Genomic DNA, 144,179 nt, shown 5'->3' on the forward strand with positions numbered 1-144,179 from the left:
TCCTGCTGTGCAGGGGAGTTTATAGCACTAATGAAAATGTAAGTGTAATAATAGTCTAGAGCTATGATTACTACATGTAGGATTTTGTGACTAAGCAACACCTACTAGCTAGTCAGTCTGGGTTTTTAATGCCTTTGAAGGACACAGACAGCTACCTGAATCACAAACATTTTTACATGTCTCCCAAAATACTTTTAGATCCAGAAATTTTCTGTTATATAGTTTGTGCTTTTCAACTTCTTAATAGTTATGAGAAGGGTTTTTTCTAACTCCTTGCTTGTGTCAAAAGAAGTCCAGTGAACAAAAAAACAGCTAAGAAAGCAGATCATTACTTCAATACATAGTGCCTGGTTGGGATTGGAAACAAAGGCAGACTGGCTGTTTTGAGAAATAAAGCTTGACAATTTTTTTAACCTATTAAAAACCTTTAAGAGACATTGAAAGGGCTTATTAAGTGGAAAATTACCAAACAAAAACTTGCTACTTTTTTTGCAAGGTTGCAGATTTTGGAAGACTTACTAAGCATTATCTTCATTACAGCAACATTCATAAGCACAGTCTTAGTCTTTTCCAGCTCTGTACATGACTCAATATCTTATTCTATGATTCTTCTGCTTTCCACACAGCTGTCTAGACAAGTAAATTATGTAGATACATGTCTCAAATCATCATACTGCTAGTAAAAGATGTAAAAAAATCCAGGACAATGTAAGTAGAACAGTTAAGGGAAGTTAGACCGAATATTTTCCCCCAGTGATGGAATGAGGAAGACTGATTTTAAACTACAGCAAGATCTACTATTTGTACAAGACTTTGAAAAGGAAGAGGCTAAAAAAATGCAATGAGGGGATGCATAGAGAGATTCATCTCTTTTCCTTAACAAAAAGAAAGTGTCTTATTATGTGTTTAAAGACTTTGAGATAAAAATAAAATACTAAATGAATAATCACTGACAAATAAAATAAAGTTATTAACTGAAACTTGAAGATACATACTGAAAGTAGTAATAAGGTATACGGTTTTCTTTGATTTTTTTTTTGTTTGGAGTTGGTGCTGCAGTGAACTACCTTTATTTTCTTTAGATATGTTGTAATTAAATACAAGTTAATATGATCACTGTTGATTATAGTTTCATGACTAACAGGCAGCTATTAACTTTAAGTATCTATTAATTTATTGTAATCCTTCACCATAGGACTGAGATTCCTATAACAATTGAAGAAAAATATCACCAAGAGCAGCAGATAAAAAATCAGTCCTTCAGAGGGACTGAAAGAAAAGATGCTTTTATATTTAGAAGATTTTCAGGAAGGATGATCTGAAAAGGATGACAGTGTTATGGTGTAATGAATGTAGTCTCCACTGAAGGGAGTTATTGAGATAACAACAGCTTTACAATTCAGGACCTAAATTATCTATTTTTGTCTTACATGGAGAATAGTGTAGCCCTTTGCTAGTACTTGGTTCAGAGCCATATAATAGGCCAGAAAAAATAGAGTCAGTGAAAATCTATTTTTGCAATCAGTGGGAAAGGCACGATCAGACCTCGACACACTGAAATTGCCTTGTTTCTGATATAGGGAAGATTTTCTGATTGCTGGTGAAACTTGAGTCAGGCATTCCCAATTCCTCCTACTATGCACACAGGGCATTTACAAAACAAACACTGGTTGCATGATTTGCACTTTTGTTGCATCAACAGTAGCAAGCAATTGTTTCCCATCCACATGTGTCTGGGCAACAACACGGTGCTCGCTGAGAGCGGAGGTGGGGAGACCCATGTATGTGTGCCAGCTGAGACTGGCTCACTCGGCAAGTCCATAAAGACTGGGGGGGAATTTCCTGAGCAATGAAACAGAGGTGTAGTAAAACTACTCTTCCAGGAGGCGTTGAAAGGTGAAGTCCAAATTTGTACAACTAAATACAACCACGTATTTGAAGAAGAAGTCCCAGCTCACTTGCTCTCCTGTAAGGAATAGGATTCCTCTACAGTAGAATTTGTCAATGGACATCAAGAGTGTCATCCAATGACAAAAACCTACCAATGGGTAGGAATTAACCAGCTGGAACAATTCCCTTGCCAAACAAGCTCAGCTGCAGCATCAGAGTCATATGAGGCCATCAGAGCTGCTCTGGATAAGCATCTGTGCAAGACTATTTTTAAATAAGATAGAGCTAACAACAGTTAGAGAAAATAATCTAAATAGGATTTCTCACATGATTAGGAGATAGCCATTTCTGCAATATTATGAAGATAGATCTGTCTTCCTCTAAGCTTCAAATTTCTCTTCAGTTCTCAGTCTTATAAGAGGGTCTTTCAGGCATTGTACAAACCTTAAGAGAAATCTCTTCTTAGTTTCAACTTCAAGAAGGAGAATATATTGAAACTGAGCTGAGACAAGATGTTAAGGCTGGTGCTGCAACTTTTTGTAACTGCTTCTGGTCTCTCCCACTTTATGTTTTTTTTCCTGTATCACAAATAGTATTTGCTTCACAAAGTTATTCCTGAGAAAATTTAAAGCAGCAAAAACATAACAAAACCTCTACAACAGATGTCAGCATGAGTACAATATATAATTAAACTGTTGAATTCACGGTCCCAAAAAATTACTAGGGTACATTCTTGAAATGGACTATGTATTTGTTAGTACAAAAATCAACTTTTACAGATATTTACAGGAATGAAACTACAGTGCTTGTCAGTAAATAATTCAGTATTACAGGATCTTTCATAGACTTGCCAATTTAGTGCTAATTTTATACAAAAAGAAATTAAATACTTCATAAAAAGGTACGTAAGTTTCATAATCAAAGCTATAGTCATCATAAAAAGAATGATATAAATCTAAGACATACTGTTGCTAACAAATGGTATATCCTAGACTGACAACTTCCCCATTTGTGATTTTCTCACATGCATCTCCCAAGTCTATAGCCTGCATGTCATCCTGCTGCTCTTACTTAGGAATTCCAAATAGGAAGCACCTCGCTGTCAATATTAATTGTATATTTCTTAAGAATCTGAAGTGGGGTTTCTTTTATCAAAAACAATGCTTATTTTTGGTGTATTTATTTGCCCTGTGAAATGAACTGAATGTATTTCAACTGGAAATAACACTGTCACATTTCCTACTTTAATTCCATACATTCCCTTATCTCTTTAAGAACCTCCCAAATAACATTGATAGCCCTGTCTGTCCATGTGTAAGACTGCCACTGACCAGTCATTCATCTGCTGAGGGTTGTAGTTTTTTATATTAAATAAAGTTTACAAACACAGGCTTTCTAATCCATTATTCTATTGAATGAAGTTTACCAGATAAATGAAATCGAAAGACACTTGTAAAATCCTTCCCAGGAAGCCAGGCTTCAATGACTGTTTTGTGATAAAAAGTGATCCAGCAATATCTTGCAGCATGGGATTTGATTATTCTCAAACACAGAAGTAAACTAATATAACACATCTAATACAATTTATGCAATACACTACATTATCTATGCTTTGATTTAAACATAACCCTGATGCAAAAAGAGGACAAAGGAGCAAAAAACTTACTTTAGGATCAGTCTGACTACAGGCAATTTGCAAATATGAAGATTCAGAACTTGACTTTGGGGGACATTTGGAACATTAACTGCAAAGTGAATCAGGCCTTTCTTCGAACAGAAGTCAAATATGTTTTTCCTATATTTATTTATTATGTGCAATTTATATTATTTTCCTCATTTAAAAGAAAAATCTTTTTCTCCAAGTATCTTAGTGACAAAAACTCATACCAACTGCCTCAAACACGTGAGCAAGGGCCTCCAGATGTGGAGCAAGGGCCTCCAGATACCATTTTCAAACCTCCCCTTGACAACAAAATACTGAGTATACTCCGAGGTTCTGTGCTACACCTATTTAATAATGGTATGTCAGTAAAAACCACCAATGAAACACAGGCCCAGAAATGTTTTGCTTTAGGAAATTTCTTCAAGTTCTAATTCAGCACTAAAATAATTACTGGATGTCTTAATAATCAAGATATAATCCTTATTGAGCAGAGTAATTATAAATAAAGAATATATTTTACATGTTATTATTTATTTTATAAATTAAAAAGGATTGTATCAAAGTACTAAGATACCAAAGTATTGTAGATTTCTCTTCTTACGTGAAGGAGGGAATTCTTCCTGCGAACATAACATAGAAAACCAACAGTAACTTCATCACTTCTCGAAGTCTCTGAGCTGGATCTTAGAAGCCTTCATCCTCCTCCTGCAAGATCATCACTGAACAGTCCTGAATTTCTGCTTCTCTGAATCTGTTTGAGTCCTCTGATTTCTCCCACAAATACATTAACCTCTCTTCTCAAAATATTGTCTTTCAAAGTTCCCAGACCACACAGTTTCAATACCCCAGGAGGTTTTTGTGTTGCTGTTTTAGTGGTTCTGTGCTATGTTTGGATGGGTTGTTTGTTGTTGGGATTTTGATGTGCTTTTTTGTTGTTTTGGGTTTGTTTGTGTTGTTTGTTTGTTTGAAGTTAATTAGCCCCCTTGTTTTCTCACATTTATCTAAAAGAAGATTTCATTTGCATTTGCTTTTGATATAGCTTAGAGTATTTTTAGTACGATATCATCATGGACAAAAGGGGCTAACAGAGACTTGAGGAGGAATATCTTTGTGCAGTTCAAATGCATTACTTCTTGCTTCACCTACCATGTAAACAAATAACAGAATACACCCTCCTTATTATTCCAGTTTTGTCGGTTATGTCCTGAACTGTTTCCTTGGCTCTCTTCAGCTGGGCTAGCAATCACTCGAGCACTGAGCTCATAGGCACTAATGGCTGAAAGCCTAATCCTTGCAGTTTACCCTTGCACCTTCCACACTACAGCTTTGCTCATATGTCAGATTGGATGCTTGCTTTTTAGTAACAGCATGTGTGCTTTTTACTCAGTTTGTGTTCTATATTATTTACTTTTTCTGCTGACCTTGCATATGCCCAAAGGTTTTCAGTCTTCTATTTAGCAGCTGATTGTTTTCACCTAGATTTTTCCATGTAAAACAGTTTAAAAAAAAAGTTTTAGACATTGTCAGAGGAAGCTTACTCTCTAAACCCAAGTATTTTCCAGAAGAAGACTGGAAATTGCTGTTTTTCTTACAATTCCTAAAATTAAATCCATCACATAATAAGTAAGTATAAATTACTTGATCTATTGACCAAAAAAAAAAAAAGAAAAGAAAAAGAAGTTACTAAGGAACCCTTGATATATGTGGCTTGTCCGACCAGATTGAACAGACAAAATGCTAATCTGAGTGCCAGTTTCTTAACAGGGACCTGGTCTTGGTCACTACGGGTACTACGGGTATCCACTCCTTGGTCAGAGCAAGTATCAAATGACAGTGACATCCACCTTGCCTTTACATTAAGCCACTTTCAGTAGTAATAACAGTGTCAGTTGTTGCAGAACCTTTTATTGTCCAGACAGTTATTCTCTACCTCCCCTGTCATAAAAGCACAGCTCGGATGAAACATCCCTTGGGTCTGTTCTGGCTTAGAGTCTGCCTTTAGGATTAAATTGTGTTGATGAACTAGATTTTAATCTTAATTGCAGCCCTCAAACTCAAAACTACCCCATGAGATTTCAGGAATGTCAGCATTCACAGCAGCAGCAACATAGAAACCAAATCACTCCTCCCCTCCCCCAGGTGCAATCTGGCTATGGCACTCTCAATTCTATCATCACTTCTATTCTTGCCAAAAAAATGCCAAAAAATCTTTTAAAAAAATCACAGACATTAATTCTCAGATAATTCCAGATGGAGTTTTGGCTCAACATCTGAAATATTTATTAACTGACCAAAAATATTCTCCTTTAAGACAAACATTTTTATTTTTCAATTATAAAATCAGGTATTGAAGAAGTTTGGTTTTAATGCTATGTGCTGTCACAGGTTATGGAGCAGACAATATTTGAAATCAATCAACCTTTCTGTGAAAATATATTCATTAGCACAGCTAAAGAAAGCACATCATCTTTAATTCAGAAGTCAATTTAAGATTAAATTGGCATAATAGTTAGATAAAATATTTTAGGCCTTAGAGGACACTGTTTAGTGGTAGGGGTAGTAAAGAATTAATTTTTATAGCAATGGAACATTCCCTTTAGTTTCTGGGCTTGCGGCATGGAAAAAGTAAAAATGATCCAATCAGTTTTGACAGGGTGCTTGCTACACATGCTCAAACTCCACTTTACTAATCCTGATCTTTAGGTTGAACCAATATCAGCCACCCTGGGAACTGGAGAAGGCAATTCTCTTGAATTTTTCTCAGAAAACAGACTGCCTGCTGAAAACTCCAGAAATACCCTATTCTATTACCAAACAAGTTTAACCATACTTGCAATGAATGAAATTAAAGTAAGCAAAGGCACAGAAAGTATCAAGGCCAAACTGGAGAAACAGGCAGTTACTCCAGGATCCCAAAGAACCCACAGTCACATTAGCTGGGGTTATGTTTTTAGTGCAGAAAGGTCATAATCAGCATTGCAGTTCTCATATGGAAAGATGGTGTGTAAGGAAAGGAACTGTTCAGCAAAACCTGCTAGAAAGAATGCTCACATGGCCCTGCCAGGTCACTTTGATTCACAATCACATCACTTTCATTTCTCAGGAAGGAGGAATTGTTGCTCAGAAAATGCAACAAGAAAGGAGGTTTCTTACTGGTTACAAACTATTAAACCATAAAAAATTATAAACGATAAGACTCTAACAAACCCTTTTGCAAAAGCAGCATCCTATCTACTTCACAGGTGACAACTCATCTGAAGAGGAAATCCAGGTGAAATCTATCAGCTCATAGATTAATGTCCATGACCTTGTAGCACATTCCTAATAATTCTTCCAAAAACTGATCCTGCTTATCCCTGATTAACCACATTTCTCATAAATGGAGATATATAAGGGGAATGCTTGCCTTTCTGTTGACTTTGAGGAAATCCCAGGAAGTCAGAATAGATTTCTTTTAGGATGTGAAAACACTGATAAAATACATACTTTATTCAAGAAACACTTTTAAAGAATATTAAACCAGGAAGCCACACTTTAATCTTTTAAAAGACAATAAATAGTTCAACTGAGTAAAAGGGGAAAATAAGCCAGTTTTAATTACTCAGACAAGACATGACAAACATGACTAGAAATGAAAACATCCTTAATTGAAACCTTTTTTCCGAAGTAACTCCAGTGGTGGATTTTTTAAAGAACGAGCACTACTTAAACATCTCTTAAATAGATGCCAGGAAAATCATTTTGTGAAATAATTTAAAATTCTGCAAGTGATCCCGTAATGACATTAGATTATCCTTCCATTTATGCTTAATAATCTGTAAAACAGTGGATAATTTACACCAGTGAAACCTCAACTTGCCATAATTTCATTTGTAGTCCTTAGTGAGCCAATTACACAAATTCTTTCTCTTTTTTTTTCAACTGACTGTCTTTAATGCATATTGATCTGATGGTATACAGACTATAAATCTGTCTCTCTTCCGCGGAGAGAGAATGAAATAAAATTTATAATTGACAAGACAAACTTGAGTAGTTTAACCCAATCAATCTATCTAATCATATGTCACTTACACTTACTGTCACTGTTGAAGTATCTCCTGCATTTAACTCATGAGCAGTATTAACAGTCACCCCAAAATCTCTGAAGATAAAATGCAGGACTCAGGTTAAAACTAAAAATCTGAAGGACATGCATACATTTATGTTGTTACATAAATGTAAGTGTATAATCAAAGAAAAATTATTACCCTGTTTCTTATGCACCTATGAGGGAAAACCTTTTAGATAATACAAATTAAATTTAAATGAACAAGTACTATACAAGTTTGTGCATAACATAGAACAATGGGATTAATACAATTAATACTTCTTTCTGGATCCAAGTGGATTGAGACTAAAGTTAATTATTCTCTCATGAATAGTTTACAACTTACAGGAATACACTGTATTTTCCTTAGATTTCATCCTATTCCTCTACCTACAATAGGCTGCAATTTATTGTCAATATCAGACTTGCAATCAAGGAATGAATGAGGGGGAAAGTCAATTGCATTTTATTAAAATATTAAGTTTGGGATAAAAATCTGTGAAGATACATGTCCTATTTAATATGTTTGTCCTGTTATTTTTAAAATATTTCTTAGAAACTGACATTTTTCATATGCATTTAGAAAAAGCTATTTGAAAGGTTCTCTATATTTTCTTTATGTCTCTGCTAGGATGGATCACAAGTAGAAAGAATGTATTCAGCAAGTATTTGAGTCAGTTGTGAACTAAATTACTCACAAATAATTCTTGACATTATTCAAGTAGTGTTAAGTCTGTGTAATGACAGAGACCAGAAAGGACCTTGTTTTTAGCTGTCATGATCCATTAATACAGCATGTATCTTTCCAAGATGTTTAAGATTATGACTATCTCCTCTACAGCAGCTGCACTGGGCTTGGTTTGAGCCATTTCCTGGATGTTTGTTAACACAGCCAAAAGCCATTTTAGTCTCTCTCTCCAAAAAGTTCTAAGAAGTAATCTGAAAATATTTGAGCTGTTTGAATAAAAGAGGGGCTTAGATTAGTTTTCAGGGAAAGTCAACAGTCTCCAAGCAAAAGTTAGCTAAAATACCTTAAAAAGCAGGTCCACATATAGCAAAACAATCAATAATTTAGGATTCTTTAATTTCATTTGAGACTACATTTTCTCCAACATGTTCAGAGTTTCAGGAGAAATTCCTAACCCTCAAGTGTTTTTGTTAGTAGCTTTTTGTTTCAAGGCATCTCTGAACTTGTGGTCTCATCTTATTGTTCATCCATTCCTCTTAGTGCCTTAATCTTCCCAACCTCTTTCACTATAGATAAAAAATAGCTTTTTAAAAAGCATTGTACCTCCATAAACATGGGCCATGATCTCCAGCAGCCTCAACAGGTACTACTTTATTTTTAGGGGTCATGTCACCCCATCAGAGAAGACAGGCCAAATCAAAGGTCCAAGCTCTGTCTTCAAATTTGTAATCTGTCACTGAAATCAGCTTCAAGCATTTTGTTAAGAGGAATTCAAAGCATTGCACACCTTGTAATAATTACAGAATGACTCCACCAAATCAAGAAATAGCAAAATCTCAAAATAAACAACTAAACCACCATAAGGAATAATATCAGCTCAGCTGCAGATGTTTTTCTGCCCCATCCGGTGCTAGAGGAAGCAGGTTTCCTTTTCATGCTGAGTATATAGAGTTTTGACTCATATTACCAGGAAGGCTGAAAGGAGAGGCCTCCCCCAAGCTTCTGAACTCATCTGGTATCTACTCACACAAAGACATCAATGTTCTGAGAGAAATTAGCCACTGGAATGTTTTTGTTTTCAAAACTGTCTTCTGAACAGGCAGCATTTGCCGCACATCTGGAAAAAGTGCTCATAGGTTAAGGATGAAAATGGGAAAGTCTTGAGAAAATAAAACATGAAAAGGGGCAGACTGGGTGGGAAAGCTGCTGCAGACTAAGTGAGAGGATGAAAGGGAGCTATCCTATCAGGAGGATGTCTTGCAGAGAAGCTTACAAAGATAGCTTTCTCTTCTGGGGCTTAGAGATGCTTCACTTGACATACTTCACTCCCCAGCAGAGTGGGAGGACAGCTAACTTGAGATTTTATAGGAAAGTGAAATCTTTGAGATATAAATACATAGAAAGGATCACAGAAATTTTGCACAGGGTTGGCTGGGTGTTTTGAGGGTTTTTTTAAGACATCCTATTTTGCTAGAGAAATGCCTTACTACATTCTGATTGTAGGGCATAATGGGTGGGAGAAAAGAAAGATACAGAGACCTTAAATGCCATTTTAATCTGGCCTGCTTTTTTGTCTGTGGTCTTCCTAGCTGTACTTAGTAGTAAAGTATAAACAAATAGGTATAAACAAATAATATGTGAGGTGTTCTGTAGTATATAATATTCCCATAATCAGCAATGCACTGCCTGCTGCAGCCTTTTCTCCTGCCTATCACCAGACCTCAAGCCTGTACTTGAAGTTCAGCTCATAGTTACGAATACCTGTACAGTTCTTGCAGTCCTTCCAAACAATCAAATGCGCTTTAGTAAGGGTGAAGTTGAAGCTCTTTTCTAGTAAGCAAAATATTGCTATTGCAAGAAGAATCATCTGACTTAGATTTCCAATATGGTCTTCACAATTGATTTCATATGATCTGACCATTCCCATCTGTAAAGACCTACACAGATCTTTCTGTTATTTCTGTACATACAGAAAAAAAAAAAGACTTGGCAGCCATCTAGCATTTGTATAAATATGATCTGTAATGAAGTGGAAGGGAAGAAACATGCTAATACGATATAAATACAAAACCAATAAGAAGTCTGTTAAAGCATTAACCATAACCAGTAAGCTCAAGGATATTTACCAGCTTGCAGACATTACTGTGATGCAAGAAAAAAAAAAATCATCCATGAACAGGACTGAAATCAAAGAAAAGGTCAGAAAACAATCTCCTTCCATCACAGTTATGCAGACAAGTTTTAACTACTTATCATTTGCAGAGAGCCTATGTCAATTATGTAGTTTCAGTAAAACATGCACCTGATTTGAAAGCAGCAAGATACAATCTACCTCTTTTCTAAACAATTCGTATGTTGGAAAATGCTGATTGGGATAACCATAGACTGACAAGATCTGGGATTTCAGTCTACCATTTCAGAGTGTTGGTCAGACTATTATCTCTCCATAATGATCAATAAATATAAAGAAGTTCATCTCTATCCCACACCCAAAGCACCATTTCAAAGGAAAAGATTGAATAAAACATGGAAAAGTGTCGAGGCTTCAGCCTAGAAATTAAAAGGCAGAGGGGCAGAATCAAGCAAAGCCTTCTCTCTGTTTTTCTTATTGACTAATAGATTATTATTAAGGTCAATAAGACCTTAAAAATAATCTATTTTTTCTTCCAAATAATCTATTTTTTCTCCTCTGTGCCTACCGAAATTAGAGTCTTGACTGTTGAGAAGCCTGGTCCTGCTGTTTATTTCTCCAGGATATTGCACAAGAAATTTGTTTGGTTAATGTTTCAAAACTCAAATCACTTGCCATACAAAGAAAAGGCACAGCAATGATGATTTTTATCACTTTTAGAGTTTTCACTTTCAGCATTTCAGTTCAATTTTTACCTTTGCAGGGCACATAAAAGTGTCAGTTGGTATGGATGCCATATTGCCTGGTGTCCCTTTTAATCTTGTCATTTATAAATACATTCATGGTATGTATGTATTTATATACCTGATAAGCCTCTGTTTGTGACTGTGACCTTGGTAACAGTCCAAGACAGATATCCCCAGATAATTTCATTATATGCACATTTTTAGTTTATCAAATTAAGTATATGTTATTCTATATACTTCTTAAAACTTAGAAAAGAACATACCAGAAGTTTAAATTTTCTGGAAACTGGTCAACACTTACATGTTCTCTTTACTTTTCACATGTAAAGAGTTTTCTACCAGTTATGTGCTTACCTAATAGTTTTTAATAAAAATTTCACATATAATGCAGAGTCATTGTTCAAAATAAATGGTAATTTATTTAATTTTGTTTTGGAAAAAAAAAGAACACTTTTAAAAGAGTGGAGAAAAAAAAAATCTAAGCACAAATGAATGAAGGAGAGGGTGATGCACAATGTACATGGGGAAGTGAGGGATGAATGAATATCAAAGTAGATATTAACTAATCTTGTATTCAGACATATGTGCACACTAAAAATCAAAGAGCTGTGAAAAATGCTTGAACTGCATTGCATATATGTCACATGTATGTGTTCATGTTAAGGCTCCTTCAAACATAAAGGCTCCTTCTTACTTTACCTGAGAAGGGGAATTTAACTGAGCCGTATTACAGAGAGGAATTCTGTTTTGAGTTGCTTCCTCCTGATAATTGTATTTGTTTCACAGGCTTAGTTAAAACCCAGATGGCAGATGAGGACAGTGTACAAAAATTTTTTCCTTGTAAACATTGTTAGCAGAGATTGAACATAAACTGACAATCTAGAGAAAAAGACCATTTCCTTCGGTCTAATTCCAGTCTGATCAAGTGGTTCACTGTGAACTATGAAAACTTAAGATATTCCTTCTTTCACGTGCAGAATTGCTTTTGCAAAATGAAAACTAGCATCTGTTAGTGGTTTTTAACCTGCGCTAATAAGTAAACCTCAAATATTTTCCACATCTGTGTTAGACTAGTAAGGCATATTTCACTTCAACCAAGTACATCAAGTGGATAAATTAATCACTTTTTCAAGCTACCACAGAAAAATGCAAAGGACTTAAATCCATCCCTAGCTTTATCTGCACTAAGATGCAATGTATTCTGATGATTGACACAAATGCTCATTCAGTATTAATAGAGATTTAGACACAACATGACTGACACAAACAAGGTTAGCTTGTTCTGAGACATACATATTCTCTCCACCCCCTTTTCACTGCTGTGAAGGCAGAAATTGGATTAAAGTCAATCCAACCTGCACCTCCAGCAAAAAAATTTGTCTCCTGGCTGTCATAAATGGAACATAACTCTTAATCATCTGTTTCTTGCCTCTGTTATAGGAATTGGTTAAGAGCACAGCCCAATTACTCCATGCTTTAATTACCTCCAAAAGGTACAAACCATTCTAGAGAGCGACAGCAAAACTGGAATTATTGAAACTTTTCCATGTAGTGGGCCAGGGCCTTTACATATATGGGATTGAGTTGCAGAAGAGCTGAACCCCACTTGCCCTTGAAACTGGTAAAAACAGCTTTTGCTGAGTGTCTTGAGAATTAGGTCACTGCACTGTAAATTATTGTGTAATCCTAGATTATTTAAGTGAAATCATTCTTCCTTTCCTGCTCAAGAAAAAAGTGATGCACTAAACAATGGTCTGAAGAAAAACATTTCCCAGAATATAGCAGCAAAAGCATCAAGATTGTCCCTGTCTTCCAGAGCACTGCGTGGGGATCAAATGACATTATATGCACTGCACCTCAGAAACAGCAAGGACCGCTGTCCCCTCAGCAGCTGGGTGCAGAGGGGAGCAGGAGCTCAACACAACAGGCAGGACCAGTGCTGGCAGCAGGAACCAGCAGTATGACAAGGAGAAAGCCCAGTCAGTGACAAAAAGCACCTGGGACAGAGAGAGGGCTAGAGACAGCACAACACACCTACACAAGGGATGGAACAAGACTAACATGTTCACATCAGGAAAAGACTACATTCACAAACCTGAGCTTAAATGAGAGCATTTCAGGGGCGAGTGCCTCAGAGGAGACAGGTCAGGGCCAGTAAAGCCTATTAACATGTTCTGCACTCTGCCACTCTTAAGATATTCTTGCTACCTCTTATTGCAGTAGTAAGGGAAGGATTTTGGAAAAAAACCTAACAACAAATAAACCCAAAAACCTCATTTCTGTGTCTGTTTCCTCTTGAGCTTAATGTTTTGTATTGTTCATCTTCTCTCTGCTGAGGACACAAGCTCTACAGCTCTTAGAGAAATTAAAAGAAAAACACAGGCTTAGCCCTTTGAAAAAGAAAAGCTCAAATGAAAATAGTCCTGCAGGTCATCTTCCTAATGCCTAAATTATTTGAACAGCTGTATATTAAAGCTAACAGAATTGTGTCCTTTAGTTAGCTGTGAAATATTTTAAGTAAAAGTCCGAAAAGGTCAAAACATTTTATATTTAGTCTATACAAGTGCAGATTCAATGGCATGTATGGGGAAAATATTTCTTAATTTCTCTCTATAACAATTGCATGGACAGAAGCTTTTCATCTAGTTGAATTTTTTGACAATTAATTTCCAGTGAGAATAGTTTGACTGGTGATAACATCAATGGGATTGGCATTGCTATCAAGGGTTCAGGAACTTACAGTCTCATTTTATGTCTGACTGGGTATGAGCAGTCTCAGGTTACAGTTTAACTGTAGTTATGGACTCTATAGCTTCAGTTTTTTAAGCATGAGTTCAGGCCATCACTAATTTTTCCAGCACCATCATTGTTACAGGGGATTCTTGGAAGAACATGTAGAACATGAGACAGTTCCCTGCACTGTAAAGATGAAAAATACCATCATAGGTGCTAAGATTTAAAAGACATTTCAGGTGTGTTTTGGTTTTGATGTGTCTTCCTCTTCTAACATTCCATTTATAGCCAAGATCAAACTAGAAATACTGGCCATAACCCATATTTGAAATCAAAGAAACAAATACAATGATTATGCCTTTTAAAGGAGGGATCTTGGCATAGTACTGTGTTCTCCTCTTCATGAAAAACAGCTGAATGACGCCAGATCCCCAGTAATGGATCTGTAAGAGAGAATGATTGCCAGGGAGAGATTGTAAAGGTGCCTGCCACCTTTCATGTGAGGTCCCATGAGAGGTGCCTGCCACCTATTTATAACTAGTTTCTTGTTTGGACAAAAGCTGAATCAGAACAAAAGCAAAAATTATATTTGTCATCTTTGAGGATTTTGACATACCCAAAGAAAAAACCCACTTCTGTTGCAGCCATTCTTTGAATAACAAGAAAATTTCTGCCACTTTCTCGCTTCCGTGGTCAAAACCAATTACACTCTGGCATTAAAGAATCACAGAATCACTGAATATTCTCAGCTGGAAAGGGACTCACAAGGATTGGTGAAGCCCAACTTCTGCATGGGACAGTCCAAAGAATCATACCATGTGAACATTGTCCAAATGCTTTTTAAGTTTCGTCAGTCTTGGTGCTGTGACCACTTCCCTGGGGAACCCGTTCCAGTGCCCATCCACCATCTGGGTGAAGACATCTTTTGGGTATCTTCTGGGTGAAGATACCTTTTCCTGATATCCAAACTAAACCTGCCCCGACACAAGTTCATCCCATTACCTCACATCCTGTCACTGGTCACCAAAGAGAGATCGCTGTCTGTCTCTCCTCTTCCCCTCACCAGGAAGTTGCAGCTGCAGTGAGGTCTCCTCTTCTCCAGGCTGAACAGACCGAGTGACCTCAGCTGCTCCTCATGAGGCTTCTCCAAAGCCTCAATCTCCTCTGAATGCTCTCTAACAGTTCAATGTCTTTCTTACATTGTGATGCCCAAAACTGCCCACAGGACTTGAGGTGAGGCTGCCCCATGCAGAGCAGAGGGGGACAATCCCCTCCCTTGCCTGGCTGGCAGTGCTGTGTCTGGTGCCCCCCAGGACACTCTTGGCCCTCCTGGCTGCCAGGGCACTGCAGACTCATGTTCAACTTTCCACTGACCTGGTCCCCAGGTCCCTTTCTGCAGTGCTGCTCTCCAACCTCTCCCTCCCAGCCTGTCATACATCCAGGGTGCCCCATTTCAGATACAGAATCTGTCACTTTTCTTTGTTAAACTTCATACAGTTGGCAATTGCCCAGACCTCTGATTTGTTGAAATCTCTTTGCAGGGCCTCTCTTTAAGAAAGTCAGCAGCCCCTCCTAATTTTATGTCATCTACAAACTTGCCTCGTATCCCTTTGAGTCCTGCATTCAATTTTTTAATGAAGATATTGAAGAGAGCTAAGATGGAGGCCTGCAGAACCCCACTAGTGCCTGGGTGGCAGCAGCACCCATTCAGTGCAACCCTTTGCACCTGATCCATGAGCCACTTGCTCACCCATCACATGGTGTTTTTGTGCAGCTGAAGGCTGGACATTTTGTCCAAGAGGGCATAATGAGAAACAATATTAAAAGCTTTGCTGAAATTCAAGAGTGCATCAACTGGCTTCCCTTGGTCACCTGGGTGGGTTACCTTGTCATAAAAGGAAATCAGGTTTGATAAGCAGGACTTTCCACTCATGAAGCTGTGCTGACTGGTGACTGCGTTGTCCTACAGGCATTTTTCAATACCGCCCAGAATAATCTTCTCCATAACTTTACCAGGCACTGAGGTGAGACTAACAGGCCTGTAAAAATTAAACCCATCTGAGTTTTTCCTCTGCTGTGCACTATGACTCAGAAGTCAACCCCCAAAATATTTCAGAGAATTAGAGAGAAAGATTTAGGCTGCAGTTTGAAGAAAATGCAAATATAATTCTTCATTACCTTTATTCACACAAAATTATCTGTTTATAATGACATAACAGAAATAGGGACACAGCAATGAAGAAAAAAGTAACCAGATAGAAATATCCTTTCAGTTCTATGGAAATTCCCTTCCCTTCCCTTCCCTTCCCTTCCCTTCCCTTCCCTTCCCTTCCCTTCCCTTCCCTTCCCTTCCCTTCCCTTCCCTTCCCTTCCCTTCCCTTCCCTTCCCTTCCCTTCCCTTCCCTTCCCTTCCCTTCCCTTCCCTTCCCTTCCCTTCCCTGTTTTAGGACATGACAGAATTCTCAGACTTCTCCTGTATCTGCTTTTCCCCTCTTAAGAAAGCTACAATTCATAAAATTTAGTATGACTCTAGAAACTGTTAGGAAAAATAGCAGATATCATAAAATCTTGAAAGTATGGGTCAGTGGATTCATGAGAATCCAAGTAGCTATAGGGAAAGATTTTCCTGCCTAAGGAGAAGATGATATAGGGAGTTGTGTGATATGAGGTCCAGCATGTTGGTGGGCAGCTACACTTCAAAGGAATGAGGCTTGAATCAAATAAGGCAAAGACTCACTTGATTCTTAAATGAATTGACAAAAATTTGTCTTGCCTTGAAGATCATCTTAACAGTTTTCCTAATTTTTTTTCTTTATATATTGCATTCATACCACTTTCATGTTACTTTTATGAAACACAAGTCATAAACTTGTTTCATTGCTCCTCAGAGATACTTTTGTGTCCAATTAATTTGGTACCACACTTTGTTCTAATTAGCCTGGAAATACGCATCATAGTTAATTACACTGTACACCATTCGAGAGCATGGAAATAATTAAATATGTTTTCATTACTCAACTGGCCTGGAAAAAGTATATACATTTCAAGCACTAGTCCTGAAATGCACTTTCAGATGCTGGCAGTCAATTACAACAAATCTTCCAAAAAAGCCTGAATGTGTTGTCTGAAATACACAGCAATGGTCAGAACAATGAGCCATATGAAGTAATGTAAAATTTACTCTTTCTTTAAAGGGACCATATATCCCTGTAGAACATCAAACAAAATAAAAAACCTGAGACTGTGAAAAATATAAATTAATAGCTACGAAGTATACTTAATATAAACAACAGTATATAAGCTATGAAGCTAATTGAAACTATAAATACAGAAACTTTGAAAATCAAACCAGCAATTTTTTTTTCAGATTCATCAAATAATTAAAATTTGACAGTTTCACTACAACATAGTGGACTATGATATATGATCAGAAGATTATCTTTGTTAAACAACTTCATTTTTGATAGTCCTGCCCTAAATGTCCTCTAACTCCGTTGGAGTTTTATTTTCACCAAAGGCTGGGTCTACAAAGGATTTAGGTGACTAAACAATGGGCACACAGGTTCCCTTGCAGGGAGCATTCAGACAGCCAGAGCCCCCACAGCAGTGCACTAAAAGGCAATCATGGGGGCTGGAACCACTCAGTGTTCCCTGGCTCAGCAATCACTGGATAATAATTAGCCAAGAGGGAGACTCTGTGGTCAAGAACATGCCAGAAATGTCACTCACACATATGTCCCAGTGGCATGTACCTGCCATATCTCACTCCAGCCCTGAGCATCCTCCTGGAGGGAAAATCAGTTTGCTGCTTTCTCTGAATCACAGAAAGGGTAAGGCGGGGGGGGACCATAGTGGGGTCATCTGGTCCAACCACACTCTCTTTACACTGAGGTGGGCAAATTACATGTTTTACTTTAAAAATAACCCACAGAACCAGGTCATCACTATGGAAGTGTAAGCCTTTCAGTTTGGACAGCCAGGTCTGTACTGAATTGCCTGAGATCTATACCTACGACCTCCTCAGTTGGTCTGCTCACCTCTACTGCAGGTGCACCAAGCACTGGACACTTTGAGAGAGACCCTTGCAGAATTATCACTCTTTTATATGAAATCTGAATCAAAAAATGAAGAACGTTTAGCAAATCAACCCTTAGAGCTCTGGAGGTGCTGATAGTTGCATTTTGGGAAAAAATTCAATGTATAACAGACCTTCCAGACTCCAAACCCTCCAGGAAGGTAAGTTTTAGCAAGAGAGACATAAGGGAAGGAAAATTCCTGTGGTTAGTTAGACTTTTAAAGTGTTGTAATTTACAGAGTGTGGGAAAAAAATCTACAATAGCAATCGAAAATGTAAGCAGTAAAATCAACAGCAAAACTTAATTGTTATGAAAATGGTAAAATGAGATTTTTTTTAGCATTGTGGTGATGTTTTCCCCCCTCAAAATAAAATTTTGCAAACTGCATCCCGTATATAAGAAATGTAGTTTTGGAAAAATCATTAATTTCAGCCAAATATGATCCCCTCAAGATTTTTTTTGATCTGGACTATTTATTAGTTCTTGCAAGAGAATCATTGTGAATAGACACAAAATTTACATTTAACCTTGCATTTTGTCAGAGCATTTAGAAAGGTTATCAGGCAAAACAGAACTAGAAGAAAATCTGTTTCTTCATCATGGACTTCAAACTAGCTTTTAGAAATTATCCTCTCCAATGGTTTGGGAAACCAGGAGATATGCTTACTGTGAGCATCAACAGGGAATAGTTTGCTTCAGCTTGCCTTTACAAATGAAGCAAATCAGATACAAAATTTGTTGCTCATGGATTTGCAAATTTGAAATAACCCATTCCTTTTTGAAGCTAAGCCAAATGAAATTTGAGCACCTTATAAAATATTTTTCTATTTAAAAATGTTATTTGTATGATCTGACTTTTTCTCATTACTTGACAGCTATATTAAACAAAGAGAAATTTAAACCTGAAACAACTATGCCTTCATTGTTGTAATTTAAACTTCAACCAGTAACAAATTCAAATGTCAACAATGAAATGTATTCAACCTAAAACAATATCAAGATTAGAAGAGGCATTTTTTTCTGTTCATTATGCTAATTTAAATTTCTAAACATGATTGTTTCAAATTATTGACTTACACAAATTAAACATATTTTTACTTAATTGAAGCCATTCGTGAGCCACCAAACTCTTTTTTGAAACTATGCAAGGAGGCAAAATTTTTCAGTAATTTTTTCTTTCGATTTTACAGCAATGAGAGTAAACTGTGTCAAAGCGTCCTGAACCAAACCAAGCAAGTTTTGGTTAGGAAGTGAAAGCAAAGTAATCATGCCTTAGGGATGATACCTGTAGCTGTAAATACTTTTGCTTACTTCTGCAGCTGATGTACACATCTGTGGTGAATAGGTACATAACACCCAGAATCTAACTGAAAAGCCCACTGAACTCATTAACATTCTTTTCATTGACCTCAAAGGGTCAATGCAGTCTGATGGCCTAACCTGTTGATATGCAACTGTGTTTGCTTTCACAGGCCCATTTACAGCTATGGGAATGTGCAACAGATTGTACAGAAGCTGCTTTACTTTTAAATGGAATAAGTAGCAGCTCATTTATATGCACTGGATATATATCGGCTGTTTTTCCTCTCCCCATTGATACATAGCAGAATTTATAGAAAAAATAGAGATGATAGTATCATTATTGTAGATTTTCTATCCCAATGATGATAGTGTGATTTACGATAGCAAAACCATAAATATGCTATTTGGCAATTTCCTCTTAAAATTATAACTTAGCTTGACAGCATTGCTAGATGAGCTAGGTGTAATAAAAATCACCCCACTCTTTCTATCATATTATATTTAAAAAAGCCTCCCTTTGACAAGAAAAATAAAAGGCTATCAGGTTCTAATTGCTCCTGCACTGAAGGCACTTTAAAAACTTGTGACTTCCTGACCTAGTCCAGTATTTAGCACATCTGATTGGCAACTTTACTGAACATCCACATTTCCTTTAATGAAAGGAAAATGAGGGCAAACTGAACATCATATGAATACATTTTAATCCAGCAGCTCTATACAAAGTTGAAAACTTCAGGAAGAAGAGGTTCATACTTTGACCTCAGGCTGCAGGTCAGAATTTTTTACCCACCTTGTAGTCCACAGAGAGTCCATGAAACAAAGGAAATTTCTGACACAAAGTCCTAGGTAAACAACAAAGCTTTAACATTTCAGCCTTAAAAGAGTATTTTTCAATCCTTATTTTACTCTTAAATGTAAATAACAAGCACATAAACTTCCATCTCTTTTTTCTCTGTGAGGATTAGGGTAACAGACTTTTCACTGTTTGCTGGGAGACTGAATAGAGTGTTATTGATTTCAAGCAGTTTGGAGGATGAGAGGCTGCTGAACTGAGGCCTCTGCAACAGCAGAAGCTGGTGTTGGTGTTGTGACAAGTAATACAGTAGCAGCAATTTAATGGAGCATTTCCTTCTGTACATTAGTTAAAAATTAATTTAGAACCTGGGAGCCTGATTCTAATTTCAAGAACAATCAATGTTTAAACACCCACTGAATTGTAGAAGTGAGAGATAAACTTCCAAATTATTGACTGCTGCTGCTTATGTCATCTGTTTGCAGTTCAGGTGTCTGGTTTCTTAAGGGATTTTAGCAAGATTCAAAGTCTTTCCTTATCTCAAACACTGAGCAAACTCAGACAGCCTCAGACATAATCTGTACCACAGAAGGACCAGTCTGACAAGCCAAGGCGATGCATCACTCCCATGACATTCTGGATTTTAGAACACATGGAATTACACTAAATAGCTGACGCTTCATCTTTGCTCTCCCAGCTGTTCAGAGCAAGCAGATCCAGTTCCAACTGTGCTAGATCATCACTGCTTCTCCATACTATTAACAGAAGGATATCATTCCTAGACAAATAGCCATGGCTCCAACTTCTCAGTTGTCTTTCAGTCTGCTGGTCTTTCAGAATCTCCTTATTTCAGCAGCATGATCACAGACATGATTGCTTAAGGCTAGGAAAAACCAAGATTTTACAGGAAGAGGAAATATTGTCATTGAAATGAATGATAGTCCAGATTTCTGAGACAGAAAGGAAAAGGCTTTTTTTTTAAGAAAAAAAAAAGCCCCAGTTTCTGCGTAACACTTGTCTGCTTTGTCCAACTGCAGTTGGAATAGCTTCAGACAGTTTAACAAAATTTCTTCTCCTCAAGGGTGGATGATCACACCTATATAGCATCCAGATTTTTCAAAACAAAAGTGTTAATATTACCATAAATATGAATTATGGCAGATAGGACTTTCTAGATGTAATGCGGAATTAAATTTGCAGAATTAGAACACCATCTTTAGAGGCAATAAAGTCAGTTTTGTTCCTCACATGCTGAAGATTTGTGCTTTAATTTTTTTTTTCTTATTCAATTCCTTTTGGTATGATATTAGGATTAGGTGTGCCCTAGTTTAATAGATATGGGTAGTTCTGTATCAATCACCAGAAAAGGCAGGCTTATGCTTACTAAGAATTTGAAGGAGATTAGATAATTAGCTGCAAAGAGTGAACAGAAGAGACAATTTCTTTTCAGAGACGACCATAAGAAAAATTCACTCACTTTGTTTTATTAAAATATACAGCTTGTAAATTGTTCTTTTAGATGACTGGATCATGAAAGTTAGGTAAACTGACTGAGGCAAGGAGAACAACAAAATAATCCTGCAGTAAAATGTCACAAAAACAATAGGAAGGGATTCTCTAATTTTTTCACTGGAGTTGGTCCAAAACTCATTATAAAATTTTAAACACGATCCAATATAAATGAAGCCTAACTTTTGTATTATCTTATTCTGCCTGTTTTACTACTTTACCTGCTGTATTTTTTGTGTAATTATATGTTTAAGTATTCTCACCAGCAGTATGTTCTTACCTGTAATGACTGCAAATAGATATGGATAGATGTGGGAGGAAAATGAGATTTTCTGTTTTGTAAATAGGTAGTTTATTTTTTTACTGTTTCTTTTTAATTTAATTCACTGAAACCTGGCCAATATTTTTCTGACAACCAAAATATTTAGTTTTGCTAGATTTTGGATGTTTGCTCAGTTTTTTTGAGTTCCAGAAAAAAGGTAATTTTTTGGGGTAGAATAAAACTTACATGTAAGTTTTTGCTTTCAGGATTGATCAAGGGAAATGCAAGAAGAGTAGTTCCTCTACTGAACAGAATAGAAACACAGCAAAATATATTAAAGACCTACTTTCCTAGTGCAGTCTAACAGCTTCCTCTGATCTGAAGTTCAAGGTCTTCCTGAGTAGCAGGTTTTAACTTATATTTATTAGCCTTTCAAAGATTATTCTTCCTTGAGTCTGCTTAATGAGTTTTTAAATTTATGTAAATTTTTGGCATTGGCAAATACTTTAGCAACAAGTTGCACAGATTAATATTTTTTTATGTCAGAGAAAACCAAAACATGCTGTTTGGTTTGAGCCTACTATATGAAAATACAATTTGATTTCCATTGCTTCCTGTATTTAGAGAAGTAGTGAATAGTCATTGCATATAAACATGTCTTCCCCAGGCAAATAATGCTGCTTCAGATCTCTGTAATACCCCCCTTGTTTGTGTTTTTCTGTCTTGTATAATCTTCATCTATTTGTATGTACTTAATATAGAAACAATTTGTTTCCCTAATCAGCCTTCTCTCCTTTCAACACACTTTGTCTTTTTTACTATATCCCATTTTTAGTTAAAACTATCAGAAATTAATTAAATATTGAATCTATGGGCAGTTAAACAACATGGTAATATGGTAATACAATTATGTTTTCCTTTTCATACTCAGTCCCTATCCTAATACTTCCTAACACTCAAATGATTTACATACATTTTTTGGGTTTTTTAATATCAGAACTTAACAAGATTAAATATGTCAAGACTTATAAAAGATCTCCCTTTCTAGGGAGGAGATGAGGGAAAAAAGTTTAACATAAAATATTTAAAATTTAAATCTACAAGATCTTGAAGTAAAACCCCCCAGTTTTGTCAAATTAGAATCTTGCTATAAACTGAGTGATCTAAATAAATGCAAAAAATAATTAAGCACTATATTTAGTTAATTTATTGAAAATAGTTGAAAAACAACAGCCCTGTGCAGAATCCCTTCCTCACACTGGCATTTTCAGGATGACTTTTCCTATCAATATTGTATTTGTATATATTTTTCAGCAACTGTGAGGTGTTTAATTTTTTGCCTTAACATAAGAAAGCCTTCAGTTCTCATACGAAATTACTGTAAACAATAAAAAAGAACAAAAGCCTTTTGTGGACTCCAATCTCCCATTTTGGAGAATGGAGCTAGATTAGCTAATTAGCTGGTGCCAGCATTCCCATGTTTTGTTGGGAGCAAACTGTCCATCTCACTACCTGGCTCTCTGGAGTGCTTACTTGGCTCCTGCTCTGCCCTTCCCCAGCGTGGAATTTGCACTACCAGCCTGTGCACAGGGGAGCATCACCCGGGATATCAAAGCTGCTCACATCACCCCCACACACAGCCCAACCCTGCCTTCCTGGCCATTTGCCTCTCCACACCCAAAAGCAAGAAGGAAGCATTGCCCCTCTTGATTAATCATAAATGTCACTCCTCCTTTTGAAATAACTGATGCTTTTAAAAGGATTTTTTTCCTTCAAAGACTCACTCTGAGCACTCTGACTTTGTGAATCCTATTTGCATGAGTGATATTTGAAAAGAACTGCAAATCACCTTTCCATTCTTATTTGAACCACACATTTAGATGAAAAGAATAAGAAGATTTTTCAATTAAAAATAGAGAGAAATTAGGCAGGTGACACTCAAGAGTTTTATCAGGTCTTCAGTGATCTATAGAAAGTTAAATATTTGTTTTCCAAAGTAAATTCCACAGCACATTCATCACCAGTGTTCAGCTCTGTGAGATAAAATTTAGCTGTGGGAGCACAAGGCAGAAGTCAGGGCTCTGGCATACCACTGAAAAATACAGGTGCTGAATCTCTTTCTGACCTAGAAAATATCACTTAACTTTAAATCCTTCACCTACCAGATTTAAATAGATAACAATTGCTGTTATCTCTATCGAAAGGAGTTTGTGGAAGTCATGTTTTACCTGGCTAATATGGGGGTGTGCAAAGGAAATGGAGATGTACTATCGCTTTCTCTCAGCCTCAGGATGTTTAGTCATGAATGGTGATGTGATGTGACAGGGAGAGCAAATATGGTAAACACTCATCTGCAATAGTTATTATGATTATTACCTCTGCAGCAAGTAAAGAGCACATTTTAATGCAAACTGAAATGGGACTGACTGCATTTTCGTTTTAACATAGCAGCACAAACTGAAATTGCTGGTAGATTCCAGCTGCTGAGGTGCTGACTTTGGGCTTGACAGCTGTTTCCTTGTTCCTTCCACCATATCACAGCCAGCATGCACGGGCCTTTTTCCAAAGAATGGGCCAGATACACCTACTGTGCTATCATCCCCTTGGAGAGGGTCTCTGCTGTTGCTGGCCACCTAAAGGAAGGACAGAGTTGTCCACACACACACACACACACACACACACAAACACACACACACACACACACACAGTTGCTGAAGACAGGCTGGGTTTGAGTTCTGGGGAGACTGAAGAAGATTATTTCCCTTAGTAGATATTTCCCTTGCACAGTCAGGGTTACCCAGTAAAGATGTTTTGCCTCCATGATCTTTCTGAGAGGGAAATCTCTAAAATAGGTGAATCAAGGTCTTAATGGAACAAGTAGGCTTTAGTTTGTGTTTATCCTAAAGCCTCAGCATGCTGTTGCAGCAGCATAAAAGAATATAAAATTAAAATAGTTTATATTTACAGCCAGTGTAAGGCCTCTTTACAGTGTGCAAGTGATAGAAACAAGAAGCAGGTATGCCTGCAAAGTCCTTTGAAGGGAGCCTTCTTTTTTTGGAAAGCATCATAATCTTCCAACTCACTGTCTCAAGAAGGTTTTTTTTTCAGCTTTTTCTCCTTTTATTGTGAGGAAAGGTTTGGCTGCAATCATTTTACACTTATGGCTGACAAGGACAAGAATACATGGCACTGCCATCCATGACAGTATCCTCACTAACCTGATGAGCATGCTGAGGAGGCTTGCTCTCGCCAGATCTTTCACCACCCCAAGGGCTGTCAAGCCTGTTGTCACTCACATGCTTTGGAGTGCAGCAGATCCAGCATGGGGGTTTTGTATGTGGGAAGCTGAAAAAGTTGCAAGAAAAGGGCATAAATTAGGAAAAGAAAGGAAAAGAAAAAGAATATAAGGAGGTATTTCTTAATGGTAGTATACAATAAACTATAAACAATGATCCGCAGTGTGCTAAAACTCTCTGGTAAAGGAATTGTAAATGCTGTTGTAACGAACAGTTATGCTTCAAGCATATCTCTAACTTTCTTAGGCCAGATTTTAAATTCTTTATTCATTCATTAGTGCAAGTCTTGACACTGATAGGATTTTTTTTTCTTTACTCCAGATAAAGAACGGTGGATTTGGCCTTTTCCATGTGTATGATTCATTCCAGCAGTGTCAAACTGAAATCTTTAATGTTTGGGTTTGATAACCTATTGTATACAAGCAATTTATCAAAAGTGGTATTAAATTAAAGGCTAGCTGATTACAAAAGATTTTTCTCTTTGATTTACCAAAAGTGACACAGTAACCAAACACACATACTCTGTTGTGTGCAATTCATCTATACGACAATTTTATCTCACAAAAAGGAACAGAAAAGGGATAAATGGGTCAGACACTCTGAGCTCTACTTTCCCATCAAATTTAAGCAGTAATGTTGCATATGGAATGAAGAAGCGCTCATGCAAATCTCTGGCATGACAGACCTTAATCTCTTCTCACCAAAATCACTACAAATTAGAGGGCAGCCCAGGAAAGCCAGTACTCCAGTATCAAAGAGTACAGAAGAAAGCCACTCCCAGAGTCCTAGTTATGTAAAAAGCAGGGTGCTATTTAGAAGCCTCACCCTTAGAGGAAATCTGATATGTATAAATTAACTTTCTTAAGAGAAAAGAACCTTGATAACTCTGTCAAGGAGGGCTGTAGATCTGCATGTTGGAAGTAGGAAGCAAGGGTGGCTGAAACACCACAGTGCAGTGGTTCACACTTCATCTTTAACCAAACCTATTTTAAGTTTTTTAAACAAGGATATGTAGCATCAGAAGATCACATGCCCACAAATTGTTAGAAAGGCTACAGAAGAAGCCTATAAAGAGGAAGCTGAAGTCTCCTAATTTACCAAATCACTAAGGTACTAAGAGTCTACTTACAGCCACAATATTCAAGCTAAAAATCAGTCGTGAATTCTCATTAATTACCACTGAAACTTGTTTCATGGGCCCAGAGCACCAAAGCATTGAGTGGTCCCTACCGGTGGCACGCCTATTTAACACTTTGCAGGAGTTCTGCTCCCCCAGTCTTCCCTTAAAAGATCCTGATACATATTTTACTCAAGCCTTGCAAGAAAAATCAAGGAAAAAATAGCAAAATAAAAATAAATTAGATATGCAAACCCAGATTTTCTAAAATTATGTAAAGATTTTATATACTAAGATAATTTTCCTTCAGAAAGGAAGGAAAATTTTCCTTCATGAAAGCATGATCTTGCCCTTGCTGCTATTAAAGTCCATGGTCTACTGGACCAAAAATATGCCATAAAGTGCCTGTAACCTTATCATTCTGTACCCCTAATTTTGTGCTGCAGTTGATTTCAGGCAAGTCAATCCTTATTTCTGACCATATTGAGTTAAGAATTAGGGCCACAGGTGGTAAAACCTAAGAGGTTTTGTCCAGTATTTCACTAATGAGCTATTCCAAGGGAGAGAACTTGAAGGGAAATTACAGGGAACCCTGACTTGAGATAACTACATACATCCAGGTGTCCAGTGAGGCAAAAGCCCTGAGGTATAAATTGGGTAAAATTTCTTGGCTTGGAGGAGAAAGGATATTTGCAGTATGAGATCACACAATCCTCTCTCTGAGCAACAGGTATTTTCCTAGGAAATCTGTGACTATGCAAAGATAGCAGCGAAAAAGCAGGTAACTTTCAGAAGTCATACCTTTTAATAACTATAAAATCTTTCTCTACAGTACTTTTGTGAGCCATAACTCACCACTTTTTTCAATCCCAGTTACAAAATTATAGTGTTATTAGTTACTAAATGTTGAGCTAATGCTGAGCTAATGTTGAATGCATGCTAGCACAATTTATGAAGGTGATTCCTAGAAGACCCTCTCTGGGAGATAAGAGTAAACAGAGCTATTTAATAGGGAAATGAAGCAAGCAGGTGAAATAATTTATATAAATATGTTTTATATAATTGTATCACTCTGCTGAGGTGTTTGATAAGTTGGTATTTTCTGCCTGTCTCTCTTTATCTATGCCACTGTGCCAAAAGGAGCAACATTAGTGTCTAATAGCTATATCCTCAAAGGTACTAAGGCAATTTTCTTCTCTTTCTTACTTCAGAATATGGTCAGAGATATGTAAAGAGGCAGAGTGGCTGATTCCTAAGCTTTGTTTAAAAGTAGTATTCAGATCCCATTTTTTTAATCATGGGCACAAAATAGAAAATTTTTTCTAGAGAAAAGATAGTGCAGAGATGGTTCTTTGGATATTACTTATAGCTTAGGAGTTCAGCAGTGCTAGGAAGAACATTATCTCTATGGGATCAGAAGTTCAGAGCAAAGTTCAAGAGACAGCTTTTGCTGGACAGAAATTTGGAGCTTATTTCATTCTTTCAGTACTTACTCACTGTCACGAGAACGTGACATGAGAGCAAAGCCGTTGTCTGGGTAAGGAATAGTGACTAGAATTCCTATTTCCATCTATCTATGGTGTCCCTTACAACTGATACCCTTTTAAACTGTCCCTATACCCAGAAACTGGTGTTACTGTGCTCATAATTAACATGTAGAGATGCTAAGCATTGCTCAAAGACACAACAGCAAAATAAAACTTTGCATTCTTAACCACAGCGTGTTTAGGAAGAATACAAAGATACTGTACTAAGAAGGCAGAAATGAAAATATGAGAAATACACTGGGCACAGAGATTATTACCCTTTCAGGAGTTTTATAAATGTGTCAAGTTCTCAAAATGGAGTTAAGAGTTGTCATTGAAAAAATTCTAATTAACACATTTATAAATGTATTTCTAACTTCTTCCTGGAACTCATGAATTATTTCTCCATTTTTCACAGATGCAAACACTGATGAAATGGCTAATGCAGTTTGGTCTATAAAACACAACTGGAAAAATCATTGCTGCAGCAGTGTAATATCTCTTTAATTTTTCTTTTCTTCATCTCCAAGTTAATTCTCATTACCTTCGCCTCAAAGTGAGTTTCAGTGCTCCTGAAACAGCTGTGGCTGTTCCTGTCACAGCATATGCCTTGTGCTAGCTGTTGTCTGCTTGTGTCCTTGGTAAGAGAATATTTCACTTATCCTGTCATCTTTCTCAGGCAGCTGAAAACATACAAAGAGGCAAAAATCAGAGTTCAAATCCAAGTCACACCAAACTCTGAACTAATGATTATCCAAAGTGGACAAACAAGGAAAGATGTCACCACTGATACTCACATCATCCCATTTAATCTTATCCAAATAGTCAAGAAGGGAAAGAGAAAACAAAATAAGGACCTCCTTGTATTCTATTCTTTCCCCTCCTTAATGTGGACGGCCAGGGTGCACCCTGAATACAGTGACAGCGTTTGGATGGCTTCCATGCAGTGCTGTCAGAGTGGGATGCCAGGCTACCTCAACAGTCAGCCTGTACTCTGGGGTTTCTGAGGTTCTCAACCATGGCTTGAGATCTGATTTACTTGACTAGCCCACCTAGTGTCTTTACATGGAATTCTGAGGATTAGAAGGTGAGTTTTAACAGTGAAATGTAATGCATTCTGTTTTATGTTTCGCAGATTGGTGTCACCTACTCTTTTCATTTACTAACACACTGATTCCCAAGCATGCAAGTTATGACGTTCATTTAAGGAAATTGTTCTTAAGGCTATATTTTTTTCCCAGTGGTAACAGAGAGGTCAAAACTTCAGTCTTAAGCACTATAACCAGGATCAAATAAAACCAAAATATGGTCTTATAATCATGCCACAATTTGGGATAGAATGAACATCCAGAGTCCACAAGTCTATTCTTGCTGTGAAATCAGTGTTCCTATAGGGAATCAGTGACTGATAAAGGGGGTTTGTATATGGTTCCATAAATGTGAGATCTTTTGTTGAAAGTGCTTTGATCGAGCTTGATTGTTCCTTTTAATTTTGTTTAGTAAAACAATGCAGCTGGAGCTCTCCAAACAATGAAAAATTGCTCTTCTGTGTGCCTAAGTGAAAAATACTCCATGGAGTTTTTAAAGGGATTAGCTAATGCATGTAGAAAATAGATCTTTCCTGAGAACCATGTCACATCTTTCAAGAAAATATTACAGGCACGAGGAAAAGGGAACTGGAGAAAATAATGTTCTTCTTAGTAGTTTATGGTTGTCCTTTGTTGCTTGAGATATTAGATAAAAGAAGAAATGTTCAGCAAGATCATAAGTGGAATGGGCCCAAACCCAAAATACAGCCATCACAGTCTTAGACACAGAAAAAGATAGGAAGTAGGGAACTCAGGATATGACAGACCCATTGACTATTTCATTTCCTTTGAAACACTGACTTTTTCTGCTTTTCATTAAAGATCTCAATGAATATTTCTACTCTGAGAAATGTTCATGAGCTCTCCCTTTGTGTGGGACAGTTAATAACTTTCAATCAACTAGACAAAACCTTAGAAAAGCTCCTCTCTTCCTGGCTTGCTATGACTATGATCTAGGCATTTTCTAAGTAAATACACTTCAATACATTTCTATTCTAATACTACCAGTAGTAACCTTTAGAGCTGAAGCAAAAAACAGGTGGTGAGGTATAACATTAATACTGCTACAGTGAATTACCTTATCTCATTCTATAGAATCAAATATGAATTTATTTGATGAACAAAATAGCAAAAACTTTGCCCAAAAGAGACTTCTCAATGATCAGGGAATATGCTGTTTTCAATGCAGGTAACATCATAAAATCAGGAATAATTCTGCTTAATATAAAGATTGAGAGAATATAAACTATTTGTGAACAAATCAACAAGGTTGTAGTGTGAATTGTTCACTGATTCATATGCCATTTTTAATTTTGTTCTGCATTAGATACCTCTAGCTGCTATTTTTAATTCTTGGTTGAGAAAACTGCTCACTCAAATTTCATGTTCTTCCAAAGCCAAACAAAGATATGAATTTCTATGGATTTTAGACATATGTGTGGTGTTAAAATTCACAGTGATGCATGTTAGGGAAGGATCCTGTTCTCTTTTCACACTTATGACAATCTGGAGCACCTCTTTTTATTTCAGTAAAGATACAGTAGTTCAGTCATAAGAGAATGTGGGTCCTAGATTTCAGTATAGCTTTGTACCTTTGGAGGTGTACTTTTCTTCACCCTAAAAATACGCATCCCCTGAACAAAAACTTTATACACCAGTCTGCCCTTTAAAACCAAAGAACAAGAACAAACGGTTAGGGTTATATCAATGTATAAACCTCAGGCATTGGACATAATAAAATATTTCAAATCCTAAAAGTGAAGAACTACTTCAGAAAGAGGAGGTACCTTTGAAAATTCTGTAGTAATTAATCTGCTCTTTAAAAACAGTTCTCAAGTAATTCAGAATCACAGTTAATAAGCAACTATGTGATAAACATCTACAAATAGCTATGCTCTTTATAAAAAAGAATCCTAGCTGAAACTAGTAGATGGATTTGGCTAATGTTGCATGTTTTTGCATATCTAGGAACTTCTTATATATAGGGGTAATGTTTGAAGAAAATGCCTAATTTACCCATGCAAGGGCTATTAAGGCTTCTACAAAGCAGAAAATTAGTTAATGCACTCAAAACCTTGTTGTTCTTAAATTACATAACGTTGCTAACTGCTTAAAGGCAGTTATTCAGGTTTACAGTTCTTCCCATGCCTGACACCAGTGCAGATGAATTTAGTAAAAAACTGTTGAAGATGATTACTAAAACTGTGGGGAGATGAAGGTGTTCACATATAGCTTTTAATTTTGTTTGGTGAATTATTGTATCTTCAAATTTAACTGGTCAAAGTCTGTCAAATGGAAATGAAAGAAAGCCTCACCCTACAATTCAGATAGAATTTTAGTCAAAACCTACCTAGAAAATTGATTAAATGAAGCAGAAGACAGAAAAATAAAAATTACTAAATCTAGGTAATGAATTCTTTACAAAGTATTCTTAGGGTTTAATCTTACAAGAGTTCATAGTCTGAATCTACCTCCTGAGCTCCAATGTTAATATGTGCCAGGGTGGATCTATTTTTCCAATGACTGTATGAAAAAATTCCGTCATTCTTATTTATTTTCTGGGGTTTTTTTTCATGTTAATTGTGAATCTTAGGGACACAATTTGGTATCCCCAGGTATCCTGTAAAAAACAAAAGTGAAGGAAGACAAAGAAATGTAAAAATGTCTCCTGTACTCAGAAGAACCATGACAAGAAGAGTTTCTCCTTGGGCCACTGCCATTATCCCAGCTCTACAGCTGGCACCAAAATAGCACAGTAACTGGAGACATAAATATCATAGATAATTATATTCCTTTTAGTTCATTCCAAAACCACGGCCACACTTTTCAAATGTCACAGTGGTGCTGGCAAATCAACACTTCCACGCATTTGACTGCGCTATGATGAGTTCTCGGGTCAGCCAGGGCTACCCTGCGCCTGGCCCCAGCCTCACCCTGCCCCAAGAGATAGTGCTGATCACAGCCACTGAAAGAGCCCCTGTGGGGGCAGACTGCTGGCTCCTTTAACTGCATTTATACCCAAGAACTCTTTCTGATGCCTCGCTGGTTCATAGAAAATTGTCTCACTGACATTTGCTGTAGCTATCTACTATCTGCTTTGCTGAGTCAGTTTCCCTTATAATAAAGATTTGTTCACATGAACATCAGCAGTAAGTCCAAGTGGCCTCAAATTCATTATCCTCTTTGGGGATGTACTATGTAAGTGAACTTGCATATTTTCTCTTTCTTCTAAATTTATTCCTTGTACTTCATATTTCTTTTTTAACAAAGAGCAATGTGACAAAACCGTCTTTCCTCTTTAGTTACAGGATTGCCCAAGCTCTTGTTTTTATTTTTAAACTCAGTGCCATATTTAGCCTCAATTATAAATTTTTTCTTTTAAAACAGTTGTTTTAAGATATAATGTTAACTATTTTGAAACAGAAACAGGTAGTATATTCCTTTAATTATTAATTAGGTAAATATTTGGGGGTTTTGGGGGTACAGTTTAACAATGGACCATAACTGTAGCCACCAATTAGGCAAAATTTTTATGACTTCATATCTTTATTATTGAAAGAAGGACTTAATAGATGAGTTAGGTGACATTAATGTTCATCATTTTAGAATGACTATTGCTATCTGGGAGATGTGCATGTGTTAATTCAAGGTTGGTGGCCAGACTTCATTTAGAAACAAGTGAAAAAAGGATGAAAATTATAATTCCAATCAAGAGGAAGCTAGTTACATAGAAAGTGAGTTGAAATTATACTGGAACACATGACCATTCTAATACATAATAAAAAAATGACTTTCTTTGTCTTTACTCCAGTTTCAGAAAGCATTGGTTGGATGCAGTCCTGCACCAAAAAAAGCTTTTGGTTGCACTGCAAAATCTTCTTAGTATTAATCAAGATTTGAATGCAAACTGAAATAGCAATTTAATCCTAGAGTAGGTTTACTTATTGTGGTTAGCTACCTATTTACAATTTAGCTGTAAGAGAAACAAAATAGAATTAAAAAAGCATATCATACGTTAAAAATATTGCATATATAATGGCTGAATTCTCTCTGTCTATAAAATGTAACTTCACCAGTATCTAATACTAATATACTCTGCAAAAAGCTTACATACAGATCATACCCATATGAATACCTTTATCCTCTTCTGTAATTAAATATATAAATACAATAATGAGTTGATGAAGGCTTTCTATCAAAATGTGGAGAAAAAGAAAAGAAAAGAAAAGAAAAGAAAAGAAAAGAAAAGAAAAGAAAAGAAAAGAAAAGAAAAGAAAAGAAAAGAAAAGAAAAGAAAAGAAAAGAAAAGAAAAGAAAAGAAAAGGTAGATTTTTGATCAAAATGAACAACACTTGATGAAATATTTTTTGGCCAGAACAATTGCATCTGGTTTTGCCAGAAGAGTAAAAGCTGGATACATTTGTTTGTTTTGGTTTGGTTTTTTCCACACTTTATCTATATATGTTCCAAAACTTTCTAGAGGAGCCCAGGTTAAAGTCTTCCCAAAGTCTTTACTAAGATAGCTAATATCTCCTTTACTCATCTTCCTTTGTTCTTTATGCTTTATCCTACTGTTTTATTTGTACCTCAGATTAACTTGAAACTTGGGTCTTACTTTTGTTATAATCATGATCTAAGGCTAAATATTTTGGTCAGGTTTTGGGGGCTTTTTTAATTATTAAATTGGTGTACTATCAGGAGAGGTTTTAAGGCAGTAGAAACTGAGATTAATAGGCTTATGGTTCTTTATCCTGCAGGAATTGCCTCTGTACTGGTAGTGTTTCAACAGACATGTTTCAAGTGGTACAATTCTGGAGCTGAAAAGGTTTTACATAGCTCAGTTGGCAAAAGAGCAACTTACTGCAGGGTATGAGTGTGAAATTACAGCAACGTGGTAACTGCCAGGTGCATGTTCTTATCCCACAGAAAATATGGTGGAGCTTTCCTCTTACCTGCCAGCTTGTCAAACAAGGCATCAGGGCAAAACATGCAGTGTGCACTGGATGTAAAAGTCCTTCTGATAGAAATGCAGAGCAATAGCCATAGATGAGAACAGTCATTACAAGTAACTACAGAACTGCTGGGTTTACAGCTTACTACAAAGAGGGATGGGAAGCGTAGCCTTTAGTTACTTATTTATAAACCCCACACTCACTCCTCAGCACACAGCTTTTATCATGCTTCTTCCATTCCATCAGTGCCTTTGGCCCAGCAAGTCTCACAGAATGTGCAGGATTAAGCAGTCAAACTTTAGCAGTCAAACACAGACATCTTTACTCAGGGGTACAGAGGTGTAGCAAGAAAACCAGCTGAACATTAGAAAGAGCTCATACAAAGTCTATTCCCTCCTATAGGTAATACCTTCTCACTCTGCCAGCTCCTCCACATGTAAATCACATCAATTTACACTCCATTTCACTGACTTATACTCTAGTAAGTGAGTGTAAGTAGGTCTTAAGGTGTCTAACTGAGCAGAAAGGACTCTAAATTACACATTTTATGCATCACCTCTGAACTTAGCTCATAGGTTTTAAACAAAAGCAGAGTAATAAATCGATAGTTTGGAGGAGGGAGGACATGAAATGTGTGTCCATTTTGGCTTCTCGAGGTTATCACTGTATTTCATCAAAACTAATAAAAAGGTCCTGTCTTTTTACTTGAAACACTATTGAACTCAAATTTAGATATGCACCAAATTTTTAGGCAATTATTTAAGCAGGTAAAATTAAAATAGAAAGCCATGAAGACACTAAATAAATCAGGATTTAGCTTAGGTTTCTATTGGTGGTTTGTTTTTTGGTTTTTTTTTTCATATCTCACTTTTGAGCTGTCCCTAAAATCTGTCAGAGAAATACATGGTATTTTCTGTTTGGATCATGCTCTGAAATCTCTTTTGTTAAACTTCGTTCTGATTCACTGTCAGTTCTGCAATGGAATATGCATTTAAGTAAATTGCTAATGAGATTTGTGGCAAAGCTATGAGGCTATGAATAGCATCTCAGAGTCAGTAAAATAGTATTTAGAAACAGTGGAATTTATTTATTACCAAATTACTTACTCCTGAGGTCAATTATTGCTACAAACATTTAATTAAATGGTGATGCAAATTTGATGAGCCTACTCAATACAAGCAAAGCCTGTTCTGCATTTTGAAAAGGTGAATAACAGATCTGTCCTTCCATCATTCCAGTTAAAATTAATTGGTCTCCTGGAAGTCTAGTTATAGAAAATATGCAAATTCCCTAGTTCATCTTCCCCAGAATCTCATCTCCATTAACTTAAAAAGGTATTAAGAATGAGGTTTCTCAAAGCAGAATAAAAGAATAATGTACATTAATAATAGGAAAAATCCTGAGGGTTATATCTTCCTATGGAGCGTTTTTTTAGGATTTGTTTTTTGTTGCCTTTTTTTCCCCTGAGTTAGGGGGAGGATTTCTTTAAGGTATAGTGTAGAGCTGGAAGGGAAAGAGTAAAGCTAAGAAAGCTTTTATTATTAGTGCTCTGCCTCCACAGTTTTAAAACAGATTCTGGCATTTATGAGAATGGGGAATGGCATTGCTCTGTGACTTCCTCCCTGATAACAAGTTAATTAGATGCCAAGTGCTAAATGCTGAATTCTGTGCATTCAAAGGGATACTTAGGAAAACAAAAGAATTTGGCATCTAAATAGCCTGTGTTTGCTTCTGGAATCATTTATTTATTTTAAGACTTCAAAATAATGACAACCCATAGAATATAGCACTCACATTTTAGAGTATATATTTCATCACAAAGATCTTTTATTTCAATTCATTCTTAGAAATGATAATTATACACCAAGGTTACCCTCTTAGTACTGCACTGTACAGCTATGAAAATCAAGACTTTCTTTTATGCATTTGCTGAACCAGAGATTTTCTTGAAATCCATTTGTTGAAAGAATGCCCAGTATGATGAATGACACAATCTTTTGGTCTTCATTCAGACAGCACTTTCAGTGAAATAAAAGACATTTTCTGGTGTAGAGCCTATCAATTTACCCTTGTTTCAGCTGGTCAGAGTTAAGAACAGTTAGGAGGGAGACTTGTGAATGTCAGAACCAGAAAGACAGAATGAACTACTTGAATTCTTGAAACACTAATGTTGCATTACGTATCTGTCTTGTTTAGTGTCTCTAACAATAAGCCAAAGGAGGAGATTAAGTGCCCTTTCTTCAGGTTTGCAGGTGACAACCAGGAGGGGAGGAACAGTCAATACAGTTGAGGGTGGAGGGGCCCAGACTTGCTGAAGGAATGGGGTGAACAGGAGCCTTATCAAATTCAGCAAAGACAAATGTAAAGTCCTATACATGGGAAGCAGAGCCTTTTGCAGTGTTACAGGCTGGGATGGATTGGTTCCAGGAAGTTCTGCTGGAAAATTCCTGGAGTTTGCAGTAGTTAGCAAGCTGAACACGAGCCATCAGTGTGTATCTGCAACAGAAATGGCTAACTACCTTCTGAGCTGCAGGAACAAGAGGAGAGCACATCCAAGAAACCAAAACAATTGCTTATTCCCATTTACATGTCACTCTTTAGAATGCTATAAAGCTACTTTGTCCAGTTTTAGCCAACTGCATCCTGTAAAGACACTGAGAAAGAGCATCATAGAATAATCAAGTCATAGAATGCCTTGGTTTGCAAGAGACCCCAAATATCATCTAGTTCCTAGTCCTGCTGTGGGCAGGGATGCCACCCACTATATCAGGTTGCACAGGGCTCCATCCAATCTGGCCTTGAACACTGCCAGGTGTGGGGCATCTACAGCTTCTCAACACAGCCTTCTACCGTACCTCACCACCCTCACAGTAAAGAATTTCTCCTAAACATCTAACTTAAATCTGTCCTCTTTTTGTTTAATACCATTTCCCCTGGTCCTATCACTATCGCCTCTATTTTATGAGCACTCTTTAAGTACCTAAAGGCCACATCACGTTCTCCCCACAGACTCCTTTTCTCCAGGGAATGCTACCCCAGCTGTCTCAGCTGAGCTTCATAGGAGGGATGCTCAACCCCTCTGACCAGCTTAGTGGCTCTCCTCTGGACCGGCTCCAACAGGTCCATGTCTTTTCTGCGCTGAGGACACCAAAGATGGATGCAACACTGCAGGTGGGGTCTCATGAGAGCAGAGTAGAGGAGCTAGACACTCCTCTCTTGATGTAGCCCAGGATATGGCTGCCTTTTGGGGCTGTAAGCACACACTGCAGGCTCATGTCCACCAGAAACCCCAAGTTTTTCTCCTCAGGCTGTTTTCCAAAACTTCATCTCCCAGTCTGTGGTCATGTCTGGGATTGCCCCAACCTAGGTGCAGCACCCTGCACATGAACTTGTTGAACCTCAATATGTTCTTGTGGGCCCACTTCTCAAGATTTTTCCAGGTCCCTGTGGATGACTTTCCATCTTTTTGTTCTGTCACACCCACCACTCAGCTTCTTGTCATCTGCAAACTTGCTCAGGGTGCTCTCAATCTCACTGTCTGTGTCATTCACAAAGATATAACAGAGCACTGGTCCCAAGATGAGCCCTGAAGGACACAGCTCATCACCAGCCTCCCAGGCTCACCCTTTTGTAGTTCCCAGGGTCTTCCTTTCTATGGTTTTTTAAAAATAATAGTGGTGGTTCTCTTTTTTCCAGTCACCATAGGCTTTACTTGACCACCTTGAGTTCTTATAATAAGGGAAAAACTTTTTCCCAGTGAAAGAAGTCAAGACTTGACTAGAGTCTAGATAGCCAAGAGTATGGTCTGAATCCTTGGAAGTTTTAAAGTTCTAAGAGGATAAGGTTAATCTGACAATGAGTTGATCCTAATTGCAGCAATGTCTTGAACCAGTATTAAACAGTACTGTAGTAACAGTGAGAAGAAAACCCCCTTTAAAAAGATATTCTATGTGTCAAGTTGTCTTGTTGAGGATTTTGTTCTGAATGACCATCTCTCTCTCTAGCACTGGTGCAAGATACTACTATAATTTATATACATAATTCTGAGTAAAATCTTCTTTTTCATACTTATCTGCCACCAAGGAAAATAAAATACTCCAGTCCCAGCACATTTTGGAATGACCATGTCAAAGGCATTTGTGCCAGTCAATCTGTACATATTGGCCATGCACTTCTTAATATATCTGTCCATCAGAAACATGTTTCACAAATACTTGTGATCTCTGGTCTCAAGAGATATGGTTCAGTGAATTCACATTAAATATGCTGCTTTCTCTCTGGTTTTGTTGCATTTTAAGTAGGAGTTATCTTAAAATTTTATTTGCCTTTAGATAAGTAAGCAAATTAAATTAAAGCCTTACTTATGACTCTTCAGCCTGTTTCCTTTCCATTAGAATCAAAGGGGACGCTGTTAAAGAGGTTAGCTAGTAATTGCTGAAATATCCTATCTAGCAGCAGGAGTCTCACGCATAAATGTACGCAAGAAACTAATTTAAATGTCCTTAATTGTAATTATCCCATTTACCCCTTAATACTACAAAAGTATTTTTGGATGCTTTAAGAAATATATTTCATTCACCCAGTAGGCTCTGGAACCATTATCCTACATTGTGTAAATAGATATCCTGTCACATAATTATATTCTTCTATCATTATATATTTAACTATTTTTTGAGTTCTCTTTACTTTTCAGCTACAAGTCCAGCATACCCATGGAAAGAAATGGTAAAAAACCTGGATATGTGCACAAACATCCAGCAGGCACACAATTAACCACTGGATCTGCAGAGATCACTGCAGCAACTTGCTCATAATTCGACTTTTCTCTTACCAGTACCAAAAATCATCTGCATGTTGTTATGAGACCTAAAAATGAATACAGTTGCTATCAATGTAAACCCTTTACTGAGATGTGAAGGATGCAGAAAATCTGCCATCTACTTTGCAAACAGGTATAACTAAAACCAAGGATTACATCAGTGAGAAAAACTGCTTTCTTAACAGAAACCCACAATGGAAGGGTGAAGGGCCATTCTTGAGAAAATATCAAACCTTTTGCAACATCATTTGTATGGCTTTTTCAACTTCTAAGAGATGTTATCATCAACTGCTCTGAAAATAACTACTGCTCTTAAGTTAGAAGCAAAACATGGCAAAAGCAAGCAAGCAGTCAGACTGATATTACTTTTATGACTTAAGAGTTCAGACCTTGTAAGAAAACAAAGTTTTTGAGGTTTCAACACAGCAAGGCACCTACTGCTAGCCATGATGACTTGTGAGGATCCTTTTGAAAAACTGGAGTCCTTTGGCTAGTTATATTCTTCTGAGAAGAGAGAAGAAGAATTTCTGTCCTGATAATACCAGAAGACTCCTTCCACACCCAGCATTCAATGATTAGCCACCCAGCAAGACATCCAGAGTAGATGCTCTGTGACTTACACTGGCTTAAAAAAGGGCATTGCTCTTTCATTACTGCCCAGCTAGATTTGGGATTTATAAAGAGCTAACACACAATTTGACAATTTCCACTAACCTGAGTGGGAAACAGTCCTGTGGTGACAGAACTCCTTCACAGAACATTAACAGCAGGTAAGCAACCAAAAAGAGTGTGCTGACGTGTTCAACTGGAGTAGAACACATGCCAGGAAGTGATGTTTTGTCTTCTTCACACTTCCAGAATCATCTCCCAGATGTACGGTCTGTGCAGGGTTGGAAGGAAGAGTCAGATCTTTTATTAGTGTGCCAGTTTTGCTTTGTTGGCAGCTGGGGTTAAACCATGACAATTAGAAAGCTGCAGACTTGTTTGAATCCAAACACACTAGAATTATATGGAGAGACAAGTTGTATAAATGTTGAATTTGGCTTGAAGATTGTATCAGTAGAGACAGATCCCTGGCTATGTAAATATATTTATTTGTGTATACATTGCACTTGTACACTATACACTGTATATATGAAAATCTCTGTGTTGGAAAGAACTAAGGAAAAATTATTTTCACAAAATACTGTGCTGGAAAAGGTAATAAAACAAAAAAAATCCTTAATTTGCATTTAACACTGAAAAGTGATTTGTTTGCCATGGATTTTCATGGTTTGAGAAATACATCCAAGTGAAAATAAATAAAAGAATAAGTGGCAGGCTTCTGGTTAACAACACATTGAATCTAAATTAATAGGAAACAGCATTTAGATACCCACTTGCTCCCAAACTTGCTTCAATTCCTACCTCACATTTTCAGTTCTCGTAACTTGTATTTTCTTTTCAGACTTTTTCTAACACTTCCATTGAAGACTGCACAAATAGTGTAAATGATACTGTTCTCTGCATCTTTTTCTTTAGGGAGGTCTTTTTGTAAATATCTTTCAAATCATGTATGGTGCTATGAGCCATCTTGTCACTCTTTCACACTGGAGAGAGGAGCTGATGAGAAGGGAGAGGTCACAGAGACATAGAAAATACAACATAAGGCAGATGAATTCTTTGGATAAAAGAAGTGGGAGGTGATTAATTTAGAGGGCCATCATAATCCTTCCTCAAAACATGACCAAAATCCTGGCACTGCATTCCCAAAATGTAAAACAGGTCACAACCTTCCTTTTTTCCAAAATTCTTTTGTGCTCTGGTGGATGACCAGAAGGTATCTGCTGAGTTTCAGAGACAGCAGAAAATTATTGTTTACCAAAAGATAGGGAAGGACTTCGGACATGTGGCCTGAAACACCGCTGGACCCAGTTAAAAATCCTTTCACCTCTATTTGACTCATGAAGAAGACTTTCAGTGGCAACTACATAGAGCAGTAGACCCTCTTCTTGATCAGGAATTGTGCCACAAGGTCCCAAATATAGCCAGTCACCCTCTGGCTCCATACTTTAACTTACAGCTCTCTCAGGCCTGTTACTCATGTACTTCCCTGGCAGCTGTGTGGCAGGAGGAGGAAAGCCAGAAAACACTGAATTTGAGCAGTTAGTGTTAGGTGGAGAGGCTGAGCAATTAGCAGTTGAGCAGACATGAAATAGCTTGAAATGATGCTGTCAGATATTCAAGAGAAGAGAGTTTTTGCTTTGACCTGCCATTACTAAGCAGACCTGAAATGAGGATCGCAGTTTTCCCTGGTATACCATGTGCTGTGTTTAGATAAAAAAAACATTGGTGGTAACACATGAGGAGAAAATTTTAAAAGATACAGCTTGTGGGGAGGAAAAAAAAAACCAAAAACATGTGTATGTCATTTCTAGAAGATGTTGGTGGTGTAGGGTCATCTCATCTTCCACTTCATATTGCCTTTGCCTATAGGCAGGTTGGTATTGAGTTGAAAGCTGGTATGTTTTGCTATCTGTCCTGCAGGGGCAGAAACAGCTGTATAAAATGCAAGAGTGGAGATTAATGGGGGCATTTTCCCTGACCCTTTTTCATTTTCTTTTGTAAGTTATAACGGCACAGCCACTTGTGCTTATTACATTGCACTTTGTGATTTAGGGCTTGAGATTCTGTGCTAAGATAAAAGGAGGTTAAGAAATGAAAGGGTGGGGGAATGAAGGAGGGAAGAGGAGCACAAGAAGAGAAAATCAGACAACATGAGAAGACTTATGTCCTTTGAAGTAATAAATAAGTCTAAGTTGGGAAGTAATAGAAATAGTTAATCCACAGTATACTTCAGCACAGATGAATAACAACAGCCTCAATGACACAAGAGGCAGCAGTGGCACAGTCAATCTATTGGCAGAAAGGAGGTGTGAGGTAGCAGAGGAGATTAAATAGCAATGAAGAAGAAGCAGCCAGTAGGCCTGGCTGTGCTGTAGCATTTAGCTGTACAAATTATATGGCAGGAAAAAGCAAGCTGAACAAAAAAAATTAAAGAATTTTCCACAGAACACCAGAGAAGCAGAGAACACGGGAAGTCAGAGATAATGTCTCGTCTGTGGCCCTGAAGGACAGAAAAATAGAGTTCCTTCTATCTGGTACAGCTGGAGTTTGGTTTTTCACCACTTGCTCAGGAAAAAGCTCTGAACTTGTTCTATTCACGTTGTGCTACTAGCTGTTTCTAGTTGAAGTTTAGAAGTTTTTCCAGAGCCATGTTGTACTATATGCTCATGAAGATCACGAAATAGACTAGAAATAGAATTCCTCAATCTTTCAAACACGAGTGGCTGCCAGGAACCTTGGATAAGTACCTATTTCTTGATTGTTTCTTAGGAATGAATGGCAGCATTGATAACAGGTGATGTATTCTGGTGTTTTGGAAGGAAAATGAGAGAGTAGCAGCTGGGATGTGTGGGTGGGTGATGCTGTAGTTGACAAGGAACCGGTAACCAACAAAAGAGTGGAAAAGAGGAAAAAAGATTTTGTTACTAAAGGAGTTAAGGAGATTATTCCATTTTGTTTGCGGTGAGAAGGTTCATTGTCATAATCTGTAGTAATGTACAATAGCTGAAAATTCAAGGTAGACAATCTCAAATGTATAATTGGCATTGAAGATAGTTAGTCATCATGATGGATTATCTCGTTATGTTTCCATGCTATGGATTCTTTTTCAGTTAAAATTTACTAGCTGAATAAAAACATTTAAAAATCAAATTAGACCTACTCAAGCAATACTTCATAGACTCCTTAGATTATTCCATTGCTAATTTTAAAAAATAACACCTGTTAAATATTAGCTTACTTTCATAATACAGTGTATATTAAATAATTCTAGTATTTATAAAATTAATTGAAATTAAAACAACATATGAAAAGTTAAGAAGGCTGGTGAAGTATTTGTACCTTTTGACCTGGCTTCTGCTCTTTGTATTAAAGCTATTTAAAAGTTCACACACACTATCAGAAATTTCACTTTCGGTGAAAGTAGAAAAATTAATTACAGAGAGATATTAATGTAAACTGAGTTTCAGCAGATTTCTTGTGACCTGATATTATTTCTAGTCTAAATAATTACCAAACATGAAATAGTGTCCTGTTCACCTGAGCTCAAGTAAATAAAGTTCCCAGGCCTCTGAAACCTGCCTACATGAGGTAATGATACCACTATTAATCTGACTCTGCTTAATGCAAAAACAAACCCATCCCCATTTGTTTTCATTTTATATAAACCACCATAGTTTCATTGATTCCATTATATCAATGTGCCTCAGTTAAGAATCTGAAACATAAAGTATATACTATTTTATCCTTCCACAGTAACCTTCTGTCTGATAACCTTCACCTACTTATGAAAAGGATTTTCTTGTGAAGGAAAGGTTATTCATTTGTCCCATCTTACTGATAAGGAACACAGTATCTGTGCAGCCCAAAATTAATGTTTCCATATTTACTTCTTTCAAAGCAACCTCATAAATCTGAGGTTTTTATCTAATTTGTGAAACACCTTCTATAACCCAGTTTTGCCCGGTCTTTTAAAATAAGATATAGTAAAGATGATGAGACAGGTACCTAGGAGGAAAAGGATAAGCAAAAGCAAGTTGTATGATAGAAAAAAAAAAAGGAATATTTTAATTAACTAAAAAAAACCCATGATGCATGATAAAACCAAGAAGAAATGAAAATCATCAGTAACAGTCCTTATCCCCTTCTGGCTACCAATCTAATATTGATCAGCCGACAATTTTGCAGAAATTACTTACAATAAGTGCTTTTGAGTTTTTGGCTATGTCAAGGATAATGTCCAGAGTATAAAAGATAGCTTAGGAAAAGGTGTGTAGGTTGTTGTGGTGTATAACAGGTCCTCAATACTGAGATTTATCCTGCCTTGCTGGGGCATGTTAGTCTTGTAGAAAAATAGGAGTGTTGACTACAAATTCCTGCTAAATGCAGAAAAAAAAAAAGCATTACCAATATTTCTGGGTTGAAACTGCCAGAAGATTACAAAAACACCTGGTAATTAAGAACAATTAAAAGCAGAAATCAGCTAGCAAGAAGTAATGGATAGTCCAGGAGAAGTAAATGAGGAAGAATGCAGACAAGTGCAGAAAGACGTACGTACAGAGCGTTCAAAATGCTAACGGATGACAGACAGTTCAATGCAGATAAATGAAGTGCAATTATGACTTTGATGAGCCTTCGTGACACAAGACTACTCTTTGTTCCAGATAAAATATGAGGAATATAGATGAAAACAGATGAAAAAAATGAGAGACAAGTCATTGCGCATCATTAATAAGAGATAAGAAACAGAAAGAAAAAGACAAATCAATGCATTTAATGAATCTTAATAATCCAATTGTCTGTGTCTCTGGATTAGTACGTGCATGCTTCATAAAATATGATCATTTAGAAAAAACTAAGAAACAAAAGGGAGCTTTTTCATGTTCTGTTAAATACAAGGTGTCTAACTGAGCACTCGACTAGAAAAAGATCATCAGTTTCCCTGACTTCTGCTTCTTCATCCATAACTTTTTCATCAAGATATGTAACTTGAACAATTGGCCAGGTGGTTTATGAATTTTTTGCACGTTTCTCTGAAGTGTCAAATAACGGCATGGTCAGAAGTAGCAGGGTGTTGGCACAGCTATACCAGTTCTCTGATTCATTGCATCAAAAGTTGTGCAGTCAGTGTGATCTGACTCAGCTGACTCAATAGAGTTTGCCCTGCAACAGCAGGAGACATTTTTGTTCCATTTATCTCCAAGTATAGAATTCCAGATTTGTGATAGTAACCAAATGGGTAGAAAGCAATTTAATGGTCTGTCTCTTAGTACAACTACAGAAGAGATGTTCCCAAAGGATCTACTCACATGTCTCCAAGAACAGATTTCCTAGGAAATGATAAATTTAATATCATCCCCTGCAAACCTAAAATAAACCTAGCTAAGTCAAATAATTCTATCAGAGGATAAGGTAGGTGCAGTAGACAACAGCCTGAGGCTACAGGTAATGAAGGGTTCACAGGTACTGACTGCAACACACTCCTTGGCTCAGGTATCTCATGGCACAAACATTATTCAGCATTTCTGGGCAGTTTAAAATGTAGAATAAAAAGGGAGGGGAAATCAAAACAAACAATCCAATAAATGCAACTTTAGCAGTAACAAAAAGTGAAATAAAACCAGAACTGTTAACTCCAATCTTTTCTTAGTTACAAAATTGAAAATCATGGTATTTAAAGCCTGCATTTGTAATGGAAATCATGACAGCAATCTATGACATGATGTGGAATTGTAACCCAGTATTCACTAGGAATTCCTTTCTTCCAATAATTATCTCATTCACTTATTTTGTCTTGGTTTGTTAATTGGTTTTTGGGTTTTTTTTAACTTTTTTCTAGTTTGAGGATTTGCATTCTTGAAAGTTGGAGACTTTTTTTTTAACTTTAAATTAGAGCTGTGACTATTGACTCATTTGCAGTGGGGGATAAACACTGGTTAAAGTTATTACCTCCCCCAGTTGTCCACCCATCCCTTTCCTCATTTTCCCTCAACAGGAAGAGCTTTTTTAGGCTGGCAGCATCCCCTGATAGTTATCAGTTTACAGCCTAGCAAAAAAAAAGGAAGCTGGAAATTGACCCTGGTCAGAGCTAGTACATATTTTGCTGTCATCTGCAGAGGTTCAAGAATACATCTCAGTAATAACTGCTGCAAAAAAATATACTTGCAGGAGCACAGCAGAAAGTTTTGATCAATAATTGCTTGAGTCTCCTCAGAGCAGATGACTGTAAAAGTCTGTGTGTCTCAAGCAATAGCCTTACCCTATTATTGGGGTATTACCAGGAATTATCTCCATCACATGATCATCAGTTGTAAGAAGAATTATAAGACAACTGTTCAAAATGGTAACAGTGTATCTCCTCCCTGACTGTCCAATCTCATGCACAAACATGAAGAGACTAAGAAAAGAGAAGTACTGACAGCATCTGAAAAGAGCTTAAAACTTTCTCATATGTAGATGAAATATTCTATCTTTCAGATACTTAGAGCAACAGACTATCCAGTATGGATTGGTAAAACTAACTACTGTTGGAGGAAAGAGCTTGATCTTGTTTGTTACTTTATGAACTGGCCCTTCAGAGAACTGATGTTATGTATTCATCAATGTTTTCAGTAAGTTAGGTGTGCAGTTACTGGTGGCTAGCGTCATAAATCCAGAGTCCTGGGGGAAACCATGGGCCCTGACCAGATCCATCCTTCCCTGGGAACCTCCTTCTCACTCCTTCTCTCCAACTCTGCTCTGATGCAGGGGCTTTGTGTCACCTTGGGGGTGCCCAGATGCAGTCACTACCGGACATGTGCAGGTCTCCAGTTCTCTCTTCTGGATGGACATTGGACAGGCAAGATAGCCGTCTTTCCAGTCCTGTCTCCAGCCCTCTGTGAACACTGAACCTGGATCTCCATCCTGGCATGCCTAGGGATATTAAAGAACCCTACACGAAGCCCCCTTTTTTGTCCGCCCTGTCTCCCTTCCGCAGGACTGGCTGAGGGCACTGCCTTTTTCTGGGATCACCCTTGACTTCCAGCTCATTCTCCCTTTTTCTTGCTGTTCCCTACACCAAGTCCAGCAATAAGCTGAAAATTATGAGAATGCTAAGACTGACCATAACAGTGTTCAATAGCCAACAACCTTTGAGACCAGAGAAATCTAAGGACAAAGGCAATAAGAGTTTATACTTAGCCTATTCTGTTCAATAGTTGCTAAGACTATTTGTGTTTGACAAATGCAAGAAACAAACACCAAAGATGTTCCTATAGTGAAACCTCAGCTTCTCTGAGCTTGCAGAAATCCATCCCTCTGATGAACAAATTCTGACAAATATGCATATGCTTCAAAATTAAAAAAGAAAGAGCCAAAACCTGAAAACTCTTCTCTCCCTAACTCATTGTTTGGACTTCCTAAAGTTCACCAATTAATGATTACATACTCAAGCTTCTTCATTTTCTCCAGGGAGGATTTCACTCTCTTCTCTAACCCTACCAAAAAGAATATCTTAACTTCTTAGCATTCTTTTTGCCTGAGGCATAGAAAGGAGGATCATTTTATGATGTAAGTAAAAAGTTCAGTTTATCCTGGGGGTATATTCCTGGCTCTGCTTCATAACTACTCCACCTAGGACACTTTAATTGTGGTATGTTTAACAAAATAATCTCATGGTAGATTTCAAGTGCAATTTGTCACCAAGTAAGCAGAATTAACTGAAGAGAAAACCCATCATAGACTGAAGAAGTGTCTGTTTGAGTTAAAAGAAAAGAAGAAGCAGACCTCAATTACTTAGTTATAAATTCTGCAAGACAATTCAATATATATGTACACACATGACTCAGGAAATGAATTTTCCATATGCTGTTATCTTTGCATATAGCTGGGGTTTTATATCAAATGGTCAGTACTGTCTCAGAGGTTGAATGTATATGGCATATATAAAAGGCAAAATTGGTCTTTCCTCAGGGATTGTTCAAGGTCTTGAGAATTGCAAAGACTGCTGAATGGAAAACACAATTCCACAAGAAGAATGGAATTGCCTAACAATGACTGCTAGCTGAATTATGTTCACCCTAAACTTGCAATCCTGGTGCAATTCTGCAGATGGGTTTTCTCACAAGATGGTTCCTTCAACATCCCATCAGTGAAGCAAATTTAGACTTTTCCAGTTCTATATATATGGAAATGAAATAAAAAATCTACTGGCACTAGGCACCATATCCCTCATAATATCCATGAGTAAGCAGCCTCACAACTTTTAGCACTGCGTTTCTACTTCAATGTAATACATGTCACTCATAAGCGCACATCCCTTCTCTTTCTCTCAGTAGGCCATGCTTACCTGGATGGGTACCTTTCATAGGTTCAGTAGATCTACTCAGAGATCCCTGTTCCTCCTAACAACATTTCCCTTAAGTCTAAAAGGCAGTGCCTCCCTGTTCATAAAGAAATTACTGAAGTGACATAGAATCTCTCTTACTAAATTCTGACAAAATGGTTTTGGTCTGAACAAAATTAATCTGGTGCCCTATGTTTTAAAAGAGTTGAAGTTGTTGACTGTTGTGACAACCTTCCTATCCCCCTCAGTCCACAAATCTGTGATGTGGGTGCTTTGCAGTGCTAAAGAGCAAGACAAATGGTTTCACAAGATATTTTCACTGCTTCAAAATCCTCTTGAAGACCTGAAAGCTTACTGCTAATTTATCAGGATTCAAAACAAATACCATCTGCTGAGTATTCTTTTTTTTTTCTTCCTTTCAGGTAATCAGTCTGTACCATGGTGACATGTTTTTCTGCCCTCTAGTAATAGTCCCTGGAACAGGGACCTCTTGTGCACCAGCATGCCAAGATTATTGCTCATTTATTTCTGAGTTTGGAGGCAAAATCATGTAGCCTCTGCTTCTTGACCCTGATGGTCAGGGTAACATTTTTATAGCTTTTTCTTTAGATAATTGAAACCAATTTTCCTTTTCACTTAATCTTTTTACAACGTGTTCTTAAATAAATAAACAGAAAAGACTAGGAAAGGCTTTACCAAATGATGCCACCAGTTTATCAGAATCTAGGGACTAATCCAGAAAAGGCAAAAATCAATACATTTCAATAGAAAACTTGAATTCTCCATTGTATCCTATGACACATAATTAGCTGATACTGGAATTGAAAGAGAGTTAATAGTTGTCAGATAGAGCTTGAAATATTTTGAAATACTGTAGACCAAAGTTTGCTAACCTTGTGTAAAGTGACACATGGAAATCAAGCAAATATAAAGCCAAAGCTATGCCATGAGCCTTGGGGTCTATATTATAAACTGTAGCATTATTTTTATGTTCTCTCTTTAAATAATATTGAGACATTTTGATCAGGCTAATCTTTTAAAAATAATGTTCTCCTATCCAACTTTTATATATTCTCATTATTCTAATGTTCATCCATGTTTATTGGGCTGAAAGAAAACTGGCTCCTTGTTCTGGTTTAGGGAAAATCTGGGAGGAAACTTCCAAAGAGGTCATTCTAGAAGGCAGATTCAAGTGACCCTTCCCCCTACTGGTTCAGGGAAAGATTTCCTTGGTGAAAAGTGGAAAAAACCAATTTATTTAACAAGCAAAGTATTCTGGAAGTTCACTTTCTGAAAGCAAACTCTGTGCTTCTTCTCCCCTCTTTGCTCTTGGAACCAGTCTTAAAGGTGCAGAACTTAATATCCAGCATAAACAGAACAGACAAATGGTGATACAAGCATCATAAAGTCACTCTAGGACATTCCTCTTTGATCATTAAGAGGCACTCTGTCATAATTATAACCCTCTAGAAAGTACAAAATTTACAGAAATTGACTTGACAGAGACAAAAGTGAAAGAATGATTTGAGCTTGCCAAACCTGTGGATAAGAAAGTACAAATAAATATGATTTTTTTTAATCAGTAGGAAATTAGAATGAGTGAGCTCTTGCACTCCCATGGGAGATTGGGAGGATAGCCTTGTGATCAGAAAAGCATGTTTTCTCTACAGTAGATTGATAGTCTGCCTTCTAGGCTTCTCCACTTAGAATGAAAGAAGAGCACTGAATGCAGAAGGGGCAACTTAATGAATGCTGTGTGACTTTCACTGAGGTGTTTCAGCTCTATATAGTGAAGCAAGAGTTTGTCTGATAGAAGGGTGTGGATTATTTTTTCCAGAAACATAAAGGTGCAGTGACAGAACCATAGATGGAAGATATTCCTTTATTTTAAAAGCCGACTATGACAATGAAAAGGACCTTAATGATTACACTTAGAAAATGTGAAAGTAAAAACTTATGTTGGCTATTTGTATGTTATTCAGAAGGTTTTACTTATGCCTTCCACTCATCATGGTAGGTTAGGTCAATCATAAATTAATTCTTTTTTTCATATAGGTGTTGATTTCAGTTTTTCTCATTATTCTATCTTCCCTTGCATAGCCTATACATGAAAGAAAAAACAAATAAAACCACAAAGAAACAATCCATAACAATGTTTAATGACTTCTGGATTTTTATGTCATGATTTAGCCACTCTAATTACCTTAATTTTATCAAATTCAACTAAATGTTCATTGGATTGATCTACATTTGTGCAACTGTCATCAGCATGAAAACTATGGTAATTAACATCAATATTCTATAACTGTGTCTACCTGGTTCCCTTCCCCTTCCTTTCTGCCCCTTTCCTTCCTTTTCCATCCCTTTCCTTTCTCATTCTTCCCCATCCCCTTTCCTTTCCCTTTCCTTCCTCAAAATCCTTTTTAATAAGCTGATTTTTCAAAATTTGATGAAGAATATATTTAGTGATTTTCCCCCTTCTGTCAGCTGCATGAATTTAAGGCCAGAAGTAAAATTTTACATTACAGACAAAATTGAGATTATTCAGTATGATTTAGACCAACCTCTCAGTCACAAAATTATTTCCATTTCCTTTTAGCCTCTTTCTTGCAAGCTGCAGAAAGCAATCTAACAATATAGCTGGAAGAAAAAATATTTAAAAAAGACGCTTTCATTTTTATAACATTTCTTAATGTTATCCGATCTTACACATCCTATAAAATAAGTGAGGTTGTATTATGGATCAGTGGACCATCACTCCAGGCTAGCCCTCTTGTATGATCGCACATAATTTAAAGAGAATATATTTCTATATTCTCCTTTTAGTTTACAGCTTTTCAACCATGAAAAGCGGTTTGCTAGCAAATAAATAAATAAATGCATCCTTGACACATTTATAGTCTGGTGATGGTGAGGGCAAAAATTGTTTAAAGTCCAAGTAATCGGACTATTACCAGGGTTACGTGGAGAGGGGGGAGGGGTGTGCAGCAGTTTAAGCAGAGCGTGTTGGAAGGAGCGAGGGGGGAAGTGTCCATCCTAGCGCTGTGCTCTGCTGCCACCTTGGCCGCGCCGCGGGACGTGCAGGCGGCCCCGCTCCGCGCCCGCGGAGCTCCCGCTGCGCGCCCGCGGCAGCGCTCCTGCCCCTGCCAGCGGAACCTCCCTCGGCCAGGGCTACTCACGGCCCCCCGCGTCACTGCTGTTACACACTGGACAAGGACATTTGTGATGTCTAAAGGGTCAGTTTGGGGGGAGTTTTGGGAAGGGGGGGTTGAGTGCGGCTGGGGGCTGTTCTTCAAATGAGGTTCATTTGCCTGCTGTGCTTAAAATCGGAAATTGGAAATGTGGATGGGAGGAGAATATCTTTTTTCCAGTCCTTTTGCTTACTGTAGGATTCATCTCCTCCCTTGTCCAGCCTTATCTTACACATCTAATGAAGAAAGCTCTGAAGTTCCCATTCATACACATCTACCTGCCTCTCCATCCTTCCTACAGCATGACCACAGGGGCTCTGGAAGGACCTCCCGGAATACCAGCTGCAGCCAGAGGTCGTGTGTTTCCCCCTCCTTTTTTTTTTTTTTTTTTTGGGGGGGGGGGGTGGGGGCAGAGAATGGCGACAGAAATATCATAATGCACTGAAAATATATATAAATGAATTCTAGGCAACCAATAGAGTTTGTTAATCTTGTTTCCCTGTTGTCTTGATGTTGTCTTGACATCGGGCTCTGGACTGGTGGTACACATTTTGGAAAGCTTTCAAGCACTTCATTACTTTATTTCATCTTTGAATTGCACATGCTTTTCTCTCAGTTTTAAGATTTCTTGTGCTTAGGAGGAAACATGCTCTGACATGCTGGAGTTTTGTGGTGGTAAATATTTCCTTTGAGTACAAAGTGCGTGTGTGAAAAAGGCTTTTTTTCCTTTCTTTCTTTCCTGAAAATATGTTTCTGTCTCACTTGCTACTTTCTCTGTTGTAGTTAATAACCTGTAAAAGAGCTGATTCTGGAGATCTGAGTGAAATGGCACTTTTGGAATTGTGCTTTTAACCACACCACTCTGGGGAAAGTGCAGAAGCTCTGTATATGCGCATATAAGAGGAACTCGTGCCATGCAGATGAGTTTGCAGACACGGTGACAGAAAGGGACCACAGGTGAGTCCCCAGCGATCTGCTTTGCCAAGAGGATTTTTCCAGTCCCTAATCACAGAAAAGCCCTCCATCTGCTCCCCAGAGTTGGCGGTTCTCATCTGTTTCAAGTGAAAATAACCAAGAATATAAAATGGCAGGTATAAAAGAATGCCCAGCCAAGTAGCCGTGTTGTCCTGCATTCCCCCCAGCCAGCATTCCCCGGTGCTGGGATCTCGGTCCCCGGGCGAGAGAAAGAGCTGCGAAGGGTTAAGCCGCTGACTTTCTTGCTAGGCAAAGTTTGAGGAAGAATATGTCTGAGGCTGGATACGCTGCAGCCCCGCGTTTGAAATCTGTCACCCTCACTTAGGAGCGCTGCATCTCTGGCTGTCACCGGTGAATAATGACGGCACGGCGATAAGATCGCTCGGCGGCGGTGCGCCGGGGCCGCCTGGGGGAAGAGAAGACAGGAAATTGCGAGGCGTTTAGCCTCTTCAACGGGGTGTTCTTCAGTGTCATCGGTGGGTGTCAGGGTCAAATGACCGGCTGGAGAGCAGTTTGGCACGATAATTTCTTTCCTCCTTTCCTTGAGAGCAACCTTGGGTGTTGGTGACTATTGGCAGCTATGGAAAACAGAGACCTCGGTGGTGATCCTTAAAACAGTACCATGCTGGAGCCCAGCTGTGCTGACACTTTCTCCCCTTTCAACCTGCCGGACCCGATGGGCTTTGGGTGACCTACCGAGAAGGAACCCACTTCCGCAGGAGCAGGTAACGCCTGATTAAGCCACTTGCTGGATTGACACAATCTTGATTTGACCAAAACGTGTCCTGAGTATCATTCACTGATTTGAAGTGTAGCCTGGTTGAGGGTCCGGGGACAGGGAGAGGAACAGGAATAATTCCCCCTAATCCCTCTGAGATTGCGGAGCAGGGCAACTGCCTGCAGCCCTGCAGAAGTTTTTAACATTCCCACTTTCCTCCCTCATTAGGGGCACAGAGGGCAGAAATACTTGTGATCGACAATGGCCAGCTCTGCCTCCTGTGCTGACGACAGGTTGCTAGTATCGGGGATGTGGAAAACAGAGGGACAGGTGGATTATACATGAGATTTTTTCGCCAGAAAAGGCACTGGTTGTCCATCAGTTTCATGAAGGAGACATAAATCATACTCAAATAAGAACTCTGAAAAGTATGCAGGGGCTAAGAAAGAAAGATCTAAAAAGTTAAAAAAAAGAAAAAAAAAAAAACAACCTAGCACATTAGCCTTTGTACTCTACGGAACTCCTGATCCTTTCATCCCTCGGGACCAGCTGGCAGCTGCGAGCAGTTTCGACCACGGAGCAGCCCCTGCTCCGGGGCGGGGATGCGGGCTCTGACCGAGGGACTGACCGGTGTCACACCCTCTTCTTCCCGGCCGGCTGGACCCGCGGAGGGCCCCGGGCTGCCTCCCCTCCATCCTGGGGGCGTAAAGCAGGGAGGGAAGCGGGGTCTCGTCCTTAACTCTCTTCCTCTTGCTGAGTCCTCTGAGAAATGCTGGCTACCTGCGCTCCCCGTCCGTGCTCGCTCCCCACCCCCATCACGCCGCGTAGGTGAGGGCACAAGTCCTTCTCCGAGCGAGCAGGCTGCGCGGCTCGGTTCCGCGCTGTCCGTACGCGGGGACTCTCCGGAGCCCCCTTGGGGGGCAGGAGGCGGAGGGCAGGGCGAGCGCGGGGGCAGGAGCTGCGCCGAGCGCACGGCGCTGGGCTGACCCTCGCCGGGCTCCTCGTACGGCTTTATTGAGCCTTTGAAGTCGTGAGTGGTTTAGCCCCCCCAAGCGAAGGGCGAAGGAGGCGCGGAGCTAATAGCGAGTGATTCAGCTTATGAGGTACGGCCGAGCAAATAGAAACACTGAGCAGCCAGAGGTGAGGGGGAAACCAACCCCGAGGCATTTCGGTTCCCTTTTCTGTTTCCTCGACACATGGCATTGATCAGCTCCCTCTCCTCCATCCCTCCTCAGCCCGTTTCTTAAAGTAACTTGCAGCAAAAGCTGTGCTGTGTGTTTCCTTTACTAATGTAGGAGTTTGAAGAAAATTCCCTTTGCACACCCCACGTCCTACCTTGACGGCTGTATCCTATCGCTCAAGTGCTTCTCGGTATTAAAAAGCCTTGTCTTTAAGTGGACTTTCCAGGACAAGGCAGTAGCCTACTAAGGAGCTGGACGGCGGGGGAAGGGTTACTCGGAAACAAGCGCAGACAGCCCGGCATGCACACACACACACACACACACACACACACACACACACGCTCACTCATGTGTACACACACTGAATGTGTACAGGAGAAATAGGGGGGTGGAGGGGAGTGGGTGTTGTTACCGCTTTAGGGCAAAAGGCGGTTTCTCCAGAGGTTTTTAAGTCTTTAGGCTGATGATGAAAATCAGCAGAATACTGGACGAGGTCCGTCTCTTCCCTGAGGGTTGGAGATTCTTTTATTCTGTGTTATATTTGTTGAACTGGTGCTGTGTGTCTAAAAGTTGGCAAGGGAGGAAGGAGAGGAAAAGAAGGGGGTGGGGGAGGCGGGCTTGGCGGCTGCACATGAAATATCGCCATGTTGGTGGAGAGCACGGCTGTAATTATTGCTAGCGAGGGCATCTCCCAGAACCGCCGCTCGGGGAGCGTCTCAGCTCACTTCCCGGCTTCCCTTCCGACACGCTCCGATACACTCGGAGAGTCCCCGGCGCAGCGGTGCGGGGCAGTCCCGCCGCGAAGGACGCGGTACGCGCACCTTCCTCTCCCGCAGCGCGGCCCCGGCGGGGAGGCAGGGCGGGGATCGGGTCTCCGCAGCCCGAGCATCCCCCAGCAGCGCCGCCCGCTTGGTTCACGTTGCTGAAAGCGGGGGAGAGGGAGAGCCCACACAGATGTAGCTGGCTAAATTGTCCTCAGCAACCTAGGGGTTAAAAGCAGCCGGGGGGGATGGGGGGGACGGGGAGGGAAATAAGGAAAGAAGAAAAAGAGAAAATCTAGCCTGACTTTGCCTCTTGGAAAGCTTTAGGTTGCAGCCCTGCCTTCCAAGCATTCTTTAAAGTAGAAATGTGGGAGGGACTCCAGGAGAGAGAGAGAGATGGCTATCAACTGAATTCATTACTGTAAACATCTCCCTGGGGTGTCAGGCAGGGAGGAAAAAAAGGCACGACTTACATTAGCAGGGAATAGTGAGATGTGAGGCATCACTACTGCTAAGATCATCCTGCAATCCCGGCTGGAGGCAGGCGCAGGACTTGGAGAGAGCCAGACACACGCTCACAAATATACTCACATACATGTGTCCGATGGCTTCTCCGACTTACGCGGGTCCTGGGTCGCCGTGCCTGCTCCTCATGTGATCTTTTCATAATTTCCAGAGGACAGAAAGAAAAAAAAAAAAAAAAAAAAAAAAAAAAGAAGGGCAAACAACCAAAAAATCCAGAAAGAAAGAAACCCCAAGACCAAGCGTAGCCGCGGTCCCCTGTCGTTTATTTTTTTACCGGAGAAGGAGGAACGGCGGGGGAAAGAGAGAGCGAATCGAGGAGAGAAAGTGCGTTGGGAATGCCAGAGCCGTGGGCTGCGCGCCGGAGGAGGAGGTGGCGGAGCAGGGGGTAGGACGATGCCGCCGCCTCGTAAGGGCGGAGGAAGGCGCGGGAGGCGCGGGGGTCGCTCGGAGCGGCGGCGGCCGGCGGGGAACGGGCCCGCGGGGCCGGCCGGGAGCGGCGCCGGGCGGAGGGCGGCGGCGGCCACCACCGAGGAGCGGCGGCGGCAAAGTTTTGGTGTGGGGGGCCAGAGGCGCGGAGGGGGATCACGATCGGTGCCGGCGAGGGATTCCCAGACACCGCCAGGTACAGTTGGGATTTCATTTCTTACTCTTTTCCTTTCTGGTAATTCTAGCCCCGGGCGATCTAAAGCCGCGGTGCCCTTTGCCTGCTCCCAGATGGCAAAGTTGCGGAGCCGGGATCAGGCTGTGTCAGAAATACCGCCTTGGCCACGTTAGAGCCCCATGTCCGCGGCGCCGGGCACGCACAAGTAGGATTTATGAATGGCCGGCGGCAAGTGCGAGCAGGGTCCCCGCGCTGCTTTGCGCCGGCGTGTGGCTCAGGAGCGGCACTCGGAGCTGGCAGCTGCAGCCCGGTCCCGGGTCCCCGGTCGCGTTTCACAGCCGAGCAGGGAGGGTGCCGAGCCTGGCCCCCACCCCGCGGGGAGGGGAGGGCCGAGGACTCCCCCTGCGGCAGGGGCACCGGCAGAGCGCCCCTGTGAGCACCACCAGCGGCTCTGTTTGGGAGGTGGCTCGGGGAAACGGGACCTTTAGAGGTGAGCCTTGCTTGGGAGAGAGGTAGTCGGTTTAGTTGTGCGCTGCCGAGTGTTCAGGAATCTACGGGGAGAGTCGGGAGCTGCGCCCGGCAGGAGGATCCGTCAGATCCCCATCAGCAGCCTCCGGAGCGGGGCTGGCGGTGAGTGGGTGGGGGAGAGGTTAGGGGGATCGGATAGAGATTCGGAATACAAAGGAGCCGTTCAGAGACCTGACGAGTTAGACGGGGATCTGACAAAATAAGAATAAATACTACGGGGGGCTAGGTGCGTGGGGATGGTGTGCGAACAAAAAATAGCAGATGGCAAAAGGAAGTCAAGCAGCTGAAAAGACCTCTCTTGAATATGATATAAAACCCCATAAAAGATAAATAAACAATCATTAAAGTTAGGAGAATAAGATTCTCCACCTTCTTTTCGGAGTGGGAAGCAGTCAACAGGAGCTTTTAATTAATTTTAATGGAGGAAATCTGTTTTAGGGCTTACAATAAGCTAATAAATCCAAGGCACAAATCCGTGTAAATTCCTGCACTGTGTGTGGAAGGTACTGATTGTATTTCTTCAGATACTGCCTTTTGCAGTGCAGCGTTCAGCCAAATAGAAAGGGAGAAGTTCCTTACACGAGGAGCAGGAAAAGATACTAAAAGCAAGTCAGACCTCTCCCTCTCTACCTCCCTCTCCCTCTCTCATTCCTTCCCTCTCCCTCTATCCCCACCTCTCTCTCTGAAAGTGAGCGTGTGTGTTAAAGAGAGGTTTATTTACGGTAGCTAACTTTACAGTGCTTGCAGGGAAATTAAACCAGTTTAGAGTTGAGATTGATCAGTTATTGGATTTAATAAACCCAACTAACCATACAAAAACCCCCACAAATTTCCATGGACTAAATTCCTTGCTGCACTCACTGACATGATCTTTCTCCAAAGAAAGACCTTTACATATTTGTAGTTTGAGACAAAGCTAATGAATTGATTTTTGATATATGTATTTTTGGAAGGAGAAAAGTTCATCCTGGCATTTTTTTCAAAACTCTTAAAAGGTACTGTACCTATATCTCTATTCACCTTTCTTTCCTTTCTTCTTTGGAAGAGTCAATATATGCAATGTTATCACTGAGATATAAACTTTGCATAATGAAAAAGATCTAAACGTTGCACAATAAAAAAATACATAACAGAGGTGATTTTAAAGTCATTATTTCTATGTGCCAAAAGTGATGTCAGAATGTGAGTGTTGATCTTGTTTCTGAAAATTATGTGAGAAGAGATTTCAGGAAACTGTTTCAATGGTTGTTCTGTGTGCTGATATGGTAGCGAGGCAGTTAAGAGAGTTCAGGCCTGGAGAACTGTAGGTAAAACAAGTCAGAGCACTGTGCAAATACAGTGTCTATAAAACTACCTGTGACTAGAACAGTCATCAGTGTTTTCCAAAGTCCAAGGCTTTAGCAAGAAGTGAAGCTAGAATGCACCCAGCGTTCTTAAGAGCTGCTCCTCACACACACGTACACCCTATATTTTGTATAAGGTGATGTTATCTGTGTTTGGCTTGGGGAAGTCTGGATCTAATTTGAGCCACTGTTACAAGTTACATTTATATCCTGGCCTGCTGGATAGCTTGATTTAGGATGTAGACATATCTCCTTTGCGCAACCCTACACCCTTCCAGTTGGAATCTGCATTACATAGGCTGTGCTTTCCTTCAAGAATCAAGAATGTGCTTGCATTCAGCTGCTTAAAATAGCAGTATCTAAAACGTGGGATGCCATTAGGGCTGACTTCCCTACCCTTCCTGCAGCAAAGGAGGAGAGACAGAGTTTTACCAAGTGAAGAAAACAAAAAGCAGTTAAAACTAGTGCAACTATCAGGCTTTTCCTGTACTGAACTGTCTATTTAAAGGACTAGAAAGAAGGCACACTTAAGATAATACTGTTTCCAGGAAGGTGAGAGCTTTATTTCTTAATCATTTCTGTTACTTCTTTAATCTCAAAATGAGTTCATTTTTGTCTAGGATACTTTCATGTAACTTTCAGGCTTTCACTAGGCAGATTCAAATCCAGTCCATTACTGACCTCTATCTGTGAGAAGGGTGTAGTCAATGGTGCATTTTTCCCTCTCCATAGTGGATAGGAAGCACAGACTATAAATTGTTTTAGTCTTTTATACCTGCAAATCACCTAGTTTTTTAGGTTATCAATCTTATATTCATTGCAAACAATGTGATCTTTCAATTGTTTTAAGCAGGAAAAAAAAACAAACCCCAGTTCCAAACATGAAAGCGCTTTCAATCTGTTTCAGCTATTCCAGTGATAATATGATAAATATTTGCAAAAATCAGAAAAACAAGAAGTAACCAGTGCTGTTGAACATTAGTAATAAATGAATTGCATTTATGTTTGTTGGATGTTATAATACTTACTCTAAAGCAGGCTGAACCTGTGTTTTATTGCTCCTCAGTGCTTACATAATTGAAACTCGAGAGAAACACTCAGAACAGATATACTATGAGTAGAGTTTATGGTAGCAGGGTGTTTAAAAATGTAAGGAAAAAAAAATCCAATGCTGTCTATATTGGGAATACATGTCCGAGATCAAGCAAAAAGGGGTCTTTATAAAACAAATGGACTTTTTTAGGGGATTATTAAACCCAACTTCCCGATACTAATTTGCCTCTTGTTTATATCCATAACTATATTCCATATTTTAGTTAGTGATTGCAAATGGCAGTTAAGAACTTGACCAGCAAAATCTTTGAGTAGATGAATACCTCTGTTTGACATTTCTCAGATTGTAGTTGATTACCTCAGCGCTTGGTAATGCAGTGTTTTAAGGTGTTTCCTTCCCTCCCCCTTGGGCAATTTTTTTAGGAGTCTTTCTGCAAAGCTTTTTATTTATTTCCTCAAGAAACCAAAAGAGTTGGAACCTGCCCCAGAGGTGTAAAAAATTTTTTTTCTTTTCTATTTTTTAAATGAATATTTTTATTATTTTTTCTCTTATTAAAAAATAGAAAATAATAATATATAGCTGTTATTTTTTTAAAAGAAGACTAATTGGACACTGATGATATGAGCCTCAGTTTCCCTACAGCTATGTGTAACCCACACATTTCAAGTAATTGGCTTATTTTAAAGAAAAACAACTACAAAAATATCATCATTAAAATGATGGCATGTTTTATTCATTTATTTTAAACACACCGAAACCTTAATCCGTTGATGATACTCAGGAAAGAAGTGTTCGAAATAAAAGCTCTGCTCTGTTTAATAAATTATATTCTAATCACATCAAATGATATGCCTCAGGAATACTACAATTTAATCTGATACTACAATACTACAATTTTCAGCCACTGGTGAAAGGTGTTGGGACCTTTGTATACCTTTTCTTTTTTTAATGGTCTTCCCAGTTAACAGGTTGTTTGTTTGGTTTTTTCTGTCTTTGATTCCTTCTTCTGATGTAGCCCCTTGAACTGTATCAAAATTAAATACTAGCAGCAACTTGAATCCATCATGCTCTATTCAGCATTCCTGGAAACTTAATGATGCAGAACAAGGTCTGTAAAGTTTCCCTTTTTAAAAGAAGTCTTGTGTTTCAACTCTACCTAGAAACAGTCTTCTGTATATTTTACTTCAAGCTATGACTGCTTTATTTGGTTGGAGGTTTTTTTCATAAATCTGTCCTAGCCTAGTGTAATGCAAGGATGTATTTGAAAAGGCATATGACACAGAAAATTGTCTATCATTCAAAGGTACTGTCTTTGAAACTGTTTAAGTCCTTTCAGAAAAAAAAACCAAAAACCTTTTTTGGTATACATGATCAGACCATTGCCAGATTTGGTCCTGCAAAGTGATGGCTTTACTTTGGCCCCAGGTGAGAGGTGACTTGCTTCCAATAGGCCCTGGTCAGGAGATTACTGTGATGGTCTGCAGTGTGTTTTTGCAAATCCTGACCCAGGCAGAGACATACCTTGAGCCACAGAATCCAGTACTTACTTTCCAGTACTTACTTTCTTTTAGCATCATTTATTTTATAAAACATCACAGTGAAAATGTTTGGGTGAAGTGACAGAAGCTCTGCTCTTTGGCCAGAGTTCGATTGTGTCCAGGTTGTCATTGGTAATCTAATTATCTTAAAAATATCATACAGATATCAAGCTAGTTCCTTCTTGATGCCTGAATTAATCTAAAGCAATTCCAAAAATTCTCTTCAGAAAAAAATTTCAAGATTTTTTAAATGACTGAGATCTTGTGGGAGCATTACAAGCAAAAGATTTTGGAATTCCATATCTGATTTATTAGACATTCATTGTCATGTACATCTGGGTTCAGGAAAGCCAGGGCAGGCTGATGCTACACATTTCTCTCATAGTAAATGCAGTAAACTATGTGGAAGTACTCCCTGACCTCTTGAGAGGAGAGAAGGTGAGAGCTCTGAATAAAAAGCCTCATCAGTGCCTCCCAAAGCCAGAAATCAGTGTGCTGCAGTGTTACTCCCAGTTCTCACTGTCAGCTTTTGTCATTCCTTCACAAAACCAACAGGTCAAATTAAACTAAAGAGTAGAGCTTTTTCTAACAGTGCTTCCAGTGCTGCACCACGTAGCTGCACTAGCAGCTCATACCTGGCCAAGCTGTTCCATAAGAGCTAGCCAAGAGACATCATCTTTAAAAGGGTTGTCTGTGTGGGAAAGTGCTCCAGCAGCATGTCCTAGGAATGCTGGGGGGATTTGGTGATGCTCATATACAGTCTTCAATCTTCACACAGGTTGCAGAGGATCAAAACATAGTCAAACTGGAGTCATGGGGGCGTCAGCTGCAGACCTGTAGGTTCAGAGTACAAATATTTCTTTCTCTTAAGATGTCCTGTGTGTTTTTCCTGCAGAGAAAAGGATGACCTTTACAATGTCACTGGAAACTACTGCCAAAAAAAATTATATCAATATCATACTGACAGAACATGAGAATTAATATGCAGTTTTGAAAAAGAAATGTGGGTTATATATATGTACATGCATATATATATAGTTTTTGTATGGGTTACATATATAGGTGACTGTGACTGTCTAGTCATAGAGGTCTCCCTCAGACCATTCAAAGCATATATAATTAATATTAATTTAAAATTAATTTTTAGGTGAACTGCAAATCAAATTAAACAATAAGAAGAAGGTATACTTTTTCTGCAGTGTGTTGGAAATTTCTGTAGTGGGTAAAAAAGCCGAATTGCTCCCCAGATCAACGGAAAGAGTCTGTCCCAAACTCACCTCTGCTTGTGCAATACAACTTCACAGCTGAGGAACTGCATTTTGAATTATTGTACTGGATTCCAGACTCAATCTTTCTCTCTTTCACTGGCAAGTTAATTTCACAGACACTCTTCTCATTATTAGGTAATACTCATGTGAGTAATGATTTCAATACCCCAAAGTGATGTCATTTAGCTGTAATTGAAGATGATACAACCCCAGCAGCATGTCTCTGATTATACTAATGTGTATATGCTCTCAGTAGCAGTTTCTTCACATATGTAAAGGAAAACAAGCTATGTATGTAAAAGTAATTTATGTTACTAGAATTGTGTATTTATTAGGATTGAAGCAATATTTGTGTTTGTAGAAAGTTCTGTAGAAACTATCTGCAGACAAGATATCATGTGCGCATGTAATTTAATGAATTATGGTTTTGGTAAGTGAGGGAGTTTTAGTGACCCTCTTTCATGCCCTAAATGCTAACTGAAACCATGTCAGGCGTCTCTAAATGAAGGAGTATGTTTTAGCCATACCTTATAATTTCATTTGTGATCTAGGAAGTTTTTCCTAGGTGGTGCTTCATGTGTCACTGAGAGATTTGCATCCAACTAAATGTACCCTATTTAAGAGTCTTGTTAGGCTGGTTTCACAGGCCATCTCATTGGCTCATCCAAGTTTAACCTCATTCTTATCTTTAACCACTTAGCTTTGGAGTTAGTCACAAATGCTCCAAGACTACACATTATTTCTTGAGCTATATTGGTTGATAACTTGCTCTTAAGTTTCATCATTTGTTATATAAAAAAACCAAAACAAACAAAACAACAAAAAAAAACCCAAAACCCAAATCATTTTGATGGCTGGATTGGTGTTGCCTTAGATCTGATGATTGTAGGACTCCAATAAAATATATTATTGTTCTATATGCATATTGCATCATGTTGTACAGATCCATTACTGTAAGCTGCCACATTATTAATTGGAGAAGAGAAAGTGGAGGCAGAATTTAATTTAAACTTTTTCAATACTTCATCATTTTATGCTTTGAACTGCCCATTGAAAATTTATTTCCAAATCAAAATACATAAACTAAGCAAATAAAATGTGCTGTTATGCGGCCTGATAAATTTCTCCTCCTTTAAAACAGATTTAGTTGTCTAAGAACAAATTTCCTCACATTGAAGATGAGTATACAGTGAAGGACTGTTAAAATTTAACAGAACATGATCACATACAGACAGTCATTCTCATCTGTATTGCCGAATCCTGTGTATCAAATCGGTATATGCCTAAGAGTGATTTTTGAAATAGCTCATTCTGGCCCTGTGCCATGCTGCTCACTGAAGAGCTGCTTCTTGAACAGTTCAACAGTAAATTGTAAAATGCATTTTGCCAGTAGAAATTTATTTTTTTTCTTTGAGAAATTACTTTCACTGTTCAACAAAACTAATTTTAAAATCTTATTATTTATCAGTGGTGCAGGAGAATTACAATCTTTACTCATGGAGAGAAGTGCCTAACACTATAGCTTTGAAAATAGGAAAGAAAGAAGCATAATGGACACCTCTCATTCCCTTAAGAATGTGCACTTTGAATGCCACAGACAAAGTCAAGTCCCTTATAATTGCCCAGAGATGCCTAAGCATCTGTGGCAAAGCATCTGTCAGTAATGTTACTCTAGTTCTTTTGGCTATGTTGAGCCCCATAAAATCTCCTTTCTAAAATTTTTTTTATTCATGTGGTATTATGTATTTAAAACGATAAAAATGTAAATACATGCACGTGGGGAGACACACAGAAAATTTAGAAAAGAAAAACAACAAAAAAGATTTTCAAGATAATTAGAGTAACAACAGATCATTTAACAAAATATATTTCCTTCTGGAGCTTAGTTAGCATCTTCCATTTCTGTTATTTAACTAGGTAGGGGCAAAGAGTGATACTGAAGAATTTTGAAATGGAAACAGTTACATGAGTTTTTCTAGTTTGTTTGGTTTTCTACTGTAGTGCTTTCCCTCTGCAGTTAATACAGAACAGTTTTCACAAGTATTACTCCATTCAATATACAGTCTTAAGAAAAATGTTGAAATTTGGTTTAATTTTAAATTCTGGATACGGGGTTCTGTATCCCTTCTTGTGTGATAACCTAGAACCTTAGTTTTTAGTTATGTATAATTCCAGTAAAATGCTGTCATTGAAAACTAAGACCAAATAAACAACCAAAACCCACTAAAACAAACCCAAAAGCAAAAACAAAGGACACCCAAGCCCACAATTCAGGAACTGTGGAAATCTCAACAGTAACAAGATGGTTGTTTTCTGTTCCACACTGGATAATCTTATCAGTATCTATTTAACTTTATATTTAGTACCACATACAGGTTTGTCTATTATCACAGAATTCAAACACTCAGCTCTATTCTCAGATCAGCACAGTGGATCTTTATAAATCTGGAATAAATGAGATGTTAGAGCTGCTGCCAGCAGCTCTGGCAACAGAACTGTTGATCTGCCCAGATTCTCTTTCCTGCAAAAATGTCTTATCAGCAGATCCACACATCCTACATGGTGTGACTGTGAATTTACAGATAAGAGGACAGAATGACTGAAAGTGGATGGATGGCATGATCATAAATAGGTCATGAGTTACCAACTGTGGAGCTTGATCCTGACACCAGGAGAGGCAATTATAAATTTTAGAGCCCTTCAAAGGGTAAGGAGGTCTCTAGGTAGAAGAGTTTTAACTCTTCACCCTTCATTTGTCCAAAACTGAAAGTACATAAATCAGTCCATACGAGCAGAGATGACTCTGAAATTCATAACCACTCATCTCTGTGACATTGATGGAAACTCTATTGAATCAAATGCATAGATATTCTAATTATGAACCTCTGATATTCAGAACTTCCCTTAGGCCATCAATATCTCATATGCAATCATATTTTACAAGCTGCCGAATGATTGTCTAGTTATGCATGTGCTGACTTAGGGAAGGCGTCCTCTAGTATAGCCAACCAGCTGCAGAAAGATGATCCTTTTTGAGCTCTAGGAGAATAAACACTTTTAAATTTCAGATAACATCAGTGTCAGTTCACAGGCTGCTTAAGTCTTGTGAAAAAATACTTGGCAATCTTGGGAAGGGGTGTGTAAATATAGCGCTGTATATTGTCTTGTGTTGATTGATAGCCAATGCTTGTCGAAAGACATTCTTTTTAACTCTTTCACTGCCATGATAAAAGATTATCTCCTCTTTAATACAATAGGAAATAAAAAAAGACCTGGAGCCTTGCTATGAAATTTGCCTTTCCGTGGTCTGGGGTACTTTTATTGACATATGTTTGTATTCTGATAGTAGCATACTACTCTCCTATTTGTCTCTTTCACTGCCTCTATTTTTTAAATACATGTGGCAGTATAGGCTGAATCAGAATTTTTAGTTAGCTCTTCAGATAAGAAGGATCTTTCTTTTAAGCTGGAGTTCATCCTCTTATGTCTGTCATGTCAGGTGCATTGAGGACAAGTAGCCTAAAGATACTATCAAAACTAATAATAATGCTCACAGAAGCTTTTATTTTCATTTAAATACTTCTCATATCATTTTTGAAGGTCAGGTATTGAAGTATTGTGCCAAAGGGAAGATAAAAGCTGAAAAGGGAAAGTAACTAGAAAATAACTGAAAAACAGGATGGAAGTGAGTAATCAGAATTGTCCGGACCTAATGAAGTCCAGAGATAAACAGGTTTATGTGCAACAGAAAATCAGAATGTCCTAATTATCACAGTTTTAACCACCTAAGCTGTTACTTGGCTGAGAAGAAAAGGACTGCCATGAGAGGGAGAAGTAGGACAGGGCACATTCTAGGACAAGCTAAGAGGGGACAAAAGGATCTGTTGCTCTTCCCTATTAGTTTCTGTTGTGGGCATAGCACATTTGAATTGTCAGACAGTTAATGTTCTCTCAGAGTGTGTTACCTCTAGAACAGAGCCCTTGCTGGTTTTGTGAGTCTGTTGCTCTTTAGCCTATGGGAATAGTTTAGAGATTATGGTGTTCTCATTTTTGTATCTTTAGAAACGATGCATTTTAACCATAAGAAAAAAACAGACACAGAGTAAAGATGGGATGGATAAAGCAATTAGTGATAAACTAGTCTTAAATTTCCTCTCAAGAATGGGTTTATTCACAGAAAATTTCTTTATGTGGTTAAATCAAAGGGGAATAATTACTATTATGTGTTATTTAAAGTATATAATATAGATCCTGGTAGCTTTTTTTGTTAGACATCCCATGTGAAAGAGATTAGGGATCCCTTAAGTTACAAAAAAAAAAAGACTGAATTGGGGGAGCAATGTGCCAAGGGAGCAAATGACACCAAAGTGGGTCTTTATTACTGTTGTTTCTAAGAAAGCCAATGAAAGAAATGTTCACTGTGCACTGTAACATTCAGAACTGTGATGTTTTCTCTGCATCATCAGTGCGTTCATGCTGTCCTCCTGATTAAATCACTGTCTAGGTCAAACATTGATCAAACTCTATACTGTGGTCTGCAGTATGCTTTTGCCTCTTGCAGCTGAACTCAGGGCAGAATTCAGCCCTGTCCCCTTGTCAGGGGCCAAGGAGTGGTACAGACTAAACCAGCAATGGCTGCAGAAACTCCCTGTGCATGTACATATGGGAGGGTTGGCATTTTTCTTCCCCCCAGGCACACCAAATGCCCACAATCAGCATCAGCACCAAGTCTGAGCCCTTAACATGAAGGAAGGAGATAATTCGTGGTGAAGGCTATACTAAAGATATATGTCCTTGCTTTGTTAGGGAGGGTATGCAAATTTTTTTACTGTGTCAGCCTTCTTTATGAGTGTTGTGGTAGCAATAATATTTGGAATAACATGTAATTCTACTTATTTGCTTACTTATTATCTTGCAAAAAGTCCAAAAAAGAATCTGACTAGAATTCTGTTACTGTAACTGCAAAACAGAAAAAAAAAAGCTTAGTGGAAAAATGGCACCGTATGAGTTAACATGTTAGCCCTTCATTCTTTCAGATCAAGCTTCCTGTGAGTAATAAAACACAAGGCAGATGAATTTGGCTGGTCTCAGTCAAGCCTCTCATGGATAGTTGCCCACACGGGAATAACTACTGCATAGATTAGCTCTGTGAATAGTTCCAGGACAGGTGTGGGGCTGAACTGCTTTGGCAGAACTGTGCCAGGGAACTTGTGTGTGATGATTCACTTGGTGCTATCTGCCTTCCCTTTTCATGAGCACTAAAATTTAACCAAACATGTTTTTACGTAATTGATTTTAGGAAATTGGAGAAAACTCAAATTTTGTCAGATTAGCAAATACTTTATTGGACAATTCAGACAAATGAAGTACAAGTGGAAATTAGAATACCCTTACTAGGGTAAGAAATTAGTCAACATTTCATTCCTGACAACAGAAACAGTGTTATGGTTTCTGATTCATCTTTCCTAATAGACTAAAAGAAATAACAAAAAAAGTGCAATATTTAAAAGCTTACAAGGGTAGTAAATGACACAGGGTTTCTCTTGCTGAATACAAAATCTTTTTATTACTATTTAAAATCCAGGCATAGTCTTTGGTGATCTATATGAAATGAAAGGGGGACTCAGATAAACCCACCACTATTAACAAATCCTTGTTTTCCAGTCCCTGTCAGAAGTGAAAAGATTTGTTGGGTAAGGAAGACAAACTGCTCTTTGACCTCCACATGCTCTTCTTCCTCTGTTCTTCCTCTGTTCTTACAGTGTGAGCTGCAGTCACACTGTACAAGTCCTCATAAAAAGCACATTATCAGAAACAAACTCTACACTATTTTTCCTGACATAAAAGAGGGAATGTAAACATAAGATAGGAGGAAGAGTAAAGAACAGAATTTGATCAATGAATTCTGATGCACAAGTGGCTTGATATTAGATGTGTAGTAGCCCTTGCGTAAATCAGGGCTCAACCAGTTTATAGCTGAATTATCTACAACATAAAACCAAAAACTTCTCTGTTGAGCTCCTTGTTAGAGCTATGACTGTAGGCCAGCCTTCCTTCTTAAATAATAAGGGGAAAGGATTGCAGTCTGGTAGCTGACACTGCTGTTTGTGCCCTGGCTTCCTCAGAATCAATAGAAGACCCTGCTCTTCAAATCTCTCTCACAAAGTAAATATTTTTTTTCTTGATTTAACTGGAAATGCTTGGGCATGCAATCGCCTAAGGTCAGGTTTACAGCACTTCTCGTTATTTGCCACACAGTTTGGAGTTTCAGAGTCATCTGTGGAGTAATTTATACAGGCATCTATTTTATATTGCAGTTATGATCCTTATATCTGTCTCAGCAATTGCTCTGCCCATTGTGACTGATATGTTTTCCATGACATTTTTCATGCATTCCACCATTGCTATAACTAATGTAGATTGATTTTCACAGGCATGTGACCATTTTGGGCATGTAATATGGCTCTAAAAACTTTACCAGCCTAACCATCATCTCCTTCTGCTAGAGGACAACAGACATAATGGCTTTATCAATGCAACAGTGGACTTTTGCAACTTGTAGTAAATTTCAAACACAATAGTTTTAACGAATTAGGTAATTTCTCCTGCTGCAGGAGCTCTCTATGGCAGGAGTAGGGAGAATAATGACAGAGGTCCTCTATCAATTTGCCATTTTAAAATTTCAGTTAGGCTTATAGTTGTGCATATTCTGATGGTGGTTTTGTCTAAGAAAGGTCAGAACAGCATGAGACAACTGCTGTAATGTTAGTGGAGAAAATTCAGTATTGCTGCATAGCAGTGAATACTCATCTCCAGAATTTACAGTAAGACTGCTATCTGGAAACCAGTGATGTTTTTTCATTCAGGATTTAGTGGCCTTTTTTCAGTAGTACCCCAGAGGCTGTTAATGCCTAATAATAAATGTGTCCTTTCGTTAGTCATTGTTTCCTTTATAGAAACTAGTACAATGTTTTGCAACTAGATATAAAACAAAGTGAATAATAATGAGCCAGATTGCATTCTGTTCTATGTGATCTTATTCTGTTCATCACTGTATTAACCTAATGCCAATATGAAAACCTTTAGTGAAAGCTGCTATTACGAAAGTGTTCTGCGATGTTCAATAATATTAGATGTCTTTACATAATGCAGAGAATTATTAATACTCAACATGAGACCTGGTCAGTCAGAATTAAAAATCTTTAAAATTCCTTCTGATCACGAAATTCAGGGCAGTGGTTTGTACACACAATAATTTATGGGTGCATCAATTATGTTTATAGCTCCACTGACTTGATACACATGCACAATCTAGATAAGTAATTAGCAAAATGGTCTCAATTGTGCTGCATATTCCAGCTGCAAATAACAATGTTGCAAAAATTACTCCCAATGGATTGTTCTTCTAGAAATGTTATATACAGCGTTTCTCTCTCACCCCTGCTCTCTTGCTCTCTCCCTCTCCCTCACTTTGCCCTTCTATTGTAACCTCTAATACTTAAAGCCCCAGACATGCTGAAACCTAGGTCTTCCCAGCAAGATTAAAGGGTTGCATTTTCATGGTACTATGATTCCATCTATTTTAACATCTCCTATCAGAGAGGAAGGAGTCCACAGGTTCACTAATGGATATAAGTACAAAGCTGTCATTTTAGGCTGTGGGAAAATGAGATTAGAACTGATCTGACAAGAAACAAATCTCCTCTTCCCTTCTCTCAGGTAATTACACAGGTTGAATTCATGATCCCAGTGTATTTCTTGCTTTTCAGGCAATTTTGCAGGAGGAAGATTCTCCTTGTTATAAATAAGTACCCATATTCTATAATTGCTGACAGTCATTTGGGGAAGTTTTCCCTTACATGCATTGCTATGCTGCAAATAAAAAAAAAAGTGAAATGAATAACACCATAACTCATATTACTGTTCTTAAATAGAGAGGGATCTTTCTGATAATTTTTCATTCTGTAAGTCTTCTCATAATGTATCATTACCAGTAAGGGAAAAGGAATTGTAAAACCTGAAATAGCAAAAACTAAAGGGTCACACTTTCACCACAGATATTTCTCCAGTATAAATATAAGTTCATTCTTCTAAAATCTGGAATTACCTTACATCTACATAAATGAAAATGAAGAGACTTACTCCTTGTATCAAATCTTTACCTATAGGATAAAGCAGAAAGAAGGCAAACATCCTCGTATCAGACATATTGACAGTGTCACGGCAAAACACATTTGGAGATGTAAATAATCAGAAACACAGTGCATGTATGGACTGGAAATACCTGAAGTAAAGTACAGAGTGCTCGTGGTTTATGAATCAATGTATAGATGTCCTACACTGACAAATCAAACGGGCAACTACAGTCATCTGCCTATTTGTGCATGCTACTTATATCCATAGTAGTTTAAAAAGCAATTGCAAAAATCCACAACACTTTCGAAAACAGAAAACCAAATCAAAAGCACTATCTTTAGTCCAAAAGGGCATGTTCAAAAATTCATTTGTAAAAGTGTGTTCGATTTTCATTAAAAATACTAGGTAATAGGGAAATGTAAAAGAATCCTCTTTTTTTTAATATAAACTTTAAAAAAATGGCATCCCACAAACAGCAAAATTTTCATACAGTTTGAACAGAGCTTCTTGATTTATTTTGATGATTAGTATGCCATCCAGTAGAGAAACTCATATATGTGCTTAGTATATATTGCCATTTTGCTATATGAAGGACTTGGGAGAATAATAAAAATAAACCTGGCAAAACAATTGTCTGCTTCCAGCCCAAATACAAGCATTAAAAATGCTGCTATAATCAGATGATTCCTAATGAAGCTGCAGCTTCAAAATATCAGATTTTTCTATATAAAAAAGTGAATATGGAGTAAATAGGTGAAGGAGATTGTAAGGTTCTCCCTAAAGTACAGCAAAAATCTTAAGAATACTGTAACAAAGAGACTATGACTGCAACATTTGTAAATATCACTTTTTACAGATAGCTCCAGGCAGCAGTGGCTGACTTCTAGGGGCTTTGCTACTGGGACAATTAACTCCATGTTACTTGTTTAAAAATTACTTGCTCAAAAGCATTACTTACTCAGCAGTAACTATGTTTGGTGGGTTTTTTTCCCCCATAGCCTAAGAATCATGCGGCTGTACTGCAGTCATTTCATGCTAAAGCAGTAGAAAATTTTTAGATTTCTCCTCAACCTTCCCACTCTCTCCCAAAAGTGACTGAGATATTATTCCTGTGAAATGCAGGCCTTTATTTCATGCTGGTTCCTTCTGTTTCCAGTTAGATCAAAAATAAATTTGAGAAGCAGTATCCTTTTCACAGCTGAGGTCAAGTCCTTCAGAATTCTGCATACTTTCAATCCCAGTAAAAGTCAATGAGTTTTGAACACGATAACCATTTTGCAAGTCTCCACACATACTTAAACACATTTCTTTCAGTGGAAATTTCTTTCAACTTAATTCCATTGGAAGGACCAAGAAGAACCACCTTTATATTTTTATGGTTTTTCAGTGAGAAAGATTTAATTTCAAAATGTAGTATGGCCTAAAATATAAATCTGAGACAGTTTGAAGTAAAAGCTCTTTCTGAAGATCAAGGTTTCTCATGGTAACTTTTTTTTTTCATTTAAATTGTAACAGTGTTGCCTTCAAAGTCCATGATACAACAGCAATAAGTAATAAAAGCAATAAGAATAGGCAGCAGGTTGTCTGGCATGCAATGAGAATTTGAGCAAAGACAAATCTCCCTTGGTAAATGTTGATCTGAATAATTAAATGAAACAGAGGCAAAATACAGTCTGACAAAACCAGTTTCCTTCTAGAGACATGGGAGGAATTAAGATTTATTTTAAGGGAAGTCTTTTATGCACTTCTGCAATGTCTTGGTTTGCACAACTTGTCTCTGCTAAAAGTTCCCAAAATAATTTCCCTAATAAAGAATGTTGGATTTTTTTTTTTTTTGCAATATGCAGTTTATCATAGCAATTTCTCATATATATGTGAAATTTTCATTGCCAATTGTGTCCTGAAGAGAAAATACTGCAATATCATACTGGCCAAGCTTCAGTGGGCTGAAATGCGGCATCCAGTTACTGATTCAATATTCAATGTATCTGATGATGCTAGAATACATACTCTGTTTTCTGAACATGCAGCTCTGCTCATCAGTTGGTCTGTACTGACATAATTTTCTTAGATTAGTTATGCTAGTTCAGGACTTGAACAGAAGAATGAACCATCAACTATATTATCTGATCTGATTAGCTTTCCAGAATAAAACAGAATATTGTTCCAGAATAACAAAAAATTATACAGAATGTAACATATTAATGAGGAATCCACTCCTCCTTAATTTAATACAGTCATAAGTTTTCTTTCCCATATTATGTCCAGAATTGGCTGAAAATTTTAGAAATATTTAAATAAACTTCAAATAAAACATTTTTATTTGATGAAACAATGTATATAAAGTGATGCAGAATTACTTACTTGGTGTCCCAAACACAAATTTGAGCTGCATAAACCCCTGAAATTTAATACCAGCCCATTTTGACAGGTAATTGATTAATTTGGTTGTAATCTATTTTTAGGAATTTGTGTGGCATAATAGCACTGATATAGCTATATCTCTGTTTTAATATAAGTGACTGAAGTTCCCGGTGTTAAAGACTTAGGTGATGATTTGTCCTTCAGCAAAATCAATAGAAATATCTCCCACCAATATCAAAGAAATGGGGTAACTTCTGACTACTCTCTCCATGTCCCTTATGGTTAGTTAAGACTTCATTCAAGCACTTCATTGAGTATTTGCTAAAACTCTTAATATGTTTATGAGTTCATGCAGAGGAACATCCATTCAATAAATGGCCACATGTAAAAGCTTATCTTGTGACTTGATTACTAGATTTAGCTCTACTGTAAAGTCCTGCCTGGAAAAGGATGTATTCCTTTTCTTCTTGTCACATTGGAACATGAGCCCTGAGACGAAAATGCATCACAAAGGGAGACAAAAATTTATTATAGGAGCACCTAGAATGTAAGCTAGTATGCAGGAATTCTGAGTATGATTCAGGCTCAGTACTACATCTTAGCATTTTTCATCAAAACCATGTAAAAATTAGTTTGAACCTAAATGATCTAAAGAAAATTTGTAAAACCAATACGTCTATATGTATTTTTCCTATATACTTGTAATATTCAGGCTTGAATTCTTCACAGACCTAATGAATTGCTTTTCTGAAACGTTTTTGTTTCCGGATTTTATTCAAAAAAAGAGTGAGATATGCTGAGCATTTTTTCAGAAACTGCAAGTCATTATACTTGTCCTGCTAGCTGGAATGACATCTTTACTCTTTTAGCCTTTGTCTCAAATAAGCAGAACATGAGGATATTTTTCTAAAAGCAAAAATTAGTACATATTTGCCAATAAATTATGTAAGCCTCATTTCTAGGCACAAATGGTATTAGCTTTGACAAAGCACTGATGTATTAGTGTTGAAAATATGTCTGCAGTGACAGAGCAGGCACAGCTGGCATAAGAAAACCTTCTCACTATTTGAGATAAATTAATTAACTATGTTTGGTCATTTGGAATAGCAAAATTGATTGATCAGAGTTGAGCCATACAATAGCACTCTGGCAGAGAGAATGCACTGACTACAACATTGTCTTCAATTGGAGCCTTAGGTAGTTAAGAACTCAAGGCACTGAAATAATAGTAAGAATCAATTGAACACAGGAAGAGGTTTTTGTCCAGGCACCTATTCATAAGATCTGTTATGAATATCTTCCAGATATTATGTCCTTAGGCCTTAATTGCTAAAGCCCTAAAAATGTCTGAATTTCCATTCACGTGAGGAAGCCGCATTCACACAGGAGAGGTACCTACAGCGCTGCCAGGAGCTGAAATCACACTCTGTGGGAATCTGTAGAAAGATACTTTGTAACTCATGTTATTAACACTGAGTGCATTTGTGTCTTTATTTCCTGGTCCTCTCTTACTCACCTTGTGCATCTCCTCAATCTCCTTTCCCTTTCTGATGGACATCAGTGCAATAAATCAGTTTAAAATAAAACATTGCGATAGAAGCAATGCCTTGCTGACTTAAACTGCTGCATTGCACACAAGACAGGCAGGTATATTTCTATTTGGATACTTTCAGTGGATACTTTAGGTGGCATTAATAACATCAATATTTATATTACCATAAGGTCAGCTTGCACTAGAGTGTCATTTATAAAGTGTTGTTTTTCCTGCAAGGGTTCTTCCTGTCACAATAATTTCTGGCTTTTTGAAGGTAAACATACAGGACAACTAAGCCAAGTGTATGGAATTTCCAGTATTTTTAATGTCATAGCTATTAAAATAATGACCTTTATGCAGCCATCTGTGGCTCTATGCAATGCCTTCAATCTCAGAGGTTCTTTGAGATTATTAATAGCAATAACATTATCTCAGCAATGTGAGAACTGTAGCTGTCCAGATTGAATGTCATTGGCAAAATTGCATTGGAAAATATTCCCATCTGAATTGGTTAAAAATATAATTACTAAATCAAAGAATCACTTCTTCAATTTCAAATATTTCTCAAGCATATTGAGCAAAATTCTGGACAGTCACTGTCATCAGCAAATTAGGATTTTCAAGAAAATATTGAAGGTGTCAAAGCTAAGCTTCCACTGATTTTTGAGTGTTGCTGCAAAAAGACTATAAGCAATTTGGCATTTACAAATTTTTGTGATGAGTTTATGAAGTGTAGTAATGATCTAAAAAAAGTTATTTTAAGGAAATGTCTAAACAACTTCTTTGCTGTTGAAAGAAGAAAAAGTTAATCTGATGGGCTATTCAGGGTTTTGCAGATCACTCAAAAATACAAAAGTTTTGGTTTATTTTATTTCTTTTTTGTTTCATAGTTTCCAAATGTTTATGACAGAAAATGTTACCATTGTTAGACCTGTACATGTAAACAAAAGTTGCTAAAGTGTTTCTATATCAAGTTCACAAATATGGTCCATTGCCATCATGTGCTTTCATACAAATAGCTTGATGTGAGATCTGTCTTTCTTCAGAAATTTTATTTATCATTTATTTTATTCAATTTTTGTATTATACTGTCACTCTCTATAATAAGTTAATGCTATGCTGGAACTATTTAAAGGGATTATAGTGTCAGTAAATTTTAAATCAAGACACTTGCCTAAGCTTATATTACTGGAATAATGATTGATGAGCACTTTGGTAAAATCATGTGAAATAAAGTACATGAGAGGGCAAAAAATATCACCAGCAACACCATCAAAACAGCATTTAAAAGTTTAGTAACTGAAGAGTTTAAAAATTTAGTAACTGAAGAGCCACTTAGAGCTATTGTGCTTTAGTGATTAGAGGAGGCAGAAGCATATAATAGAAACTGAAGTGAAATCCTGGCTAAGCAGAAAATGTTGGGAAAATTATGTTGGCCTCAAAAAGATGAAATTTCACTCTTGGGGCTTATTCATTCTGACTCTGCTGCTGACTCACTGGGCTTACTTGGTCAAGTAATTTAACCTTTGGTCCTAGCTGGTTAAAAATTCTGACCAGTCCCAGAAGTTTTGTTCAGAGTTGTGTCATCTTTTGTCTCTTAAACACTTAAAGATGATGCAGTGAAAGATTATATTTGTATGAAATGTCCCATAAAAGTCTAAATATCTCAAATTCTTCAGAATTTAAGTCAACAGTAAGAGAGAGATTTTTTTGGATTTATTACACTTATTTTTTTTCATGCATTTTTCACAATATAATCTGTTGCAATTGTAAGGAGACATTCACAAAATATAAGTATTTAGCTCAGAAGGGAGATGATATTATAATACAAAAGCTCCTAGGTAGATAAGGAGAATATTCTTAAGTGGTTTTTTCCTTAGATTGGATCAAGGGTCTGGAAGTCAACTACTTGTTAAAGTGATTGTATTCTCTATAGTTAGGAGCTATCCTGCTGAACCAAGTGCTGCAGAATTTATGGCCAGAATAAGTACAAGCTGTTTGTATGGATTACAAGATATTCTTAGGTAGGAAAAAAAAAAGTGATTCTATGTGTCCTTGTATGGGAGTGAATAAGACAGCAGTTCATCATTCAGGAGCTGGGCAGAAGCTCAGAGACCTGTTTACAAATGTGAACAATTAAGACTTCAGGATCTGTGGTGCTTTAGTCTCAGGACTTTCTGAGGCCTTTGGTGATGGCCACTGCTTTTGACTAGCCTGTCTTGCCCTTTTTCTCCCTTATGTGATGCGTAGCATATGTTTTCCATATCGAGCAATTCTTTTTCTACTCAGAATCGTGCCATTTACCATATGGTTAAAGAAGTTATAGTATTTTCTTTTTCGTGTATTTTTTAACACTAATCTTCCATTCTGTCTACTACTGTGTGCCTTTCCAGCATTTACTTGCCAGGTTAGTTCTGATTAATCTGCATATATCTAAGATACCAGCCTATGTTACTAAGCTATGTTCTATAAAGATGCTTTACACATAATACTCTCTATGCAGCTTGTATTTCTGATTATAATTTTCAGCCTATGCAGCAGTTCCTTCTTCTCGTTTGCTTTAATGAATTATGAAGTTATTGTAATAAAACAGTAGCAATTTTTGACAATGTAGGATTAGTCTGTAACAATAGTAATATTATAATAACTTATTATCATAGCGCAACAGTGAAACTGCAATGATTTAATCTAGATGTACTCCTAGAAAATACCTAATGTGAGAGTTTTTCATTCAGAACAACTTGCCAGGATCCCAGAAGGGTACATTTGGACACTTGGAAAAGGAGATTGTAATGTCATTCACTGGAGATACAATAGTGGGTTTAAACACTGGGGTCTATTTCTAAAGTGACATATAAATGCAAGAAAAGCAAGCGTGCTCTGAGTGACATATTTCATTATCCCTATTGCAGGGATACAGATGAGATAATTTTTTATAACTCATTCCAAATAAGTTAAATTAAGTCTTACTCTCAGGATTAGAACTCTGTCACTGAATTTTCACCAGGGATGACTGAAACATGCAAAGGCAGAGAGAAAAGCTAGTGGAAGGGTGTATTTAAAAACTAATATTTCTTCACCTGAGAATACAGCGAGTATTAAGGATGTGCAAATTTCACCTTGGAGATTTGAGGCAGTAAGTCCTGCGGTGTTCTTCACTAATTGCAGAAGATGTGAAAAGGAAGAAAAAGAAGGAAGTGATCATCTTTGTTAGTGTGGCTAGAGGTTCTTTTCCCTTCTCATAAGCAAAGATTTAAAACACATTTTGAGACAAGGGTTTAAAAATATAAATGTCTGTATAAAATGGGATGGAATACAATTTGCATCAGCCAGAGATAGAGGGAGAGTGATACTAGGCTAGCCTGATAGCTGTGTTTAACAAGATAACTGGTTTTCGTGAAGGAAATGATAATGTACTTTTTCTATCTAGACTTCAAAGGAACATCTGATCTGGTGAAATTCTTTAGCATGAGGAGGAAAGTTAGAGACTTAGAGACTGGAAAAAAATTTTAAAGTGTAAAACAACTAAAAGGAAGAGAGTTAAAAATGCAGTAACTTATCTTAATAGATATTATTATTATTATTATTATTATTATTATTATTATTATTATTATTATTATTATTATAACTCCTCTAACCTTATTTTTGGTGCTTACAGTTATTAGCATTTTCATCTAGAAATTTAGTTTACCAGAATAAAATTAACCAATGTCACATATATAAGATGAACTCTCATGAGAGTACTGACATAATATCTGAAAACTCTTTCCCTGTTCTAAGACAGAATTATGATGAAATTATTAAAATACTGAAACATTTTAATTGTTGGTGTATTTATATTATTACTTAACAAAAGTTTTGATTTGTAGGGTGGGAGAACAACTGTTGGGAAGGGAGACTTGAATGTGTGAGTCAATCACAAACCACTTGAGTGCCTTTGCCAAGGAGGGAGGGAGGGAGGGAGGGAGGGAGGAAGGACAGATTAGTATGCTTGAAGAGAAGTATCTCCAGTAGGTAATGAAATTTTGATCATTAGTATAGGAAGAGTTAAAACTATTTGGAGCATTGAAGGGAGTATTAAAAAAAATATGCTTGAAGTGGAGCAGGTACACAGACCAGCTGCTTTGATAACTAGAGGAATGAAGAAGCTGTTTTACATGAGGGGACTGAAAGAGCTGGATTTAGCCTAGCAAAATAATAGCTGAGAAAAAGTATGATTGCCTTCTATAAATAAATGGGGGCAGGAGGAAGATGAGTTATTTTTGCTGAAGGACAAGGTTACACAAGAACAAATTAATATAAACCAGCTATGAATGCATTTATTCCACAAATTCATAAAAAGGGTTTTAAGATGGAGCTCAAATGAGATGAATGGGATTATATGACATGATTATTTATGATAGCAGGGAATTGGATTCATTGACCCAGGATGCCTCCTCTACTTCTGCAGCATATGCTTGTACAAATCACAGTTCTCTGACTAGTAGATCACCTATTTCTGTGATTAGCTACTTCCTTTGCTGAGATATTGTAAAACTTTGATTTTTGTTTCCAGCAGTGATGCAGTCAAAGAGTTGGGTTTAGATCTGCTGTCCCCCACACACTTTTTTCCCCCTCTTTTTTTTTTTATGTATAAGAGAAATAGTGTTATGCTTCTGCATTTCCCAGTGTTTTTGGCAGAAAAACAGATCAGTGTAAGTGGAGGCAAAAAAGTACATGAAAGGTAGGTGGTAAACTTTCTGAGCAGGAATTGTGTATGAGTAGGTATGAACAGGTAAAATAGCCAGTTTTATGCTACTGTATTTCAAATGAGCATTTCAAATATACACATGAATGTTAAATATTAATGTTGGTATAAAAAGTATTGAGAGTTACTTTGATTTAACATTAGTGTTTTATTTTTACAGACATATAGGAAATTCAAATATAGAGATGCATTTCTCTGTATTTTTTTCTTGTAAGTTCCACAAGCCCCACAGAAATGTCTTGCTCTCTCAGATCACCAAGCTGATTTTGTGACTGACCTGATGCCTTGAAGTTTGCTTAGGGTGACCTAATTGGCTCAAGTGACTGAGGTGCATCTGCTCATCTTGGTTACTCACATTCCTTTCTAATGAGTTGAATAGACAGAATTATCTTTTCAAGAACGTGCATTGTTAATAATTTGCCTAGAAGGGCATGTATATAAGTCTTGAAAAATTATCTCTATAGTCATTGGCTATGACGTTGCAAGAGCCTGTTAGCCAAAAGAAAATGATAAGCAACTGGTAAAGTGCAATACATTAAAAAAAATTCCTTAGTAGACAGAAAGGTGCTCTTTGCGTTTTATTTTGTTTTGAAAAATAAGTACATATATCTTTGTAGTACTCTAGCTGAGTCATTTGGGGAAGTGATAACGGAAAGAAAGGAAATTTCAGGAAGACTTAAATGCTAATTTTTTTATTCATCTACTGTGAGTTGTGAGGGCTGTTAGTCAGAAAAAATGGCTCATCAGTCATAATGTTCAGAATTTCAGCTCTTCTCTGGTACTGAGCATGTGCTGGATCTCACTGTGGTATTGTCAGGCATGCTAAGCAAATATTAAGGAGTGTGAGAGCAGCAATGCAGAAAAATTCAAACTAGTGTTGCATTATGCCCTGTCAGTCACAGTGAATGTGGCCTGACACAGCATGGTATTTGTGCCCAGATGGTCTCAAGGGCTTAAAATTCTTAAAAGGAAAGTTTCTTGTGAGTTAGGTTATTAAGAGTTTCATCTAAATAAGGAATGAAGGTTGTGGCCCTTTAGAAACACAGTGTCCCAAGAGATTCCTATGTCTTTGTCAATTTAAAATGATGGCAAGCAGTGGCATCATATTTATTGTATAGCAGTATTTATATTAATAGCCACCACATAACAGCTGAAAAACATTCCTTTTCTATCTGGGCATGTCGCCTCAGTACATTAGCAAGGGTTCAGGAACAGAAGATGACAGGCTTTCATAGAGAATCATGCTGTTAAAATAACATTCTCTCCTGTGCCATAGCTTCTGGCACTGGAAGCCACCATCCTGCTGTAAATTGCTGACATCAGTGCAGTACAGCATTAATATTATAACTTTAACCCTTTTGAAACCATTTCTCTGGGTAAGTCTCTATCATATTTAGAAGGAAGAGAAGAAACTTCACAGGAAAACATACCCTTATACATACAAACACCCATAAAGTGTATTTCCTAGTGACAAATTTCAGAAAACAGACTTTAGATTTTCTTTAGAACTCTCACTGCTTTTTCAAAATGATGCCATTAATGATGATGGCTCTTTAATTTATAAGTGAAAGAAAAATGAGATTCTGTATATTTAAAGTGTTGTCCTTCAGAAATTCCTGATAAATTCTGTCAACATCAACATATTAATTTCAATGACAGAAGAGTGAGAAAGAGGGAAGAGGGGGAAAGGGAGAAGCATTCAGCTGCTTCCAATGGTGTTCTCGTTTTGTTTTGGTGACTGTGACTCTTTTCAATATATCAATCATAGATCACAGTTCTTCTCTGTTTAATGCTATGCAACTTTTAGATTACATGTGTTACTGTGAAACACGGTCTTTGTGATTTTTCTGTAGATATTTTGCTCTGATGACTCTGTCCATAAAGAAATAATCTAACTATAGATATGACCAAATGCAAAATAGAAAGACAAAATGGACATCCAAGTTAACAAAGGTTTCTTGATCTGCAAGAGGGAAAAAGCATTTGCAATGTCAATTTACAAGTTTTAGATAAATTTCTGAACTTCACTACGGAGAAACTGAAGTAGAAACAAAATGTGATTAGTGATTTGAATAAGTGCACAAAAGTTTTGAACATTTTTGGAAAGAGACATCACACAAATGCTGACCAAATCACACAAATACTAAGCAAATATGAGTTTCTTAATAGAATCACAGAGCAAATTACAATTTGGAGAAGTCTCTAATATTTTAAATTAATGCCTGAATTTAATTCTTCCTTTTTAGCTCCTTAAGAAGTTGGTCTTTTCCTAAGACACATGGTAGATGAAATCTTTATTCATTTTGCCTGCCTTGTATAAGGACCCTGTTCTGCAGCAAAACTCCTCCAGGTGTAAGAAATACTTTCTCACACCGCATACTAGAGATTCCCAGATACACTGGATCAGACTGCTTTAAATTCAACTTCCTTTCTGCCTTTCAGATATCTATTTAATTTAAAAATATATATATCTTTGCAACCCCTCATGGCATGAAAATGAAAAATTCTGACATTTGTTTGTCTGTAGTTAAATAAAAGGTAATAACATAATAAAAAAAAGTTTATTAGATTTTCTGCCTCTGTGATGACCTTCACTGGCAGAAATTCTGTCATATAGAACTTGGTCCAAAAGTATTCTTGGTATAATTCCTTTAAATCTAGCTTTCTGTTTCCATCAAATTCTACTAGTTTGTAGGGGGTCTGAATTGATGTGGGATTTAACATAAAAGATGTGGGATAAGAGAAGAGAAGTTGTTAAAAGGTAAAACAGCTTAGATTGTCAAAATTGACATATTCATCCCTGAATGTGTCTCTTTTTTTTTTTCCATTCAGCCCTTACACTGTGTAAAGATATAGGAAACCTGAAAGAATGAACTTTTATGCTGCAAAATTGTGTTTAATATACAGCAAGCTATAACAAGACCTCATCTGGTTTAAAGTATTATTTTGAGGTTTTTTGCTTGGAAAAGCATAGAGCTATTCATATATATCTTCTTCCTTGTTGCCTTTGCTGAAGCAAGGACAGATAAATTTCTTCCCATGAAGATAATTACCCACTAACCAAACAATACACAAACAGAAGGTATCACTTTGATTCATCCCTGGAAAATGATACCATATCTTCCAACCTGCACCATCATTGAGGCATATGCCACTATTTCTGGAGGTGATGATAGGCTAGTGAGCTTCCTAAGCTTCTTGGACTTCTGTCACTCTTCTTCACACCAGCTCTATTTTTTTTTACCTCTTCAGGACCCTGAATCAAGCAACTCTATTCCCCTGCAAACTATGAATTTCTGCAGTGGTTTTGCTGTCACATGTTGCAATTCCTGTTACTGTTTGATTTCTCCTGTTTTTTTTTTTTTTTTTGCTATTTCTTATGTCTTATTCCACCATCTTTTTAGTTCTTGACTAAATTATTAAGTTTAGGTTTCTGCCGCAGGGCTTAGGGATTTAGCTGAAGGCTCTCATTAATGTTAATGGAGGTCATACATAAATCTATGTTCAGCATAGAGAATTTTTTTCCCTTCATTTTTTTGGTGAAGGGTGATATGAGTGTGATCATTTTTTCTTTGATATCATATTAAAAAAGGTTAGGAATAAAGGCATTTAAATGACTTCTCATTTTGATACAGAGTAGAAAATATACTAACATGCTTATAAATTGTACTGTATTTTCCCATCTTGTCATTTCAGTGAGTAGAAAAGATTTAGTTTCAATTTTTTCAATTATTAATTGTTGTAGTGACGGTTTATCAGACTGGAAGTCTCAAACAATGAATATCTCTGTTCGAAGAAGAAATACAGCAGAGGTGCTATGGAAGTATGAGCCATGCTTTCATCCTGTTTTCACACATACACATAATCTGATTCTGTCCCTCACCTTATCTCAGAGGGATCTTCTAGGGAATAACTGGACAGTTTCATCTCCTTTACTATTTGGGGGTTTTTGGTGTCACAAGGGCACTGTTACTCCAAATGGGAATTGTGGTTTTGGCTGTAGCCAGTGGTAGCTGCAGTGGAATCTGATTCCTTATTTCACACAGAACTGCCATCAGCTGGTAACGGTTGTCAGGTCCAGTTGAGATTAATTTGAAATACCATGCCAAAGTTTGAGGGATTTTTTTAGTCTATTTTCAAAGTTTTCAACCAAATATTTCCTCATATATTAATCTAATACCATGTCTACAGTCTATGCTCTTTTCTGGACACTCTTTCCAGTCTAAACTTTTATAGGCTGAAGCTAGGAACAGGTCATGCAGAAACTCTTATAGATCTGTCTGACTTTGATGTGGAAACTAGGGCTAATTGCATTTGACCCTTACTGCTTTGGGGCGAATCTAAACTATCCTAGCTCTAAATCCTGATTATTTTCTATTTGTACCTCAAAAAAACCCATGTGAAAATGAGAACTATGCTGGATTTTATAATTTTAATTTTTCTTTCTTCAATAGTAATAACAAATAGAACTCTTGATATTTTCCAAAGCATCTTACCTCAGTTTGAATATTTTTTTCCAGATTTACAAGGTACTTAAAGCTATTGGTAACTATGGACCTGAGCTAGGCAATGTGAAAGTGACCATGGCACCTTTTTTTTCTTTTTTTTTTCAGAATATAGGCCCAGAATATATATTAATCTACATCTATGTAAATCCAGATCCACCTTTACTACTTTCCTGGCTCCAAGGAGCCAGGGTGGTTGGTGGAACTTGGCCAAGCAGAGGTGCAGTGGTTGATTATCTGTTCTCTGTGAAAAACTGTGAGACAGATTGAAATCAACCCTCAGAGTTCACCAGTCCCAGATCAGTAGTAGGGGGATACTGGTTTGCATGAGCACTGGAAATATCAGCCATGTCTAAATAGTACTTAAATCCAAATTGCAATTAAAAATTTAATTACAGCAATGTAGTACAAAGCTTTCTAATGTCCTTGATTCAGAACTTTTCACCAGAAAATATGCACTGATGAAAAGTACATACCAATCAAGCACTAAACATCTAAATCCTATTAGAAATCCTGTGGTTGCTCAAAATCTTCAAAATACAGCTATTCACTTTTCTGCTCCAGCTAGTTGTTCTATAGTATTTATCTAGCCTACAGAAATATTTGGTGAATTGTTCATGCTTACAACATGCTTTTAAATGTAAAAGGCATGTAAATCAAGTGTCACTGTTATGCATGCACTGCTAACAGCTCTTAGTCTAAAAAACTCCCAGAACTCTCTCAGAGCTTGCCGACCATACCTCTAAGCTTCATTAATTTTTGACAGTTCTTCATGGGTTAAGATGTTACTTTCTTTGTGTAATCATGGTGTCTAAATGGTAGGTATAATAATTTGCCATTTAGAAAACACTCACATGTGAACATTATTAGGATTATATGCTTGAAAAAGGGGAACGTTATAAAAATATTCAAACAAGTATTCAAATGTAGTTCTAGCATTAGTTATAGCTGTATTTTTAATCAATATACCTACAAAATTTGATTTTTCATGTCTGGTATTCCCATCTGGGTTTTGATTCAATAATTATAGTAGTAGCTAATTGCAAATTCTATATTTAAGTTGGCTAGGAATTTCTTTACAAAGGATTACAGTGAGCTCTTCTTTCAGAAACTTCCATATCTGTCTTACTTACAGCAGAAATCTGATATTAGTTAAGAGATAACCCTGTGATTTTTTCCCAAACAATTCAATTTCTAACTTGGTTGTAATACAAAGTGTTAAACTTGTAATTTCTGTTCTGTTTTTTATATAATCAGTAAGTACATAAGTTTTTTAATCTGTCTGAGCTGCTGGTGAGGTTTTGAGAACATTCTTCTCTTTTGACAGTGGTTGTAGTAGTTGAGGTGGGGATGAAGGCCACAGCCTCCACATGTACACATGCTTTCCTCCCCATTAATCCAAGAAGAGACAGGTGTGCTGAGCACCCATCACTGTGGCTGGGGACACCTATAAACTCCGCCACCTGACATATATCCACGTCCTGTTCTGCTCGCACTCTCAGTGAGGTAGGAGCTCCTGCATGGCTCTAACAATGCCTCAATGATTTTTCATGAACAGATTGTTTCCCCTGTAGAGGTACGTCCTGAACTTGTCTTACACTCCAGCTTTTCTCTGGCAGAGAAAAATCAAGTGCCTCTAAATTTTGCAAGTACCAGAGTTCCCTTAAAGCAACAGGTCAGATGTTGTAGTAGAGCAGAGATATCAGAGCCTAGGTCATGTGAGGTCCAGGGATTTACAAAGCCTTTATGGCAGCATTTATGTTCAGTAGAGGTGTGAGGAGAGTATTGATTCTGCATTGGTATTTTTAGTATTGATAGAAAAATACCAGAAGGAGCTTTGCAACCATTCACATGGGTGTTTTGCCTACTACTATAAGCTACAGGCTAGAAAATTTGTTTTAAAGCCCAGTTTAAGATGAAAAGTTGAAACATTTCTGGCAACACAAGCAATATGGGGTTCACAAGTAAGAGCAACTTCTTACTTGTGAATTTATTAAAGGAAACTCTCCACGTGGTCCCTTGTGTGGGTATAGGAAGTAGAATACTACCCACACTAGGAAGGAAAATAATGCCTTTTCTCCAAATATAAGTGGAGTGAGAAAATGGGTTAAAACCCAAGTCTGACAATAGATTTAACTGAAAGCATTTTTTTTTCATCCTTGTCGAGTGTGCACTTAAGAGATTGTGCTACTCCAAGGAACACAGAAGAGTGCTCAGTAAAAGAGAGGGTGCATTCATCCCTTCTCCTCTTCACAACTGCTGTTGTCCAGCAGTTAATAGTAGAAAATATCCCAAACCCAAAATTTTTCATCTCAACAGAAGATCAAATATATGCAATAGGAGACCATCAGTCTTTGAAACTAATATAATACAATCAAGAGATTTAATGCTTTCAAACCTGTGTGGGTAGTAACATACTAGTTAATCAGGATTCTTATTACAAATCTATCCTGTTTTTCTGTAGAATTTGACTATTCTTTTTTGAGACCTTATTGATGTACAATTTTTCTTCTCTGTTTTATGCATTTTTGCATTTGTCCTAATTACAGAAGAGAAGTCTACCTGAAGATATTTCACTTGTAACCATAAAAAATGTCTCATGATATGCTGCTCTTTCCATACTTTTTGAGTCCTTCACTACTTTTTCATTCCTGATTCCTGAACTCACCATCTGCAATACTTTTCCAGTAAATTATCACTTAACAATGTTTAATTGTAAATTTAGTGATGTTTTTGTTCAACTCATTGCAAGCAAATTTATGTGGCGCTTCCAGGTTTCCAGTACTCCTTTGACACCTAGCCTCTCCAGACTTTGACATTTAATTTTAAAGAAACATTGAAACACGTGTTTTATTAAAATCATTAGGTCAAGAGAGCCTTTGCGCATTTGGCCTTCAGCAGGGAGTGTCTGCTAGATACTATTGTACTTACAGAAGAAATCGAGTCAGACCAAATGTAATGAACTGGCCTAGTTGCATGTCAGGGATTTTATAGGTTTTCTAGTGTTCATTTCTTCTTGATTATGCATTTGCTGGTCTGCATTTGGACTGGAACATCCTATAGTAGAAACCTAATGTTTCTACTATACTTGAGAGGTGAAAAGTAATTTAGCAGAGAAGTACATTTACTGTAAGTGTTAAATGTTCTAAATGTTAAATCTCCTATGGGTAGAGTCTGGACATCCTTAAATCCATTTATTTAGCAGAGACCTCATTCAAGAAAGGTGGATTTATTTCTTTTGATTGATGCTGTTTTGGAAAGATATCAGCACACTAAAGGAAACAAAATGTTCAGCTCACAAATCTAAGGGGAGCTTGGAGCTGCTGAGAAAAAATTACTTTGATATTTAAGAGGGATAAAAAAAACCCTTAGAAATTCAGTTTCGGAAAATTAAGAATAAAAGAAGTATTCACTTTGCAACCAAATAGAGTTCTTTCAGAAATCCAAATGCCATTTAGTTTATGTAAGTCACAGGAGGGAGAGAGTATCAGTCAGAAGCCCGTCCACGCTTGCTGAAATCCACAGAAACCTCTTGAGGTGGATTGTGCTTCATGTTGGGGGGTGCAGAGATGAGGGAGGAAGAATGTGGAACAAATGTGCAGCGGAGAAAAAGGGAATGAAAAGGTGGAAATACAGACGTGTGTGTGTGAACTGAGGTCATTGTTACAGAATAGCGGAAAGAACATCAAGTACAGGGCTCCAATTGGGCTCTTCCTTGGCATCATGCTGGTACCAATGAGAGCTGCCTCAGGTGGAAGAGGTGGAGGGGGCATTGATTTTTTTAGAAGGATGTGTGTAAAAGTAAAATGGAACAATGCCTGGAATGAGTTAAAGTGTTGGCTGACATTAATTAGTGAGACTGCTATTAATACACGGTGGTGTTTTTATCTCTGCTTCCAATTAAATCAAACCATGGCAGTGAGATTTTACACGGTGCAGGATGGTGCACTGCATCACCAGATGAAACTTTAGGATAAATTTTTGTTTTGAAAAGTGAATTACACCCTTAAATAGCCCATGAAACTGATAGAGCCCATTATCTTGTTTATTATTCAGGTCTTTAAAAAATCCCTTGATGTAGCAATAATTGCTTTTCTGAATCAATTGAATTTATGTAAAACAAAGTTTCAGCTACTTTCTTGAAAATATTTCTTTAAAGCCTATTACACTAAATGTTGTTCAGAATGGTCCCAGGAAACTTGGAGAAAATTGTCTTTTTGCTGTTTTTCCCTAACACATTGAAACGACTCTCTTGCAGTTTTATGTCCTTGTCATTCCACAAAGTATTAACTGTGTTTTTCTACTGAGCTTCCATTGTTAGCAGTATAACTATTGCATAAGCTGCTCAGCTACATATCTCGAATTATAAAGTGGGATGGAGAAGTCAAGGCAAGATACTGGCATTCTATGCAGTCAACAGAATATAGCACTATAAGTGATGATATTTGGTCCAGCCCTTCAGGCTCATTGGCTTCAGTAATTCTCTCTGTTCATGGGCATAAAAATTCTCTCAAGGTCACACCCAAGGTTAAATCATGGGAACTTCAAAATGGGAAACTTTAAAAAATGCTTATGAAAATAAAACAAAAGGCCTACTGAAACTAATGGGAAATTTTCCATTGCCTTCAAAGGCAGTAGAATAGAATCAGAGCCATGAAGCTTCATACATGGGAAAGGAATCCATGACTGTGATTCTGTAGTAGTTTCTCAAAATTATAAATTTCCTATGGACCACCTTCTTTTACCAATTTTAATAATTTCTGGCTTCTCTTGAATTAAAGAACATAGTCTTGCAATCTAGTGCTAGTAATTCAAAAATAGAAAATATGAGAAATAGAGCTTTATAGAACTTGAGTATTCAAAATTAAGCAATAAACTCACAGTAAAGTCTTTTAACGCTACTAAAAACATCAATATTAATTTTGTTGAGAAAACATACAGATGAGAGATGTTGTGATGACATATTAACACATGACATTGGGAAGAAAGTTACAATGGAGAATGTTTGGTTTGTGGGGGTTTTTTGGGTTTTTTTCCTTTTTTTTTTTCCTGTTGTTTTTTGGTTTGGTTTGGTTTGGGTTTTTTTTGGTTTTTTACAGAGAGAAAGAACATTCTCAAACTTCATTATCACATTGTGGCATCTGTTTTAAAAAATAAATATTTATCCACAAATCTTAGATATGTTTAGAAATATACCTGAAAACAAAAGAAAAAACAAACAAACAACATTTTACATCCTTTTTCTGATTTCTTCAAATGTACGTGCCATAACTTAGTCAGACTTCAATTTGAAGTGTCAAAATATTGTGCAATATGTTCTCAGCCAGACAAGCACAAGAAAATGGACATTTTCTTCACAGGAGAATTTGGCCTTGGAAGCAAAAATTCCTGAAAATGGGAGTGATATATTTGGATTCCTTTCCCCTTGCTTTTTGGACACATTTACATGAGTCTTGAGAAGAGCCTTAATAGTGAATTGTAAGCTGTTCTGTTGAGTTTGGCTTACACAGCTTTCTATGAGCGTTTCCACCAGAAAAATCAATCCTAGAAATTCTGAGAATTGAGCATGAACCCAAAAACTCTTCACGTGACTAATATGACCAACTGCAATTAATGACACTTCAATAGTAAACCATCTCAAAGCTGTAATTTATAGAAGACTTTATTGTACAATTCAAAATCATACATATATTTTAGAAAATCATAACATTTGATTCAAGAGCACTCCAGGAACAGAATAAAAGGTTATTCTTTTTTCGCTATTGCAATTTTTTGTCTCCATCTGAAGTCTAAGATTGCTCATCCAATGAATAGTAAAAAGAGTTGCAAGAAGTGGTGAAAGACAGAAAGATTATTTAACTTTGTCACAAAGTTGTCCACATGATAGAGCTGAATCAAGGATTTGGGGAAATCTGCAGCATTAGCAACATGAGGTTAATTTTTTTTGCTCATGTAATAAAACAATTGCCATGAATTCTACCATGTCTTATTCAGGCCACATCAAAACATGCCTGCTGTATAATCTAGGCACTTTAATCCATATGAGTCTCAATATGCCTGGTTTATATTTCTTTCTCTTCCTTCTGTGCATATTTGATATAGTATGAGCAACTATTCCTTGCAACTTTCTCTCTGCATAGTTATTCAAAAACCAAGAAGACAAATTCCCTCTGCAATTCAGAAAAAGCAGACTTGCAACTTTTTAGGATTTAGAAAGCCTTTTGTCACTACTGTCAGAGAGAGCAAGGTAAAACCAGAATGGTCACTTTAATAGTTGGTGCTTAAAACAAAGATGGATTTGAATAGTTGCCTTGGCTTTCTGCAGTGTATGTTTGTGCTGTTCTCTGCACAGCAGTATAGTTTCCAAGCTGTCTTAACCACAACATAAGGGGAAGCTGTGTACTTGTTTCCCCGTATCCTTGTAAATCATACTGTCTATTTGCATGCTTTCAAGAAACAAAAAATTTCTGCTAGTGCTTTTATTAAATTGAGTTCCCCCCTGTAACACCAGTCTTCTTCCCTCTACTGGCTTTGAGGGACTCTGTCTGAGGTTGGTAGTAAAGGCTAAAAGGAAAAAAACAAACAAAAATAACAAAGCTGGAACAGTCAAACCTCAGGCCATTAAGGGCCATGTCTTCAAAGCTGTATGTCTAAGCAGAGAGGACATGTGGTTTCATTGATTGAATGCAGAGCGAGAGACAGGAACTTGTAACTTTTAATTTTACTTGTGCTCCCGTCTCACTTTGCAACCCTTAAGCAAATTTATTCAACTCTGCAGAAGATCTAGCATTGTCTTTTGTGGAGTCACAACACCACTTCCAAAGGCCAAGGCAGATTTAGGCCACACTTTGAGTTGTACTCATTCTGGTCTGCTCCAAGGGGACAAGAAGGTTTCTTGAAGGTAGCTCAGAGTGACCGCCCAAGCTAGTGCTTGGGCGTGTTACTAAATCACAAACTTACTTGCTATCCTCAAGCCTTTGGCCTGACTCTCCCATATCCCATATCCTGGGTCTTATCCTGTATTTCTTGGGAAAGTCTGAGCTGCTTTTGATACCGGCTGTGCAGTTGAGCAGTGTCTGCAGTATGTATATTTACCATAGGGATGTATGCAATTCACAGCTGAACCCAGAACACGCAGCCCTGTGTCTCCATTTCTCAGTCTAAACTGAAAAATAAAAATTCTTTTTGAATTCCGGGAGGAGAATAATGATGCTTGCAGTGCTGTGACTTTGCCAGGGATCTTTAGCTAACCTTGGGAGCACAAGCAGCTGAAGCACATACTCTTATCTCCCTGGAGGAAACAGGGAGGGATTCACAGTGGGAAGAACAAACCATCCATCAGCTCCTGGCCAAGGTGTTACCTTTCAATGGTAGGGCTGCCTGTGAGAGCAGGAGTCTGGGCTCTGACCCAGGAGGTCAGCTCCAGGCCCACGCTGCCATAGCCTGTGGATGAACCCGGGAATTAGCTCCACTCCTGCTGACAGCCATCTGGTCAGAAGCAGGGCCAGTGCTCATGTTACAGGACTGATGCCTTGTGAAGGCTGACCTAGAACAGAGAGTAGATGGAGCTAAAGAATAAAGTAGATTTATTAAGAGGCCTCAAATAGATCCACCATGGGCAGCACAACCCAAAATGGCCACTAAATGGATGACCAGTCATGGGGTGTCACACTTCTATAAATTTTGGTCCATTATCGTATTGGAGCTAATTGTCCAATTACAGCTTTAGCCCATAAAGTCCCATTCTTCTTGTTTCCTCTCTGTGGTCCACCATTATTTATGCTCTTGTGCCTGAGATCTGGATTGGCTGTCCTTGGTCCCCAGCTAGAGAAGGAATTGTTTTGTCTACCTACTTTGTGAAGAGAGCTTACTATCCCCTAATATGAAGCCTAGGCTTACACACTAAAGCAGAATAGAATCTGAAAAATATAAGAGCTGAAACCTGAGGCATCATCTTCCCTAAGCTTGAAAACCCCAAACTGACATGAGTAAATGAGTGCTAGGGTGAATGTAATTGACTGTACCTGATATTAGCCAAAAAAAAAAAAAACAACTTCGCAAAGCCAGCGCATAACCATAGGAGACCTGACCTTTTAATTCCTTATTTTGAGCAGGGAAATCCAAAACCTTAAAAGTTTCAAAAAAAGAACGAGAAGAGGAAAACGTCCTCTGTTTCTACCATGATACTGGCTACTAAATGAAGACTTTTCTTTGCTTGTTGAACACAGGCAGCAGAGAACACTTAATCTTGTGAATTTTTGTTACATTTTGGTGAGATATCTGGGACATTCTACCCACACAACTTGATAGAGAATGCTGCTTTCAGGTGTTTAGCTTCATTTTACCTTTTATTATGCTCAGGAGAGGTAGAGTTGTCATAAATATTTAAGTGGGAAGCTACGTAAGATAATTGAATTAATCAGTCATTTTTTTACTTAATGCTCATACTGAGTTTAAGAAACACATCCACTGGTGTTATGTCTGATTATAGGTTCTGACTTGCAGCCTGATTTTACTGTGAATCTTAATATGCTTGTCATGTTTTTATGGCATTTTCTCCTTGAACCAGTGGGTCCAGAAGTACTTAAGCTTGTCTTCCCTGAGATGCAAAACTTTGTGATTATAGATATGAGAATAAGGATTGCAAATGTAAATGCTAAGGGATGTCCAGGCCACTATAGCATTTCTTAGAAAAATTAGTTACTTCATTGATTAAAAAGCACAATTTAGAGGTTCAGGGATATTCTACTTGCCAAACATTAGAAGGATGGTGTCATTTTCCATCCTGTCTTTATCTATGGCTTCTAACTCTAAGGTAGTTTTCATCCAAAGAGCTTGTCACAGAAAAAAATCAGCGTCTACCAACAAGAGAGACTGAAGACTGGAATTTTTTCTGTCAGTGGAGGGACACTAGTCTTTCCAAGCTCCCCTTTTAGAGGCCTGACTGTCTGCTTCTGGCTCAGTATTTAATCATAGGTTTGCCATCAGGAAAAAGAAATCGTCACACAAGCATTGCCTCCCCTTCGCTCCTCTTTGGACTCCACTTCTCCTAAGGAATAGCCTTAAGCTGCTGCCTCATTTTTTACCATACTTACAGATTGATGGCTGGACACTACTGTCCTAGTCTGGATTAGAAAGGATGATGAGAAAGGTGAATAATGCTGTATACAATGACAAGTATGACTGTGCCCAACAGATCCTGGGATAAAATTATGGTTTAGGAATAAAGCAGTATTTGAACTCTCACGGCCGTGTTAACATTCTGAGATGATATTTACTATCAGTAATTGATGCAAAAGCTGACCTGACTCCCTAAGAGAGAGGTTGCAAATATAACATGGAAAGAAATATATCTTCTGGGATCACAAATTTTTAACCTCATTTTTTTAGACAAGAAAATAAACAATTCTTGTTGGCTGTTACAAAGCATTTACTAAGTGCCAGTACCACAGCTGTCAAGAAACCATATCTGGATTTTATTTCCTTATTTTTAGGACATTCAAACAGGAAGAAAGTAATGATTGTTTAGAAAATAGACTATAAATTTTATGATTATTATTGCTTAGGTGTAGAGTAGTGGCAGAGAGTAGTGGAAGTTTTTGAAGAGTTCATCCACAAAAATGGGAACAACATTGGTCATGATGGATGTTGATGTGTTATGGATGGTGAAAGAATGGAATCAAGCGCAATATCAGAAGAAAAGTGGTGGTTATCCTCTGCTTTTGTTTCTCTTTATCACTATATTTATTCTGAAATTTTCTTTGTAATAAGTATCTTATTTAGAAAGGGAGACATTTTTTCTAAACTGTCCTTACACTGAAACACAAGTAAAGTTACGGATTCTATGCTAGTGGAAGATGAGGATATTTCTAAATATCTACTTCAAAGGAGGTGAAGTGAGATGGTGAGCAAGTCTTTCTTCAAAGGATTGTGTTTGACAACCTTCCCAGCAGTCAAAAAGGAAACGACATAACCTAGAAAGTTCACAGACTTCATATAGAGTTTATATAGCAGCTGATTGGATGACCTCTTTCACCAAAGTTTCACTGAGAAGAAAGATCCCATTTATATAATACAAAGAATACAAACGGAATAGAAAAAAAAAAGACATTTATACAAAAATTAGCTAAATAAAAATTACAGGTGTGTTCTAACTGAACCCCTGGATTCAAAACAGTCAGAATTTCAAGTCAATGCAATTTTATATACAGATATTTTGGCTTCGGTTGGGTTTTTCTGTATAGGAAAGGTGCAGAGGTCATTGAAGAAAAGTATATAAAACATGATGATATGTTTCAGTTCCTTCTGTGGTCACTACTTCACTCCTTACAGTTTGCAGTCCTCTAAAGCTAAAGCAGAACATTGCTATTTAGGGAACCAGAACTTAGCCCTCGAAGCACGTTTTTGCATCATCATTTTACCATTTTATTTTCTTACTTGCCTTAAAAACTCATGGTCTTAAAAGCAAAATAGAGCAGTAAAGTCACCCTCCTTGTTGCATTTGGAATGCTCCTGAGAATACATTATTTGGTCAGTTTAGGTTTAACATTATATTTCTAGCCATTAGGAAATACCCAGAATTTCAAAATGCAGATTTTGAGCTGTTTCAATGACTTTTAAGCTTTCAGATACATTTTGGGATACCACCAGATCTAATTTCTGTCTCAGATACTCTGGGAATGTAATGGACAGTCCATGCATGCTGCATTTCTGTTGTTACACTCAGTCCCTAGTTCAGACCATAAGGTATGACTGACTAAAACAAGCAATTCTCAGCTGAGACAGACCAACAGTCCATCTATCTCAGTGTTTTGCCTCCAACAAGAAATTGTTGCAGTTGCTTTTTGCCATCCAGTTTCCCCCCTGTACACATCCAGAAGTGCCTGAAATAGTGGAACTAGACATATTAGAGGATGCATCTCTTTCTCGTCTCTTTAAGGGAACCTATTTAAAGACCAATTTATTGTGGAACCATTTCCACAGAAATTTTCACTTCACTATCTACTATGTAAAGGAACCTTACTAATTTTAATGAGTCACAGTTTCTCTTGGTATTCAAAATATAATTTTTATGCAAGAATTTTCCTAATTCCATTCTTCTTGTGAGGCAGTGTGAGTCAGAAGCTTCCCAGGTGGAGACTGGTATTTGCAGTTAATTTGCTGCAGGTACCTATTAAAATCACCTCACATTGTCTTTTGTTCCAGTGCAACTCAGTGATTTCTGGGAAGTGAACTCAGAGAGTGACCAGAACAGCCACAGTGACTGTGTTTAAACAGTGACTGTGTTTAGTCAGTCCTTATCTGTGCTTTGAAAGGAGTTTGTTATACATAATAATAACGAACACTATTGCTTTGACAAGATTTCCTCCTTCATATAAGCCCTAAGCAGAAGATTTGAATAATTTTTTTTTAAAGAGGGCTAATGCTTGAAGTATTTTCAGATTTTTTTTCCTCTTGAATACAGGATGGTTTTCTATTTCACTGGAGCAGAGGAGGGCAATATCTCCCAAGAGACTTAAAAGCCTTGAAGGTAGTTGCTGCCAGGGTGGGTTTGTTTGAGCATGTGTCTGGATGGAGCATGCAGCAGCATCTCTAACGATGTATGGTGTTAGGAAATAAAGTTTATTTTAATTCAAATAGGAAGGAAAGAATTTTTTAAATAATACTTTACAGTAGACAAACTCAGGTGTTGTGGGCTGAACTCTTATGAGTCAATAATTCTAATCCATTGGAATAACTATAATTGTTTTAATTTTTGTCCTTTACTACTTTACACTACTTTTTGAGTTAAAGTCAGCTATTTGCAGTAATGGGTCAGAGATGTCTAGATAAATTTGAAGTGAAATGTCTGACAAATTCTTGCCAGATCCAAACTGAAGCTGTATGGGGGTGGTGGTAGTGATGGGTGAAGCTTCAGATGACTTCTCCCCTTCATATTTATTCTAATCGCCAGTGCCCCTTTCTTGTCTGAGCTGTGTATTCTACATAACACAACACAGATGCAGTAGCCCAAAGACAGAGGTGGAGTAAAAAGGGATTTGCACTAAAAGAAAATTTCCTTTGAGTAATCAAAGCAACATCTGCGGTTAGTGAAGTTCTCAAAATCCACTTTCCAGGCTGTTTATAGGCTCTGCTGCCATTCATGTCTTTGTAACGCAGAGGATTTTGATATTTTTCCTCGTCTGCTCTGCTTCCATGTATGTATCCAGTGTATGCCATGAAACAGGAAGGTGCAAGCCCATGCCTGCTCTTTTGCATGTAGCAACAGCAATATTTCTGTGGCCATCCAAGTTGATTTGTATTTAAATTCTCTTCATTTATAACCCCCTATAAAAAGGAACATGTAGAGGTCAGAGTGGATGAGCAAAGGAAATACTGCTGAAAACACCATAGATTGCATGTACTGTCTTTGTACCCTACATCAATGGGTTATGCCAGTTATGTGCCTTATTAGCAGAAGTGTAAGTAAAGAACCTGCGCATTTAGTATGTAAAATTTTGGTGTAGACACAAATCAAAATCTGAGATTTCCCATACTTACAAAAATACTTGTATTAGGGACCTACCTCGGTTTTTAGTACAAAGAAAAACCCACCAGCAAATCCCCAAATCGTGTAGCAGATCTTTATATGTAGTTCATTTAAAGTACCTAGAGGTCTGCATAGAAAACATGAGTGTCGTCTTATTTGATTCATGCAGTGACCTGAAAAAATAGAGTGCTCGCAAACAAAAGAAAACAATAATTGCATTTTTGAGCAGGCATATTTTTCTGCCTGCGGAATAGCTTAAAACTCTCTCACTTTTTCTTTATATATTTCTCTGTCTGGCTCGCTCTCAGGTTTTATTGTGCACTGCCTCTCTGCCTTTCTGAGCTCATTTGAGGGGTCCAGTTTTATATAAGCACAAAATGCTGATAATATTTTTTGATTCCTTGCAATAACAACTGTGCTGAAAAGTAACACAAGGACACATGTTCACATATTGATAAGGACTCTGCTGCCTGGAATTATTTGGCACATATCAGGTGGAATTTGCATTTGAGCTGAAGGCCAACTCCAGGCTTCTGCACCTCTTACAACCCACTTAAAAGCTGCTAAGAGAGTTTAAGTGGTTTGCAAGTATCTTGTTGGCTGTCTACACATGGCTAAAAATAACCTACCATGAATCCTTAATGGCAGAACACTATGGTTTTTTGATTTACTCCTGGTTTATATCATTTTTAGGCCTCCTGGCAATTTTGATTAACTGATGCAACACACACAGACCTCAAAGGTAAAGGGAAGAAGTGGAAAAACAAAGCAGAATTGCTTTCTGTGTTCTTTTCTATCTTTGTCAGAATTTGTTCAACATAAAGGCTTTGAACTTTATAGTTGAAATAAACCTAGTCAAGCTCTTTTAAAAATGTTTTAGAGAAGTTATTGAGAAAATATAATGATAGAAGCTTCAGGACAGAATGGCAGGGCTTTATTCTGTTTTGAGCTGCTTCTTCATAGATGCACAAATATGGCAGACTCCTGTGCTTCTACTCTCTACACTGTGGACAAAATTAGACCTATTGCCATTACTTTCTCAGTTCATGGTCAGAAGATTTGTGATTGACCTGATACACCTGATTTGGTGTATCAGGTCAAACTATTCACACAGAATATTTGATCCTACAGTCATCAGCATGGGGCAGAATAAAAATTGGCTGGAGTAACACATCCAGCTTCTGGAAATGATGTCTGTTTGGCTCTGCTTTGTCTTTGAGCACCTTCTGTGTTGGCAGAATCTCTGCTCCTTCAATGAAATAGTACACCAGAAGGAAGACTGAAAAATGACTTAAATCACAACTGCAGATGTAAATACCATTTCTTCTCTGCTCTGTCTCTTCTTCCCCAGGGAACAGAGCTGCTGCCAGAAATTAAAGGCAGATAGTTTCTTGGTTGATGTAAACTGTTGCAGTCAGTGTTTAAACGAATCATCGGTTCTCCTTCATCCTGCAGGAACAGCGCTCTTGCTGGCTAACACTGCCTGTATGTATTATTTTGTAATCCCTTAAGAGTTCTCGGGAGATTGTTGTGGATTCTCTCACAGCTGAGAATCATTGGCTTAGAAATGTCTATTTACTATTTCTAGCTTGGTCTTATTTCTACTTGTACCTAAAACTGAAGCTGCCCTGTGTTAAATTCTGTCCCACGCAGCCTTCTTTTCTCAAAGAACTTTTAAGATTAAATTGGACATCTGAATGGCTCTTGGGGACAGGTAGTAGTGTAGCCTTTCACTAAATGAGAACCAAATCAGAGGAAAGTGACAAAAAAAGTTTACTCCCTGTCAGAATCAAGACCTGGGAAAGACTCACATCCCCATTGCTACAAAGAAATTCTTAAATCCTATAATCCTTTTAATCCTCAAATGTATACATTTTTTGGATATGTGCTTGACCAGCAACACTAAAAAGAGACAACAGGACTCTCTCACTGAAAATAGTTATTATCATAGATTTACTGGAATCTTGAATGACAATTAGCAAAAAATAAATAGCAGAACCAAACAAAAGTAAGTCAGGTAAAAAAATCTGCTAATGGTCTGTACTCTTGGTAAACTCTTCTCTCCTACTGCCTCTGGTGTTTCTTTCCTCTCTGTACTCAGGAAATCACTGGGTTTACTGGTGTCCAGATAACCAGTGTATGGACGTTTTTGTTTTGCTATAAGGAAGTTACAGTTGCAGCTATACCTTTAGTGTTTAATATAACTGATTTTTTTTTCTGATGATATGTAGGAGCACAAGTTGTTTCCTGTATGAAGTGCTGTGTCATATCTGGTGCAGTGAGATTATTGCACTTTCTCCACCTGTGCATACGGAAAAGTGTAATTGGATCACTGGGAAAAGATAACAAATCCAGATCCCCAGGCTCTTGTCAGGCACTGTTGATGCTGAGATATTGTACAGTTGATAAATAATTCAGCTATTTAGCTGAACAGGAATTTCAGAGGCTTAGCTGTACATTCTTCATCCATCATCTTAATATCTTTCTCCTTTTCTGATAAGTGGCTATCTGATGACAATGATTTAAGAATTTTGTTTGATAACCTTCTATTTGCCTGTTACAGGGACTGTCACATAAGCAAGATTTCTTCTAGATCTGGGGAACATCTTTTGTTCACTGCCCTCATAAGAGACTATACCATACATGACAGGTTCTCTGAAGCAGAAGTTAAGTGTGCAAACAACTTTAATAATCCTTCTTGATAGCTCCTAAGAAGTGTTTATGGAGTAGTTCTTAGAGCTGTGAAGGAGCAGCATGCTAAGTAATATTAAAATAGGAAGGAGAGACCTCCATCTGCCTTTGTTGGAAAGATGAACATATGATGACACTTTCAACTTTATTTATATTGAGGTGTCTGAGAAGTTGAGGGGTGGCTCCTTCCATATTTTCCTTCCAGGCCATATGCTCCAAGTATAGAAGACAAGAATATGACATGTCACACTCATTTGTCTGAGATCCTGAAGGAATGTTAACCCACAAGGTGAAGTGACGCCGTACAGGATCTCATCAATGATGTAGCACCATGCAACACGTTTGAAATGTGTCAAAATGTTGTCTCCAAAGCAGCAATGCTTCACTGCTTAGGTCACTAAAAGCAGCTTTCTCAAATTCTCCACAGATGTTTTGCCAGGCTGCCCACATATCTCTAGATAAAAGCAAACTGTTTGCTTCACAGTGTAGAATAATTTATAGGTAGGGACCAATTTGTTTGCAAAGAAACAGCAGGTTGCCATCAGTTTTTCTTAGTACAAAATGCATTATGCTAACCACAGTACAGATTGTATGTGTTCCAAAAGGGGAATTATTTGAAATTAGTTTAGTATTAATAGTTTTTCTCAAACAGTCATGTCCAGTTTTATCAAGGAAAGCTGTAAGCCCTCTGGAAAATGGTCAAGAAGGCAAAGAAAGATTATCTTTCTATTTCTTTCACTGTGTTAAGTGCAGCTGTCCAGAGGCAGATAATTCCACAACAATTTTCACAGTTTTAAATTGTGGAATGTAAACACTATTTTACAAATGCTTTTATAAAGTAGAATTGTGTCCAAACCTATGTTTTCGAGTAAAAAATTCAATTTTTTATTCTTCCCCTGTTGTTTTTTCTCTCTCTGTCTCTGGTCACAAAGGACCAGAAAACATTGGACCTCAGGCACATTTCCTATTGAAAACATTATCAGAACTGACAAACCTACATGCAGGTTTTTGGCTTCAGTGAAATAATATATTTTAATGAAAATGTATTTTGTTGAAATGTTCAGGATAGCTCCTCATGTGAGTTTCTTTTCATCTGCCATTTCCAATTTTCTCAAACCAACTTCACATCTTCACATGGTACATTGCTGAGTTGTGGAGTCCTAGATGAGATCCATCAAAACTATTTTACCTAAGATATGAGAACAGCTTTTGGGGATGAAAGACTAGGGAATTAATTTACTGCCATACTAAGCAGATCATTCTGTTTGACAAATTTGTTAAGTTTTGAACACTGCAGCATTAGACTGGTGAAAAATTAAAGTAGGCCTTGGGGCAAGGTTAATAGAGACACCAATAACCTTTTGCTAGTAGGTGCAATACTGCATTTAATATGAGTCCTGAAGGTGATCATCTGTTCCTCTTTGCCCACTGGAGTGAAAATATCATGATGGTCACCATCTGGAGTAGTTTTTCAGCAATCAGCAATTTTATAATGAAGGCAGGGATATTTCCCTATAAAAATATGCTTGGGCTGTCAATGACTTTTGCTGCCTTGAAGTCCTACACAACTTAGAAGCTCACATTGGTTAAAAACCTGGAATTCTGCACCTTTTCTTCTTCCTTGTGTTCTGTGATGGAGTCCTGTCTGCTCATGTATAGGCAATTAAAGATTTTACTTTTTAATTTGCCATGTGTATCCTCATTAACTTTTATTCTAACAGCTACAATTAGTTGCAATATTAGGCTTGGATTTTTCTTACATTAGAATTCAGGACTCCACAGGCAGGATATTCTTGGTGTCAATTTTCCATTTCTAGAACTCCTGAGATGAAATGATCAATAGAAGTAGGTCCATGCCAGATTAATTCATGCATACAGTCATTCACATAAGACTGGATGGTATGACAAACCGAAACATGAATTTGGATAGACATCTTTCCCACTAGACTTTCTACAGTATTTCATTGATGGGTTTTATTATTAAAAGTAGTCTTATTTTTAAAACTATTTAATAACAAAATTTGTATTTACCTATGTGTGTGCGAGCAAGGACTTTTTTTTTGCCACAGGCTGCAAACACAGTTGTTTTTGGGCTCAGAAGTTTATCAGTTTTCACAGATGAGGTAGTCTTGATGAAGTTGTGCAATGTCAAATTTTCAGAATAACTTCCTTCTATTACTACTCAGTGACTGTTAAACACAGGAATGAAGATAACATTAGTCTAGGTAGTCTCCACACCTGAACTTTGGCACTTCAGCACCCATTTATGGAGAAGTGTGAGGAGCTGAGCAGGATGTGTCGCACAGCACAGTGCCTGGCAGGATGACTGGCAGCCTTGAATTCATGGCCCCACCTGAGGCATTAATGCTATTGATCGTGTAGCTATTTCAGCTCTGCTTCCTGGAGTACAGCAGTCACTCTAGTGATTATGTCTTGTAGTAGGTTCTCTCTCTTGACCTGTTTCTGATTCTTATTACTGCAAGGAAAAAATCTGTTCTATCTGAGCTTTTTCCCCCAAAAACCTATCAATTTTCCATTATTTGTTCTCTTTTGTCTCCCTCCCTCTTACATGCCTCCTCATGCCTGTGAAGCAATTTCACTCTGCAGTAACCCACAAGTAAAGAAGTCTTGAACTATGAAGCTGGGAATAGTGTTTTTATAAGAATACATGAACATTAATTTTCCCAGTAACCAAGTCCTATACAACTCAGTTTGTCAGGTGTGTAACAGAGATACCATCAAACAAGTCAGCAGTCACAGACAGCTTTGAAGAAGAAGTGTGTGCAAATGTGTGAGGACAGACATAGTGGGAAGAAAACAAGTCCCACATTTATTTATTTATTTGTTTATTCAGGGGAGAGAAAGTTTCCTGCTGGATTAGCTCCCTCTCCTGGCAGTCAAGAATTGGGCTGTTTCAGAGTTCTGTTGAACCTGTACACTACCCAAAATTCCAAAGACAAAGCTCTTGTTCACTATAATAGCATGTCTTTTTTAAAAGGGATTTCCTGAAGCCTGCATCCTTCTGGACAATGTGTCCGCATAATAATTTGCAGGAATGTAGCTAGAAAGAGAAAAAAGGCTTGGAGGGCCAGAAGATTACAGAAGAACCAGAAAGAGAAGGATGGCAAATGATGTCTTTACACTGGTTGTTGCAAGATGTACCACTCTAAATTTTCTCCTGTCTCCACCAAGGCAGGTCCAAATCAATTGCACTTGCATCCTCAGGCTGCCTGATCTGAGGTTTTGAGAATAATTATAAATGCAAGTTGACAAGTAAAACCAGAAACATCCTGATCAGAGTAGAAAAAAGCAGAGGAGTTCAGATGTGTACATTTGCTGAATCATTTTGCTAACAATATTGCAAAGAGAGTAACGCCTTTCTCTGCCGAAATCTGTTCATATAGACTTCAGTTTTCTGTAACAATGTACAGATACACTATAAGGTTTCCTTCCTATACTAGCGACTCCCCATTATCCTGCCATCAATACTTATTTTAGAAGAGGGCACCAAGGATGTTTTCTTCCTCTCTATCTCTTTTTCTTCGCCTCTTTTTCTTCCTCCTTACCTCTTCCTCTTACATAATACACACTCATAGCTATGAAGCAGCCAGTACAGCAGGGATGCAAAAAAGGCTTCCTATAAAAGGAGTTTGATTCCATTTTCCCCATGCCTTTGATGCAGAGATTACAGACTCTTACTAAAATATGAGCACAAAGTTAGAACCCAAGTAACTCATAGAGAAATATATACAGCAAACTATCACCCAAGGCTCCTAATCATTAAAAAAAAAAAAAAAAACAACAACAAAAAAACCAAAAACCAAAACACCAGGGTATTCACTAATGTGTGCACTCACAGATATGAGCTCTACTTGTATGGAAAAAAGACATATGTCAGGTGTTATTCTGTAATTTTTCTTGTTACCACTTGATAGATACACAGGGACATTTTTCTTAAGAACAAGAAGCTCTGTACTAGATTTCATATGAAAGGAATTAGATTTGTTTTCTGTTTGTCACTCAATTCCAGACATAATAGTTTTGTACTTACTGTGTATTATAATTATGTAGAGTAAGATTATATGACTTGATTATAACCCTGGTCTGCAGTACAGCCAAGAAAATTTATCCCAAATGGTTTAGTGCTAAGAGTCACTGACTGTAATAGTGAAAAGACTAAGTATGACTGTTTGGTTTTGGCTTTGCTTGCCTTTTAATTTATGTTGCATGACGCTCAGGCCCAGATAAACAGATGAACTGCTGGGAAAAGTGATGCAAACTTGTTAGGCTATCAGAGAAAAAAAGGCCTGGATTCCTTTGACCTATTTTTTTATTATTTTCAGTATTCCTTGAAGGAAAGAATATCCAAGCATTCTTAATTTTATTACCTCTGAAAAATTTGTAGCCTTAATATAAACCATGATTAGGCTAATGAAGACAGAAAACCTGGCTTTAGGAACACCTCAGAACTCTGTGCTTATAGGTAACCAATGTTGCCATAGGTAACATTCCTATGCAGGCTTGGTTCCACATGTTATCTTCTCCCTTTATTCTCTGTTATCTTCCCTGAATATCACTAGGTTCTCAGGCAGCCACAGGGACCTGACTGCATGTTTGGAAGACTGCAGAATGAAAAATGGGAAAGATGATTCTGAGGGAGCTTTGGAGATTCTTTAGACAGCGTAGGCAGAGCCACTGAGGCAGTAGACCAGTCGTGAGGTAGGAAAAAGTTCCTTAAGCAGACTACTAGTGAGATGATTTTTTTTTTCCCCTAGATGCCACAAATTTATAATTGAACATCACTTTCGGTAATATATTAATTATTGCATGGCTATGCAGTGTGACAAAGGCTGGAAGTTGTATGGAGGATTCTGACCAGTAAAGGTACGACTAATAAGGAACTTTTACCTTCCCAACATGCAGCCAGATGTTTCAACCTTTAAAACATCTTTAAGCGAAACACCTTATATTTAACCCAGAACATAAAGACAGAATTTTTCTTTTCCAGCTAGCATCAGCCAAAAGGGAGTTTAAACAAGGCAGGTTTGAAAAAAGACAGTGAGATAAAAATGTTGATCAGAAATGCATTGTAAGTTATGAAAACAAATATTTCCATTGATTGCAGGAACTCCTAAGCCAAATTTTCAGACTTGGCCACCTAAAACGTGATATTTTCTCATCTATTTCAAAGCAGTTTTCTTAACTTCATTGTATCATTCCTTAAATTCTAATGGGATTTAAGATCCTGGCTGCAGTAAGGTAGGAAATGTCTTACACACTTGGAAGACACAACTTGTGTCTAAGGAGGATATAGTGAGAAATAATAGAAATCAAGTGTACAGGGGAGTAAATAGAAACAAAAATTACCAAATTGTTGATGGACAGATGTGTTATTATGTTATTATTGAGGCGCTTGCCTGATAATTTCTTAAATGTTAAGTTAATTGTGACACTTGCCTTCTTCTCTACCTAGACTGGTTCATAGAACTTTCTCATTTCAAATAAGCAAAGTTATTGCCACCTATGGCTTATCAGTCAAATCTCAAGATTTACAATCACAATAGCTAAGGAATGCCTTTAATTCCTCCACTTCCAAATTTCTACTTCTGAAAAAATCAGTAAATTTGTAGAGAGACTCAATTTAGTATTTGCAGTCATATTGAAAACAGAGCTTGCTTTAGGAAGCCAGCATGCCAGGAATGGTGGGGAGAGGGGAAGTTGAGTGATTCTGCCTGCCTTTAGTTTTGGCAGTTTACTGAAGAAAAAAACTGTTTATACTTTTCTAGCCCTTTGGAGTTTAAGTTCAAAAAGTTTCTCTTTTTTTAATCAAGTAGATTTCCAACTCTTCAATCTTTTTAATGTCTTTGGGGTTGAGATTTCTGACACACAGGACTCACTTTTGCATTAGGGTCCCTGAGATATGCCGAAAAGTACAGCAACTCTGAGCCCTATTTTAAGTTAGTATTAAGCAGTTGTAAAAGACTACCAAAGAAAAACCCTTCCCAAAAAAGTAATTTAAATACATTCAGTTTTATCCTTACTTCCTCATTCTTTACCTCTGCCACACCACAGTCAACCATGAGGTCATAAATATCTAGTTAGATATGTCCTTGTACTCTTGTTTAGTACAATCAAGAGTAGTCCCAAACACATATAATCTGTACTGGATTTTTTGTATCACTTTATTAAGGACTGTTATCTAGAGTTTAGGATACTAGCATTAATAAGAGGACTACCTTTCTTTCCATCATGAGGGAAGAAAACAGGGAAGTTTTAACAGATTTCTAATAGCAAAATCCATGTAACAAGAAAAGGAGAGAAACTCCAGAATCTGCTTAAGTTACTGTCCAATCAAAGCTCTTTTTCTTGTAATATCTAATGAGAAATGCTGTGTGCTTGACCTAATATATCTGAACCATTACTGAAATCTTTAATTCAGGTGCCACATCTACTTAGGTGAGAAGTATACTGTACAGAGTACTAGAATGAGGTGAATGCATAAATCAGTTTTAATATGACAGTCCCTTCTTAGGATATTCCCAGCAAACCAGGAACTGCAGCTGCCTGTGGCTGCATGTTCTTAGCTGGGCTTTGTATTGTACCCAGGAGTGAAGTAAAACTTAATCAGTAACTGGACTTAGACTCGGAAGTGAGCTTAGTGCAGGGTATTGGATCTGTGAGGAGGTACAGGCTATCTCTCTCTGACAATGACAGGAAAGTGAGAGAACAACTATTATTCCTCTCTGTGGTCCTGAGCATCTCGGAGGATGCTCTGCATATCCATTCTCATTTTAAAAGAGAGTGTCATGACGGATCAGAGCACTGTGATCTAGATGGGAGCCAGGCCATATTAAAGGTGGATAAACTGTCACACTTAGGCTCATGTTAGAATGTAATCCTGTTAAGAGTTTCTCTACAGTATCACGTCATCTGGCATAATTGGAAAGAAATCAGTCTTGACTGAAATATGCCTGTGAGAGAGTAAACCATGAACAGTGGGGTACCTAATCTTACTGTTTCTATAAAAGGACAATACATTATAGGCTGTATTACAGTATTACATTTAAATATCTTTAAAATTTGAATTCAAAATGATAAACAGGATTTTTCAGGATCTCACTTTTTTATCTCCAGCTGTTTTAACCTTGAGTGTGATATCTGATGATGCCCTAAATAAATACAGTAATCTGCAAGTGCAAGGTTGAAAGGTTAGAACAGTTTGACTCCTAAGGATGCTTTCTACACTACCAGTCCATGGGATTCCCAAAAAGTAGCATCAGGGACATGTTTTAAACTGCACAGCTGTATCAGACTAACAAGGTTTTATGTATGAAAAGTAAGTTTCTTTCTGAATGACCTGGATGTTCTTAATTTGTTTAAATAAATATAAATATAAATATAATAATAAAAAAGAAAATAAAAAAAAAATCAACCGCTATTAAGAAACAGGATTTTTGTTCACTAAAATTCTATTTTCTTGAAATCCTAGCCTGAGCTTTGATTTGGATAAACAAAACCTGGAAAATTACTGTGCTTATGTCACTGTAATTGAAGACCCTGAGATCTGCACGTGCTTTGTACTTGCCAAGGCTGATATCCTTCATTAGGTCCAGCTATGCATTTGGAGGGGAGGATGGGGTGACAATCATTGGAAACAACCTATAACAAGATAAGACAGCATCAAACAACACAGTACCTTTCGTTGCATGCTTTGGAGAGTGGGAATGTTTGGTTATAGATCTGAATAATAAATAGTAGCTGTGAACATAAAAAGTATGCTTACAAGATGAAAATACACATTAAGGAACTCAGCTATACTAAAGTTAACACACTTGTTTATGTAGCCATTCAAAGATAACTGTGTAGCAAAATTAAAAGCCATATCTAACCTTTATGGTTTCAAAGGAAGTGTTCTGCAAAACTGCCACAGTTTGAGCTGATCTCCTGAAACAATAACTTAGCAAATGTGAGCCTGTTTCATTTAGTGGAAAGCAAGTTGTGGAATCTATTGACAGCACTGTTCACATCAGAACCAATATCAAGATGATAGTTTTAGCGAGTACATGCCTTACAGCAGGGTATCTTATATTCATGGACTACCATACTTGTTTAAAAGACTCTTCTCATAAGTCTCTAATTCATTAGAGCAAGACAAAATAATCTGGCAGTGTGCATTAATTTGGACAGTATATGTAATGGTATTACAGAAATAGAAGCAGAATATTCCAGAGTCTGGTAGAAAATGAAAAAAACATAGAATGTGATTAAATAATACAGCCCACAGTCTACTCTGTCAGGCATCAGTGAATAGTAGTCATTGAAGTCAGTGGTTCTGCAAAAGTAAAATAATTACCTGAGCAAAAATTTCCAGTTAAATGGTTTAGGTTTTTGGGTTGTTTTTAGTTCTAAAATTTTAAACAGACTGTGAGAGGACAAAGACTGGAGGTATAGTATGCAAATGAAAGTAATAGATCTAGCCTTCACTGAAGTCACAGAAATTCCTTCAGTCATTGCAATGACTTTGCATCAAATCTATTTCAAGACTATTTAGCAGTAATATTAAGCTAATGTTTAATATTAATGCCTTTTTTTCCCTCCCTTTTTTTTTCCCCCGAAATCCATAAAGAGCTCAGCCTTAGAATAGTCTTCTAATGGGCTTAATCTTCCCTATTAAACGTTTCATGCTATTCAGCTTTTTCATTTCTCTTTCCTTCCACAGGCAGACCAGATCTGGCAGATAGTGAATATGAGGACTTTGCTGACTTCAGAAAGCTGACAGAAGCCAACAGACTTCAGTGAAATACACCTCCAAGCACAGAGACCTTTGGTAGCTTTAAAGTAACCTGTGGTTCATTTGCAAAGACATGGCTACTGGTTCTTTCAGCACACATGGAGGAAGGCAGCAAACATTGTAACCCTGGCTAATAAGACTGTGTTTTCCTTATCAGAAGTAGGAGGCAGGCCAATTATAAAAGGATTACTTTATGCTTAGCCTCCAAGACTTTAACTCTGGCCTGAACACTGGACATAAAGAGAAGCCAATTTTAATGACCTGAGATTTTGTTACCTGTGCATTATTATCGTTATCAGTTCTTAAACACTTTGGTACTTTATTTCTTTAAATTAGAAATGGGTTTGTGGACTAAAATGTGGCCCACAGATTGGGCTTTTCTCATGAAATTATGGCTTATCTTTTCCCTGGGGCTCTACATACAGGTCTCCAAAACTCTGGCCTGCCCAAAAGTTTGCCGCTGTGACCGAAACTTTGTCTACTGTAATGAACGAAGCTTGACCTCAGTGCCTCTTGGGATACCGGAGGGTGTAACCGTCCTCTACCTCCATAATAACCAAATTAATAATGCTGGATTTCCTGCAGAGTTGCACAATGTCCAGTCTGTGCACACAGTCTACCTGTATGGCAATCAATTGGACGAATTCCCCATGAACCTGCCCAAGAATGTCAGGGTTCTCCACCTGCAGGAAAACAACATTCAGACCATTTCACGTGCTGCTCTTGCTCAGCTTTTGAAGCTGGAAGAACTGCACCTGGATGACAACTCCATCTCCACTGTTGGCGTTGAGGATGGGGCATTCCAGGAAGCCATCAGCCTCAAGCTTCTGTTCTTGTCCAAGAATCACTTAAGCAGTGTTCCAGTAGGCCTTCCGCTGGACTTACAAGAACTTCGCGTAGACGAAAACCGAATTGCCGTCATTTCAGACCTGGCCTTCCAGAATCTTACAAGTCTGGAGCGTCTGATCTTGGATGGCAATCTCCTCACTAATAAAGGCATAGCTGAAGGCACTTTTAGCCACCTCTCCAAGCTCAAGGAATTCTCAATAGTTCGGAATTCACTGACTCACCCTCCTCCTGATCTTCCAGGTACACATCTGCTAAGACTTTACTTGCAGGACAACCAGATAACCCATATACCACTTACAGCCTTTTCAAACCTCCACAAACTGGAACGTCTTGATATTTCCAACAATCAACTTCGGATGTTGGCAAAGGGAGTATTTGATAATCTCCATAGCCTGAGACAACTCACTGTAAGGAATAATCCCTGGTTGTGTGACTGCAGCATTAAGTGGGTCACTGAATGGCTCAAATTTATTCCTGCTTCCATCAATGTACGTGGTTTTATGTGCCAGGGACCAGAGCAGGTCCGAGGTATGGCAGTCAGGGAGCTCAATATGAATATGTTGTCATGCCCCACCACCACCCCTGGTCTGCCACTTATCATCACCCCAGTCCCAGCTACAACCATGCCAACTACATTAGTTCCCAGCCCATCATTTCCTCCCTCAAGTAGTAAATATAATCCTCTCACTCCCATCATAGCCACACTCCCCACTGTGCCTGACAGGGAGGACAGAGAAAGGGTGACACCTCCTTTGTCTGACTGGATTCAGCTCTCCATCCACTTTGTGAATGACACTTGCATCCAAGTCAACTGGATGTCACTTTTTACCGTGATGGCATATAAACTCACATGGGTTAAAATGGGCCATAGTCTGGTAGGAGGAATTGTTCATGAACGAATAATTAGTGGTGAGAAGCAGCAATCAAGCTTGGTAAATCTGGAGCCCAAATCCACTTACCGGATTTGTTTGGTTCCACTGGATGCTTATAACAACTACCGGACTGGAGAAGACACTGTCTGTTCAGAAGCCACAACCAAGGCTTCCTTTTTCAATGGCAGTAACATCCCTTCCAGCCATGAGCAGACGACTTCTCAGAACCTAGGCTCCCCATTTCTGCTGGCAGGGTTGATTGGGGGTGCAGTGATATTTGTCCTCGTGGTCTTGCTCAGCATTTTTTGCTGGCACATGCACAAAAAAGGTCGTTACACCTCCCAGAAGTGGAAATATAACCGGGGCCGTCGGAAAGACGACTACTGTGAGGCAGGGACCAAGAAGGACAACTCCATCCTGGAGATGACGGAAACCAGCTTCCAGATTGTCTCCTTAAATAATGATCAGCTCCTTAAAGGAGATTTCAGACTGCAGCCCATTTATACCCCAAACGGGGGCATTAACTACACAGACTGCCACATCCCCAACAACATGCGATACTGCAACAGCAACGTCTCAGACCTGGAGCACTGTCATACGTGATAGTGAGAGACCATGGGGGTCTCTAGGACAAGGAGAAAAAACTCTAGAAAAAATAAGCCCCCCAAGAATAATGAAAAAAATTACATTTGATAAATGTTACACAGATGCATTTATGCATTTGAATACTCTGTAATTTATACGGTGTACTATATAATGGGATTTAAAAAAAAAGTGCTATCTTTTCTATTTCAAGTTAATTGCAAATGGTTTTGTAACTCTTTGCTTTTTAAATCTTTAAAAACTATTGCTGAGTACTGTACAGGGTTGTACAATAAGAACCCAATGTCATGGCAAAGGAAAGAATGACTCATTCTTCAAACATTAACCACTTTGCTGTCGAAGTAGTCTGAGGGATGTAAAGTTTCTAGGTGTCCTGGAATACAGGAAAATAAGTGCATATTAAAACAGGGTCACTAGGAACAGATAAAAGCAATGCAGATGAAATGGGCACAACTGTTCTGACTTGAACCCAGCATTTGCTGTTGAGCTTCAAACAATTGCAAATATATCCCTTCCTCTTTGTCAGGTCTGCACTTCTCTCCTCCAGCTGAAAGCTGGAGTTCTGAGTGCTGCCAAAAAAGCTACTCTCTTGTTTGATTAGTTTTCTTTCAATCGACTTGGAATAGGAAATGTGGAAAGAACTCGGTGTCAAACTCAAAGTGGCCTTGATTTCTATTTGCAAAAGTTGCTCAAAAAATGTCCCCAATACTATATAATTTATCTCAGAAACTGTTTGCGCTTTTCATTAGGATTAAGAAGCTTTAGGCATTCTCTGACCCTTCTCAGTGGGAGATGAAGGTTATGTAACAGTACATAACAGAGAGCTGTCAGTAAGTTGCACCTCTTAATAGAGCATCATTTGTTGACATAGCATGTTCAGGTAAGGCCAGAATGAGGGAAATTCTGAGTGCTCCCAGCTCTGCAGTACTCATGTATGTGTTCATGTAATTTGAAATCTAAAAGTGCATATTGCTGAAAATGTGCAAAATATAGAGGCAATGGAAAGGTTTTGTTAATAATTTGTATGGTTCAAGCCTTGTTTGACTTAAGGGCCTGAGTTATGTTCACTATGGAGAAATAGGAGAAAAAAAAAGACAAAAAGAGAAAACAAACAAGAAATATATTGTAAAAAATTATTTCATTCTGGGAAGACCTAGAGGGCTATTATAAACTGAAATATCTTCAGTGGGGAAAATCATGTACAAATCTTTGTGGGTTTTGTTTGTTTGTTTGTTTTGCTTTTTTTCCTTCCCAATTAAAGTATACAGAGACTGACATTAGCTAAGCATTTGATTGACTGGGGAATTTTGAGAACACAGGTACACAGTGTCCCTCTGAATTACCCTTCTTTTACCTTAAGCATTTTCGAGTTTTCCATAATGATTTCTGCTTCACAAGTGGTAGCTGGGTTTAGAATTTGTTTTTTTATACCCTCAGATTCTTCTCAGTCCTTGAGCTTTACATGCATCATGCAAAATATCACGCTTGTATTAAAACCATAATGCAGCTCTCAAAATTATGTAATATTTCACCCACTCTGCAAAATCAGTGACTTGCAAGAAATGTGGTGGAATCTAATTATTTGGGGTTTTTTCAGTTTCCTTTTTTAATGTAGCTAATTTTCTCCTGAGCTTGGGGACAAGCTAAAGTTACATAACATCGGGGGAAAAAAATAAAAGAAAAAAGATAGTGACAAAACTTCCCAGAGGTAGTAGGGAACCAAAGAGAGAAAGCTTTACGGTGATCACCAAGGGATAGAGAGAAAATTTCTGCATGTGGATTTGAAGTAAAGGCTGAAGCACCTTCACAGTGGAATGCTTGGACTTTTCACTTTATGAAGCTCCTTATGCTGGAAGAGAGGGTTTTAATCCTTTCCTTCACTCATTTCACTCAACCCATTCTTGAAACTCAGCAGTCTATGAGCATGTATTTTCTGTAATTCAGATTACATGATAACACTAATTGTCTGCAATGACAAAATGAACCCAGTTATGATTGATGGCAAAGTACAAGCATTTTGTAAGGAACCACATCCTCCCAGCAACACCTTTTAAAATCACATTATGAAATTCCAGTCTATATTCTATATATTAGCTATTTTCTCCATCTATAGCGGGTATTCTAAGCAACCTGTGTGGCTGCTGTAATAGATAAGTCACTAAAATTTGGCTGATTAAAAGTTTACCATACAATTTCAAATAGCATAATTCTAGGTAGAATTGTCTATGCAAAGTGGACGGGTTTTTTCTGTCATCTATTTACTGATGATAAGGTTTATCCTTCTGGGGTTTGTTTTTTTGTTTTGGTGGTTTTGGGGGTTTTTTTTATTTGTTTTGTTTTGTTTAACATATTTCAGATGTCACAGCTCAAAAGACAAGCAGCAAACAGTTGTGCTTCTGCACGCTTCTGTTGAATGCTGGAGTTTGCTTGAAGTTAAGCAGAGCCAGTGATTCCCATTGGATGTGGACATAGTATTTAATTTCAATGAAATAACTAGTTGGACATTTGGTTTCAAAAGGCCTCATTTGAAAGTACAAGCTGACTAGTATTTACTGATGCAGGAGGAATCTTCTGTTCTAGACTCCAGTATACTATAGGCACCTTATTCATAGCAATATTCAGGGAGTTTGGCCTGTACTGTGGGTGAATGATCCACAAGCCCAACCTGATGACAACAAATCTGGTTACTTATAGAATAGGGTGAAAAGAGAAGGCATTCACAAACTGGTCATTTTGATCTTGAATTATGAAACATATATATGTATGTGTATATATATATATGTAAACTATGACTCACTTACCTAGATCAAAAATCACAATGATATTAAAGATAGCCTACTCTAATCTTCTCTTCAGTATGAAAAAAAAAAATCATTTTGTATGTGATACTGACAAAAGTTTCTTTACTATAAAGGCTTTTCTGAAAAAACATTGCTAGCACCTTATACCAAAATTTCTGGATAGAGCTGGGAATATTATCTAAAAAAATTCGGAGTTGTAGTCAACTGAAGGGTCATATCTGCAATTTGAAGAATGTTTCTTCCTATGTAATTGTTCCTTAACTCCAAAAGGGTTAATGTATTTCAACCTACAACAGAATTTGGGACTTCTCAAAACATCTGGGTTTTCATTTCAGTTCCCACCTACATAAGCACTTAGCAAGTAAACTTCACTTGGTAAAGTATGTAGAAAAAGTCAGAGTTAAAAATGGACAACAATCTTTTGGCAATATAAAGTTTAAGACTAGTAGCTTTTTCCTTGGGCTTTGTAAAACTCGGGTGATCTTCACTTAGGGCAGATATCCAACCGCATATAATAACTAAAGCCTATAGAGCAGAAGTGCCAAATATGTATATGTGCAACTCACTCAAAATGTTCACTTCTAAGTCCTGATTTGATCAAGTTCATTGGATCTAGGGACAATTCTTTTTTTTCAGTCAAAATATCACCCATCTTCCATTATATACTGCTAATAGTTGACACAGACATGCAGAAAGATTGGTGTAGAATAAAATAAGCATTTAAGTGAAATTGTGTTAAAGAAGTATCACAACACTGCAGTTCCCAGTACTTGACTTCCTTCTGAAGACGTATATATTTACAAACAGGTCCTAATTTTCATGGATTCTATCACTTTAATAAGTGCTACTTGCATGTGGCTTGCTAGCAGAACAAACACCAGATTAATGCATGGACTTTGTGTTAACAGGTTCTTATTGGAACATTATTACTGAATTTCTTTATAAGAATATTTAGGGAATAAGCTACTTTCATCCGAAAAGATACTAGCAGTTTTCCATGTAACCCAATAAAGGACTACAGTGAATATCATGAAAAACAGAAAAATGAAGTAGCATATGATATTTGCTACTAGAGTAATTCAACTATATTTTTCTCGGAAGAATTTTCTTTTTTTCATGAGAACAAGTTTCTCCCTCTGAAAAATTTATTAATTTAAATTTTGCAAACAGAAAAACTTCATGCATAGTGATATTATTGTTTTAAGGGTCTACATAAGGCACTTTAATAAAGGCATTGAAGTGAAAGTTCAGTCTCAGCTTTTGACAGTAAAGTGGTTAATTCCCATTGAATTCTACATTTATAGTACTTCTTCACCTTAAATTTAACATGGAGATATTAAAGTTTTTTTTCTTTAGAACATGAGAATAATGGTTTTACACATGACTTATCTTTACAGCTCAGTGGAAAAACAAAACAGAAGTGAGTGCCAAAACCAAAAGTTACTGGCTCTGAACCTCATCAAATCCTGCCTGATGCTCTCTTCTAAACACAGAGATAATCCTAGGAAGCTGATGATCACTCCTTTCCTGAACTCTATTGAACAGGGCACTTTGTATCCCAGATGATACTACAGGCAATATTGAAGCATTTGGCATTAAACTTTTGTACAGCAGAGAATGTTTTACTCTTTAAAAGGACGCTGGCTAGTAGTCCATACGGAAAACTAGCACAGAAGAGATTTGCAACCTTTTATTACACTGGGGCTCTGTGGAAATGTGCCTCACGAGAGCTGAATTCTGATCCTCTCAGAAACAGATAAGCTACTAAACAAATTGTTATCATGAGTTGATCCCAAATATCTGAAGATAATCTTTCATAAAATTGATTTAAACTGAGATATGCACACTTGGTTCTGTTCTGTGTTTGGTATACTTTCTATCTTTAACATGGAAAAATAGATGGTTTGAAGTCTGCATTACCTGTTTTCTGCAATCTGCCATGTTGCACGCATTGTTAACTTCAAAACCTCACTATACACTATATATTATCTTGTTGACATATTCAGTAAAGAGTTATTTAAAAAATACAACAACTTTGCTGTATTTATATTAGCAAGCTAATCAAAATAAGGATGTGGGTATCTGAAAGGGACAAAAAATACCCATTTTCCGTACTTTCATTCATGGAGATATTTTCAGATGTTCTACTGAAACTTCTGTCTGTTCAATCCTCTCTTCAGTTTCTAAAAGAAAAATAATATTTGTCTCTCAGAGAGTTAAATAACTTTTTACCTCAGTTTCTCAGATTTAATCTTATCTTTAAAAAGTTATCTCTTTCTAATATGCATATAGGAAAGCAATGTAAAATGAGAACAGACTGTACTCCAGTGTTTGCAATTAATAGGTGCATTTAAGGAGCTACACATGTCAATAACAAATACATATATATGTGGAAGCTGTGACTCATTATATGCATAGCCAGTTGATAAATGCATTTGACATTTATTACATGACAATCATGAATCTGTTTTTTAACTATTGTTATCTATTTAATCTATTTCCTTGACATGAAATATGACTTTTTTTTCTAATTCTCCCTTCAAAATTGTTCTTGAATTTTCAGAATGCACAACATTAATACATAAGCCTTAATAAATTTTTGTATAAAGCAAATCTTATACATAACATATATGGTAATATATACTATATATAAAGAGATGGTTTAGCTACTTAGAAATGGAAATTACCCCTCTTCTACTCCTATATACAAAAACTAATTTTTTGCTTTACTAGAAAGTAAGCTGCTGAGTGCTATTTTATTTCAAACTTAGAAATGTAATATTTCTGGTGTCACAGCTCCTCCACAAAGTATCTTACTCTCTTTCTTAACCCATAGTATCATGTAAAACTATCTAGGGCTGGTGTACAATATATCCTCACCTAGCCCTGCCTCTTTGCCCCTGTAATGTGCCTCCCCATATTTGATGTTTCTAGTGAAGCACATTTGACCCTGATAACTAAACCTACTTGCCTTACCGCAGGAGGGTGGACAATAGAGATAATGAAAATGAAAAACGCCTGCCATCAGTTATGGGTTTCTGACAATGAGGGACTCATTTGCAATTGATGATATTTTCTGTCAAAAGAAGGAGTTTGCAACCATTGACTTCATCAGGTAATCTTTTAATAACCCAAAATTATTTATTGTAGCAAAGATAAAACTTTATTTTCAATACTTCTAAGCTCAGTTATCTGGAATTTTTCATGCATGTGCAATTGTGTATAAATTTCTTGTGTGTAGAGGATTTAACTACAAAGATCTCTCAAATGGGGAGATCTTTGGAGGGGATGGAGGCACATGGAGGAGTATTTTTCATTATTGTTCAGTCAAAATTTTGAATATTCCACTTTTAAAAGAGTTCTTCCATTGAAGAAGAGTTATGGTACCACATGGAGAAGGTACCACATTGAAGAAGGGTTATGGTACCGCATTCCACCATTAAAGTATTTAACAAATATTTTGATTCTACTTGAAATGCCACTGTCAACAAAGGCTGAAACTAAAGCTTACTAAAATACTTCCATTACACAGAGAGAGACTTGGTGAAATTTTTACCAATAATTGCCATTCTTGAATAAAATTAGCACATTTTTATGGTGAAATCCTGACCCCACTGCCTTCAACTATAAACCACAATAACATATAACAGAAGGATTATTAAAAACATACAATGTGACACATTGTATAGCACCTCACACTATGTATCCCCAAATGAAATACATCAACTGAATAAGGCAGAAGCCCCATGCCTCTCTTATGAAAAGCTGGGAAAGCTGTGAAAAAGACTGTGCAGAAAATGAGGGGGGAGCTAAGTATGTTTTGAGCAACACTGGCCAATATAAAGCCATGGAACACAAGGACATTTAAAGCCATAAATATGCCAGTGGGCATAGCAAGAATATTCTTTTTTTCACATAAACACGTGCTTTTTTTGATTATAACCTCATATTATGGCTAAATGTGACTGAAAATGCATGTATGAATACTGAGAAAGAAAAAAGAAAAGAAAAAAGAAAGGAAGAGTGATTATTAGCTTGACTAGAAAGTCAAACAATTCAAATGATGGTCTTATAATCCTGACCTCATATATTTTCACAAGCTGCTTTGGGCATTCACAGGTCAGGAACAAATACATAATTCATTGCTCTGTGACTAACAATGCAAATGATAGGAATTTCTCTCCATTTAGGAAACATGTTAAGAAAATTTGAGAGTTGATGTGAAGTCAAGTTCTGTAGTATATGCTGATGTGAACAATGACATTTATTCAAGCAGGGCATTAGCATGTATTTGTAAGTGAGGACTGCAGAAACAAGGCATGCACATTATTTCATTTTGAAGAAAACACTCTACCTGACAAAAAGCACATATGGGTCATCAAGAATACATTACTTAGAAAAATAAAGTAGAAACCTGAATAAGGGGAGATATTCAATATTATTGTGGTTCTTTGAATTGTATACAGTTAAGTACTTTAGGCAATTTAAAAAAGGGTTAATTAAAAGTATTGAATCTTTTCATATTTCCCATCACTAGGAGGATATATTCCATTTCCTGTTCACAAGAAATTAGTTTAGACAGATTTTTACTTACATCTTCATTGTAGGTTAGTTTTGAAGCCAGTTTTCTTTTTTTTTAATTGGTCATGATATTTATTTGAAGTCTTTGCATGCACTGATTTGTTTTATCAGATATAAAGAGTTTGACAAATAGACTACGAGCAATACCTGCTTTCATGAGAAACAAGTAGCAAGCATATGTCTAGAGCATTCTGATTTTGTTTTGGCTTTCCTTTTTGTAATTTAACTTTACAAAAATGAGGCAAATTTGAAGTAGAGCAAATTGTAACTATTTTCTGCTGTAATTACATCAGTAAAACTGTTTAGTCTTTCTATCAAAAGACAAAATTTAAGAAGTTAAGAAAAATTATCTTAAAGAATTTTGATATCAATTTTCAGTTGAATTATTTTTCAACATTTAGTTACAATAGTCATGGTGAGAATTTGAGTTAGAAATACTGAGTAATGCTGAGTAAACTCAGGTTTGTGGTCATAGGAACTTTGGGTTCATAGGTTCAGTTTTACAGATTGTTATTAGCAGCTGCACAAAGAAAAGGGAACAAAGGTTTCTTCTTCTTTGAAGTATCAGATTCCTTTCTGTAGAGATCGAGGAGGAAATACAGCTACTTCACAGAGATCTCCCTCAAGAAACAAGGTGACCAGAACAGAAGGAATGTTCATGCAGTCATGGCATTTCTCTTTGATGACTACAGAAGCTGGTAGAAGTAGAGCTGAATCATATTATGAGGGATGCAGCAAATTACAGGTGTTCTGCATTATTATATAGGATATCTGGTTTGTCCAGAACCCTACTAAGGTGCCTTCACTGAGGTCCATGCTCTTGGAGGGCTTGTGTCAAAAGGTAAAACCCATGCCCATAAAAGCAAGGAAGGACCTGGGTTTTACTTTGTTTTGTGCATCTTTAGTTACTCTTTCTTGTAGGTTTTAGAATGCCAGCTGCATCACAATGTTCAAGAAGGTGTGCAACAAGGCAGGTTTGAAAGGTCACATTTTTGATGACTCTCCCTTTATCAATGCAAATATTAGTAAGGTCCTTGCAGGCAAGATTCCATCCCACAGCAGATGTGATTGATCATTCCGTCAGCCATCAGATCAGACACTACTTTCAGGGGTTTTCCCCTTATTTCTTCTCAAATTAATTCTTTCCTTAATACCTGAAACTAAGCAGTTTTTACTATTGCTTATTTGTCACAACACAAGGAAAAGGTTTCTGCAAAACCATTATACCTGCAAACTGTGATTATTACCCAGCAAAACTAAGCTACAGAAAATCTGCCAATACAGTGAACCATTTTTCATGAAGTCACATCTTCTACTGTGATATCAATTCGGTTCATATCCAGACTCTGAAAAATCCAGAGGCACCAGTCTCTCAATTTCTGCTGCTTTTACCTCATTTCCTTTATGTTGCATTAACATTCTTTAGCATGATTGGCTTACAGGACAGATTGCAGCTTGATGCCTCATATGGTTATCTGATTTATTAGTGTTTACATTTAAGATTAAATCAAGAAAAACTAAGCTCTTTTCTGATTGTCTGCATCTTTGGCCTGCTCAAGCACTAATTTGCTTTGTACCTGTCTCCTGCACTATTGGTTTCTCACTGTTTTACACACACATGAGACACACACACATATAAACATGTGCACAATCACACTGTATTTATACCTTTTATGCTTATGTATATTCAAATATACAAATATATAGACATATGTAATGCATATCTGTAGTACAATTATGGACTGATCTATGTTGAGTCCTTTACTGATCTTTTGATCTGGATTTTTGCATCAATTTAGTTCCACTTTAGCTTGTTCAAAAGAGTAAAGAGGTCGAGTAGCATGATTTTTTTTTAAGAACTGCAATGTCAGTAAGAGCATGTTTTTCAACAATTTATGTGCTTTGACAGCCTATGCACTAAAACTTGAAAATTACAGAGAAGAATATCACAGCTCCTGGAAACAGACAGTGTGCACCTTTTGGAGTACACTTTGGAATGCACAAAGCACATTTGAGGAATCAGTTTATAGCAGGACTGTTCTGTGTGGTCTCTAAGTAAAGTGTAGACCGAGGAGAATGTGAAAGAGGACAGTATGAAACTGAAACCCAGCAAGAACAAGAAGGGGAAAATTCAGATATTTCTACATCATTAGCATTACTGTTGATTGTCTATGTAATTTTTTTCTCTGTGGTCTATATTTCTTTCCCTGTATTTGACAGTTTTTCCTTGTCATAAGATCTGTCTTTTAATTCACTCTTCACTTTCTGCTTCATGAAGAACCTGATTTTTCTACAGGATTTTTGTGGAATGCCCCAAATGAGCACTTCTGTTATATGTGAGAAAATGCGTTTATGTGCAGCAGCCCAAAGGGAGTTTTCATTGCCACTCATCCTCCTTAAGTCATTAATCTAGCTTTTTGAAAAATATCTTTCTGAGATGAGCCATGCAGACAGTGTGCTATTACAGGAAAACCTAGAAATTTGGTGGGTAATATTATTTTAATGTTTTACTTTGCAGTAACAGTAAATGAACTGATATAAATAGTGAAGTTCCTTCTAGTTTATGAGTTCCACTAACAGACTACTCTAAACATCAAAGCTGTTTTAGTATTTGAAGCAGAGGTAGAGACAGAGAGATAGATTTGAAAGACAGAAATCCTGCAAATAAAAATGTCTTTTAAATAAATATGGGCCAAAATATAAGCGTTCTGTTTAGACCTAGGTACCAAACAATTGTGGTAAATATAAAGATGCAAAAATTTCTTCTATTTTTTCTCTATTTGTGGGATTCAATTAGGGTTGCTGCTTATTTTAAGTGACTAAATTAGTACACCATTAGAAAATCTTTGCCTGGGTTGAAAAAAATTCTTTGTTTCATACATTTTCATTAAAAATCTGAATTTTCTTTTTCCATTTTCTTCCCCAAATTAACTAGTCTCTGCTATGTTGCAGTGAATTTGGAAAGCTGCATGCTGGTCAGTTAAAACAAAATATCACAGTAGACATTTCTCCACATTACTATAGAAGACAAATTGTGTAGAGAAACATTTCTTCAAGCCCTAATAATCCAGTTGAATGGGGGGAAAAATTAACAGTGTGTGAAAGAATGATGTTAATTTGAAGTAGTAAAGAAATTCTAAGAAATTAGAATTAATGATTTCTTTGCATTGATTCTAAAAGATGACATGCACGCATTTGAATTTCGATTTAGACAGCTGATAAAGGATAAGTGAAATAACCATAGCAAATAATAAAATTATGAGTAAAACACTAACAGCATTAGTTTAGAGTATGATAGGACTGAAATAACATGCATTTCCTCAAGTTAGAATTTACTGTTTGCTGTAAAATGCAGCTGTATTTTCTAATGAACACAATGATATTAAAAACTTTTTGATCAGGATATTTCTCATAATTATTCAGAAATTGTGATTCAGAAGCCGTCCTGCAGAAAGATCGTTTAGCCATGCTAAATAATCTGCTGTTCTAACTGCTTCCAGCCCTGACAGGTCTTTGGTAATGGTCTGTTGGATTTGCTTGCAGGGTTTTTCCTTTTGTTTTTCCTGCTTGACTACCCTGGCTGGAGCCAATCACATGAAGTATATGCCATTTTTCCATGTGCATGTTTTTCTCAGGACAGCTGGACAAGAGGGCAGAGGCAAATTGGGACAAATCCTTTCAGTCCTCTGGTGGTGACCCACAAGGATTTTTCCATGCAGCGTCCCCTGCCCAGCAGGGGCTGCAGAGAGGGAGGATGGCAGCAGTGTGATGGATGATGATGGTGCCTGTCACGTCTCCTCAGCATCACACATCACTCCTGCCACATGCTTCTGCAACATTCCATCTAACACACCTGCATCAGCAAATGGATCCCTGCTGAGTGGCCTCTGGTGTGTTTATGAGCCTGTTGAGCAACGTGAATGGCACAGAAGGGACTGGGATCTGCTCTCTGAGTGTGAGATCCACATTTTACAGTTTCTTTTCACCAGCTACATGCTCTACATTCCTGAAAAAGTGTTAGAAACGTAAATTAAACTGACAAAAGCAAAAGCTTTTGTAACTTTTGGCAAATTCAAAGTTTATGCTAAAGGTTTTGCATATTAGATAAGATTTTATATTAATAGTTTTAATAGGGTATCCACATCCTTAAAGAGTACTTGGATGCATCTCTTTATAAAAAAGATTAACAGAATGTAAATTGCATGGGAATTTAAAAGGACTGGAATAATCTGTGGATCCAGTTACAGTCTTCTTCAGAGGGAATTATTCTAAGAGTTTCACATTTTGAAATGAATCCTAAAGTATATCTTTTTAGCCAAATACCTTATAAAACCACTGTCAAATTAGAATAATTTATGTAGAAGGCTATCTAGGTCAATTATAATTTCTTCTGTAGATCTATATGTAAATTTCTAATCTTTAGTGTCATCTAGTGCACTGGAAAGACAAATTCTGACACTAAAATGCTGATGATCCTGAGCCTGCATACTTGGTGATTCTTGCTTATAATGGGAAAAAGGATACATCCTGTACTAACCTTGAGATAAGCACTGGGTAAAAGCTTGGCATTTTTCTTATTTTGCAATATGCAGCTCTGCTGAAAACCAGTAAATTTAGCTAGAGCCATTTTAGTAGAACATAAGAAGCTGCTCTACCATTTTGAAAGTTTTCCTTGATATATGCACTCCACAGGAACTCAATATACAAAATCTAAGGAATTATATCATCAAGATATCCATGCTTCTGGTTAAAAACATGATAGGTAAAAAAAGTAAACAATGTTTGTATGTAAAGTCAGGACTACATTATATTAATAATGAAGTCCTAACTTCACGTACAATCATTTAAAGTTTAATCAAAAAGCCAGCCAACATCTAATTAAAAGCCAGCCAACATCTAATTATAACAGAAAATTAAGAAAATAAAGAGCATAAAGAAAGGATACCACCATTACTAAAAAAGCCCCAAACCAAAGTAAAAAAAAAGGCAAAACAACCCTCAATAACAGTACAGTTAGAAGTATATCACACATTTCCTAGCTGCTAATGGTTTTGTTGAACCTTTCACTCACCTTTGGGATCCTTCCACCTGTTATGGTACAATGTAGAAATCACCAGCACCCAAACTGTTTCACTGGGAAGACTATGATGAAATTGTTGTTTTCTTCTTCACTTTAGGATTTGCTGGGATAATATTAGTTTATTTTTTTTTAATGGTCTTTCATATACTGTTTCTTTTCATTGCTGTGCATTCAGATTTACTACATATGATGCACCTGTCATGCCCCCATACCCCAGTTTTGTTCAGGTCTGCATTTCTTTAACTGACTGTTGATGAGCTGTTCATAGCCATGGGATCTCTGGTGCCAGGCTGTGACTCTCCTCTTATCCCACACCACTATTCCTCTGTACTGCTTGCTTCCTTTTCTCAAGGACTCCACCAACACACCAACCTTGTGATTCTCTACATTGCTACATTGCATTATGCTCACGAATTTTATATAGAACAAATACTTTTTACAATTATATGTGAAACTGGTTATACCACAGGAAGACAAGCCATATTAAAAAAAATACACATGGTTATCCAGTTATGAGACAAAAATACTGTTACAGTTAAACTAGGTCAAAGCAAAGTTGCAGGTAGATCAAGAAAAAGTCATATAAAGTAAGCTTGACAAGCCATAGTCCTGAGGCCTCATAAACTCAGTACAGATCCTGTGGCCCATTTCCAACCACAAAAATACTGTAATACAGAGCTACAGGCTAGGACCCATAGTACACATTACAAAAATGCTGTAATGGAGCCACTGTACATCCTCTGTACAGTGGCTCCACCCTAGTTTAGAGATTAATACCTGCACAATTGTAAGAAAATCTACTAAAATTTAGAAAGCATTATCTTAGCTGTAGGACTACCTACAAATTTGTTTAAAGAGTTTAAAAACACAAAAGTGTGGATACAAAAAATTGGCTTTTTTTGTTTGGTTGGTTGGGTTTTTTTTGTTTTTTTTTTTCCTACAACTACTGCTCTACTATTTAAGGTTTATGGTTTAGTCCAAACAAAGCCTACTGAAAGGGAATGTATTGTGGAAATCCATGACAAAGTAAGTCATAGTTTCTGCAGTGATTCTGCAACTTTAACTTAGATAGCAAAAATTTGTTTCTGGGAAGTCTTTACAAGCTGTCAATTCCACTTTAGAAGACACTATCCTTCTCAGTGTGATGGTTGGCTTCTCTAATGAGATTATAATTCTTCTAAGACTTTCCTGAAGTCTTATGCTCTCTCTTATTTTTCTTTTCTGAACAGATTATGAACCTTTAACCTTACCAACATTTAAAGTAATTGATTAATTAATCTCATATTGAGATATTGCTCTATAAGTTAAAAATGTAGGGAACTGTTGCTTAATCTGAAGCGGATAAATATTCCATATGCCTCAATAATTCCCTAAGAAGCATACGTTTATGTGATTGTATGTTACATAGTGATTGCTTGTGCATCTAAAGAGATAAGGATCAGAAATCTGGCTTAAAGTTAAATGTATTACTAGACAGATATTAAAGGAATATCATATTCAAATGAGATATTTTAGTCTCTTCTATAGGGCATCCTCCATACTTTTATTACTTAAATAGAATCCTTAGTAGGCTTCCCAAACTGTCCTGATTTCTTATTTTCTTATTTTTTGAAAGGCAGTCTTTCTGTTGCCTCTTTCTTGTTTGGTGAACATCTAATTATATTTTTTCTGTCTTACAGAATAATGTGTCTACTTGATGCATTTGTAAGTTTGTAATAGAATGATAGGCTTTGTTTTATTTTAATTAAAGGTTACCAGATGGTTAAATCAACTTGCCTTTACAAAAATAAAATCTTCCTCTCTTAAATGAGGAAAACCCAGTCTCAAAAGAAAACATTATGATTTCATTATTGCTATGCATTATCAGACTTTCTGCTGTTAAATAAAACATCACTGAATAGATAGTGCTGAAAGGAATAAACCTCTATAATAACTGTTTTGTTAGAGCTAATATAACTGAAGGTATGTCTGTACTTCAGCTGTAAATATCTGTATATTGAATTTTGAAAAAAAATGCTAGAGAGAAAAAAAGCCAATATAAATTGATTAGAAAACCTGCTGGCATTGCTTACATTCCTCAAATGATCAAATGAAACAATTTGAAGTTGTTTTCAAAACAGGCTTTTAATATAGCTAAACCAAACTCCTGAATATGCTTCTTTGCCTCTGATCATTGCTCAGCTGCATGTCCTATGTATGTCTTTTTTATTCTTGAATGCCACTTCTTTTTCCATCCCAGATATGATGCAAAAATAGTTTATACAAGCTGGCACAAATCTGTTTTAAGCTAGTGGAAGAATGTATTCCAGTCACACTTCTGTGCCCTCCTCATCCATCCAAATATGTCTGTAAACCATGTTAGATAACTTTGTCAATTTATCTGGCAAATATTTTATATGGTCTATTTTCTAAAGCTTTGCTTAGTCTTAAGAATTCCTCAACCCTTTTTCTGCATCTAAATGTTAGATATTTTAGCTGTTTCACTTTTCCTATGAAAAAGTCTGTTTATTAGCAAACTTTTCCTCTTGATACTTCCATAATTTCCCTTATGCTTTGTGTTTGCACTGTTAATAGAAGATGTAGTATTCGAAGTCCAGAGAAGTATTAGAAATCTATATCTGTATCTCTTTTTACTCCTTTTATTCCTTTTACCCTTTGTTTTTTCACTACTTATAATTGATTCTAACTCTGTAGAATCTTTAAGTGAAGATATCACAGAATTCTTTTCCAAAATGTATCTCAACTTACTGAAAAGCACAAGTTCCCAGACAGCATTCTCCCTCCACAATAAAATCCTTGTATGAACAAGTGATGAAACGAACATGATATGAATTTAGTTACTATGTCCCACATTCTTCTCCACTCTTCTATACCCTCTTTTTTCATGTCCACTTCCGCTTCCTCCCTACATTTATTTCAGTGCCACTACTAGTGAAACATCTCTGTTGCGCCCAAACAGCTCTTCTAGCTCTTTCTATGTTATTTACCACCATTTAAACACGAGTCTAGCTGGTTAATAGGCAAAAGCTGCCATCGGTGACTGACAGAAAGTAGTGATAAAGTGACAGAGTGATAAGCAGTGCATGGCCATGGTCTGACCAACTGGTTGAGCTCTTTCCCTGAGAATGGATATTTACAAAGTCTCTGTAATCTACCTTGCCATCAATTTTCACACATTTTAAAGCAATCTGACTGTTTGTGATACCTCTTATTTTACTACTTCCTTAAAACAACCAAAAGCATTCAAATAAAGAAAAGAAAAAGAAAAAGAAAAAAAAAGAAAAAGAAAAGAAAAGAAAAGAAAAGAAAAGAAAAGAAAAGAAAAGAAAAGAAAAGAAAAGAAAAGAAAAGAAAAGAAAAGAAAAGAAAAGAAAAGAAAAGAAAAGAAAAGAAAAGAAAAGAAAAGAAAAGAAAAGAAAAGAAAAGAAAAAAGAAAAAAGAAAAGAAGAAACAGGTGTGACAGGCAATCTGACAGGGAGACACGGCACATAAAATGTCTGTGTTCTACATAAAGCAATCAAAAATGGTTAAGTGATGCTGCAAGAAAATCATCTAAGGAATTACGCTAGACCAGCTGAGTAGGGAATAATTGGGTATTGCTATGATAAAAGAGGAAGAAAATCAAACAAATTACATGTAGAGTTGTGTTTACAGCAGTGCCAGATATTAGAAAAAATCAGGGTAATTGCATAAGCCTCACTTAGGGACAGAGTCTGAAAATTTAAACACTAGAAAGGAAAAGAGAATAATAGGAGAATCAGAGGATGTAATTCACCCAGTGCATCACTTTGTTTTTCTGTTAAAACATTAACGAATGGACGGCATATGTGAAAACTTCTTTGAATTTAAAAAAAGATATCTTTGCAACAAATTTTTATAGCCTACAATTTGGCATATGTTAAGCCAAACAGATGTGTTCCAAATGGAAAGATTTAAGTGTAGATTTTAATTAACCTGTGTGTTGAGGGGCCTCTCAACAGAGGTTTGATTTGAGGCTTTACTCTAAGCCTGTTTATTATACTATATTTTGTATTAAAGCACTGAAAGCAAGCCCATGTTCTGCACTTCAGAATATGGTTACGTTTGTGTTTTCTAATTCAGTTAAACTTCAAACTAATAACAGCACTTCTAAAAATTACAGACAATTAACTATGTTACATTCTTAGAATTTCTTAGGAACTAAATTGCAGTTTATATTTGCTGAATCACATTAGGAGGCTTCGAGCACCTTGATCTGGGATGAAATGGGTTGATTTAGTGAAATCAACCCATTTCAATAGAGAAGCTATTACCAAGTCTATAAACAAAAAAAAACTATGAATCAAGACACCAAATCTGAGACTTTAGTATTAAGATAACAAAAATTTTAAAAGTATATATTTTGGTTTGTTTTGTTTTTTTTATTTTGATGTGGGATATTTTGTAATCACACATATTTTTAAAGCTTTTTGCACAATTTTAAATTTGAAAAAAAGAATTAGGCTAAGTATATAATTTTGCTTGATTCTAATTTTAAAAGACAGCAAAACATCAATATCATCAGTTATGCCACTGGTAACAAATTCAAAGAATTAAAAACCCAAACAATTTTCAGAAGAGAATACAATACTGATTTCCTTTTAAATCAGAACATGTTCCACTGAAGGAAAGCCTAGAAATGTGGAGAAAAAGTAAATTCTGGTCTCAAAGGACATATATGAATTTCAGCACTTTGATGCATCTTAAATGAAATGGAATGCTGAAACTTTTAATTTACATCAATCCACAGAAATATCTAAGAAATATTAAAAAAAAAATCAATCACACAACAGCATCTTTTGATTCTGACCTTACTTCAGTGTCCTACTTTCACAGTTTTATTTGTTCCTACAGTTAGTATGGTGCATATCATATTTATTTTGACTAAAAATATCTTTGCATTAAAGTTCTAAAAAGACAATTAGTAACAAGAATAGGTTCCTATGTCATGCCTCCAATATTCACACTTCTCAGCATGGTTTCACAGTCCAAAATATTTTCTTAGTCATTGATTTTCACCTTTCATTTTTTTCCCAGTCCACTGTGCCTTTTGCCTGGGGAGTACAAAGGTGTTTGGTCTGGTTGCCCAAGTGATTAACTCTGAATCCATCAGATGTTCTAACAACCAGGTCCTAGCTTTTCAAAGAGTCCACCCAGCTTCATGTACTCTTTGTAGGTGCTTCTGTAAATGACTGGTCCCGAGATAATCATGGCATCTACCTGGTTGGATTCTGAAACATAAATTTGGACAGACAAATTGTCTATACTGAATGCAGATTTGAACATTTTGGACCGAGCCTGACAATATAAACTTATCAAAACAAATGAAGGTTTAGTCGATATAGGTGAATCAGTTCAAAGTTACCAGCAGATTATTTGTCTTGAAAAAAGAAAATAGATGAAAAGTTCCATTCTGCTCAGCCATTGCCAAGTCATATGGAAAACGCATTTTCAAAATATTCTTACTATGTCTCAAGGACTGTTTAATTTTGCCTTAGTCCTTATTTATAATGTTAAAAATCCCTGACTTCATATTAGTGTCTGCAACTTTGTCTGATAGGATCTTCATCAAAGCCTGCAATTTTATTAGAAATATTTTTCTATTGATGATGCAAAATGTACCCTTGTTGAAAGAGGCACCTCCCAAAGCAGAATTTTGTCCTTTAAAGAGCTTCCTTTCATTGTTGGTGAGTATCTGACAGAAGAGGGCTTAGGAGTGCATCCTCTTTCCTACTAATCACATTTATAACCTCTTTACATCTGCAATAGACTCTCAAATTATTATTGTGCATTGCTTGTGGTACAGCCTGATTGTGTCACTTCCTGTCATTGTACGTAGATTCATTAACCTCTTCATTTCCTCAAAGGCTTCTCTCCCAAGAAGTTTGCATCTTAAAGTAGTTTTCAAGGATTGAGGGTAGCACTAAGACCTCCACTTCAAAAGAATGCTTGAAACAATTCTGTTCGTACCACATTTTCCAGGCCCTTTGGCCTTTGTTCATATATTATTATGTCAAATATAAGGTGCATTTTAAATATTACATAACACTCAAATATATAATCCAGTGCTGCTTCACAAAAAGTATCCAGAGATCTGAAGGTTTTTGTTTTATCTCTCTGTGTGGGTGTATAAACTCATGAATTGCAGAGATTCCTTAAGCACCTTGTAGTAGCCAGGAGCAAATAAGGTGATACTATGCTGCCATTGTAATCTTTTTGGTTGCACCTATTTCAATTAGCCTTAAGGACTTTTAGTGAAAATGTCTCTTAAATAATTTATTTCTGGATAAAATAGGAGACAAATGTCATCATTTTATAATTCTTTAATAGACCATAAAAACTGGGGGTTTTCCATTGTTATCTGAAAGGGCAAAGAACTTGCTTTAAGATGTTAGACAGTAAAATTTCTTGCCAGGTTTAGAGACAGTATTTTCCTCCATCTAGCCTGATCCATAAGGCCACTCCTAATGATGATGGAAACTATCAAAATGCCTGAACCATCTGAGAGAGTCGCTTAGTGGGACTTTCCTGGAAGCAAATATTCTTTTCAGATTTTGAGTCTGGTTATAGAAGCTGCGGCAGTCTTTACTTCACCATGCCTGCTAGCATGAAAAAGAATAACTTTTTAAATGAGTATCATAATGTGATAGCTGTAAAAGTATTATGTGTCCTAGAATCTACGGATCTGTCTCTGATGACGCCCCTCATCTTTGTAGTACCTCTCTGTATACCTCTCTGCTCATTTTCCATGAGGCCTTTCTATTTTATGTCTGCAATAGCACATTAAGACAAGAATTTCTTTTCTGAGACATAAAAACTTATTGTGGTGTGTGCTGGTGCCTCACCTCTCTCCTCCAGGCTGCATTATGGTCTTTGATCTCCGCGCCGTAACTACTCTGACCTTCCAGTATTTGTGTCAGTGAGTGGATTGTAGTCTCTAGCTTTTCTTGGCTTGCTGGCAGTAGCAGCTCTATCTGTGCTGTCATCCACAACTCCTCTGGCTTTAGCCATTCAACATTTATTATGGAAGAGAGGTCATAATTTCAGTCAGGTGCTTGCAAATAACTCCCACTAGTGAGAGTCCCTGCACACTTCTGACCCAAAGATAATTTTTTTGGTTTTCCCCAGCCAATTCCTCCAATTATATTATCTTAATAACACTCTCCATTCCTCATCATGTATTCCTGGACCATAATAGCTTTTGTCTTTTCTAGCATTTTATTCTTCCTCATAGTCCTATCTTCTATATCTATGTTCTCAATAGACACATTATGTCTTGGTTAGCTGTCATCAAAAGCAACCAGTTTATTCTCTCTGTGCAGCTACAGCTCTAGCTGAGACCATTCTCTTGGGTAGAGCATTTCTTAGTCATGCAGAGGATTTTTTATTTTGCAAATTCCCTGTTCTATTCCTGTTCCCTGCAGAAGCATAGTGGGTGAATGTTCTTCTTTTTCTCTTGCTTGTTCAGTAAAGCAAGCATCTCTCCTTGACAGTACCTTCAAAACTCTTATTCATGCTTGTTTAATAAAATAAGATTCAAGTGGTTTAGCAGTAGGAACAGAAAATACCTTGGCTGTAGCACGTTTGAACAATTCCTTTGGGACCATCAGGTTTTAGTTGTCCTGTTCACTATAGTGACACACTCTTACTACTGAGAAATACTTATTTCTTTCTTAATCTCCTGGTATAGCCTCTTATCCATGCAGCTTAAAGAATAGATTTCTTACCTTTTTAATTTCTTGCATCAATATTTAGAGAAGCTATGAACTTGATAAAAATTCAATTTCAAGGATCACCACATCTGTTGATTTAAAATATCTTTCTGTTAACTCCATGTATTTTAATGTCCACAATCTGAATGAGATTATAGTAAAATACAAATAAAAACTATTTATGTCTTTAAATAAACAAAAATGTTATGGACCCTTGTAAAACAAATGGACACTGCTTTATTGAATTATACTAACATCAGATTTTTCTATATGATAGTATTTAGCTGAAGACTCTCTCATTCAAGATGGGTCTCTATTTTAGAGCATAATTACTTTTTGAAAGCTTCTTCCTGGACAATATTATGTTCTTTCTAAGACACACTGAACTTTGCTTGCTTGTTTTGGTTTTGTTAGTGTAAATCATCTTCTCCTAGGAACTGTTCTAGCCCATAATAATTTGGGATTCCCTGTCTTTCCTTCCAAAATGATTTTATTTTCCCAAAGCTTATTCAACTGTAAGTGCACAGAGATATTTTTGACATTTATCCTATTAAATTACAGAGGTACTCTGGTTTTATTTAGATTTTTTTTTAAATGAAAAGCCACCTGTTCTACAATTGCCTATTTACATATCTTGAATTCTTTTAGTAGTAAAATAAAGCTCTCTTCCCCATCTACTTACTAAATGTGCACATTCCAATGTAAAACATCTCCACATAAAAAGCCTTAAATCTGAAACCAACCTGCAAGCTGAAAAACATAACTAATTCAGGGTTACAGTTGGAAAAAATGCCTGTCATTCATTACCAACTCTTGCCTGAGACCAGACATGGTCTTAATCAACACTTTGAAATGATGGTGGCTTGGGAAACACTGGACCTGTGCTTTTCAGTGAGACAACAGAGACATTTTGTTGGAAATATAAGATTTAAAGTCACAACTAAATTATTGCAATTATCAAGGTTTAGTGCTTAGATCAAAATTCCTGAAATAAACTTGAAATGTGTGAATATGGTTATTGAATCATAAAAAAAGAATCTGGGAACTATTCTAGGCCCTCTAGTCCTTCCTTCTCTCCTGTGTGATAAAATTCCAGATAGGTATCCATCCAATGCTTTATATTTAGTGAAAAAATATGTTCCAGGGAATTTCATTTGGAGTTGAGTTACCTTGTCTAGCCCTTGCTGAAACTTAAATACATTATTACTTATCCTAGCAGCCCTGGACATGTAAAATGAAATAGCATTTACAGTTGTTTCTACATGATCTCTTTGATTGTACTAACTACTATATTTCTAACCTCTGTCATGTCTTGACTAAGCAAGGGCAGATTTTTTTCAATAATTGCTGTTCATGCCTCTAAGATCTTTTCTTTCCTGATGGATATGTCCAAGCAGCTTGCTTGATTTTTTTTTTCCCTTTGGAGTGCATTACAACAAAACTACATGTAATATTGAGATGCAGCCAGTACTAAGGAAATCAGAGTTATGTTGTTCTTACAGCTATTGCTCAAGTTTGGCATTATCTCTTTCACAACACAGCAACGAAAAATTGATTCCTGTTCAGCTTGTAATAGCATTCTCTCCTCATGTTTTATCCATATGCTAAGTGGTCCTTGAAAGACTTCTGGTGACTCTGTGAGACACAAAATTTTATTTATTTATACTGACCTTCCCGTGTACATTATATTCTCTATTAATTCTATTTATTTTTATACTTTGTTTTCAAGCAAGTCAGACATGTTGGTCCTTAGCTGTGTGCATCCCTAGACACCCTTTTTAAATTATTTGCATTTATTTCTCTGAAGTGTCTTTCAAAATTATTAAATTTTCTACTACCTTTCAGAAATTTAATTTCTGAGTCTCTGTAGGACTCAAAAGATAATATTGCATGTCTTGGCTATTTATTAATGGTAATTTTATCTGTTTATTTTAAAAACTCAGTTTGATGCTCAGGTCAAAAAAGTTCTGTGATATTTAAGAAGTTTCTGACCTCACATGTTCTTAATCTTCTAAACTCTGTTCTTGTCAATGTGCCCTGAATATGAATATGGACATATTGCATCCTGCCACTTCACTCCTGGTTGTGCTGTAAGTTCACAGAATCATAGAATGATTTGGGACGGAGGGGGCCTTAAGTAAACCTTCATAGCCCTTTTCTCTGAGCAACCTGCAAGAAATGTGTACCAGAGTGGCAGTACTGTCTCTGGAGACAAAGACCAGATGGGATGTGAGCACCCTGCGCACCTTCAGCTGTCTCTTTTTAAATCTTCTAATGACTTAATGGAATCTATCTTCTTTAGAGCACTCACTAGAAATGGGCATGGAAAATGGCATTCTGTTTTTCACTCACTGCTTTGTGGAACTAGATACAATTAAAATTTTCAAGATTCTGAGAAAATATTTTTACAGAACCCAGCTCTGTATTTGATTTCACTGAGTCACCTGGGACCTAAAAACAAAAGGGCAAAATTCCCCAGGTAGAGTATAAAAACAGATCCTCTATTTATAAGAGGCCTTTTTAATATATCTATAGTCCTGGTAGATGGGGTTGCCATTCAAGCTCTCCTGATCATAAAGGGGGAAAAGCATCATATTGGTGAGGTGTTGTCTTATTTGTGGCAAGAATTATCAATCACAGTCTGCATTCTGGCTTTGGTTTCTGGAGCAGTTCCAAATAGGAAGTGTGCAAGCAGGAAGTAAGCATATTTCACAGTGGAATAAAAAACAAAGGAAAACAACATAGGTTTCATTTGTCTGGTAAATTCTGACGCTGTAAAATGTAGAGGTGAAATCCTCACCCTGTGGAAGTTAATGAGGATTTCTTACAAAGAAATTTTACGTTAAGTATTAATGGACTATAGCAAAACTAATCTTTCATAAAGAAAACAGAATTCTGGAACTGAACTCTCTGCTAGATTCTATGAATTTGTTTTGTCCATTTCAAAGGCAAAGTTACTTTAATAAGGAATAATCATGGAAGTAGTTTAATCTAACTCATTCTCACTTATTATGAGTGAGGATTCAAGCAGACACATCATCTGTTACCATCACTCATCACTCACTTCTACCTTCCATTGCAGACACAATATAAGATAGCCATGTGTGCCATGATTACAGCATCTAAAACTGTTGTTGTAGGTGCAGTAACAAGCAGTTAAAACAGTAAGCAAAGATTTGATTTTTTTTTGGTCATGTTAAGACTTAAACCCCCCACAGAAATTAATCCATTTGAAAATTCTAATCCATATGTCAAAGTTCCTTGAAACACAAACTAAGATCTAAGTCTTTTCTTTAAGGTACAGCAGCCTCATAGATTGTATTCTAACTTCCAAAACCACTGACTCCTTTCTGTGAGAGTTTTGGTTTTTCCAGGACTAGAAACACCTTGGTGAAGGTTTTGGAATCACAGGTTTGAATGTTGGCAAGCCTCACAGACATTAGGCCTAAAGTAGACCCACTAAGCTATTTCATAGCTTTCTTTGAACTATACTAATTAAAACTTTCTTCTTTTGTCTTTAAAAACTACTATTTAAAACACTCAGCTTGATCTAAAACTTGTGCTTAATGCTTATATAGTAACAGAATTTTGTTCTAGATAAGTGATTAAATTTCAGAAGCTGTTTTCAAACTGTGTATTTTTATAAATAATGTATTTCCATTAAATGCAGATGCTAAACTTCCACAATGTAGAATTAACACAATAATTGGCTAGAGCTGTGTTAGCTTTGTCTTTCATATGGTTATACTGGGGGACAGTTTAGCAGATGTCTGAATTACAGTTTGTTAATAAAAAAGGCAATGCACGTTTCGAAGAGATGTTTTTAGGATTCATTTTTGGATGAAATCCTATACAAACAGAAGACAGGCCTAAGGCAAATCCAAGAAATAAAATAGGAAATAAATTGGATACAAAGGCCCATATGCTGTGTACAAATCAGGTCTATTATCTTTGTTTACCTTATGGCAGAGATAACATTTATAAACCATCTTTATAGCTGAGCAGAAATAAAAACTCAATATTAGCGGTACATTGTATCCTATCTCTCAAAAAAGGAGGTGAAGAGTCAGCTGTTTCTTTAGGAAGAAATAATCACTAAAACCTACAAAACTAGGTGTGTATATTTGCCATGTTTATTTGATCGCAACACAATGTTAGCATAACTAGGAAGAAACATCAGCTTCTTCTTCTTAGAGCAACAGAATCTGCCCAGCCTGAACAATACCAGAGCAGCACCTGCCATCTCTCTGGACTCACCTTATAATTCAATTGTACTGTAAATTTTTAAATCAGAAGGCCAAAAAAGTAAAAAAAAAATTCCTTGCATTTGAAAATGTCCAGGTTAGATCAAATTCTGGTGACTGGAAATATATTTTGATGATTAGTATGAATGCTGGGTTAGTTGTTTTTTAGTTTTGGGGTTTTTTTGTTTGGTTGGGTTTTTTTGGTTTTTTCTTTATTTTCTTTGATTGCTTATATATAAGTTTTCTCTGATTGCAAAAGGCTTCCTACTTTCAGATATGCTGCTGGAACATACATATGAGAAAATCAAATTCACCTAAGCTTTTTTGATGATGTTTTAATGTGATACTATTTTCACTGTCATTCTCATTATTTAAAGTTAATCAAGGTTGGTGACATGGTGATATATTAGGGGATTATATATCTAATTTTTTCATTAGAAGAGGGAGACATTGTGGTTAAAAAACCATAACACATAAGAACGATAAGTTCAAAATGCTGGAACATCATCCTTTTCTCCTACATATTTCCTGTGTTGGTTTAGCCAAGTGATTCAAACCATTACTGTAGTACATAATCTAGCATTAATGTCCATAATGTATTGATGTGATAATGTTTAATGATCTTTGTTATTGTCTTTGACTCAATTCCTTTTCTGTAAAATAGGGACAAGACAATGATATGCAGTGCAAAAAGATCTACAAAGATAAATCTATCAGCATTTAAATTATAACATAAAATGATTCAAGCAATGAATGCCTTCATTACATCATCTGTCTGTGTATATCTTACTATACAAGTACTCCCACCATCTGCAGCTCAGAGCATAATGCAATATTAACCCTGTAAAAGAAACTGTTCTCCTTTGGATTAATGCATCTTTCTCACTGGGAGTTTTGGGAAAATGTCCATCTTAATCTTAGCACATCAGAATACTGGAAAAATAGCAGTAATTTTTGTCATCTGTACATAAGAGTCAGCAAATCCAGCAATGATGGAAGGTATCTGGTTTATTTGTTCTTCTTCTACAGTACATTGCTTATATTGTGATCCATTAGTACATATAATTGAAAAGCATAGAAGAAGATCACCTGTTTGAATTTTCTTTGCAGCAAAATTCTGTCTCCCTTTTGAAGACTGAGGGAGAATTAATGCTTTTTCAGGAGCTGGAATGTCTACAGAAGTGAGGGATGCCACAGAGAACACGACGGGTCAGCAGGGATGGAATAAAAAGGGTGATCTGGGAACATCCAGAAGGAACAGAGAAGAGGAGGCTCCTGAGAGCAGTAGGGAGCAAATATGTAACCAAGTCAAACAAAGCACAGAGTGAGAACTGTGTGTAGTGTGCTACAGGTCAGAGGCCCTGGAAATTTCTGAGGTAAGAGAAGGAAAGGAAGAAAAAGCCACTCTGCAAAAATATGTGTGTGTGTCTGTGTATGTAGTTTTTAAATCTCTTATTTTAATCTGTCTCTCCGGTGAGTATCATATGTTCTTCACATTCTGTAACAAAAATATGCATTAGGTCTTGTCATTGGAATCCAGTGAGAGAACAAGAAACAACTGTTATAAACTGAAATACAAAAAATTCCCTTTAAACATTAAAAAAAAGAGAGTGTTTGTTTGTTTTCTTTTCTGTGAGTGTGGCTGAACACTGGAAGAGATTTCCCAGAGAGGCTGTGGAGTCTCCATTCGTTGAGATTATTCAAAATCCAACTGGGCACAGATCTAAACAACCTGTCCTAGGTGACTCTGTTTTGAACAGGGGTTTGGAGTAAGCCAACTTCAACCATTCTGTATTCTACCTTGGGAGATGTTTTCTGGGGAGAAAAGGGATGTTCACATGGTTATTTCAATTGAAAATATTTTCCCCTTTGTTTATTTCAAGACATACCTATACCTAACCCCCATCTGACTTGTGCTTCCCAGCAGAAATCTAGAAGTATCTAACATCTATTCGCTGAACAAATTTGCTGCTGCATCAGTACATCCAGGTGGCTTCCACAAATTGAAGTCATGGGGACACAGCAGGCAGCAAAGGCCACTAGAGGTCACACAAACTATTTAAAAGAACACGAGCAAGGTAATTTATACTCCCATTGGGAACCTTTTCCTCTTCCACCTGTTCCCTTTGCTTGTCAGTCTCAGGTCACCTTCCTTCCTGATACAAGGCTGTGGTCAGGTATGTTTCCTCATTTTAAACTTGATTTTAAACTCTAACTTAGCCATGTGGAGATGATATCACTTTATGGAGAAAATTCCACTGTGATCACAGGCCATGAAAGTGTCAGACAGTGGTAAAAAATATAATGTCATGCTAGCTGAGAAATGTTTTTCTTGTGTTCCAAAAACAGACTCAGTGAATGAGAAAGACAAAATACGGGAGAGTGAGAGTCAGTTACAATAGCCACAGTATTCATCTTCCCAAAACCAATTCAACTTTACCAATCAGCTTTACAGTTTCCAAAATCCATTGGCTTTGCTGAGAGGTGAGAGTCTTTAATGGTAAGACTGCAGCACCCCAAGCTTTGTCATTATTTTTGTTCTACTCTAATACCCAGTGTCCTGACACAATTTTGCAGTCTATTTTCTCCCTTCTTTATATTTGCTTTTTGTTTGTCACATGTACATGCAGACAGTGGAATAAGGTTTCAGATACTCTCAGATTCAGGCTGTTTTTCTATTTATTATTGTCCCCCCTCCTACCTTCTCTTGTCTGCTTTGCCTAGAAGGGCTATGTATGGATTTTTATTTGATTCAGCTTGTCAAAGTGGCTCCTTCACAAAGGGCAGAGAAGCATATGAGAGGAAGAAAGAAGACAGAGCACTGCAGATTTGCCAAGAACTACTGTGTTAATTCCCTGCACTCAGTGTACAAAAAAGCTAAACATTCTGTTTAGAAACAAAGAAAAAAAACAAGTGGGATTATTTTAATCCTCTACTTTATTTTAAAAAGAGTTATCATTTGTCAAGAACATTAGTTCTCTGGACATTAAGTCAGGATGGTTTTGACTCCTGTTCTTTCCTAAATACTTTTAGTCAAGTTATACCAGGTGGCCTCATGTCTGGTATGTTGAAAATTATGGTTTTTTGCCTTTCTCTACCTCAGTTCAGTGGTGAGAGTGATCCAGTGTGTTGGTACTAACGATGAGGTTCATATAAGTAGCAGTGGATGAGATGGAGCTTTACTGTTGTATGAAAATAACTGTTATGGAATATTGCAAGTTATTAACTAGGACAATTTTTATTTGCTCAGTTTTTAAAGAACTGAGAAAAGAGGGGAGAAAGAGGGCAAGCACCCACAAAAAACCCAGAGAATAGCTATGTAGAACACCTGGTAATCAGAAAGGATCCAAAGTCACTTTTATGGCCTGAATTAAGACTGGAACTTGAGTTTCCTGCTGTCCTTGACAAAAGCAAAAGCTCTAAATATCAGGCCCCTTTTACTAGTCCCTTTCAAGCTTCTCTGCATTGGACTTTGTAGAAGCACAGAATAATTTGGATATAAAATTATGTGTCTCATATCCATTAATATCTTTTGTGCTTATCAGTGACCACAACAAAATATTTCTTTGGCTGAAGCCTCCAGTAAGAGAGCTAATGATCCATTAAAACATCTCTTCTTTAATGTATGCTTTGTACTGCACCACAGGAATTCCCAAAGGAAGGAGGAAGAAGCACAGGATTTAGTTTTATGCAGCAAGAAACAATGGAACATGAATTAATTTCCTTTCCCCCTATAGCAAGGGTCTTTTGGATATCATGAAAAATAATTTGAAATGAAAACCTGAAAAATTAGCTGAATGCATATGGAAGGCTAACAGATGGTTTTTAGTTAAATAGTTGATTATGGAAAAAGGAGCAATATCAGTTATCAGTTGCAGATTTGTAGTTTCCTTTGTAACCAAAACAAACAGTTTATGAAAATATAGAGTTGGATACAACTTTTTCTTTAACAAAAATCACTTAAAACATGAGTTCACTAGGTTTGTGGTATTTAGTTTCCTGCACTTTAGAGGATCTATTTTGTGTGCAGATGCAAGTTAGACAACTCCTATTCCCTCTCTTTCTTTTTTTCTGTCAATCTTCCTCCCTTCCTTCCTTCCTTCCTTCCTTCCTTCCTTCCTTCCTTCCTTCCTTCCTTCCTTCCTTCCTTCCTTCCTTCCTTCCTTCCTTCCTTCCTTCCTTCCTTCCTTCCTTCCTTCCTTCCCTATTTATTCTGCAAAACCTCTTTTTATTCCCAATATAGAAATTAAGTTTTGCATCATTTTTCATTTAAAAAAAGTAAGGAAATAATTTTGGAAACCTGCTTTGCTCACAGTAGTTATTTAGTTGAGCTGTCATGGCTGTACTGAAAGATGTGTTCAAAAGCTTACTGGATATCTTAGTTTGTGCAGGCACATGAGTTTTAGAATAGAGAGGTTTGGGGAAGTGACCCTGCACAGCCTCTGCTATCTGAGTATTTTGTGAAGCAGGTCTGTCACTTCTGTCGAGGCAGAGTGATGAGGGGATGAATGCTATTTGTATGAGGGATGGCTGCAGATGAGCTCATTAATCTTTCATTTTATGGACACTGGTTTCAAAGGCAGAAAAAAGTGACTCAGAAGGTGCAAATGGCATAAAGGGTAGTCTCTGGCCATTCAGACTACAAGTAAGCATGGTACAGAGTTTGCTTAAATGTCACACTGAGCCATTATCCCTGGCTCTGAAGGGCTTTGCAACTCTACTGGAGCCTGGAAATAAGGCTCACACAAACACAAAGCAAGATGCTGTCTTATAAGTCCAGGTGGAAAATATTATTAGTACCCTCCCTTAGCACATAATACGCCATTACAGGAGGATGTGGACAGATGTGTTGTGACCTGATGTATGCCATAGGCACAGGTACAGGAACAGCATGACACGGACATTTATGCATTAGTGACAGCATTCTACAGCTGAGGTTTGATTATTTCTGCATATTGCACACAGAATAAATCCAGGAATTTTTGTTCTGTATATAATTGTTTTGAAATCCTTCTCATATGCAAGTAATGAGGGCTTTAACTTTACTTTTATTCTGACTCTCTGCTTTTTTAGACTTTTGCTATCTTGATATCGTCTCTCACAGTATTGTTCTGGGCAAAGTGCCCAGCACACAGTTGGATAAATGTATTGTACAGTGGGTGAAAAACTGCTCACAGGCTGGGCACAAAGGGTTATTGTACAGGGAGTGGCATCAGGCTGGCAGCCAGTCACAAGTGGTTTTGGGCAAGGCTCCATCCTCAATCCAGGTCTCTTCGACATCTTCATAATCAACACAGATGCAGGACTCAAAGGAACACTAAGTAAGCCCAGGACACTAAACTAGGAGGATTTGTTGATTTCGTTGAGGGTAGAGAGGTCCTGCAGAGACCCTGGCAAATTAGAGAGATGGGCAATTACCAAAAATAGTTAAACATGGAGTTCAACATGGGCAAGTGCCGGATTCTGCACCTAAGACCAAGCAACTCTTGTGTGCCTAGACTGGGGAATGAGGGGCTGGAGAGCAGCACTGTGAAAAGGGACCTGGGGGTCCTGGTGGATGGCAAGACAAGCATGAGCCATCAGTGTATCCTGGCAGCCAGGAGGGCCAGGTGTGTCCTCGGGGGCATCAGACACAGCATCATGAGCGAGGCAAGGGAGGGGACTGTCCTTCTCTGCTCTGCTTTGGTGGGGCCTCACCTTGAATGAGGTGTGCAGTTTTGGGCACCACATCATAAAAAAGTGGAGATCCAGCATATAGAAGACTTTGGTGAGAATTACATTTTCTCTGTAATTACAGGGTGTCACTACACCCTGAACATTAAAACACTGTGCTAAATAATTATTTCCTTTGTAATCCTAACTTGACTTCCATGGAAGATTTTTGGTGTCTTTTGCTTTCCTTACAGTATCACTCCAAACCCCATAAATTATTTGGGAGTTTTTTCCCCCACTCTAGAAGCTTGTCTTCCCCATTCAGACAGGTACGATGTGTCTATTTATGCACACCACCACTAATGAAGAGTCTATGATTTGTATTGTCAGGGGACCAGCCTGCAGTGTTTTTCTGACAGGTGAACAGAAAAAAAACCACTTTTAAACTCTTTTTATATTTTCCTTGTTCTTCCAAGCACAGTACTTACCTGCAGACAGATAGTAACAGTTCCTTATGTGTGTTTGCAGCTTGGGAGGAGTACAAAAATAATCTTTTCACTCTGTTGAAGCTTGTGTGAGTCTGTATGGAGTGGTTATTCTCTGCAGGGAGTGAAAGCTTCCATTTCTAAGATCTTTGAAACTCAAAGCAATCAGAGTAGAAATAATTTGGGATTATGACCTGCCAGCGATCAGCCACAAATATGTGATTTACCTAGAAATAATCTCCCTGCAAATTCTAGGAAGCAGGCAGTGTTTTTTAAAATGTCTATAGAAGCACTTTTAGCTCATATTTAGGAATTGGTTAGATATCAGGTTGACCGTGTCCCTTTAATTTCATTCCATACAACCCCATTTCTTTGACTTTTAAGGAGCTGCATCATTCCCACAGCCAGATAATAGATTCGCAGACTTATGAACTGCTTTATTAACCATTGGTTGCATCTCTAATACAATAGCCACCATGCCCAGTAGGACTGTTGACAGATTTCTTCAAAGTTATCTTGGCATGTCTTATTTACAGCAGGGCTTGAGAGAGAGGACTCTTTTCTAAAACATAATTCTGTTCATCTTTATGATCGATAGGCAATATTTTATTATAAATCCAGTGAGGATGTGAGCTTTAATCATAATTTCTAAAGTATTGAGAAAGTACTCCCTTAAAGGAAGCGTGTAAAAATCACCCTGGCTGCTACTATGAATTCTGTCTCCCTGCTGATGCATATACCAAATCTTACTAGCATAAAATCTAGCACACAGTGAAGCAAGCAAGGCTTCTTGGAAAGAAAAAAAGCCTTCCTTGCTTCTTTCTTTATTCTTTATTTTGTGAATTACTTAAGAAAAAACAATATGTATTGTATTTAATATTAATATGTTAAGCATTTTTTTTATTTAAAAATATTCTAAAGTGTGTTTTGAAAAGCTCATTGACTGATTTTTTTCCCTTACACGTAACTAAAAATATCCTAAATTACTAAGGCTTTGCTCATAGCAATGAAATTTGCATCAGCAAAACTTTGTCAATGTGAATATTTTGGTTCAAATCCTTTCTGCAAATGTGCTATCAAAACAGATATGGGCACTTATAAGAAGACATGGTTGAAAATGTGGTAAAGCCAACAAGTATCATCAACATATTTTGTCCCTCTGGAGATTATCAAACAGTAGAAGATTGCAGTGACTAGTTAAATTACTCACGTGTAAAATTATTGAGCAAAATGAGTTTTTGTAACTATATTTAACAGCCTTTGAAACACAAATAGAGCATATAGTCTTGTCTTCTGTATTCATCCATTGTCTTGAGTAACACTATATATGCAGGTAACTGGATGAATATTATCTGTACTTTTTCATCAGGTTGGCTGTCAGGTGGGACAATGAATATCTGAATAAACAAACTACTCAGTTACTTACACTTATGCATACAGAAACCAGTCCTATCCCTCCTGTCCCAAAGAACCACATGCAGCATTGTTTCTAACCTTAATAAAATGAATATACTTCTTGTACAACTAAAAAGGGGAAGTATTTTATCCCTTAAAGTCATCCCAACTCTTAAGCATCATTACTTTTTTGGTTTCTTTCTGAGACACTGAAGATGGAACTTTATTTTAGTATATATTTTCAGTCAGAGTTTGAGTTTTTCTGCTCTCACTGCAGAGTTGTTCACTCATGGGCTTGCCACAGAAGGTCCATTAATGTCAGCTGCTTTTACAGCATGTAATTTTTGCACTGAGATAACAACTGTTGGCATCTGTCTCTGCCATCAGTTATAATACTTTAGAATCATCAGTACGTGGAGCCTTTAGAGGCTGAATAGAGTAGCAGCAGCAGCTACATGGATATACACAAATACATATAGAATTGTGCCTAGTGCTTGCTCAGGGCCTTATGATTTTTAGACCCTGATCATTGTTTCCTGCGAAGTTATAAAGTGAAAATGGTGTGAAGGAAATATGAAGGAGAAAGGAATCTGCAGATAATCAAACAAATTCATAAGAACTCTGTCTCTGCCCTTCTTCCCCCATTTTTTTCATATGCATACTTGGAGACATGTGGATTACTTTTTCTTTTGAATTGCATTTGCTGGATTATAAATTACATATATGCTCTGAAAGTTTTTTTTCCTTCTTTTTGAACTGTAGTAATAGAACTTCTAACAAAATGAATTCAGAACTTATATAAATATTTACATAAATTTATTCATGGCACTAATAATGGCTTAGCATAGTGCACTGTCAAAATTCTGTCAGTGTGCTTTGTATGTTATATAGAGACATCATATTTTTATATGAGGTGATGTTTTTTTGCAGTGTCACTGGATTTTACAGCCAAGCAGACAACCTGCAGAGAAGATTGCATGTCCAATTAACCTCTTTTAACTCTATGCAATTACTGTTCCCATCCATTTTGCTTTTTATGAAGAACAAGCATTAACAATCACACCACGATCCAGTACAAAATTAAAACTTTAGCAGACATAGTGTCACAGCTGCCTGGATATAAGAAAATCATGAGATATTATCATACCACCAGCATAGAATTTTTACAAAATGAAAGAAGTTATGAACCACTGGGCTGATTATTTGTGCAAGCAAAGAGGGAATGCAAGGAAAATGAGCTTCATTCTGTAGCTCAGGCACAAGCTAAATTGCTTGCTCTCATAAATTCAGCTATATTAAATCTAACTGCTAACTTAGATTCATGCACCGTTAGGTAAGTATTGCACTGACCCCATCAGAACCCAGAGCAGTAAATGCTCCAGGACACAACCTCTTGGACATTCATTTTTTGCGATGAGTAGAGCTGCTGAGAACAGAGTATATTAGAAAAGCATCCTAACAAATCCATGCCTTGTTTACTTTTCCATCACCGTTCTCAGTTTCTGAGGGTAGTGTAACCAAAAGCCAACATTTATCTAAAAGCAAAAAGGACTAATTAAACCTCTTATGTAAGACAATGATAGAAATACACTGCTTCCACTGAAACCAGGCTGCACCAAAAGAGTAGTGAAGAAAGAGAAGTTTAGCTGGTTTTTAATGACTTTGACAGCAAAAAAAGAGATATATGACCTAAGAATAAGAGTCCAAAAACTCTCTGTGAACCTATAATATTTGCAACTATATTTTCAAATATAGCAATTTGAGGGTCTTGGACTGAAATCTTAGGTGCTTATAAAGAACAAGGCAGAAAATGTGACCAGCTGTAGGACATCTCTACTGTGGCCAATATTTTCAGTATGCGTCATGCTGACAAGTCAGGACCAGCAGAACCACAGCTGACACCTTCACTGTGCTGTCAGGAAATGATGCTGCAGGAAAATCTGAAGGAAATCTCTTTGACACAAAAGCTATGCAGACTTTTGTAAAAGTTTAGAAAGACTTACAGGAACCAAAGCCATTGAGGGCATGTTTCTCCATAGAAGTACCACAACATTTTTGATACTTCTTTTTCTGTCAAATCAGCTTAACAAACCACCGTGCCCTGTAGCTGTATGATTAACAGACCTGCCAAAAGGAAAACTGCAGTAGTATATGCTTAGGAGTATGAGAGGGAGGTGTAATTTTTTTTCCCTGAAAGTACTTATTAAGTATTGCATCAAACTGCATAAGGTTAAAATCTTAGAAACAAACAGAATAACTTCACTATAGCAGTCTACTATAAACACCTTGCAAAGCATAAATGGTTCAGCCATTGTGAAACAAACTAAAAGCAATGTGATCTACTTGGTGCAGAAAAGTTCCACTTGAATCCCGAAAACTGGTATTGGCTAAGCAGAATTATGCATGAAAATATATAATTATTTGCATGACATTTTCTAGTTATCGGAAAAAGAACTCCTAGGTTTATGGAAACTGCAGTTGCCACTGGTTGCACATTCCAGGGAACATTCTTGGTAAACCACAGCTTCTGCTCAGCTAGAGCAACATTGGAGAAACAGAAATACTTCAGGAAAACCACACATGGAAGTGTAATACGAGCCTGGAAAACAAAGTCCTACTTCACTCATCTCATACAGATTTACAGAAAAAGCAAGAGTAGAGAAAATAATAAAGAAAAAGAAGCTTGGATGAAAAGCTAGCAGAAATAAAAAAACATTGCATGCTAGTTGTTTTTTTTTTTTTTTTAAGAAAGAATAAGTACGTATCTTGCTGGCTTGTTCAAAACCAGTTTCTGTTGACTTTGGAAGGTAGATTGCAAACTGCTGATTGAGGCTGGCTTATAAAAAAAATAAAAAATCAGAGTCTCTGTGAGGGAACTGGTCACAGCACCAGCCTGACAGTTTTCAAGAAGCATTAGAAGCATTTGGGCAATGCTCTCAGCGTATGTTATTACTTTTTGGGGATGGTGCTGTGCAGGGCTGGGAGTTAGACTGGATGGTCCTTGTGAGTCCCTTCTAATTCAGCTCATACTATGAGTCTGTGAAAGTGCATCTACAGAACAAGGAGAAGCATGAACAGAAGTAGCTTGTTTCAGCTATATAGAAGATGGACAATACTTACACTGAAATAGAAGCTACACTTCAAGCTTTCATATATTAACCTTTGTAGGTATATTTGAAATCTCACCTGAGTTATATTTTGCTGTAACTGTAGCATAGGTGCACCTTTGGATAGTCTGTGTGCAGACTTGAGTAATTGAGAGCAGTGTATTTTTAAAATGCTATTGATGAAACCTAGTTATTT

General features: G+C 37.3%; 1 protein-coding gene and 1 long non-coding RNA gene across 10 annotated transcripts; one reads left to right on the top strand and one right to left on the bottom strand.

Annotated features, from left to right (window-relative positions):
* Positions 1-20,638: 20,638 nt before the first annotated feature.
* Positions 20,639-28,498, bottom strand: LOC115904184. Its single transcript, XR_004060768.1, has 3 exons — positions 28,364-28,498; positions 25,099-25,225; positions 20,639-20,992 (listed from the first exon to the last, which is right to left on the bottom strand). It is a non-coding gene; the product is annotated as an uncharacterized LOC115904184 (long non-coding RNA).
* A 22,193-nt stretch (positions 28,499-50,691) lies between these two features.
* FLRT2 (fibronectin leucine rich transmembrane protein 2) lies at positions 50,692-113,119 on the top strand. Of its 9 annotated transcripts, none has more exons than XM_030949376.1 (4): positions 50,692-50,840; positions 51,017-51,149; positions 51,579-52,495; positions 106,513-113,119. In XM_030949376.1, the coding sequence occupies exon 4, from the start codon at positions 106,923-106,925 to the stop codon at positions 108,906-108,908; it is 1,986 nt and encodes a 661-aa protein (XP_030805236.1). In that variant the 5' UTR covers positions 50,692-50,840; positions 51,017-51,149; positions 51,579-52,495; positions 106,513-106,922; the 3' UTR covers positions 108,909-113,119. The 9 variants fall into 9 exon arrangements, with proteins under 9 accessions (XP_030805236.1, XP_030805239.1, XP_030805241.1 ...); XM_030949379.1 differs by having other exon boundaries at positions 51,579-52,246; XM_030949381.1 differs by lacking the exon at positions 51,579-52,495.
* Positions 113,120-144,179: the final 31,060 nt, after the last annotated feature.

The sequence above is a fragment of the Camarhynchus parvulus genome, chromosome 5 (genome assembly GCF_901933205.1).
Source record: "Camarhynchus parvulus chromosome 5, STF_HiC, whole genome shotgun sequence".
Classification (NCBI taxonomy): Eukaryota; Metazoa; Chordata; class Aves; order Passeriformes; family Thraupidae; genus Camarhynchus; species Camarhynchus parvulus.

Bases quoted from the DNA above. Each gene is read 5' to 3' on its own strand.
- FLRT2 (XM_030949376.1), top strand. From the start codon at position 106,923: ATGGGTTTGTGGACTAAAATGTGGCCCACAGATTGGGCTTTTCTCATG.